Consider the following 117,803-nt stretch of genomic DNA (forward strand, 5'->3'; position numbering starts at 1 on the left):
ATGTTTATTAAATGCAACACGGAAATTAAATAAATACTTATGAATAATAAAAAAAGCAATAAATAAATAAATGAGTCTAGTTCCTCGGATTGTTATCTCTTAATCAGTAACGGAAGTTCAAATCGAGTTTTTTTAGCGGTTTTTTGAGTCGTTTTTCCACGTTTCCAAATTCGGGTATTTAATTAATTTTTTTAGAGTTCAAGGTCTAAATTTTTCATTCCCATTGTGCATTAGGCTTCATGCTATTTATAGGCACGGAGCCCAAGGGGCTCGAGTGCAAAACCCCTTGGGTTTGGAACTCCAGCTGCGGCTTGGAGTGCCAAACCAGCCCACCACGGCTCGAGTGCCAAAGGGAGTGGCTTTGGCACTCCAGCCGGCTGGAGTGCCAGGCCGCCCCAAACGGCCGACCCAAGCCTATTCCGCCACGGGCTTGCAAGCAGGCCCGTGGCGCCTTTATTATTATTATTTTATAATTTTTTTCTAAAAAATAACTAAAATAAAAATGACAACCAACGTAACACTAAACGTCGATGAGAGAATAAATACGATTAGCTCGACTAAATCGTATTTTTTCCAAAATTCTTTTTCAATAATTTTTTTTGATGATGTAAATAAGGAGTAAAATCTTGAATAATAATAAAAAAGGGACAAATTAAATACAATGTGGTACTTGATCCCGAACATATGATTTTTATTTTCATTTGCAGAACCATTTTAACCGTCGTCTCGATTTAATTTTTAGAATTTAATCGAGACCATCTTAAGGGTTCAACCGAACACAATTTGGTTTATTATTATTTTTCTCAAAAGTGAATTATAATAAAACAAAAATAAATTCACAATAATCTTTTTTGTTCATTGTCATTTAGGTTTAGACGGAGCCCAAATGGTTAAAAATCATCTAGAAACTAAAGAAATGTTTAGAGAGACTAATCGGAGAAATCGGGACAGATTTTCGATTTCGAACACCAAAACGATTCAGGCGGCCTTATTTTTTTTTTTTTAATACTGGTCATGAAGAATACAATACCTGATGAGTCCACATTTATAAGAATTTAGTATTGTATTATATACTCTTCATGTTAATAAATTTCTCATGGCTCTTCAAACTACAACGACTACCGACGCTCCCAAGTTCCGGTTATTTTCAATAATATTGAGAGATCGTATTTTCAATATGCAAGAATAAGATCTTATTAATTGTATTAGAATAGATAAGAAATAGACTAAATAGAGAGAACATATATTAATTTAAGAAGGGTGAGCATGTGATTTGATTAATTGCGACGTTACGTATAAATGGGTAATATTTTATAAAAGGTAAGCTTATATTTGTGTTATTTTATACGTGCAGCCTGAATTGATATTCAGAAAAAAAAACCTTAGAGTTATTTTGGTATCTTATCTAACGTGGCATATTAAAATCGTAACATGATGCCGAGTTGGCAAAACTTAATGGATGACATGTCATTTTCCATTAATAAGAACTAAATTGGTGCTATTTTGGACGTGGTGTCTAAATCGATACTTTTCTAAAAACTTTAAGTATATTTTGATATATATATTTTTTTATGTGGTAGGATTATTAGGATTTTTTTTTAATAGGATTATTAGGAAGTTAATTTCACATTAATGTATGGTACGCTGTTTTTTTTTCCAATTAATTTTGGCTTAATACATCATTTACCCCTTAACTTGTTTAAAAAGTTTGATTGACCTCTAAATTTTCAAAGTATATTTATAACCCCATCAATTTGCATAAAATATTTAATTAGCATATGAATCTGCATAAATGTAATCAATTAATCACTCGGTCACGAAAAAGTAAGTTATATGCGTAAAATATGTTGCAAGTGCCACGGGTGTTCAACGGTCGGTTTGGTTTAAAAACCGAACCGAACCGAAATAACCAAAACCAAATACTCAATAATATAAAGGCCGAACCTAATAGAATAATATTAACAAACCGAATTGAATAGTTCGGTTCGGTTCCATTATCAGTTTAAACACATACTAAATAGTTAAAGTAAATATAAATTAATAGATATACTTTTATAACGCTTAAATTAAGTGATTTACTTTATACCGCCCCTTATTTCCCACATACCGCCCCCAAATTACACTTTTACCCTTCCCCTTTATATTTGAAAAATTAAGTTCAAATTCACATTCTAACTCTCAAACACATTAATTCAAACCCGAAAAAGAATCCGAACTAATTATGGCTGGACGTGGAGGTAAAGGAAAAGCAGTAGGGCTCATTCCGGTATGTGAATTAACTTAAATGTGTTTTTAAATTTTTTTTTAGTTTTCTGTCCCGAAAATCGGGACAGATTATTTGGATGAATTTACTCATGGAGGGTCCAGGACCCGCCATGAGTAAGAGCATGGCGGGTCCAAGACCCGCCATGGGTAAAAGCATGGCGGGTCCAGTACCCGCCGTCCTACTAATACTGGCGGGTATCTGGACCCGCCATGCTCTTAATCATGGCGGGTCCTGGACCCGCCATGCTCTAATGGTCGGCGGGTCCTGGACCCGCCATGGTCTGAATGAAGGCGGGTCCTGGACCCGCCTCGCTATGAAACTTGGTATTCTGTCCCGATTTTCGGGACAGACAACTAAAAACTAAAAAAAAAAATTATTAGTTAGCATATTGTTTTTTGAATTTTAGCATGTTGTTTGTAGAAATATTTAGCGTAATTTTTCGTAGAACTTTAGCGTGTTGTTTTTAGAAATATTTAGCGGATTATATTTATAAAATTAGCTTGCTGTTGAATGTTTATTTTCCAGCGTGACATTGGAGAGGGTTTCGGACATCGCCATCCTTCCTTACGTGGCGTCACAGCCTCTCGACGGAGGGAACGAGGAGCAGAGAGGCTCATGGCGGATGCTCAAAGGGCGCATGTGACAGTGCAGCGGCCCATGAGTGACGATGATGACTATGTTACCATGGATGATGGTGAGGATTTTCCCGAGAGCGACCCTAGCCCAGTTCGTCGGGCGACGAATGGGAAGGGTGGTCGTGCCGAGTCATCTGGTAAATAATTTACATTTTTCTCATAATTTTTTTTATTAATTTACTTTACTATAGAAATTTTTTTTAAATGTTATACGTCTAATACTATTGTAGGGAGTAGTAAGCGCTCGAGGAATGTTGTAGACGATGACTGGATTGTGACGGATCCGGTCCCCGATGGACCAATTGATGGTACTGTGATTCCCAGCTTCTTGGGACATGTCGCTTCTATCATATGGATCAGACATGTCCACTCTACAGGTTGTTGTGTTGCCAAAATGTAAGAAATCTTTAGTTCACGCAACAACAAACTTCTCTTTGTGGACTAACCATGTATTCTCAACGTAAGCTACCACATTACCTATCCTTCCCATTGTATCCTTCATCTTGGCCACTTCCAACTCATATTCATCTACTGTTTGAGAATTTATTATTTTCTTCCATCTGCCATTCTTGAATTTTGAAGCAAATTTCATGTCTTCACCCATGAATTTGTAGACTCTGTTTTCTACATCCTTGTTAATATGCCAAGTACATAACATGTATGCAAAATCTGGAAAAACCTCTCGAACAGGCCTCATCAATCCCAACTCTCTATCATTCAAAATAACTGTCGGGTTCATATCAAATCCAATCAAATTCCTCAAACACTCCATAACCCAACGATAGCTTGCTTCGGTCTCATCCTGCATAATCGCATAAGCGATCTTGAAATTGTTGTTGCATGGAGTCATCCCAACAATTTCAAAGAATGGCATTCTATACTTATTGGTCTTGTAGGTTGAATCCATGCCAATATACCAGTGGTACGTCCGTAGTAATTCAACAGAAGCTGGATGTGCCATAAATACATGTGTTAATACATTAGTTTCTGAATCAGCAAGCGAAGCATGATAATACTTGTTCGTGACGGCAAGATGGAAAAACTGACTAACCATATCTCTACCCTCAAACCCATCCTTCCTCAACCGGTCTCTATAATTGTATACATGCTTAATTGTTGGGTTATCTTCTGGATGTTTCTTACGAAGTGCCGTCATAATAGCACACGGCTTTGCTTGATACGAACTCATGTCACGCACAATTAGCTTCGCTGCGGGACTAAGCCCGCTTATCTGTCAGTGTCCCTCCACATAAACCATCATTTCATGATTATGCGTACTCTGCTCCCCAGTATTAGCAACGATCTGCCAACCCGAATAATCTTGCAACTGCCTGACTTTTAGGCGAAATGGACAGCCGCACGCTTTAGTTTTTATTTTCCTACTTAAACCATCTTCTAAAGGAATAGGCAATCCTCTATACCGTTCGCCACGTGAACATCTCATAAGAGTTTGTTTACCTCCGTGTTTATGCGAAGAAATAACGAGCTCGAAACCATTTTTAATTGCAACGTTTTTCGCCCATTGCATTGCTTCCATACTTGTTTGAAATACCGTGCTCGTTATGAAATAAGGACTATAATCGATTCCGTCTCCAACCCAAACTCGAGCTGCCTCCTGAAAATACATGCAAAAAAAGACTACATTTAGATTAGTCGCAAAACGGGTCCTCGGACCTCCTGCACATAGGCAGGCGGGTCCAGGACCCGCCAACATGTAAAGGGAGGCGGGTCCAGGACCCGCCAACATGTAAAGGGAGGCGGGTCCAGAACCCGCCTCCCTTTAGACAGGGGCGGGTCACGGACCCGCCCCGCTTAAGACTAGGGCGGGTCCAGGACCCGCCTTGTTGTAGTATAGACGGGTCACTGGACTCGTCTTCACATGTAACAGGGCGGGTCCTGGACCCGCCCTCGTTTGAAGCGGGGCGGGTCCGTGACCCGCCCCTGACAAAATTAAAAAAAAAACAGAAATTAAATTACATTAAATTTAGAAAATTTAAAAATACATTAGATTATTACCTCGTCTTCGGAGTTTTCGTGTTCCGACGTTCTCGGATCCATAATTTTTGGTTATGTGCTTTGTTCGGGAGAGAGAGAGAGAGAGAGGAGGGTGATTTCAATTTTTTTTAAAAAATAATGAAAAGGGCATAATGGGTATGTAGGGGGACGGGGGCTGTAAAAAGGGGCCGGTGTACGGTAACACCCTAAATTAATTAGTTTAACATAAAGCATTTACTTTATAGTTAATTAGTTAAAATAGATTATAAGACAAGCATAAAATTTGGTTTCCAGACAAAACAAACATACATAAATAGAATTTAGAGTTAAGGTATCAAAATAAGCCTATAATTTTTGGAAAAATATCAATTTAGACTTCACGTCAAAAATAACATCAATATAGATTTAATGTTTAAAAAAGAGTACCAATTTACGTCTCGATAACGGAACGTGACATGTCATTCATCTTACTCTGTTAAGTTCCGATTTCTCTTTTCACGTACAATTGGCAGAACTTAACGAAGTAATATGAATAACATGTCACGTTCCATTATCAAGTTCTAAATTGATATCATTTTTTAAACGTTAACATATATTGGTACTATTTTATAATATATGGAACCTAAATTGATATTTTTCTAAAAACCATAGAAAAATAGTACCATATCCTTAAAATTTAACTATTTACATTACATACATAAAATTCAATTGAATAAAACTTTAAAATCTGAAATGTTTTCCAACATCAGTTTCCATTATGCAATCATAGAATCAACTATAAATTAAAAAATAAAAATGTTTATCATAAAATTATTATAAATTTATAAATAATAAATCTAATTAATTGTTATTTCGATCAGTTCGATTAATTCGGTAATTTTTCATAAAAATCGAACCGACCAATATTACCAAATATATTTTACAAACGAAGACTGAAATCGAACCAAATAAATTGAAAAACCGAAAAACTGAAATTCATCGGTTCGGTTGGTTATTCCAATCTGGATCGGTTTTGAACACCCCTAGTACATGTCTTAGATTGTTATTACATAAACCACATAATAAATTAAAAAATGAAGTTCTTACTTGTTCAACCATAAAACTTGTCTTCTTTAATATTAGAATCGCATACCCCGACCTTGATTGTTTTACTTTTTTTTTAAGACGGGTTGTAATACATTTTCCGCATTTAGCTTATTTTTTTACAACCAAGTAATTAATTGATTACATGTTAAACAAGTTCATGAGGCTAACTAGATATTTTATGAATTGAGCGGGCTATCGGGATAAGTTAGGAACATGAATAATGTATTAAGCCATTAATGTTTATATAAAATTTGATTTACCGAACATTTACCAATAATGCTTTGGATTCGTTACATAAAACTCACATTAGTTAACAATATTTATAAATATATCATATCACAATAAATATGTCATTATTTATTATATATTACAAAAAGGTACGTATTTATACCTTAATTTATTAATTTTAGATCATAATCCATAAATTCTAACTCTAAAAAATATATCCTAAATTCTTAATTTATAAATCTCGGTCAAATGATGATTTTTTTGTTTGATTTCGTTTAAATATGGAAATATTGTTTTTTAAAAGATGTAAATAATTTTTAAATATGGAAAATGATGATTTTTTTGGTTTGACTTCGTTTAAATATATAAATATTGTTTTTAAAAGATGTAAATAATTTTTAAATATCTTAATTTCCCTAATTAAGAATTGAAGTTAGAATGTCAAAATTGTAATTTGCCCAATTCAAATATACCCCTTTGAAAACCCACACTCTCCCTTCTTTCCTTCACTTATATATAAACTCTCTTCTCATTCTCTTTCCGGCGATTTTCTGTAATACCAAAATTCAAAATTCAGAGGAACCACCTTCTGATCCGAGCTTACTTACCATACCCCTTTGAAACCACGCTCTCACCTTCTTTCCTTCACTTATATATAAACCTCTTCTCATTCTCTTTCTGGCGATTTCTGAAACAACAAAATTCAAAAAACGCAACAGGCGATTTTCTGATCTGAGCTCTCATTTCCGTTTTGTCCAATTAAAATGGTAGTTTCTGGAGACACAACAGGAGGAGGAGAAGGACTTAGAGGCTTGCTTACGGATATAGAGCCAGAGAGATCGAAGCTATCGTTTCATGGTTTTGGAGAAATCAGAAACAACTCCGCTATGTCAAACTCTCCGATTCTACTGGGGATAATAATCCCATCATCAATGGAGCCTCTGCTGATCGCACCAAAAGGAGCCGATCTCCTGCGACAGAGGTTGTCGCTGCTCCCGATGACGAAATCCGCAGTTTCAAGAAACTCAAACCGACAAACGACAGTCGAGGTGTTGAGGAAGGGATAGATGCCGTCAGGGAGAAGCTTACGTGTGCTGATAAAGAGTACAAAGCTCCTAATATGTCCCAATCGACCGCGGTTGTAGTGGAGACGGAGGTACAACGGAAAACATGGAATCTGAGAAAAAGAAAACCGTCGGTTGGGGGATATTCAGCTAACGGGAAGGGATTGAGAATTAAGGAGAGAGGAGTCAGTGATTCTTTTCAGTTGAGGAGTGAGAGCAGTAAATCAAGGAAGGAAACAGAAGAAGTTAGGCCAAAGTTTGTCTTGGCGCTATCGAAGAAAGAGATCGACGATGATTTAATGACGATGTTAGGCCACAAAGCTCCTCGGAGGGTGAAGAAGCGGCCCAGGAATGTCCAAAAGCAATTAGATGTATGTGAAATTGTGAATCCAAAATTAATTTCATGTTCTTGAAAATATTTGGTTAATTTTCTGATGGTGTTCTTTGTTTTTTGGTTGCAGATGATATTTCCCGGATTGGGGTTGACGGGAGTTACTGTTGATAGATATAAGTTGCCGGAGGAGAAGGGCAAGGGCAAAGCCAAGGTAATTGTTTTTAATTTCTACCTTTCTTTAATCTTTGAGATTATCAAGCCAACCATGATTAGGGCGAAATCGATTTTTCAGTTTCCATTTTTTTTTACATTTTGGTTTGGTATCGTTTTAATTTTAAAATGTATTTTGGTATTTTGTTCGGTTTGACAAAAGATATAAAAAAAATCGAACCGTACCAAATTAGACATATTTTAGGAATAAGGTGCAAAAACACCCATAACATTTATATTTAAAAGCAAGTTTACTCCTAACGTTTAAAGTGATATAATTTTGCTCTTAAATTTGACATATATTTGGTTTTATAAGTTTAATTTTGTTTATTATTATTGAGATAATAATCCAATAGAGATATATTTTTGAAAGTATTTTATTGTTGAATTAAATTTAATGAGAAAATATATTGATTTTCATTTGTTATTTGTTATTTTTAATTTAATTCGGTTTAAACTGAACCGAACATTTTGGTTCGGTTTTATTACCTATTATTCGATTTGGCGTCGTTATTATTATTTTGTTCATTTCAGTATTTGGTTTTTTTGGTTTGGTTCGATTTTACACCGATGCACATCCTAACTATGATAATTGTATTCCCTGCTTTATTTTCCCGGTTACCTTTGCATTTTCCATTTGTATTTTATTTTCAATTTTATGATTTTTTTTTGTAAAATTAATATCTTTTCTTTTCTCCCTACACAGAGGTAGAAGTTCGTGGCATGTTCAAACTTGTGTTCATTGTTTTAGAAGTGTAGAGATGTAATCCAATGAGGTGAACTAATTTTGTAGTGTTTAATTATAATTCTTTCCTTCTATTTTATAGAATAACTTAAATGTAAAGAAATAGCGGTTAGATATTCTTTAGCTCAAAGAAAATGTCTTGAGCTTAAATGTAAATAACTTAAATTCTGTTAATATATACTCTTTTTCACTAAATGTTTCAACAATTTAGTGTAATTATTTATTTATTTATTTTTCTTAATAATGACTAATTATGGTAAATATATGAATTAATTATAGTCAATTGAGCAGTTTCATTTGATTAAATCTGTTACCACAATGATTTAACAGTTCAAAAATCCGGTTTAATCACCATAAATGATAGCGAAGAAGACCAAATAGTTAAATAGAGAAAAATCATTAAAGATCATTTTGATTTAATGAAAAAAATAAAGGGATGAGGTGCAAAAAATACTTCTAATATTTACCGTTAATAGCAATTTTATCCATAACGTTTAGAATTGTATAATTTTATGTTAACGTTGGGTCAATTTTAGAAATCATTATAAAACACAGATGTTTTGTACATTATTCTGCATCAATCACATAACCATTGTTTGTAAAAAATGTTATATTTTTTGTGATTTAATAATAAAATTAGAGATTAATATTTTTAAATTTGATGAAATATTTGATTTTTTTTGTCCTAACTCATACAAAATACAATATATTTTATTTTTTCACGTATAATCATATGTTTGTGATCTATTACTAATTAATGATAATAAATCGATCAACTATATACGGCGGCGGCGGATGCCTCAGTTCTTAATTGTCTAACCTAGAAACGTTGGATATCAACCCATTTTATAAACGTAATGTTATGTGTTTCCTTGTTTGTTTGTCTATCAATAATTAATGAATGAAGGCCTTGTTTGGATTGAGTTTAATTAAAGTAAAGTGAGCTAAAGTAAGATTTGTGTTTGGATAGAATGTAAGATAAGAGATGATTTAATTATATATAAAATTACTCTTATATTCTTAACTTAATTATAACTTCTACAAGGTGCGCAGTAGATGAGCTGCATTGATATTTGTAGTTACAACATGATAATTTTTTTGAACAATTATTAAAAGTGTGTGGACCGAATATGAGAATTTGTAAAAAAAAGGATATTAGTTTATAAAATAAAACATAAAAATGAGGGGCTGTTTTGAAAAAAAAAATACTTAACCATGCTCACACTGATTAGGGGCTGTCTTTGACTATTTTTTAACAAATTAGTTTACAAATTACATAATTTTTTTACAATTAATGTTTTTCCTTAATAAGGGTTAGTTTTAGAGAAAATTAGGTTACAAATTTATGACTTGCCTAAATTAATATGTTCTTTCCCTTTTTGTATTTGCCTCAATAAATCTTTGGCTTAAGGTGTTATTGAGTCCCCCCTGATATATTCAAAATTTTATTATTTGGCCCCTGATTTATTATTCGGCTACATTTAGCCCATGAACTATCATAATTGTTGAAATTTCATCAAATTTATATGGAGACTTAACAAAACCTTTATTCCTCCTCATATGTAATGATATTTTGACATATGAGCTTGATATGTCACATATCTTGAAGTTTTTTTGTCACATAAATTCAAGTGTCAAAATAAAAACAAATCTCTAAAATAAAATTTATCAAATTTAAGTGTCAAAATATAGTCATGTGCCAATAGAATAACAATTATGTCAAGTCTCCATTTAAATTGGGTGAAATTGCACCAATTGGAATAGGCCAGGGGCCAAATGTGATAAAATAATAGGTTAGGAGCCAAATAAAAAAATTTTGGATAGGTCGAGAGCCAAATAATGGTTTAATCCTAAATCTTTTGGTCGTGTACTTATCCTAAAAATGTTAATTGCCCCGATATCAATTGATTCTCTAAAATATACTACTTAACCCCCTTAAATTGTTTAAAGTGTACTTATTAGCCCTCGATATCAAATGACTAATTATGATAAATATATGAATTAATATGTTTCTTTTTCTACTTTGCCAGGACACACGTGTGAGACCGTGTGTCAATCAAACACGATAACATTTCCACCTCTCAATGACGAAGGAACGCGACAAAGGCAGAGTTAGGGCAAAGGAGTTGGTTGGCGCGGGCGGCCGGACGTCGCAGGGGCTGGGGACTCGGGCGGCCGGGACGACGCATGGTGCCGATCTAGGGCAGGGTGGGGGATTGACGGGGGGCGATGGAATTTTGGTAGAGTCAGGCGGTGAGAGACGGGTTAGCGGGGAGAGAGTCAGGGATCGGTCTCGGGATCGTGGTCGGCCGGCGATTAGGGAGGGTAAGGGGCCGGATCCGGTTCCTGGTTCGGGTAGCGCAAGTGAGGTGAGGGTGGAGAAGACTAGGGAGTGGTGGGATCTGGATGAGGAGATCAGATCTGAAGGGGAAGGGAAGGAGAAGGAGCGCGGGGTGTCGGGAAGCGTCGAGGGAGGCTTGGCGAGGGGCATGGGCAATGGGAGTGAGCGGCGCTCGGGATCTGAGGGAGACGCGGCCCGTGCCGCGCAGGGCTGTGGACAGGAGGGCGTTGCGGCTAAGGGCAGTCCTGTCGCAGGCGTGCATTCTACAGGGGTTGCTGCCCAGGCGCTGATTCTGGCAGTGGCCCCTGGCTCTAGGGAAGATTTTGAGGCGGAGGTTGTCCCGATGGGCGGACCGCTGGCCCAGGGGGCTGCGGGTCAAAATACCACATACCCTAATACTAATCCGGGTTCATGGAATCCGGTGGATAAGGTGAATAATTTCACTGTGGAAAACGATATGGGGAAAGTATCCTGGAGAGATAAGGTGTTAGGGATAGTTGAGGAGGAACCCATGTTGGAGGATGATATTATCGAGGATGAGTCTGAGGAAGTCTTCTCCGACTCGGATGTTGAAGATGGAGATCAAGAGGACCCGCTGTGTCCGGTGATCTATCTTTCCTCTGAAGATAAACGAATCCTTAGATCGAAGTGGAAGTTATCCTTAATTGTCACTGTGCTTGGGAAAAGGATTAACTTCAATTACTTTGCCCAGAGGATCCAGGCACAATGGGCGAAGAAAGGGAAGGTTACCATTACAGACCTTGAGAATGACTATTATGTCATTAAATTTACAAGGGATGAAGATTTTAATGCAGTTGTTAATGGTGGACCTTATATTATTTCCAATCATGTTTTGGCGCTGAGGCCATGGGTCCCAAATTTTAATCCTCATGATTGCTCTGTGAACAGGATCCTTACTTGGGTTAGATTCCCAGGTCTACCTATCGAATACTACAACGAAAGATTCCTGAATAAGATTGGTGGCCTTGTTGGGAAAGTGCACCATGTAGATAAAACTACCGTTGGGGCAGTGAGGGGAAAGTTTGCCAGGGTTTGTATTGACATTGATCTTGCTAAGCCTCTTCTGTCCAAATTCTGCATTCAGAATAAGGTCTTTCATATTGAATATGAAGGTATACACAATATCTGCTACGAGTGTGGCATGTTTGGCCATACCTATGATGGATGTCCTAAAAGGAGGAAGGTGGTGGAGGAGATGGTGGCACCTATCATAGGTAGAGCTGAGGAGAGTCAAGGGGAAAGAAGGAATTTTGGCCCATGGATTCTTGCCAAAAGGTCGGTCAGAAGGAAGCCACGAGCTAATGCTGCTAGGAATCATTCTCCAGATATCAGCAAGGAGATGACCTCTCTCCATATTGCTCCTGAGATCAAGGTTAGGCCCCCTGACATCAAGAGGGGTGGTGATGCTGGTGTGGATTCAGCATCCGGTTCGGGGTCAAGGTTCGGTGTCCTGACTATTAAGGAGGGACAGGACTCGGATCCTTCTAATGAGCATATGGAGTTAAGCATGCCAGGCCTTGAATCGGCCGAGCCAGCCTCCATCCTAGGTGAATCTATTAACCATCTTTTTGTCTCTAAAGCTGGTACCAAAGGGAGTTCCTAGACCTTTGGCTCAACAGGAAAAGTGATGACTAATGATGTTAGTAATTTGAATCCTCTTGTTGATATTCCAATTGGAAAATCTATGGGAGTCAATAAGTTGAATATGAAGAAACCCAAAGCTAACCCTAAAAAGAACCATAGTGTGTTGGATTCTTGGGGATAAAAGGGGGCCTTCTGGCACCTCTTCTAGGCTCTCCGGAGCCCCGAATAAATACCTGATCTAGGGTATGGGCTTGTGTCAGTAGTCTTCCTTTCTGATGGACTTTTTTGTTTGGAATGTTAGAGGTGCGGCGAGTAAGGCGACCCGCATCCATGTTAATGATCTTATTAAGCAATTTAATCCTTCTTATTTTGCTCTTCTGGAGACCAAGGTTAGTGGTTCCAAAGCAGATGAGGTGGTTAGAAAGTTTAAGAATTGGAGTTGTGTCAGATCGGAGGCTACTGGTCGGGCGGGGGGGATTTGGCTCTTTTGGAAGCCAGGTCAAGTTAATATTGACATTATTAGTATGGACAATCAATTCATTTATAGTAAGGTGTGTTACCCTGGTAATAAACCTTTCTTTGTCACCTTTGTTTATGCCGATCCTGTTTTGACTAACCGGAGAAGGCTATGGGAGATCCTGTACTCTATTAGTACTAGCATGGTGGATGCTTGGTTGGTGGCTAGGGACTTTAATGACATTGCCCTTATGAGTGATCGGAGAGGGGGGGTATTCATTATGTGAACTGGTGCCTTAATCACAAGCAGAGTATGGATTTATGCGGGCTGTCGGACCTGGGAGCCACTGGTCACAAGTTTACCTGGAAAAGGAATAGCGTGTTTGTTCGTTTGGACAAAGTTTACGCTAATGTTGCTGTGATTTATAGATTTCCCGAGGTGAACGTGCTTAATCTCCCTTTCCGTCATTCTGACCATTGCCCTATCCTCGTTAAGCTGGTTAAATGTAATCGGCTTAAAGGTAATAGACCTTTTAGGTATCTTGTTGCTTGGGATTCACATCTTGAGTTTAAGAATTTTGTTAAAAACAATTGGCAACCTCACTCTAATGTTCTCCTTACCGCTGAGGGGTTCAGGAGGAATGTGGTGGGATGGAATAAAAACATCTTTGGCCACATTATCAGAAGGAAAAATAAACTTTTAAGAAGAATTGAAGGCATTCAACGTTGTTTGGAGATCCGCTTCGATCACAGTCTGAATTGTCATCTTAGATCTCTCCAAAATGAGTTGGAAGCAATGCTTAGACAGGAAGAGCTTCTTTGGTTCCAGAAATCTAGGAAGGCTTGGATTAAGGATGGGGACCGGAATACCAGGTTTTTCCACCTTTCGACGATTATTAGGAGGCAGAGGAATCAGATTGATGCTATCAAAGACTCCAATGGTGATTGGGCCTTTGAGGATGATGATATTCGTCGCCTTGCCCTTGATTTCTATAAAGACCTTTTTAAAGAGGAAGAGGTGGACCTGAATAGTGCCCACTCTGGGATATCCTTTCCTAGGTTGGGGGAGGATGCTATTAAGGAAGCTTTCCATCCTATTGACCAGAAAGAAATTGATCTGGCTTTCTCCAGTATTGGAGCTACTAAGGCTCCGGGGATCGATGGTATTCCCGCTAGTTTCTACCATAAACACTGGGATACTGTGAAGGAGGGCATTTACAGTTTTGTTATAGGTGTTTTTGGTGGTTCCAACGATATTAGGCTGGTTAATAAAACCCTCCTGGTTCTGATCCCAAAAGTTAAAAAACCTTCCTCCTTTCTTCAGATGAGGCCGATCAGTCTTTGCAATATGTTATATAAAGCTATCACTAAGATCGTGGCTAATAGAATCTGGTGGATCCTTCCGGAGATTATAAGCCAGAATCAAGGGAGTTTTGTTCCTGGCAGGCAAATGATGGACAATGTGGTGATTGCCCAAGAGATGGTCCATTCCATGAAGATGAAGAAAGGTAGGAAAGGGATCATGGCTCTCAAACTGGATCTAGAGAAAGCTTATGACCGTTTAAACTGGAGTTTTCTTCTGGATAGTTTGAAGAAAGCTGGTATCCCGGAGAGCTGGAGGAAATTGATTGAGGATTGCATTTCCTCTCCTGTTTTTCAGGTTATAATCAATGGTGATATGTCTGATGAGTTCTCTCCCTCCAGGGGAATCCGTCAAGGAGATCCTATGAGCCCCTTCCTTTTTGTTATTGCTATGGAAAGATTGTTGCACCTGATCCAAGAGGCTGTGAGCAAAGGGATTCTCCATCCTGTGTCCATCAATAAATATTGCCCTCTTATTACCCATTTGTTTTTCGCTGATGATGTGATGCTCTTCGTGGAAGGGAATGAGGAGAAAATTAGTGTGGTGATGGATGTCCTTAATTGTTTCTGTGCTGCTTCTGGCCAGAAGATTAATATCCAAAAGTCTCGGATGCTTTGCTCTAAGAACATGGATAAAGGCATGTGTAGAAGGCTGAGTGATCTTTCCAGCATTCCCCTTACTCACTCTTTGGGTAAGTATCTTGGGGTCCCTCTCCACAGCGACAGAGTCTCCAAAGCCTCTTTTAAAGAAACTTTGGACAAAACTAATGGTTTGTGTGCGAGTTGGAAAGCTAATTCTCTTTCCCTAGCAGGCCATCTAACTTTAATCCAGTCTGTCAATTGCGTGGCTCCTAATCATATCATGCAGTCTGACTTTCAGGATTAGGCCAATTATTGTCGACATGTGTCATACGCCCCGCGTAAAGTGGTATACGCCCCGCGTATGCTGAGTCAGTTCCACATGGCTTCTGCGGATAAGGCAATCATTACCGACACCATGTTTCACGCCCCGCGTAGGGGATTATACGCCCCGCGTATGGAGTGGATTTTTGCTCCTTTCTCGTACCTGAAATACAAAACTTGAGAGCCGAGTTAGCTTGACGTTTTTATTTCCTAAACTAATAAAAAACGAGGAAAATAAACTGAAAGTACGAGATTTATTTTTATTTCTTTATTTTATCAAAACACTTTATTTTTGTAATTAAACTTATTTATTTTATCTAAAATCAACCCGTAAATCACGCTAAAAGATAGGGGTAAAATACCCCTATCAAACCTCCTCGGACTTTAAAGTTTTACTTGTCCTCAAGTAAAAGAAATCGAAAGACAAGGGATTGAGAAAATTAGGAAACAAACCGAAGGTTGGTTTGCCAAGTGCGTGATTTCAAAGTTATGGTTTTGTGCAAAGGTTCCGGTAAGTACCTACGCAAACAATTAAGTACGAGACTTGTCTGAAACCTCCATGATCAAGATTTAATAGGCAATATTAACGGGGGTTGATTATCTTTTGAGAACCCGATAGTACCTCACCAAGGGATTTCGCTCTTACGCTCAATTTTAGGTGGGTCGGTGTTTTTTTCACTCTTCTTTGCACTTACTCGAGACCATGTTGAATTTGCATTTTTATCCGGGTTTTTCCTCCTAAAATATGGTTAGGCAATATTAAAAATGAACCCGGAGGGGGGTTGTAATGTGGGTGGCTTCTTTAGTGGTTAGTTTAAAGAAACTCGAGTTCAAAAATACCGTTTTGTGATTGCACCGTATCATTGCTTATTTCGGCCTTGGCGAATTTTACAAGACGTACTTCAAAATTGCTCGGGTGGAGCTTTGAGAATGCCTTATTATTTATTGTATCCTTTGTTTTGATAGAGGCACAAAAACAACATTTTGAGAGCTAATGGTGCTCATTTGCTAAGGCCGTGACTTATTTCGGGTAATTCGGGTGCAACTTGATTATGTCGGTAATTGGACAAGAGGAAAAAGGGCTAAATGTTAAGAGGGTATTAACAAAAAAAGTTGGTTAATAGGCTTGAGGGGGTTTCCTAATGTGAAAAATAAATTAAGAAAAATTAGCCTAAGTGGGTTCGGTTTATCATCTATTGCCTTTTTACCACAATAAGTGTACTTAACCCGGTATTAGATGCAAATTCTATGAGTCGAGTGAAGTCAAAGTTCTCGAAAAAGTGTGAAAGAATTAGAGTTCTCGTACGAACTCTTTTAGGCTCAAAATACCTCACAAAGATTCGGGTTTAAATTGTGTACTATCAAGTCTTCGCTAAATTCTCAACTATCCCATTTTTATTGCCTTTTCAAAGTTCATTATGGAGATAACATTCGGGTTTAAGACTCAGTGCCTTAGTTTAGTACTAATCCTAAGTTTTGCACAAATTCCCTAACTTTAAGATCAAGACTAAAATTTCTTAATCGAATCATTCCTTTATGTTCCGACACTTTTATTTTTGATGACAAATAACGGAACTTTAATTAATTTCCGAGGGAGGGATAGCATGTCGGGAAAATTTAAAAGAGTCAATAAATTAGTTTAATTATTTTGTTGTTATTAAATTTTTATTTTTGTTTTTGGTAGTGCAAAACAAACGTTAAGTGCGGGGTTGCACGTCCCTCCGCGTTATTTAAAATGACGCCTATTCCAAGGGCGTTGCAAAAAGAAATTAAAACAAAAACAAAAATAAATCTAAGGAAGGGAAAGAAGAAGACCCTAAGTGGCCAGGGGCCCTACGCGAGGCGTGCCCAGGGGGGCGCTCCGCGTAGGGTGGCGTTTAAATCCTTTATTTGGGCAGAGACTTAAGTACGCGGGGCGCAATAGGGGACGCCCCGCGTGTTTGAGGTTCTGAACCTTTTTTTGTGTATGAAAATAAGGAGTACGCGAGGCATACTATGGGGTACGCCCTGCGTGAAGTTATTATAAACAGCAAAAATAAACGCAAAAATAGCACGAAACAGAAACGGAAATCACTAATATATTAGGAAAGAAAAAGATAGTACATCAAAACATGAAAACATCAAAACATCAAAAGAAAATGGAAAACAAAAAGAAATGGAACTATGGTTGAGGTGGAGGTGGATTGTCATGGAGGTTGAAGTAGGAAGCGAAGGAAGCGGTGAGAGCATCAAAACGAGAGTCGATATGGGCCCGGTCGTCACGTTGTTGCGCCGCAATGGTATCGAAGCGGGCGTCAAAATGGGCCCGATCACGACATTGGTTATCCTCCAAGATATCCAACCGAGCGTAAAGGGCATTGAAGTCGTGAAGAGGTGAAGGGCTAAAATTGAGACCCATATCCGAGTCCGAATCCCCTTCCGCATCAGAGTGGGCTGCCCCCGAAGTCTCTCCCGGGCCGGAAGTTGGACGGTTCAAGGTTTTAAATGCATTTTTGTCCAAAGGCCGAGGCATAAGGCGTGGGAGGCGCTCAACGGTGTCGGAGCCGAGTTTAGAGAGAGCAAAAATGGTGATGAGGTGGCCGAACCCGAGCTTGGCCCGTTTCCGGATGGGTGTGGCGTGAAGGTGGATGGCCACATGGTAGGCGAGGTCGTATGTGAGCCCATTGGCACAACAGTAGAGGGCCAACAGTTCATGTTTGTTGACCTTGGTGGACTCGGATTTCCCCGTGAAGTAGAAGGAGATGAAGCGGTGAAGCAACTGGAGAATAGGGTCACAAATACTGGTCGGGTGGAGGTTGGATACGTGATAGTCATTGGACCCGGTAATGGAGGTCCAGAATTCGGGGGCGGAGACACCGTCGGGCCAATGGGCGACGCTAGGCTCCGCTTTGTGAGTGAAGTGGGTGCGAAGCCATTGAGTGTCAATGGTGAAGGGACGGTTTTGGAGGCGAAAGTTGAAGAGTGCGGCCCCGGGCACATTGTTGGAGGTGAGGGAGGTGAAGAACTCGATGACCAAGGAGGGGTACACATGGTATTGTTTATGGTAGATGTCGTACCATCCGAGGGCACGGAGATGAGCTTCGAAAGGTGTGCCAAGATCGTGTTGATCAAGCACACTATGGGGGATGTACGGAAGCTCTTGGACCGTGGCCACACAAAGATCTTCGTACCGTTGGGCTTCCTCCTCGGTGAGAAGGTGAAAAGGAGCCCGGTATTGGCGGGTAAGCGGGGGTGTTTCCTCCCGGTCGGGTGACGGTGGTCGTTGGTTTTGGGTGGAGCGGGTGGAGCGAGCTCGCCGGGCTTGCATTTGGTGGTCTAAGGGGGTGTTAATGGCTGCTCTCTTCCTTGCCATGGCAATGGTGAGGAATGGAGAAGGGTTGCGAGAAGGTGGGAGGAGGTTGGGATAAAGTTGAGATAATAGTGAGGGAAGAAGAAGGATAAAGAAGAGATATATATAGGGGAGAAGTGGGGAATCCAAGCAAAGCTCAGATTCTCAGAGGGGTACGCGGGGCGTGAAGGGGCCACACCACACGTATCCCTCCCCCTGATGTTTATTTTACGCAAAAACGGTGAGATACGCGCGGCGTAAATAGGGTTACGCCACGCGTATCTGACCTCCTGCCCCTTTTTATGACAAAAAGGGCGGAGACGCGGGGCGTAATTGGGGTTACGCCCCGCGTAAGCGGACGGGAGATGAAGGATTTTTATGGTTTTTTGGTAGTGTTTAATGATTTTTAATTATTTTATGATTTTTATGGTTTATTTATGAGTGTTAAAATTTTTTCATTAATTTGTAATTAAGGGGGTAGTTAATGAAAATTTATTATGGAGGGAAGTTAAAGATTCAAATTTGAAATGATGGAGTTTGATTGGGTGGAAGAGGAGGTGGAGTGTGGAAGTGGAAAAGGTGTATAGGGAAGAGGAGTGATGGGAAGTTTGAGAGATGGAGAGTTGCCATGGGGAGTTGTGATTCACAACTCCCCGAGGATACGCGCGGCGTACCCTGGGGTACGCCCCGCGTGTCCTCTACGTGGCATTTATTAAAAAGAGCTTGTTTTAAGGAAAGTGTACGCGGGGCGCAAATTCAGGTACGCCGCGCGTAGTGTGTCCTTTATTAAGTAAAAAAGGGCAGACACACAACTACGCGGGGCGCAATGGGTTGTACGCCCCGCGTATTTTAACATTTTGGATTAATGTGGGATTTGTTTTTCTTTAGATTTTAAGAAAATAAAAGAAAAAGGGAGAAAATAAAATAAAGTAAAGATGAAGGCAATAGTGCAAAATAAAGAAAGGAGATAACGTTTATAATACATATAGACAAGTGGTTCGAGGAATTCAAACCGACGCTACGTTTTAAGTCGAAGTAGCTCGACTTTCTTGTATGGCGGCTTATTGCAAGACGTCCGCGTTGGAGCTTGACGGGTCCGAACTTCTATTATTGAGGAGCATTATTACTTGTCCGGATTCCCTATTCTTACCCCGCGGATTTTGTTCAGTGTTCGCCGGGAGGGTTCCTAGTGGCCTTTCTTGTTGTTGACGGTTTAGGTGGGCCACCTGGCGGCTAAGATCCCTACAAAACACTTCGCTATCGGAAAGACGGGTTAATATGTCCTTCAACAAGGACATGACCGATTGGTCGTGTACATTGTTGGAAGGTGGAGCGTTTCGATTACCGGGCGCGGCTTGTGATTGCCCGAGCCCGTTTTCCCGAAATTCTTGCTCAAAGCTGGATAGGGGCCTCAACACGTTATTATTATTGCCATATGATAAGTTCGGGTGTTGGTACCGAGGCCTCCATCCGCTGTTATTATTATTATTATTGTGGTGAGAATAGGAGTTCGGATGGGAATTATACCTTTGGTTACCTCCTATATAACTTACGTTTTCGGCATCGCCGGCAAAGGGGCTACCGATTTGGCAATTAAACGCATCATGGTCTCCACCACAGTGAGTGCACATCAGGACCTGCACACTTTTATTGAGGCTTAATTGGGCGATCAACGAGTCAAGCTTCTTGTTCATTTCAGCTATGGAGCTTTTCGGGGCCTCTTTCTCCACAGCGAATGTCTGGTGTCGCGACGGGCCGGCAAGCCGATCCTCTTGCCATTGCACACTTTTCCTTACGAGCTCATGAATGAGCTCGTAGGCCTCACTAGCTGACTTCCGAAATAGATCCCCACCTGCAGCGGAATCAACAGTCGCACGGTTAGTGGGAGTTAACCCGTGGTAAAAAGTGCTTACCAAGTCGTGCTTTGGGATGTCATTGTGGGGGCAGTTTCGGAGCAACTTCCGGAACCTAGCCCAAGCTGCGTGAAGGGCCTCGCATTCCAACTTCCTGAAGGATGTGATATCGGTCCGTAACTTGACTATTTTGGACGACGGAAAATAGTAGGAAAGGAACTCCTTTTCGAGCTCTTCCCATGACGTGATGGATCCCGCCTCTAACGAGTGTAGCCATTCCAACGCCTGTCCAATGAAAAAGGAAACAATTTCAGTCTCACAGCCTCAACGGGAACACCATTTTGCCGAGAGGTATCGGCACACATAAGAAATTTATCTAAATGTTCGTTGGGGTTCTCATGGAGTTCCCCTCCGAATTGACCATATTGTTGTATCAATTGGATCATTCCGGTCTTGATCTCATATGTGTTGGCCGGGATCGTGGGAGTGACAATGCCGTTACGATTTTGGGGACGATGCGGCGCAAGGATCTCCATCATCGAACGCGTATCATTGCCCCCGCGGACGTTGTTCACGTGTGGCCTTTGGTTTCCGTCGGGTTGGTTGACCTCGGCGTTGGGGTTTGCCATTCTCTCTTTTCGAATCCTACAAAGAGTACATTCAATTTCAAGATCAATAGGAATAAGAGAATCACTTTTCGATCGGGTGTGCATAAAGTAAAAAGAAGTATAAAAAGTTATCAACAAGAAAGAATAATGTTAGTAAGAGTATATATAAACAATTTATACAAAAAGAATGCTTAAACTAACAGTGAAACGTTTTTGTCTAATATTGTAGGAAATTATAAATCCCCGGCAACGACGCCAAAAACTTGATGCGTGGTTCGTCTAGCTGTGTTTACGGATGTAGTGTGATATGAGTGTGCTATGGGACTATGGATGTGGTCTTTCTAATTGCTCTAAATTCACTAGACGTCACTACTTAGGGGCAAGTGTACCCCGTCGTATCAAGTAATAATCCGGTTAAGACCGGGTATCGAATCCACGGGATTTATAATTACAAGTATTAGACGACTCGGTTTCGTATGTTATTTAAGCGGTAATTACTTTGGGGTTAAGTAAGACTCAACTACACACTATTCCTCGATATTGGCGACACAGATTTATGTAGCTAAAACTCTATGAAGTGGGATGAATATGATAAGTCATAACCATGATAAATAATGATTCTAAATGTATACGGATAATAGCTTACTCTTGCAAAGACGACTAAGTGTAGTAGAACCGACCCGTGAAGTACTTAGACTACGTGGTTCCTAGTCAAGGCGTGTCTAATGCGGGGGAATTAGAAACTAGGGCCCGTAAGTTCCGTGGCTTGTCAATTCCTACGGTTTCCGGTTTGTCACTTTCGGTAAGGCAACACCTATATAACTCCCTAAAGATAGCCCGAATGGCGGCGGTAATCGCGTTCTCCTACACAATAATCAATTATCAATATCAAAACAAGCAATAAACATTAACACATAAAGGGAAATAGAGATTATAAATCATAAATTATAAATATGGAAAGTGATTAGATGAAATACAACCAAGCCTAGTACATAGGAAGAGTACAAGCTAATTAGCAAGTAAAAAGGGAGAATCCGCCCTTGGAACTAGCTAACCGGACTCAAAGCCGTCTCCTAGGTCGTGGAGGTGGAACTCTCGAGCTTGGTGACGAATGGTGGAACGGAGAGTCAATGGAACGCCGGAACAACGAACAAGCTCTCGAGGGGGGGAGAGTTTAATTTACAAAATCTGAATCTAAATTACAAAGAAAGAAAAGAGTATAGTGTAGCTCTCTAGTATGTAGTTGGTGTTAAATGAAGTTCAAGAGCTTCTTATTTATAGACATCAAGCAAGGGCAAGTTTGTAATTTCACAAAGCACAAGTATGGTGCAACATTATTTGGTGCAGAAATCCCATGATACGCCCCGCGTAAATTGGTCTACGCCCCGCGTAAATGCCCATTCCGTCAGAAATCTCATGCATGTGGACCAATTCGTTGTCTTGTTGTCTCAAGCACGCCCTGCGTAAGGGATTGTACGCCCCGCGTGTTTGAGTCTCTGGAGTTTTATTGCTTGAATTGGTACTTTTACGCCGTGCGTAGCTGAAGTACGCCCCGCGTAAAAGAGTCTCTGATCTTTTTATGTTGAAGAACTTGCCTTTTATGCCCCACGTATATGGTGGTATGCCCCGCGTAAGGAGAGTTGACTCTGGGAGACAATGCAGTCTGACTTTCAGGATTAGGCCAATTATTGCCGACATGTGTCATACGCCCCGCGTAAAGTGGTATACGCCCCGCGTATGCTGAGTCAGTTCCACATGGCTTCTGCGGATAAGGCAGTCATTACCGACACCATGTTTCACGCCCCGCGTATGGAGTGGATTTTTGCTCCTTTCTCGTACCTGAAATACAAAACTTGAGAGCCGAGTTAGCTTGACGTTTTTATTTCCTAAACTAATAAAAAACGAGGAAAATAAACTGAAAGTACGAGATTTATTTTTATTTCTTTATTTTATCAAAACACTTTATTTTTGTAATTAAACTTATTTATTTTATCTAAAATCAACCCGTAAATCACGCTAAAAGATAGGGGTAAAATACCCCTATCAAGAACAAAAAGAATAGAGAAAAGAAAATCTCTATATGGAATCCGAAAAAAAAATGAGTTCATGTTCAGACTACTAGTTGTAGGATTTATTAGTTATGTCAGAGTTATCTTTGCGTTTAACTTAGTTGTTTATTATGCTTAAATATGATATGATTGATTGATAAACGAAAGATTTTATTGGTCTCTTTTTTTATCTGCTAGATGGTGAATATCAGTGAAACTCTTGCATTGGTCATGGAGCTTCAATCTTTGGGAGATGTTAATTGATTTTGAACCATTAGTTTAGGGGCTCAAATGATCTTTATACATTTTTTAATTAATAACTTTTAACCGCACATAAATATTTGGCACAAAGCTCAATTTGAAACTATATGATTGAAGATTATGCATGTTTAATTACTTTGTTTAAATTTGTTGTAGATTATATGTTATATTTGTTTTTTGGAGTTTAAATTTGATATTTATTCATTAAAAAGGTGATTTTAGAAGATAAAATATTAATCAGGCACAATTAAATAAATTCAAAACTATTTAAAAAAAATCAAAACAAACCACTCGAGAAGGTTTGAGCTCGAGCCGAACCTATATTGAACTCGAACCAAACCTATATCGAACTGAGCTCCAAAATACCAAGTTCGGCGAACTACGAGCTCGAACTGAATCCGATCTCCAAACTTCTCGAGCCGAGCTGAGCTGAGTCTATCTTTGTTTGGTCTCGGTTTGACTTGTTTGCATCCGTAGGCTCGCCAATTGATTAAAGATTACAAAATGTGCTAAATGTATTTGTAGGCTGATTTGACATGCATGAAAGTGATAATGACCCTTGGTCGGTATAAAAAAATAAAATTTGAACTTGTTCTGACGGAAATAATCACTATCACGTTGTGCCTATAACCGATTACAAAAAATGCAGGACCACTCGTACTAAAAGGTCCAAAGGATTTTGGGAATTCATGGATAGCTATGGTGTAAATTTATGAAAGATCCGAATTTGGACGCATTAGGTTTGATGTATTGGATGGCGTGTATATTCTGGATTGTTAATTGAATTTTATGAGGTAATTTTATTCTGGAATAGTATTAATTGAAGCTTAGGAATTAACAATATTTCATAACAAAATTAGTTCATATGATTCAATTAACAATCAAGAGCATACACACCACTCAATGCATCAAACCTAACGGGTCCCAATCCGGATCTTCCATAATTTATACCATAGTTGTTCATAAATTCCCAAAATTCTTTGAAATTTTTAGTACGGGTAGTCCTCTATTTTTTTGTAGCCGGTTATAGTCAAAGCGTGACAACGATTATTTCCATCAGAGCGAGTTCGAATTCTACCTTTTTTTTTATTGAACAAGGGTCATTATGACTTTCCTGCATGTCAAACTAGCCTACAAACGAACCATCATTATTCAAAATTGTAATCAAATCTTCAATACAACTTTCACTCGAACCATCGTAGTTGTGATGAAAAGTAACACGTTCAAAGTGTATCGATCCCACCCCTGTTAACACACCCAGATAGTATTGAGTTAGTTAACTTTCAAATTTATAAAGAAAAAAAGTGAACAAAAATTTACTTGTCTATACTGGTTGAAACCTTTTGGACCTCTTTATGAATAAAGACTTACAGTGTTAACCTCATTTTCATCTTCCCTAAACACATGTTTATAACATTTATATCTCCAATTATAGCTTAAGAAATCAAGAATTTCACCCATTTTGAGACAAACGTCGAAGAAGTGCTAGATCGATAATCCCGGGGGTCTCTCGAGAGGGATTAACCTTCCACTGAGCTAGTTTCCGCCGAGCCTCAAAAGTATTGATGGTGGTATTTAGAAAAAAACCTAACAAATTAAACGACTTCTACTTGTAGAAAGTAGAATGTAAAAAGCAAAATGAAATTACCCTTTAAAGTAATAAGTTTCAAAATTAGCTCATAATATTCAATTAACAATATTCAAAACAAAATTAGCTTATAGGATTCAATTAACAGTTCAGAACATACACACCAACCAATGCATCAAACCTAATGCGTCTAAAATTGACAATTAATGTAATTTTAGCTTTAATATTTATGAAATGATACTAATGTAGCCTTGAATAACTGAACTTAACGTTTCAACATTTGTAAAATAGTACCAACTGAGCCACAAAATCTGTCATCTAGAGCTAAATTGCTACAATATCACAAATGTTGAGACGAAAATGGAGTTATTTAACATGTTGGGGGTTAAATTGACAATTCCTCAAAAATCTTAAAACAATTTTGGTACATTATCCCTAAAAGAAACAACAAGGACCGAATACAGATTGAAAATTTGAAGATTTATAATTTAGCTTTGGAGTTAGGGTTGCCACTAGTTAGAACACGTAATGGTCTCTGAAGTTTAGCGTCAATTAAAGAAAAACCACAAAATTTTATTTTGTTTCAATAAAGCTATTGAACTTTATTTTTATTTCAAAAAAAAGTATTCTAATAATTTCAAACAAAAAATTACTAAAATAGTGACGAGACATCAAGTTGAAATTGGTTAACTTTACGTATGATATGAAAAAAAAAATTATATTTTTTATGTACTTAATTCAAACGGTTCTTTAAAAAAAATCAAATGGTTAACTCATATGTGACAGTCAGAAATTGTATTTTTTTCATCTTTATGGTTATTACGCTGCTATTATGTTATACGTAAAAATAAGTTATTTTTAACGTGGTTGTCACATCACTATTCTGGTGAATTTTTCTGCCTAAATTGGTTAGAATGATGTTCAGATCTAACTAATTTGCAAGAAATGGATTAATGAAACTAAAAATAAACAATCAGAGATTAAATGTGTCTAAATAAAAAATCAATAGCTTAATACACACAAAAATTAGGGATATAGGATGCTTTTTGCTTCTTTTTTTTGCCCCCTTAATTCATTAACTATATATAAATAGGGGCAAGCATTGGATTGATTCGGTTACTAACTGAAGTAAACTGTCGATTAACCGAATTGAAATATGTCATATTTTCATAATTGAACCGAAATAAATAATTTTGGTAACTGAATATTACCAAACTAAATTTTTTTTATTCGGTTAAAACTCATACATATCTTGTATATTTTTCTTTTATTGGTTTTCAAATAATGTATTAGTACAAAAATTACAATTAAAGAAATTAATGGCTAGTAAGCCAAAAAAATTATATGTAAAGATAAAATTATATTTTATAAGTATTTATACATATCAAGAAGTATATTTTTGGAAAAAAGTACATTTAAGCCCATGAACTTTACCTGTTTTAAGGATTAAGTCTGTAATCAATTATTTTTCCACATTAAACCATTGATCATTGATTTTGTTATGGATTTGACCCTTATTTAATTTTTCCGTCGATTTTGGGAGAGCAGAAAACCGATTTGATGATTCTAATATTGAAAATCATAAAGTCGGAGAGAAGAAGATCGAGTTTGGAAGGACATACTAGAAATTAATTTATGTAATTTTTTGTTACTTTTTACTCTTTATCCATCCTAGTCAATAAACTTTTATTTTTATTTGTCCACGTTAATAAGTTAAATCGCCCTAACGATGCGTGCCGCCCAAACTTGATGGAAAAGTTAAATAAGGGCCAAATCCATAACAAAATCAATGATCAAAGGCTCAATGTAGAAAAATAATTGATCGGAGGCTTGATCCTTAAAATAGGTGAAGTTGAAGAGATCAAAAATATGCTTTTTGCCTATAACTTTTTTATATTTATATATTAAGCTCAGTCGGTTATCGGTTATAGCGATTTTTTTCTTTTCAGTAACTGAATCAATAACCGATTATCAAACTAAATTAAAATTAAAACCGAACCGAACCAAAATATTAAAATAACTAAACTAAACTAAAATTTCGGTTCGATTTTCGGATTAAAGTTCAAATTGGCCCTTGAAATTTGTAGATAGATTCAATTTAGCCAAATAAAGTTTAAGTATCACTAAATTCCAAAGTTAACAATATTTGACAAACAAACAAGGTAAAACATTCACTGTACGCGTATAAAATGGGCTGAGACCTCCCAACAAACCCCATGTTTAATTTGAAGGGCTGAGATCTCCGCATAGGCATATTTTTTTTTATGAAAAATCGTTTTTTGTGACAAAAAAAAAATGCAAAATTGTTACAAAAAATATGCATTTATTTTCATGATTTCTTTGATAAAAAAACGTAAATTTTAATGTTGATATTGTAGGGAAGGTTTTATGATAATTAACTTGTTAATAAATTGATCACCCCGTTCAAGTTCTGTTTCGTCCCAATTTCTATAAAAAAAACTTGTTATTAAATTAAAGGCTAAAAAAATTTACTGTATTTTCACTTTTTTATCAAATTAGTACCTATAAACCACCAGTATATATCCTGATATTACAAACCAGCAGGTACTAGTATTATAAACTAATACCTACTAGTTTATAATACCAGTACGTACTGGCATTATAAACTAGTAGGTTGAGTACCTATTGGTTTATAAACTAATAGGTACTGGTATTATAAACCAACAAGTACTAGTTTGTAATACCAGTATTAGGTTTATAATATCATTATGTATAATACGAGTATTATAAACCAGTTAATACTGGTATTATAAATCAATATTATATATACTGGTTTATAATATCAATATTAACTTGCATTTCTTTGGTTTATAAATTAATAATTCAAAGTCTTGCATGTATAATACCAACAGTTCAATATGAAAATTGAATATACCAAAAAAGTGAAAATCTGAGCATGTATAATACAGTAAAACCTTCATAAATTAGTACTCTTTTTAAAATAATAATTTCTTCTGGTCCCAACTTGGGCCAGTTAAAAAAATGATCAATTTTCATAAATTAATAAGATAATAATTTTTTGGAACAACCTTTTATAAATACATTGTTTTATTATCTTTATAAATTAATAATTTCTCAAATACATATGTCAAGTATATATATTAGGATAATTTAGCAAAATATGACTCTATAGTATTTTGTTTTTTCTTGAAATTTAAATCTAGTTGAATTTCATCTCTAACTATTCTCAGTATATCCAAAAGTTCTAGTGTACCCTTATCAAATTATAACAAAAAAAATTGTAAAGAGGGGTTGATGTTATAATTGCTTCTTTTCTTGTGACTGGTTCCAAAGGTACCGAATCATCATTAGCTTCATCCTCAATTGAATTTTGCATGACACTCTATAAATTATTAATTATTAATTTATTGATTAATTAATATCTCTATGAATTAATAAAATTTCATGGTCCCAACATTATTAATTTATAGAGGTTTTACTAAACCTAAAACTGTATCACACAAAAAGAGAAACGTTGGGTGTCATTGTATTGAGAAGAAGTCGAGCACTAGAAGCAAAGAGAGTGTTGCTGTCTGAGAAGAGTAACCTTGGTTGGAGAAAGCGAAGGGTTTGAGGAAGGAGAGAAAGAAAGACGATAGAACTTCTAGAGTTTGTTTCTAGGAAACGTTATAGGGTTAATACACATATTTGCCCCTGTGTTTTCTCAGAAAAACAGATTTGCCCTTAAATCAAATAAACCCACAAAACTATCCCTGAATTTTTAACAAACCTACAATTATACCCTAATCTAACAGAGCTGTTAAACGGCGCTCACATCAAACCTACTTGTCTCCAGAAAAACTTTAGAAAAGAACAACCAATCACAAACAGAAAAAAATATGCACATTCAATTTCGATTAAAAGCAAGTTAGAAGAACAGATTGGTCAAAATTCATTTTCATAAAAGCTCAATCAACCTAATAAAATGGTGTCTAAACCTCCTAATTAATCCAAAAGCAATAGCAGTAGAAAACAATAAGAAACCAAATGAATTTTGATTATCGTCATCCAATTTTTTTGGAGACAAGAAGGTTTGAGGTCATCGTCGTTTAGCAGCTCTGTTAGATTAGGATATAATTGCAGGTTTATGGAAAATTTAGGGATACTTTTGTGGGTTTATTTGATTTAAGGGCAAATCTGTTTTTCCGCGGAAACATCACATGGGCAAATATGTGTATTAACCCAACGTTATATTAGGTTGTAATTTATGTTTTTAGTTTTTTTTATTTATTTTAAACTGTAACCCTAAGTAAATATAGTCTGTATTTTTTTAAGGGCAAAGTACGAAAAAAATGTTCGTGGTTTGTCTTGTTTGCGAATAGAGGTCCGTCGTTTAAAGGTATGTGGTATGTTTTCTTTTACAAAACAAAGTATTTAAAATTAAACTTTTAAGTAATAGATGATAATAAGAGCGTTTTTTTAATTTTTTTTAGTTACATTTATATATATTAACAAAATATAGATACCAATATCAAATTGCAACTGTAAAATGAACTTAAATATCAATTAGTTAATAAACTGTCAGATTAGTAAAAAACGTAAAATTCCAACATATTATTGATTTTTTCGATTTAGGAAAAAGTTTTTTTCGGGGGTTGTGTTATGCTAATATGTAAGAATAATTTTTTTTAAGATAAAAATGTCTTTCATTGTAATCAGAACTTAATTGTGTAATTGTAATACTTTGTTTTGTAAATAAAATATATCACAGACCTTTATTTGTAAACTTTTAAACCACATGTCTCTGTTTGCAAAATGGGCAAACCACAAGCATTTTTTTTTCGTACTTTTCCCTTTTTTTAAATCAAATCTAAATGCTAATTAAACTTTTTTTGAACAAATTTTATTAAGAATGTTTATTTTTAATTAAAAATAATTTTTGATTAAAGTATATGTATTATCTTATATATATATAAAGGTGGTAATTTCTGACACACGATTTAGAGAGACAATCCGACTGAAACGACACGATTGATACGAAAATTATTTTTCTAGTATTTATAACATAAAAAACTATATGAAACATATATATGAGATAACACGATTTTGACATGAAACACGAAATTGCCACCTCTCTCTTTATATATATATTATTTTTCGGGGAATTTTCGGTTATTTTTACGGACGATTTTTCGGGGCGGTGCGGGGATCCCCATAGTTTGGGGATAGTAACACCCACCCCGCGCCCAAATTTAACGTTCGGGGGTAAAAAATTTCCCACCCCCATCCCCGCACCAAAAAATTCAGTTTTTCTCCGGCCCCGTCGGTTCAGACCTCCACGATTTTCGGTTTTTCCCCGCCCCGTTGCCACTCCTACTATTAACCCAACCTCTTTAGCGTTAGGAATGGTAGCAGGATAAAGGATCTGAGAAGTAACACCCTTGAAATCAGACCAAATCCATATAAATATCGGGGAACAAACATTTGTTCCTGTTGAGCTTGCATCACTTTGATATCGGTGCTCAAAGGGAGCAATTCATTCAACTACTCAAAAATTTCCCTCACATGCATATAGTAATCCTGAGCATATTGACTGTGGCGATCGGTGGTATAGAATGACTTATAAGTATGATATAAGCGAGAGACATTACCTTTACCATCATATAAATATTGCATGTAGTTCATAAGTTATTTGATATACTCCCAATGACGAACCATACCAACAATTGTCGTATCAATGGACTTCTTGATTCCGAGAAACAGACAAGCATTATTTTCCATCCACTTTTCATTATCTGTCTTTAGATCATCATTCAAATGACGAGTCTTCTTGATACTACGCAAATATATTTTAATGGTTTTGGACCAATTGACATAGTTGGACCCAGTCACTTTATGATTGATGATCTTCAAAGATGTCGTCATGATGCTACTACTCACATTTTTGCTAGCGTCATTTTTCTTTCCGCCAATCATATCAGCAAATAATAACCACAAACATAGTAAGCAAAAGATAATTCAATATAATGATGTAACCATTTAATTGGTTATAAAAATTCAGAGGTTTCATAAGAGTTCCATCAACAAAATCAAGTTTATACTTGGAGACGAGTGCCATTTTCATATTTCTGTACCAACCATGGTAATTTGCAAAACTAGTAAGAACAGATTCCATAGAAGAATGAACAAAATAAACACTGGATTCATCGATACAGTTTCGATTCTCCATTATCAAATAGCAAGATTAGTTATCGAAAGAAAAGAAATCAGAAAGGGAAAAGAATATGTCAAGTCAAGAGGGGGGAAATGATGGTAGAAAGATAACAATCAAGAAAATTTGCAGAAATAAGCAAAGAACATTTTTTCTTGACTTTGCTTTGATACCATCTTAAATAAAGAAAGAAGAAAAAATTGAATTGAAGATAGAAAAATAGAAACAAAACTCAATAGTTATTACATAACCGTATATATTGTGTCCGAACTAACATATGGCTAAATTACTAACTAATCCCTAGGCTAATATTACTTATTTAATAATGTCAAAACCCAAAATCACAAAGTTTTTTTTTAACTTATCCCTAAAAAAAATTTAGTTTCACGGGTTAGAAACATGGTATTCTTTATTGTAAAAAACAAAGAGTGTTTTTTTTTTTTGAAATAAGGTAAACTTTATTAACTAAGATCAGAAACAAGAATGTCAAAAATAATCGGTGGTGGACAGACCCACTCACCACGAACATATCTAGATGTAACAGCCTTAGCTAAGCTATGAGTTGCTAAATTCGTTGAATGTTTCACATAGGAGACTGAACATGAGTTCAATGCTCTTAAAAATCACAACAATCATTCACTACATCCGATAAATAAGATAATTGACGTTTTTGCTGATGTATGGAACTAATAACCACGAGACAATCTGATTGGACCTCCACATACCTAAGGTTAAAATCCTTAATCCAGGACAGAGCCTCTACCCTGATGATCCCTCAGCAGACACTCATAGGAGCTGAATTTATTCTGGTCATCCACACCTGCGTCAATATTGCACACATAACTTCCTTCCGACGATTTCTTCCATTTTGCGATTACGACCGATTGTGGCTGGGGTGTTTTAGATTGACGATTTGAGCTTCTCTCCATTCGCGCAATTCTGATAAGCCCATGCGGTGGATTTCCTCTGGTGTCTATTCTCTGTTATTCCAAACCTTATTGTTCCGCGCTTTCCAAATACTCCAGCAAAGCATCGCTACTTCATTTTCCGTCCCTGACGCCCCTCCGATGCAATTTGAAAGCCAGAAGATGAGATCCGTGACCGTCGATACCCTATTGTCCTGAAAGAAGATTCGCCACACTCGGTAGGCTCGCAGACAGCTGATAAACACACGAAGATCGTCTTCCCCATAAGGCTGCATATTGGACAACAGTTTGGAAGGGAGCTTCGTCGGGATGTCAGGTTACTCATAGTCTTAAGCCATTAATGACCAAATAAAATTGGTCATTCACCGTTAGATCTTGGTTTATTAAAATCTAAACTGCATGATGCTTTGAATCTCCACTCTATGATTCAAATAAGCCTAAATATAACGGTGAATAACCAAATACTACATGATTATTAAGGTACATGTAATCAAAACCGGTTATTATATCATTAATAATAATAATAAATTTACCAACATTATTTAATATTTATCATGTCATTAGCTCAAATGTGACGTAAATGAAAATTAAAAATTTATTAATAAAAAAATGAACAATTTATTTTGTCATTAGTATATATTGTAACTAGTCGAAAACTCGGGGTATGAAACTCTTATATAATTTAGATAAATAAATAAATTGACATATTTACTTTTAAATAATTTTATATCATGCTATGAAAAAAATTTATATTATGTATATTTGAAATTAATATATATTTTTTTAATGATAATTCAAATTAAATTAATTTTAAAAATAATTGACTACTTTTTTTTATAGAATTTTAACTAAAGATGAATGATTTATTTATTTTTACAAAATTCAATGATTTGTACTTTTTAGAAATTTTAATACATTTTCATATTCCAAATATTCTGTGATACAATAATAATAAAATAGCAGATTAATTAAGAAATATATTAGAATATAATAAAAAACCAAAAATTGAATTAAACTATAATTAAAATTAAATATTATATTTACGATACAAAAGAATTACAATATAGGTTAAACACAAATTGAATTAAACTACAATTAAAATTAAATATTATATCTACGATACAAAAGAATTACAATCTATGTTAAAATGGAAGCAACATCAATATATTATTATATAAACTATTACAATCAATACTTTTCTAATGTTGCATATGAAGAAACTTTATCAATTCAATATGTTACATATAAAAAAATAAAATTCGTAAGAATTAGTCACAAATTCATCTTGATGATAATTATTTTGGTTGATGGAATTTCATGATCACCAAGTATTCGAATTCAATTATTCATTCTGCTACAATAACCCAATATATCTAATTGAATCAGTTTAAGATGATGATTTCTCTTATTTTCATCTCGTAATATCTCATCAAGACATTCGATCAATTTGTTCTTTATTCTTTCACTATATAGAATATCAGTCATACTCGCACATATCACTTATTTGACTTCATTAATATTTTCTAATAATTATATATTCTTGAATTTTGTAAGTAAGAAAAACAAACAAAAGAATTGAAAAAAAAATAAAGGGAGGAAAAAGATAATTAGGAGAGAACCATCTTCTTCTCGGGGGGTTTTTTTTTTTTTTTGAAAATAAGAGAGAATGTCGAGACATAAGCGTATAAAGAGGAGAGTGAAAATTTTTTTTGCCCATTAATTAAACATTTTATTTTTTCTTAATGAAGTACTAAGTCCATTAATTTATTTTAGTTAAATAGAATTAAATCGCAATTGTAACCACTCAGTGAAAAAAAAAACGTTTTATAATTAATATGTGAAATTAATTATATTAATTAGAATCATTATGCTCAACATTTGAGAATTTGAAGAGATTCAAATAATAATATTACCTTTCTTAATTAATATTTTTCAATAATTTGTCCTATGATCATATTTCATTTTCATCTGTTAAAAACTCTTGAAATACTAACAATTTTGTACGAACCATAATATAATAGTTAAAAATTATATAAGTAAATATTGCAAAAGCAATTATCTCAATATCCATAATTAATGTACATTTTTAGGATTTTGAACATCAAAATTTATTTTTATTTACCTTGATTTTGAATTAGTATCTAGCATAATCCACATTTTTCAAGAATAAACATCTTATCAAGCGTATTAAACGCTTACAATCTCTTTGTCTAGAAAATTGGAAAAAAATAACTTCATGATAATAATAATAATAATAATATAACATAATTTATATTGAAATAAACTTCATTGTAAGTATAATATTCCAATATCTCTTTAATATTTTATTTAATATGTCTCAAACTTCAATGAACAACTATCGTGTGAAGCTTTATATCTATTTGTACCAAAATGCATAAAAATAAAAAATACAATCCATATCAATTAGCTAAACTCAAACTAAAAAAAATGAGTGGATTTCAACATGTTCCGAATTAGAAAAATTAATCTAACTTCAATTAAAACTAAAAATTGAGTTCATAAAAAGCCGAAAATCTAAATTTTAGTTAGAGTTAACAATCAAAACGATAACACATAGGAACATATACTAAAAAAGAATACAAATATACAAAATCTTTATTTTAGTCATTTTAAAAAATAAATAAATAAATAAATAAAAAAACATGGATAAGGTAGCGAGAGGTATAGAATCTGGATAACGACAGAAATGGAATTTCATCTCTGAAAGATGAAACTATAACAACAATTGTTTAATAAAAATAAAACAACAGCAGAATTGAGAAAGCTAAAAATTGAGTTCATATAAAGCCGAAAATCTAAATTTTAGTTAAGAGTTAGCAATCGAAACGATAACACCTAGCAACATATACTAAAAAAGAATACAAATTTACAAAATCTTTATTTTAGTCATTTTGAAAAAAAAAAGACAAATAAAAAAGAAAACATGGATAAGGTAGCGAGAGGTATGGAACCTGAGTAACGACATAAATAGAATTTTATCTCTGAAAAATGAAACTATAACAACTATTGTTTAATAAAAAGAAAACAACAACACAATTGAGAACAAAAATAACTACAACATATGAAAAAAATCGAATAATTACCTTGAGAAACATAAGAATTTCTTGTAATTTTTGGCACTTTTGTGTTTTCCAGTTTTAGTTGTTCATCCATCTTCTATTTCTGTCGGATTTCTTTAATTGAAGCTATCAGTTTGGAAAAAAAAGACAAATAAAAAAGAAAACATTGATAAGATAGCGAGAGGTATAGAACCTGGGTAACAACAAAAATGAATCTGAAAAATGAAACTATAACAACTATTCTTTAATAAAAATAAAACAACAACATAATTGAGAACAAAATAACTACAACATATAAAAAAAAATCGAATATTTACCTTCAGAAATATAATACTATCTATCGTGACCAATGAATATAATGGTGGAATACTATCTATCATGTTTTATATAGAAGTTTATTTGTGACTTTTGGATTTCCTTTGCTTTATGTTTTTTCATCTTCCCGTAACTCTTACTTTCTTTTATTATTTTAATTAATAAGCTAGTAATTATTTAATATATTATAAATATAAATTTGTTATTTTTTTAATTAATTAAAAAATTTTAATCTGATTCTTTACTGCGTTGACAACTCATCAAAAAGACCTCTAAAACACTTCTTCTCATTTCTCTTTGCTTCCGTAATTATATATAGTATAGATTTTCTTTTATAAAAGATAATTGCATAATTTATCCTTCTACAATATTTATGGCTAACGCTCCATTAATGGATAGTTTTTAGATAAGTAAACATGAAAGTTTTGATATTATATGTTGATTTTGACATATCAACATCAAAGTCGTTGTAGTATAGTGGTAAGTATTCCCGCCTGTCACGCGGGTGACCCGGGTTCGATCCCCGGCAACGGCGTTAATTTTTTGCTGATTCCAATATTTATTACTTATATTATTTATTTGTTTACAAAGACTATAAGCTTTCCAGTAGCTCAGTTGGTTATAGCGTTGGTATATCAGTCGAAAGTTACAGGTTCGAGCCTCCTCCGGACCATATTCATTTTTTTTTCTTTTCTGGTTTTTTTTTTGTCTTTTCCGGTTGTCTTTCACTTTTTGGGCTTTTTGTCTTTTCTAATTTGTTGCAGTTTTTGGGCTTTTTGGTTTTTCTAACTATTGAAATGATTTCCGAAGGATTATTACAAGGAAATTGAAAACAATTATTGAATTCAGTCATTTCAAATAAATATTTTCAGTGCTTTTTTAATCAAAATAAGTTTGATAATTGTAACTCCTCATCCACTTAAAAATAATAATTAAGTTAAAATTCATTTAAGTGATAAGTAAAAAAAAAATTTTTTGACTTAAAATTACATGTTAATATACTCAATGATGAGTTTTTTTTTTTTTTTAGTAACACTTAGTTTTGGATATAAATAAAAGTTTCATAATTTAAAACTTTTTCAAAAATATTTAACATTTAAAATTAATATTTAAATTTTTTTTTTGAAACAAGATTAAATTCATTCCTTAAATCGAATCAGCAACAATAGTTTCCTGCAACCAAGCCGGAGCAGAAAAAGAAACAAACTCGCTAGCATTGGACAGGGCATGTCGTGCAACAACATGAGCGCCCCTGTTCGCTAGGCGTGGAGAGAAAGACACTTTATAATTGTGTCGACTACTTAATAAAGCCTTACAATCCTGAATGATTGACCCATAAACAGACAAGTCTGGATCAACCGAATTGACACTATTAACCACAATCAAAGAGTCACTTTCAAACAAGACATTAATACAATTAAGATAGACACACCAATGCAATGCCTCACGTAGAGCTAATGCTTCAGCTTCCCTAATATCATCAACAATAGGGATTATACGACTACGACAAGCCATGAAGGATCCATCAGAAGATCTAAGTAAAGCTCCCACCCCACTTCGAGATTCAGCTTTAAAGGTAGCCGCGTCACAATTGCATTTGACGAAGCCTAAAGGGGGGCGAGACCAGCTAATATGTCGTACCTGTGGCATTGTCATCTGCGCCGTATGCTCAAGCCGATGGGCAACAGTATTATCATTGGCGTTGGCATCGATGATGATGGAAGTGGGCAGCCTTCGTTGCGCAGCAAGGCGGGCGGTGACTGGTTGGCCCGCCTGAGGATCTAGACTTGGGAGATTCTGTGCGATGCTGACATCGGATTGGGCCACTGAGGGCGTGGACCGGTGACGGACAGCAGCAGGGAGGTTCTTCATCTGGGACTGGCGCCAGGCAGCAAGGTAGTTATCCGCAAGAGAGATAGCCGTTTCTGGTAGTTGGATTTTGCTCTCCCAGACTATCTGATTCCTTTGATTCCAAATGACCCAAAGAGTCATTGCCATCTTGGTTATGGTTTCCTGATCATTGGACAAGAGTACCTGCAAAATAGAACCCGTTAGATAATCAGGTTGGAATACATCCGTATTGATCCCGGATAGGTTCCAACATTCTTGGGCGTATACACAATCCACAAAGAGATGATGGTCATGCTCAGTATCAGAGTGGCAGAAGGGGCACTGCGTTGGGATTGACAACCCCCTCCCTGCCAATCTATGTCTAGTGGCCACACAGCCTGAGGCCAACTTCCACACAAACATTCTAACTTTTGGGGGAACATGCATCTTCCAAATTCTACTCCACCCATCATCCTGATTCACATCACCATATCCATCACAAAGCGCTCTATACCCTGATTTACTTGTGTACATGCCATTTTTGGTAAAATTCCACATTGGTCCATCTTCTACTTCTCTGGTTGGTAAAACCATCCTACACACAATTTTGGCATCTGCCTCGGTCAACAACTCTTCCACCTTCCCTCTATCCCAAATTTTCCTACCTTGAATAAACAGGTCAGCCACTCTTGTATCATCCTGCTCCATAACAACATCCCCCTGGATCCTAAAAGGTGCCACAGTATTCACCCATGGGTCTTTCCACACAAATATTGACTTACCATCCCCAATTCTCCATCTAACTCCCAGTCTCAGTACCTCAATGGCTCTCCAAACACTCCCCCAAACAAAACTAGGATTATTGCCTAATTTGGAGGAAAGAAAAGGGTCTCTAGGGAAATATTTAGCTTTGAACATTCTACCCACTAAAGAATTTGGAGTAACCATCAACTTCCAGGCCTGTTTACCTAATAAGGCTAGATTGAATTTTTGGAGGTTCCTAAAACCCAAACCCCCCTCTTTCTTATCCCTGCTAAGCCTATCCCAACTTTGCCAATGAATCGATCTCCTGCCCCCTGGTTTCATACCCCACCAAAAGGAATTCATTATCTTCTCCAAATCCAGGCAGAGGGATTTAGGTAATTTAAACACACTCATACAAAAAGTTGGCAAAGCCTGAGCAACCGCCTTAATTAGCACTTCCTTACCCGCTGCAGAAAGGAATCTAAAAGACCACGCACTTAACCTCTTCCTGAGTCTATCTTTAAGGAAACTAAAAATTGCTACTTTGGACTTCCCAATAAGTGAAGGGAGACCCAAATAACGACCAGTATCCAGAGGATGAAAGACCTGAAGAGAGTTACATACCTCATTTCGCAGATCCAATCCAACATTCGGACTAAAGAAAATTCCAGATTTTTGCAGGTTGATAGCCTGACCAGAAGCAGCAATTTTGTTACATTCATCCATAGAAGCCCTGAAGAACAGGAAGCTGTCATCTGCAAAGAACAAGTGTGTAATAGTTGGCGCACCCCTAGCAATGAGGCACCCATGGAGGGAACCCTCATTCGATGCCCTTGTAATCAGGTTAGATAAGACTTCAGCACACAGTATAAATAGGTACGACGACAGAGGATCACCTTGTCTCAGGCCCCTACCAGGGTTAATCGGGCCCACAAATGTACCATTAATCGACACAGAGTACTCCACAGTAGAAATGCATAACATGATCCAATCAATCCACTGCCCATGAAAGCCTAATTTTTGCATAACAAGTCTCAGGAAGGTCCAATCAACCCTATCATAGGCCTTGCTAATGTCCAATTTTAGGGCCACCTCACCAATTCTACCCTATTCTTTCTCTTCATAAAGTGTAAAGACTCAAAGGCCACCATAATGCTGTCAGAGATAGACCTGCCAGGGACAAAAGCCGATTGAGACTCAGACACCAGGAAAGGTAAGACAATCTTGAGCCTATTAGCCAGGACCTTGGCATCAATTTATAAAGCACATTGCACAGGGAAATAGGGCGAAAATCCTTCATACAATCAGGCCTATCAATTTTAGGGATAAGAACAATCATTGTGTCATTTAGATGTGGGGGAAATTCCTTTCGGGCCAGATAGCCCTTGCATGCATTAACAATCTCTGGGCCGATGAGGTCCCAAAAATGTTGAAAGAAGCCCGGATTTAGCCCATCAGGGCCAGGGGATTTATCAGGGTGCATTTGAAACATGGCAATCTTGAATTCTTCAGAAGTAAAAGGGGAGCACAGGTCAGCCTGCATTTCAGGCGTAACAAGAGGGACCAGGGTATCCACGGCATCATAACATGGGCTAATAGGACCAGCAAACAGATCAGAGAAATAGGCTTTAGCAATAATCCCCATATCATAAACTCCTTCTACTACCAGGCCGTTCATATCCTTAAGGTGGCGAATGGTGTTCCTCTGCTTTCTAGCTTTGACACAGGCATGGAAAAACTTAGTATTTTGGTCCCCCTCCTGTAGCCAGAAATTCTTAGCCCTTTGTTGCCAAAATCTAGCTTCACAATCAAGAAGGGAATTCAACTCACTCTTGGCCTGAAGAAAACTGACCACATCAGCCGGAACATTGCTATCCACAAGCCTATCCAACTTCTTCTTGCATCCCTCAATTTGCTTTCTAAACCTCAGCCGATACTTCTTTCCCCATTGTTCCATACTGCTGGCACAGGCAGCCAGCTTTGCAGCAAGGTTATGACAGTTACTGCTTAGCCAACAAGACCTCACCAAAACTTTGAACTCAGGATCTAAAAGCCACTCTTGTTCAAAATGAAAGTGGTTACGCCTCACTTTACTAACCGGATTATCGAACTCTAAAAAAATAGGTGCGTGGTCAGAATACGCTGAGATTAGAGTCCGAAGCCGATGTGTTGGGAATCTGTCCGCCCAGGCACTAGTGACCAAAGCCCTATCCAACCTCTCCCTGACCCACAATCTAGAACCCCGACTCCTTTCCCATGTAAATTGACTGCCCTGTGTAGGGAGATCAATCAAAAGATTCTCTTCCACCACCTCCTGGAACCGGCGCATCAGCCCCTGAGGGTAGCCTGGGCCCCCAACCTTCTCTGAGTCAGATAGAATGCAGTTAAAATCCCCAATAACCAGCAAAGGGAGAATCGAACATGAGCACAGTTGAGTCAGGAGTCTCCAGGACCACACATGATTCGCTCGGTTAGAATGACCATAGAAACCTACCAACCTCCAATCCCCCTTCTTAGCATCATGCATCTGAACTTCAATATGATGATCCGAGAAAGAAACCACTGAAGCCATGTCAGTCTTCCTCCAAAGTAGGGCAATACCCCCACTCCTACCCCTACAATCGACTGCAAAAGAACCTTCAAATCCAAACTTCCTCCTTAACCCGTCAATAGAGGAATTAGTAACCAAAGTTTCAATCAGGAAGACCAAATCCGGCTTACTTGTCTTAGCAAGCTCACCGAAAGAATGAACTGCCCGAGAGTTCCCCAGCCCTCGGCAGTTCCAGCTCAGGCAATTCATAATCCTCGGCGGACCTGCTCCCCAGGTCGCGACGTTTCTGTGTCAAGAGAAAGGGTAGAATCTACCTGAGATGTAGAAACTGTCCCCTTCGGAATGTTCAGACTCAATTCGGATCCATTTCCCTGCAGCTTGCTCACGATTGCTTGCACAGAAATCGAATCCGGGCCCGCACGTCTGCGTTTGCGGTCATCTGCCAGTTCTAACCCCTCCTCATCACTATCCACTGCCATATTGTCTACCTCACCCTCCCGTGTACTCTGCATGCTCGCACACCCACTCCCCACTACCTTCTTGCCTTTCTGTTTCTCACTTAACTGTCCCGCAGGAGTATTTTCCTTTCCTGCCTCCTTTTCTACGTTTGACTTCCCTGTTATCGGAGATTTAGTACCTATGATCTCTTTAGTACTCCCACTACCTTGTAATGAGATCATACCCTGGCTCCCCGGCTCTCTCAGCCACTTCACATTCAAGACATCCCCTACCCTTCGAGTCGGTGCCTTCAACCAGTCTCCCCATTCCCGTGTAATCTCCTCAGGCTTTAACATGAAAATTTTCTCACAAAATCTATCAGTATGTCCCAGCAACCCACAAATGTAACAAAAAGTGCCCAACCTCTCATACTTGAAAGATATATAAGCCCACTCCTCCTTACCTTTCCTAATCTTCTTCATCCTCTTCAAGGGTTTTCTCACATCAATTGAGATTCTTAGACGCATAAACAGCCGTCTCAAGGCAGCATTATTATTAGGGTCATACTCAAGATACTTGCCAATGAAATCCCCAATTTGTCTACCTACACTTTCAGACATAGAGCCTATGGGTAAATCATATATTTGAACCCAAAAATCTGCAGTATTCAGTTCAACCAACTCAGGGGAAGGCTCATCCTTCCAAACAGCAAGCACAAGCAAGTGATTATCAAATGACCAAGGCCCCCCAGCCATAACACGAGACATATCAACTGCATGATAGAATTCAAATATGTACTTATTCGCTGACAGTTCAGAGATTGCTACCCCCCTCCCGGGTCTCCAAATGGTTGCCATTCTGGCCTTCATGGCGACCGTATTTATTGTTCGATCCGAAAGAAACCGACCAACCAGAGTTAGCCCACTGTTTTTAGCAATAGGATTGGAGGAAGGACCACTAAGATCGAGGGCCTCCTCCTCCCCGTCGGAAAGGGACAGGTTATTTAATTCTTTCTCCACCCCAGCCATATCAAAGCGATGAACCCAGATGATTCAACAACAACCAAAGGACAGCAAGAGACCCCAAACAAGTAGCAGATAGAAACACAGCAAGCAATTCAACCAAAACCACAGCCCAGGCACTAATCAAGAGCAAACTGAAAATAATACCCAAAGCAGAACAGACAAGGATAACAATGGCTCAATACAGCCCTTGTAGAAAGCTTAACCTGACTACTAACCACAGAATATCCACAAACTTCAAACAGAAAGACAAAACAGCACAGAGCCGATCCCAAACCAATCAGCAAAAGCAACCAGAAAATCAAGAGAGGCAGATAACTAACCGCGTCACCACAAACGGGTGAAATACCGCCGGAATAATCACCAGGTGCTATAAAAATGAGAGGCGATCAGTTCAAGACAGACAAACCACAGAATCCTCGCCGGACTTAGCAAGAATCGACGGAACTGAAGACGCAGATGGCGCAGCACAGGGGAGACGGCGAAGGAAATCGCAGGGAAACAAAGCGAAACAGCAAGAAGGAACAAGCTCTCACAACGCCGGCGGCGGAGGAGGGACAGCCGGACTCGCGGCGGCGCTGATTCGCGACGGCGAGGGCGGCAGAAAAATTATACGTTGACGGCAACGGGATTGATTGCAATGAGGTTTTCTGTTTTGCGATTTTGGGGCATCATTCTGTTTTTAGGGATGGTATATTATTATTATTATTATTATTATTATTATTATTATTAGGTTCAATATTTAAATTTTTAGTATTTAATATTCAGTTTTATCAAATACTAGTTAAATAAGAGTCGGTTATTTCGAGCTTAATGATCTTATTTAGATTGTTATTGCATATACAATTGATGTTCAAAACACTAGTTTCTAAGTAAGAATTTGATGACGAAATCACTAAAATTTATCATCTGATGTTGCTGCAATTGAACAATTTTTTAGCTACTACGCCATTGATACCATGTTTGGAACTTCAGTAGAAGAGCTGAAATATAACGGTAGTCACTGAAATCGGTAATATAATCACACGATTATGTGCATTGGAAACCAGTGTTTGAGACATCGGTTTTGTACACCGTCAGACAATTCAATTGTTTCATCATAACCATGGTCTCTAGAAGTAACAATTTCTAACACGTCAATACGATTTATAGAAATAATTATGATTGAGAGTATTAATGAACCATAATATCTCGCAAACTATTTGAGTTTGACTCAGTCAAAATTCGACTCAAGCTCAGAATGAGCTCGAGATATTGACTCGAACCTGAGTTTTCTTAAACTCCCTCAAAAGCACATGAACAAGTTCGATTATTTTTGAATTCATAATAAATTTGTGTGTTCTTCAAACTTAGATTCACTCCATGCTAGGTTTGAAAAGAAGCATTCTTTGTGGATTTAAGATTAAAATCCCCACCCGACCATCGATTCGTATCACCGAATCTAAAATTTTTAGCTTGACAAGCTTCAAGCTCAAGCTCACCGATTTTTTTTGACGAGACTAGTCTACCAAACTTGGTCTCGGTTCAGCTAGTATATACTCTGTAGACACGATTACTATTTTTCTTGTATTTATGTATAATCATATAGAACTATATAGATAACACTATACCGTCGTAACACAATAAACCAAATACGATTATAACAGTCAAACCGAATTGACAATCGTAATGTTGTCCTTCTACAACAATATAGTTCAACTTTTCCATTTATAAAAGAAAAAAAAAATCAGTTCATAGTCTTCTACAAGAAATTATTGTCTCACATCAAAAAAAATAATGTTGTTCAACACAATCATGCTGTAGACATTATGCAATCAATAGCCTCTTTGCAGATTCCTGTCATTGTAGCCTCAGGCCCATAAACCTGTAAACAAGACAAAAAAAACACACACAAATGGTTTCAAAACTACTCATGTGGCGCGTTGACCGGTCACAATTACCGGCTGTACACTTTAGTCGGAGGTCACAAAGGTTGTACACTTTGATGTGTAAAATTGAATGTTTTACACCAAAGTGTGAAATGGGACAACAGTTGTACACCATGTATGTAATTTACCCCAAGATGTAATGACTCGGTTCTAAGCGGGTAGCATCGGGATGAAAGTCCCGAGCAATGAACAACCCCAAAGGATGGAGAGAAGGGCGGAAATAAACTGAATCTCATATTAGAAATGCAACCTAGATCAACATGTCGTACATGGAGAATATTGCCCATTTTGCTCCAAGTATCATTTCTAAAGTCTTACAGGTTTAAAATAAGTCTATGTATTAAAAGCGCATCTTAAACCAAAGCACCGGCCTTCTGTTTCCTACGTGAGATTCGGTTCACTCATGCCTCCATCGTCATCTTTTAGAGCGCTCCTTGCTCAATCTTCCACCTCGGACTCACTCGGGTCATTACATAAGATTTTCCTACTCTTTTAAGTCCAGAAAAATGGATGAATCACTCATGAAAACAACTAATCTATGTTGCAAGGAAACTCTTCTTCATTAGGGTTTCCGTTTTAGTATCTTTTCCGTTTCCATCACCGTTTTCTAGCTATAATTTTTTAAGAATAACGTTTCCAAATATCTGTTTTCATTTCCGTTTCTGTTTCCGTGCAACATAGCAGCTAATTTGTTAATTTATACCTCAAGAGGAACACCAAGCTCTTCTCCGAGAGCTCGCATCTTAGCCAAACCAGTCTGATAGTTTGGGCCACCTCTTCGAACATAGATGTGCATTCTTGACGCTTTCAACTTTGATTCCTGTTGGGAGGAAGTAAATATTAGCAATATATGAGAAAAAAGGCATAGAAAAAGATGAAGCTGCAGCTGGAGCTGGAGCGAAGAATAAACAAAATAATACCTTTTCTCTGAGGGCTCTTATAATACCATTGAAAGTTGCTGCAACATCTGTGAAGTTAGCAATGCCGCCACCAATTAGAAGGGCTCTCTTACGACCATCAGGATCCGAAGTAGCACACTGTAACAAGTTCACATTTTTCTTCAGCATATGGAATTCAACATGATCAGTAAACATGTATTAAAAGTTACAGTTTTTTTTAGGCTGAATAGTGAATACATCAGGATCCCTTAAACTTCGGCCTAAAAATTGATTGGACCCCTGAACTTGACCTAGGAAACCGATTTCCCCTCCTGAACTTTAAGGATGTATGATCAGCCTCCTGTAACTTGCTTAATGTGATATGATTAACCCTAATTGCTAGGTGATGGCATACAAGAAGATTTAGGTAAGTCGTAGCATGTATGCTTTAACCAAGTTCACGAGGGAAATAGATTACTCTAACCAAGTTCAGGAGGGCATAGATCACTTTAAGCAAGTTCATGGGCCAATAGGTCATTTCAAGTAAGTTCAAGGGGCTAATGACGATATCTCCAAAGCTTATGAGGCCAATTGGCTTTTTAGGTCAAGTTCACGAGGGCTCTCGTGTATTGAGGAGGGTGTTTTTTAGGACAAAGCATCAGCGTCGGCTATTTCCATTGTAGACTCCGTCACTAATACCAAATCCGTAGAAATTCTGAATAGACTATAATTACCAACGAAAATTTTAAATTACTGACGGAAACATCGATCGTAACTATAAATTTTCATTATTTCTCCCTAAATTGGGGTCAACGCTAAATCCGCCCCCTGAACATGATTATTTAAAAAAGTAATGCAAAATTTTGTTTTCTTACATCAATCACAACTCTTGCGTATTGCAAGACTTCCTCCTCATTTGGAGCTCCACTGTACTCTGCATAGTTTCCAAGCTCCGACGCATAACCCAAATCTCCAACCTAGTCAAGCAGAAAAGGGAGTGTGAAGCCATTAAAAACACAACAGATATCTCTCAACAACGGCAAAATGAATGCGAAAGATGCTACATGAAGCACTTACAGTATCAGCATAAATAACACTGGCACCACCTCCAGCTACCATTGTCCAAATACGTCCTTTTGGGTTCAGAACAGTGAACTTCAGAGACGCACTTGTCTGAAAACGCGAGAATGTGATTAGTCTATTCAAATTATGTCCAAAGAGGTAAGAGCAAACACGGGATCCGAAGAGCAAACACGGGATCCGAATTTACGGGGACAGAAAATCACAGAGATGGTCGCCTATGGGGATGGAGATGGAGGACATTTTATCCCCAATACGACATGGGGATGGAGACGCACTATCCCTGCCCCATCCCAGCATAAATCCCCGAAAAATATCCTATATATTATTAAAATATGGGGTATATATGTACTAATAACAAAGGATAATATGCTTTTAAATACAAACAAATAGCATAATTGGAAAAGAAAGAGAGATTAATTAACAAAACATAGCTATTCTTCTCATCTACTTAAAAAAGATCATTAGTTTTATTGTTAATTAATTGCCCGTGAAACAATCATTTTGAGGTTTATTCGACAAAAATACTTCAATGTGAAAATGTACTCATTGGGATTCCTGCTATCTATTGGGGATCAGCAAGGGAAGGGGATGGCCAGATGGGAACAAAAATATCCCAAAATCTTTAGGGGGATTCTCGATATTCATCCCCCAAGTGTTAAGGACGGAGTGAGAAATGTATCTCCGTCCCGCCCGTTGCCACCCCAAGACAACACATGATAGAAGTCATAATCATGATATTTTCAATGGAATTACCTTTTCATCCAGTGAATGAATGAAGCTTTCTGTTGGGCTAAGAACTCTGCCAAAAGGAAGAGGAAATTCTATGTTTCCCCACCTGATGCACATAAACGTACAAGGACGAGACAAAATCGCATTATTTATGGTTCTTTAAAGCAAAAAAGAGAAACATCAACAAATATATACATACTTATTGAAGTTCTTAAAGGCAGCAGTGTCATCAAGCTCTCCTCTCATGTCCAGTGGATATGGCTCTCCATTGACCAGGGTGAATGGGTTCATTTCTAGAAAACTGAAGTCAAGATCTGAGAACAACACAAATACAAGATATTGCCACAATAAGAGAGGTTGCTGAAAAAGGGATAAATGAAAAGATTATAGTTTCTGCTCATTGCTAAAGTATTTTCTACCTGTGATCCTTCTTTCACATACTGTGTTCAGATAAAGGCAATCCAACTATTATTGACAAGAAAGAATTTCTCCATGTCAGAAGTGTTTGACATGGAGAAATGGAAATTTTCAACCATACATACCTTGGAAGACTGTGAAGACACCAGTTATGAAGTCGCCAATTTTACCTCGAATCTAAGATATTATGAAAAAAATAGGATCAGAAAATGCTAAATGCATTCGTAGAAGAACACCAAAGAGACAACAGTAAATGTTGTAATAAAGGTCAATTTGGGAGTGGAAGGGTCACATGGTTCGGAGCATGGTGAAAGTTAGTCACTTAAACTTGTTTATAAGTAATCTATTGGCCTAATACATCACTAGCCCCCCAAAGTAGTTCAAAAAAGTCCAATGATCCCTTAAACTTTGAAAATGACTGATTAATCCCTTGAAGTTGCTTAAAGTAACATGATTAACCCCCTAAGTCATACTTGGCAGAGCAAGTGAAGATTTGGATAAGTTGGAGCGCGCATCACTTTAAGCAAGTTTAGGAGGGCAATAGGTCACTTTAAGCAAGTTTAGGGGGAGTACTTTATTTTAAACAAGTTTCAGGAGTTAATCAGTCGTTTTCAATGTTCCGGGGGAGGGAGAGGGCAATCAGCTGTTACGGCCAACTTGGAAGGACTGTGTACGTGTTATGCCTAGAAAGTTTCAAATCAGAGAATTACAACTTAACAACATAAGGAATGCCACATAGGTGCTTTACCAAAAAATTTATACACTGTATTGTAAGTTACAATGATGTCTTCCAAAAGGGGATGATCTCACATTAACATTCTTTTTATACTCATCTGACACTGATTCTTCAGATATGTATGAAAAACCCTTCTTTTGATGTCTAATATGAATTCCATGCCAAATGATGTTAAATATTGGTTTCCATGTGTAAAGAACAATAGAGAAATTGGAAATGTTCTTTGCATGGTATCTGAGCTGCCCTAGTGTGCAGATTTTTTAGTTTCTATCAGTTTGCTCACTTTGAGCAAATGCTTCTCTTTATTTTTTGGAACTAGGGTTCCAACCATTCATTTCCGGCCTCCCTGTCTACTTTGTTTCTGCTTTGGATAACTTTTTCGGAGGACAGTTTCTTTTGTGCCGTGTTTATTCTGGCACTACTTCTGTTTGTGGCTGCTGAATTTCTGCCTCTGTTATCTCTGTTGTGTTTTTTGGTTGATTATTTTAAGTCATTATGTCAGATATTAAAAATGAATTGCACTTTAACTACCAGCTTAAGCTTTTAGTTCAATTGGTTCAGTGACATGGTATCGGAGCCTCTTTGACCAAGGGTTCGATTTCCAGAAACCTTATTTGTTGATTAAATTTCAGGACATGGTAAGATGGGTCTGTGTTGGCACACGCTTCAAGCCGAGTGGACATTTGCATGCGGAGTGTGTCAGAGATTAATATGAATTGTCAGCTTAAGCTTTTAGTTCAATTGATTACATGACAAAGATAAAAGAAAATGACAAGTAGCATGAATATACTGAAATTCTGAAACTAACCTCCAAAGGAAGTGTAGCAATCAATGGAGCACATGCCTCCAATGTCAAAGTCTTTTCAGTAGGAAGGAATATAGTCTTAACCTGTATCAATAAAACCAAGATCATCTCAGCAAGCATATTTGGCTAACAATTTAACAAATTTCACCAGCAATAACAAAATAAAGAACAATAAGAGCAGAAACAAGGAGAAGCATCAAAATTAACAGCATGGGAATATGGGGTTTCAAATTGAGTTATCATGTCATAATTGTGTGATTATTATGGTATAGATGACGCAAAAGTAATATATCGTGTCAAGCAGGTTGCCTCTGTAAATCATATTCTCGTGTCAGAAATTAACAGCCCTACATAGATATGTATAGTTGTATACCTTATCCCAGTTGTCTTCAATTTCAATGCCTCCACATTCCGAAAAGCTAATGGTGCTCCCAAGTCTTTCAGAAACTACTGAAAGGTAAAATTCTTGATCATGTGGAACAAATGGCTCAACAATGAATGTAGAAATTGGTGCCTTACAACCACCCATCTCAACCTAAAACAAAACTGAATTAGCATATAATTGATGGATAAAATACACCAATGGCCCCTCAACTTTAGCGTTAGTAACATGATGATGGCCCTACATTTCAAAACCGAACATAAAAATCTTTCAACTTTGACATATACTAAAATAAAGGTCCAAATGTTTGACCACTGTAAATGCCGGTTTACACTGTTCAACAGTCATTTAGTTAGGGCTGTAATGGAACAGAGCCAAGCTTTAGCATGCTCATGCTTGTCTCCACAGAAAATTAACGAGCTCGGGTCATTAAGGATATTAACTGTCCGTGAGCTTCACGCGAGCAGCTTGTTTATTTTGTTCGCGAGCTGTCTGCGAGCAACTTGTTAGTTCTGTTCATGAACTTTACTCGCGAGCAACTCGTTAATTCTGTCCATGAACTTTGCTCGCGAACAGCTCATTAATTATGACAATAAGCAAAGATCGTGAACAAAAATAAGTAGTTTTACGTTTCCTCCTTTATAGAATAATAGAAATACTATTAATAAAAAATAATCATCACAATCTTGTTCATGAACATTATACTGTAATCGAGTTTGTTCACGAATGTATAACCGAGCCCTGCTCACGTGCTTTCGAGCTGAGTTTCGTTGTACTCAAGCTCGGCTTGTTTACCAATTAAGTCTCAAAATCGTGCTCAAGCTTGGATCATTTACAAATTGAACCAAATAAGATGAGCTTTTATAGAGCTGAACACCGAGTCGCTCATGAGCTGCTGGACTGGACTCATTTACATCCCTACATTTAGTGACCATTTAGACTTTTATGTTACTATATGCCAAAAAAAATTTATGTAGGGTTATCATGTCAGTAATGCTAAATTTGAGGGATCATGTGTGTATGTCAACCCATAATTCATCTAGATCATAAAGAACAGAACAAGAACTTCAAAAAATGTAGAAACTAATTAACTAATCACCTCAACACCAAGACGTCCTTTCACAAATTCAGCAACTTGAGCTAGATCTAAATTCAAAGCTACTAAACCACTCTTCCCTCTTTTCCCAAACAGCATATCAGGCTTCACTACCAATCTTGAAGAAGAAAGCCATGACTCTTTGTTCGTTAGCTCTGAAAAGTCCGTAGACTCCGACACCTACACAAAAACATAAACTAATCATAATCGAACCCAATTGAATTTCACTAAAACCAAATCCACCAATTTCAAAAACAAACCTGAGCAGAGCAGATCTGTAGATCGATTCCGGAAAGACGCTTCAAGTGCTGCTTGAGAAGTCTTTTGGAATCATACTCTCTGATCTTCTTCCGGGCCATTTGAATTCAAATTGGAGAAGCGTAACAACAGAATCAGTAAGGGTCTCTGTTTTGATATAATGTATGCTCTGTTTGTTCAGCTGAGGAGGAAGAAAAAGGACTAAAAAAGACCAGAAATTGAAAGAGAAGAGAAGAGAGAAAGCGGATTAAATTAGCTTGAAAGAGACGAAATTAGAATTCACCAAACTGAAACCCAACCAACGCCCAACAAGATGAATTGGAGAGGAGAAAGGTGAGGATTATTGGTGGGAAGTAAGGGAATGGTGGGCGACTTGGGCCAGGGGAAGTTGGAGCCATTTTCTAAGAAATAAATGAGTATATAAATAATGGATAAGGTATAAATTTAGGTACAGCTGTCAATTTTGTAGTCGAGTCATGTTCGTGTCGTGTTATTTTTGAGTTCGTGTTGTGTCATTTTTGAGTTCGTGTTGAAAAGAGCATGTCGTAATGCCTTGAATCAGTATAACCACTGTTCAAAACGAAGGCCGCCTCAACCGCCTAGGCCCCACCTAGGTGCTTGAAATCGAGAATACGTCCCGATTTTCTTCGATTAGTCCCTCTAGGCGTTTTTTTTATTCCTAGACGTTTTTTAGCCGCTTGGGCTCCGTCTAAACCGCCTAGACCGTTTAGGCGCCGCCTAATTGATGATGAAAAAATCATTTTATATTGTGAATTTAATTTTTTTCTTTATTATATTTCACTTTTGAGTTGTTTCAATGATATTGTTGTTAAAATGTTGATATTACAAATTTTTAAAGATATATGTTCCAAATATACGTATTTTCTATATTAAATAATTTTATAATATTGTTTTTCGATAGTATAATACATATTTTAATTGAATTCATATAATAATTTGTTGATTAATAAATAAAAAATACAAAAATACAAATCTGATTAATCCCGATTAATCCCCGACTGATCCCCGATTAATCCTCGAGGGCCTTATCCACCCGACTAGCGTCTAGTGTTTTTTACAACCTTGAGTATAACACACTACGACAGAAAGCAACGGGATCTCACTTTCGGTTAGTATTGGCTTTCGGTTTTCTACTTGGAAGCGACATCGTGGGCTCCAAGTCGGATTAGGTTAGATTGAGTACTATAAATACTCTATTATGTAAACCTAATTTGTAACCTGATTTTCGCTTCCTAATAAAAATTATTATCCTTCTGCTCGTGGACTAGCCAACACAACGTTGGTGAACTAAGTAAATATGTGTTTTCGATTCTCGTTTATTTATCTTTCGTTAAATCTGCACAACAGAGCAAAACCCAAACACAATCCAAAAACTTTCGTAATTGTGTTAACCTGTTCGGATTAGTGTTGATTTTATATCGTATTTTCAGGTTACCTGTAATTTTGTTATACATATATATTAATGATAACTTTTAAAAATATAACAAGATATGATACTATTTTAAATACTTATGTCATTTTTATATTAGTATATTAACACTAATCATTGAAAAATCTACTAATGTCATGCTAAGGGGTCATCTAATGTGTTTATAACAATTTAGGAGGTTGGAATCATATTTGTAAATAATAATTATAGTTTTATTATCTTTATGAATAAAATGACATATAAAAATATAAGAGAATATAACAATATTTTTAAATATCCATGTCATTTTGTGTCGTTTTCGGTTTAGCATATCAACTCTAACCCAACCAAAAAATTTGAGTGTCAGTTTCATGCCAACCCAAAAATGACACATTAACTGCTAAGTTAAACTCAAACACTAAAATTGCGTGTCAATTTTGTATTGTATAATCGGATCATGTGTACTTTTGCCACCTCTAAATTTAGGAGTGAATATTTAGTGCCAGTTTATTTTCATTTATCGTAACTACTTTTTTTTTTTTTGCGTAAAAAGTGTTTGTTAAGATTCTAAAACAGTCGCTTTTAGCAAAAAAAAAAAAAACAATTAATATATGTTTATCAGCAACACCAAACAGTTAACCGCAGCAATAAACAGCAGGTAGACCCTTAGGGGTGTTTGTTTACTCTATTTTGTACTTATGTTTGCTTTTTCATATTAAAAATAAGAGTTTTATATATTTAGCTAAGGAAGTGTTGTTTATTTTTATACATGAAAAATAGTTTTTTGTTCGAATAGCAGAGAATCCTTACTTTTTCAACAGTAAATCATAACAGTAACAACAACAAGAGGTAAACCAACCATGCACTTAGGGCTCGTTGGTTTTACTTATTGTTTGATGATGTTGCTGTTTACTGTTATGATTTGCTGTTGGAATAAACTGTTTTTCCAAAAAACAGAAATTCCCTCTTTTTGTAAAAGGCTACTTTTTAGGTGTAAAAAGCAAAGCAGAAAGTTACGAACCAAACACCTAAAACTCTCTATTTTAAAGGGAAAAGACAAACAAGAGTATGAAAATGAGCAATCAAACGCCCCTTAGTCTCCAAACATCTTAAATCTAATGAGATGTAATTTTACGTGTTATTAATGAAAAATGTATTTTTTTCACATATAATTTTATATTTTATGTTTTGTTCAGTCTCCAACTTCTAGTATTTTGACCACCCAAATTAATAACATTTTAAGTAATTGAAAAAACTCATCTTCCATTAATGATGTTTCAAACTCTAATAAATATTAAATATAATATTGTATAAGCAATTAATTTCAAACTCTAATTTCCCCAACTACCTTCCTTTTTTTATGAATTTGTGATAGTTTAAGATTAGTTGAACATTATATATATATGTATAGATACAATTAATTCTCAATGAAATTTATGGTGTTTTTAATATTAAAAAAATCAATTTAACACATTAATTTTTTTATTAATTATAATCTCGTATGTTAAAATCTTAATTTCTAAAAAAAAAATAGTTGTAACTATAAACCCTTTCGAAAAAGGACATAGATGGTGCAGCTTATGTCACGAGATATTGAAGTCTTATAACGAGCTCAACCCTCGTGATACTAATCATAGTTAAGATTGTCATTGAGAAGCTGGAGGAAAGTGGGGATGATGTCATCAATGCCCCTTATACCCTTAGCGAGACACGTGCTACAATGATCGGGTTAAAGGGGCACAGTCTCGTGAGAGTGAGTTCGAATTGCAGATTGCAACTATGGGAGTAAATTTGTTCTTGAGCCTTGTATACATCACATATAACATTATGGAGTTCGTCATACCGGAAGCCATTACTCGTTACCTTAACCACACAAAGGTGAATAACGAAGGTCAGGCCAGTGACTTGAGTGAAATAATAACAAAAAATTTCAATTCTATTTAAAATTTATTTTAGGGATAAAGACCAAATTTAACCCTTCATACGTTTTAAGGGAATTGCACATTTAACTTTAATTGTGAAATTGTACAAATTTGACCTTAACGTTTCCAAACAATATCAATTTTAGCTTTACATTATCGAAAATTAGAAAAAAACTGGTATTTAATTGTCACTCCAGACCTTCCAAACTTAAATTATGTCTAAACTAGTTACTGTATTATGGGTGTGCATCGGTCCAAAACTGAAAAACCAAATACCGAAATTACCAAAATAATTCACACTAATACCGAACCAAATAACATATAAAACCGAAATATAACCGAAGCAAATATTTCGGGTCGGTCCGGTTTTAAACTGAACAAACTGAATTTAATTAAAAGAATAAAAACAATAAATAAAAATCAATATATTTCATCATTAAATTTACTTCAACAATAAAAAAAATTTGAATACTTTCAAAATGTATTCATATTAGCTTATTATCTCAACAACAATAATAAAAAAAAGTAAGCTTGTAAATTCAAATATATGTGTGTATATAAAATAATATAGAATATGTGTAATTCGGTGCGGTTTGGTTTTTTACATTTTTACCGAACCAAAGCGAATACCGAAATGTACCCAAAATAAAACCGACGCCGAACCAAAGTGTCAAAAAAACCGAACCGGAAAACTGAATTCAATCGGTTCGGTTCGGTATGCGTTTTAAATTGCACCGATGCACACCCTATACTGTATTACTCACAAAATTACAAAAATTCTATTAAAATGCTAAAAACTAAATCTGCTATATATAAGTTAATCATAATTTTTTTTTTTGACAAACTATCTAAAATATTTACTATGTTGTTAATATAGTTACAAAAAATGTACGAAACTGCTTCAATTCATCGATAAACTTGTTTGAAATGTCTGATCTGATAATTAAATAATAGTTAAACTATTTTTTCAAATTTTCGATAGCGTACGACGAAAATTGATTTTACTTGAAAATATTAAAAGTAAATTTACATCATTTTATACGTTAGGTTAAATATGCACTTCGCTGGAAACATTAAGATTAAATTTCGCTCTTATAAAGAGTTCAAAAGTTACTTTTTTTATATAATTGGTGTGACTTTTCAAACTTTTATACATATTTATATACTATAATTTTATGCAGAAATAAAATAAGTGAGACTTGTTTGATTTTCATGAATAAGTTTCTAATAACTAGAAACATAATTATAAATTATTATTTTAATTTCATAAAAATAAATAAATAAATTATTATTTTAATAGAGAAACACAATTATAATTAATTGTGATTTTAATGTGTAAAATTGAAAAATCTGATGATTAATTAACTAAAATAAAAAGAAGATGAGGGCTAAAAATGTTTTTCTTTTAATTTATAAATAGTATGATGGCTGTTATTATGCATGATGATTCTTTTATTTATATATTTGTTAAGCATGAGAATTGCATGATGATTTTTTTCTTTTAAAGGGAGAATTGCATGATGATTATAACTAGGGTTGTAATCGAGCCGAGCCGAACTAACCTTTGGCTTGTTTAAGCTCAGTTTGCTATAAAATTAATAAGATCGAACTCGAGCCGAGCTTTGAATTGCTCAAGTTCGGCTCAGCTTATTAGAAAATAAACCAGCTCGAGCTGAGCTTCAAACTTGTTTCCAGCCCGCAATCCTCTTTGAACTTGATTCATTAAGAAAATTATCTAATCATGAATTGTTTGTGAGTAAATCGTTGATTATATTTATGAAGTTTACTCGCAAATAGCTCTTTAATTGTGTACATAAACAAGCTCACAAGCAAAATTCATGAATAAATAAAGGCAAAAAGTATCCTGAGGCCCTTGATCTTTTATTGTTTGGTGCATTAAGCCCTCGATCTTTTATTTAGACACATTAAGCCTCTGATCTTTCATCATTTAGTGCATTAAGCCCTTGATCTTTCATTTAGACACATTGAGCCATTGATCTTTCATATATGGGGGTATTAGGCCCTTCCGTAAATCAATTAATATATAGGTTTATTAAGGGCATGTTTGGTTAGGTTTATATAACTGCAGCGTTTCATATTTTCTCTGGACGCTGCAACATTTTGGAGCTTTTCACGAAAAGCTCTTTTCATGAACATTTGTTTGTAGTTACTTATTATTGATAAAATTACCTTTCTTATTTCCACAAAATGTGCTTCAATTTTAATATTATTTTTATTTTTAGAACATGATTATCGAAAAACAAGGTTTTATTGTATTCAATAAATTTTTTATTTTTTATTTAAATTATTTTTATTAATTTGTATAATATATTTTTTATTTTAGAATTTGTTATTTTTAGAACATCATTTGTTGTCACACCAAACATGCCCTTAATAAACCTATATATTATTAATTGGTTTATGGAAGGACCTAATACACCCATATATGAAAGATCAAGGGCTCAATGTGTCTAAATGAAAGATCGAGGGCTTAATGCACCAAATGGTAAAAGATCAAGGGCTCAATGTGTCTAAATAAAAGATCGAGGGCTTAATGCACCAAACAATGAAAGATCAGGGACCTCAGGATGCTTTTTGCCATAAATAAACAAGATGCTTACAAATAGTTCGTCTATCACTCATTTATTATGTTTGTGAACGAACTCATCTAATAGCAAATGAAATAATATTAAGTTTAGATATTTGTGAACTAACACAAAACTATTTAGTTTTCTACAAAACTAAAATTTGTTCATAAATGTTATAATCGAACTTTTGAGCCGAGCTTTGACCTGCTCAAACTCGACTCGTTTACGATTCTAGCTAGTAAAACGTGCTCACAAGCGGCTCGTTTACAAATCGAATCGAATTGAGCCGAGCTTTTATCGAGCCGACCGCCGAATTTACAGCCCTAATTAGAACCTTTATTGTGGGAAAAATAATTAGAACCTTTATTATTTTGATATTTCCAATATTTACAAAACAATTTATTCCTTATTATAACTTTTCGTATTTTTACTTTGTGGAACAAATTTTATCATTTTATTTTTTATTCAATTGGATCATCCCTTCAAAACATGTGATATTATTCAAAGAGCACGGATTTAGATATCACCTGTAATACAATACAATACAATCTTAAGCTTAACATCTATCCGACTAAGTAATTTTAAATCTCATTAACAAAAAATAAGGTTTTTTTCACGTGCAATTTTATATTTTGGACTTTCCAACCTCTATTTTTTTTATCACCCAACAATACTTAAAATTGCACGTATTTTGTTAATAAAAAAAATACATTGTTAATAAGATTTAAAATTACATCGTCTATTAAACGTAAAGCTTAAAATTTCACTACTTTACACGTTAAGCTAAAATTTATTCTCCCACAACAATCACAAAGCTAAATTTGTTCTCATTATCAAACTTTGAACTGCCCATACAAGTTAAATTCTTGCTTTAAATGGGACCAACTTTTGAACACAATTCACATATCATTTTCATTTATGAAACTTTGAATTGGCGATGCTAGCAAAGTTCAATTCTTGCTTTAAATGGGACTAGACCTGTTCACGGTTCTAGCTACCCACCCTGCGCAGATGGTCCAGCTACCCACCCGACACAGCCAGATCTGTATCCCCTGGGTCGGGCTTGGACTAAGAAAATTGTTCTTAAATCGAACCTGATCCAAGCCCGCTAAAACCCGCCTATATTCTAGACAGGTTTGAGATTTATAAAAATAACACTGACTGGTCCAGCCAGCCCAGCCCAGCCCGCATATTAATATTAATTAATAAACTTATATGTTTATATATTAATATTTATTTTTAAGTACAATTTTTATTTTTTATTAGTAAAAGTTATACCTATATATTTGGAAAAATTACACAGAAATTCATGTTTCAAAAACTATTTACAACTATGTCAAATCAAAATTTTAGATTATGTCAAATTAGTAAAATTAGTACTTTTAAAATATTTTAAGGATTGGAATTTATAAATTAGAAGTTTAGAATATATTTTTTATGGTTTATGATTTATAAATTGGAGTCTAGATCTTTTAAATTATGGTATAAAATCATAATATATAGAGAATAATGACATATTAAGAATTAAGTTTGGTGATATGATTTAATTATAATTTTGTACTTAATTATGATATTCATGTATTTGACCCTATATTTTGTACTTGAGATTTGATTTTTGAACCTGAACCCGTCTAAATTAACAGTGTGTTGGCCTAGACTTAGAATGAGCATTTTTTTAGATAAAGGCCTGCTAAGCCCAATTCAGCCCGACCCGTGAACACGTGAACAGGTCTAAATGGGACTAAATACAATTCACACATCATTCTCATTTATGAAACTTTGAATTGGCCATGCAAGCAGTTTTCATGATGACAAATGAAAATGAATGATTTAAATGCATTAATGTCTTCAATGTTTCAACCACATAAAGTAATATCTTTTTTATTATTATTCCAATGCTAAACCTGTAATTAAGTTCTTAAATTTTTATAGTTAAGTATCATTTATTTTCTATATTACGCCTCTCACTAATGGTTCCATTAACTAAAACCGTTAGTAAAGATCTCAATGTGTGTGAAAATTAAGAAAATGAGCTTAATTAAGAAAAATTATAAAGATTGAGGCTTAATAAAAAAAAAATTAAAAGATCATGGATTTAAGAATGATTTTTAATCAAACTGAAAATACTCAATTTATAAATATATTAATAAATTGACTAATATAAGATATTTGTATGTGGCATCAATCAATTAATATAATATATTTTATTAATATATTTTTTGTTTAGTCTTTTTTATTGAAATATTTTAAATTCAATCAATTCAAAATTTATTGTTTAAATTGAGAAACATAAAATATCTTCATGGATCTTTTATTTTTCATTTTAATTTCTTTAATTGTAGACATATATATATTTTAAAATTTAGAAAAAAAAAACTAATTATTTATCATGTTTTAAAAATAATAAGATGTTAAGTAAATAAATGACAAAAATATGATTAACCCCTTGACTTTTCAGGTGTTAAGGATTAAGCTCCTTAACTTTTTAGGTTTTAAGAATTAAACCCCTCTTTATATATATTTTTTTTAAATTGGGTACCTATTTAATTATACTCATAGTTCTTGATCAGAAATGAAATGGAATTACCATAAACTTTTTATTTTGTAACTAGAATTTTTTTCTCATTTTCACCTTTGTTTCTTCTATTGTCCTATCGGTCTGAAATTACCAAACCTATTTGTCAGGATGCCACCTGGGTGCCATGTCAACCAATTATAACCACCTGGAAAATAATATAATTTTCTTTTCTTGCATCCCTAATCCTCGAGTTCTTATATTAAGCACCCGGTCTTTCATGTCACTTGGACGATCCCCAATTCATATTTGGACACGTATATTGTGATCCCACTTAATAATTAAAATAGTGAGACTTCTTATAATATACGTGGATCCATGTTACACGTGGCAAAATATGTATGTAAGGTCCTCCATTTGACATGGAGAACCGGGTGCTTCTAATAATTTCCCCTAATCCTCGTGTCAAAAGAGACTTCCGTGGCATCTCTGGCAAATGAGTTTACCGATTTCCGACAACATAAAAAAAACAAAAATCAAACCGTGAGGGGTTTCTCGTAGAGAATTAAAGTGTTATGGCACTTCTGTTTCCATTTCTAATATTCGAGGACCATTAATTAGCATCTCAATTCTCAAATGCAATTAGAGAACAAGAAATGGAATCCATATTTTCAGGTGAAAGAATCTGTTTTAATGAGGAATGATTAATTTCAATGTGATGAAAAACACAAAAACAAAGACACTTGAGTATCACATACACACCTTTCCGTGAATCTGAATCTCTGAGTTCTATAATTAAGTTTGTTGAAAAACATATGACTTCTGATGACAAGAGATATCTTAAATGCAAAGATTATTAACAATGCAATGATAAATCATGAGAGATGAATGAATTTGTTTACCTCATCTTTGGCCTTTTGTTGGGAAGATGACTATGACTATGACTACCACCGGCATTCCTTCTATCAGGTGCTCCGCTGGGATTCCTTCTATCAGGTGCTCGAGGAGGCGGAGGAGCTCGAGCTTTACCAAATGTTTTCAACTTCCTTCGTTTTCGTTCCTCCTCACTGTCTGAATCCTGAGCCTTCTCCCTGTCTGCATAGCTTGCTTCCCTTTCCAATTCTTCCCATGTCTTCCCCTCATCCTCTTCTGAGCCTTCGTCGGTGTCCTCCTCCTCGTCTTCCTCCGACTCCACCAATGATTCACTGTCCTCATCCTCATCTTCAGATCCTCCTGTATCAGACTGCACATCAGAGGGTACATATCCTTGGTCTGACTCTACTGATTCAGGGTCTGAATCACTGACTTCCATGTTTAAAAATTCCCATCCGCCGTCTTCTATGAATTTTTCCGGATCATCAGTTATAGTTTTCAAGATAGGTCGCCAGTTGAGATTTAATCTACTCTCATAGTACTTCAGGTCAGTTGTGTCGAGCCATTCCTTGATGCTATCAAGTGATGTCGATGGAATTGAGTCTATTCGAAGGACATCCCTCTTGAAGTCTTTAAATACGATTGTCATATCGAAATTCTTCTGCCCGAGACCAACTCTTTCGAGATTAACAATCTCAATCTCACTCAGGGTGATTACAACAAAAGGTGTCTCTATCAGTTCAACCAGGCAGGTTGATGTAGGGATGATGAAAGCTGAGGATTTGTGAGGTACCCCGTGGAAGCCAAGTTCTCCTAGCGGCTGATCAAACTCGAGATCAAATCCTTTAAATTGAGGCTGACTCCAAACATCATTTACCCTGTTTACAAAGTTCTGAAACTCCGTGTTTATCTTATTCTTTCGATCCCTCTCTCGTTGTTCTTCCTCTATCTCATCCGGGTCATAGGCAGATCTTTTTCCTCCTCCAACTGTCTGGACCACATCCATCACCTCAATATAAAACTGAACATCTTTGGTCTTTTTGTTACCCACCATTATGTGATTATGCAAATGAAAATGCAGAAGAGTGATCATCTCCTTATCTGCTGGCTGGAAGAAGGCATGTTTTATGTTACCAAACATAACATCAATACGTTCATCGGGCCTTGACGTTGAATACCGTAACCCATTTGCGTGAGCTTCAATTGAACCAGTCAACTTTCTTCCACGTCCACCAAAAGGGGGACGAATCCATAGATCTAACAATTTTATGGGCTTGAACTTCGCAGATGCAAGTTGCAGCTTTTCCTGAGTAACTAAGGTTGCCCTCTCAGCCCTTTCAGACTCTCTGGAAGTGACCTGACGACGCAAGGTTCTAATTTGTTGTACTACTTCACTTATATGTCTGGAGTCCTTAGAACGAAACGAAACTTCCTTCAAATAAATTGAACCTTGGAACTTCAGAGAATTGGCATCATGAGGATTGAAAGGGGTGCCTGGAACATTAAATATTATTCGTATGTAGCATGACCGGTTAGTATCCTGCTGACTAGACACACTTTTCACGGTGGCAACATGGAAAGGTGTCATTATTCCATGAATTGGCAATAGGATAGATTCATTCCTCTGGTCAACCTGAATCATGAAGTCTCTTGGAGGAGGTAGGTCATTGACATTCTTATATGCAACCAAATCTCCGATCGTCTTTGCAGAACCTCTATTATCTAACCCACCAGAACCTCCACCAGCCAGCCTCCTGGCAGTCTCTTCATTCTTCTGACGAGCAAGTTCAGCCTGATGTTGCCTTCGTAGCTCTTCCTTCGAAGTTTCTTGGTTGTCTGACCTAAGAGTTGCCTTAGACAGGGTGGCCTTAACCCTTTTGCTTTCAGTTCTGGTTTTTGGCCGGTCTTCTTCCTCATCATCCTCATTAAATGAGTATAACACATCCTTGAGAGCCTTGGAACACTTTGACGTCACTGTTTCTGGGATCTTTTCACAAACAATCACTGTATCTGCAATTAACATTGAATATATTTTGGTCCTTGGGTTTTTAGTCTCTATCTGCAAATTCTGAAAACCAAGAGAAACATTAAAAACCATTCCTGGTTTCAAAATTCGATCGTTCTTGGTGTTAAGATTGAGCCCTGACTCACGAAACTCGAGGCCAATTCCAGTTCCTGCAGTTTTTGTCAAGCTTGCAGCCAATTCAGGTGCATCATTCTTAACTACAGAGAGTGCTGCTTGATAAACATCACTCACTTTGTTCCCAGATTTTAAAGCATTGATTGCTGCGTCTTGGGCCTTCAGCAATACCTCATATGCCTTGATCTGCATAGAACTGGCATCAATCAGGACAGTTCTAGCAACATTTGAGCAGTAGCTACTGTATCGGGAACCAATTGCACAAATAATAATACTCGTGGGATCGTAGTAAAGATACTCATCATTGCTTGCAGCACTTGGTTTCAAATCAAACACTCCTCCACTCTGAAAAATAGGAGGGTAACATATATCAATATTCTCTGCCTTCAGCTTCACCTTAATTCTCGCAGGTTGTAGAATTGTCTTCTCTGTGTCGTCCATCAGAAAAGAATGAGAGACCTTCTTCTCCTCATCAATGATCTTTTCAAGTTTCGGCACCACAAACTCTTTCATCACCATTGATGTTAAAAATGCTGCTTTTTTCACATTTGTAAGCTCAATGCCATCTTTGACAGCAAACAACTCTGAGAACCCATTTGTCACATCACTTAACTTGCAATTTGCTTCCTTCAATTTTCCATCCCACAGCTCCAAAAGCTTCCCTTCAGGACTTTCTCTTGTTAAGTATCCAATAACAGGAGTACTTTCACCATTAGAGTTCGAGTCAGCATGAACAACACGGAAAATATTATCCATCAAGCGACTTCCATCGTCACTTTTGCTCTTCACATGCATAACAACTTCAACACCAACAGATTCCTTGGCAGGCTTCTTCACAACATCAAGCAAAGAAGCCTTTTTCTGACTACATAAAAAGTGAACCTGCTTCTTCATGAAGACCATAATTGTCTCTGGGAACTCATACCCAACCAACCAGATATTAAAAGCCGATGATTTCAAGTAGCGTAGATCCTCGGAGGGAGGAGGAGTTGCTACTGCAAGGGCATCTGAAGAACCCCAAAAATCACTGTTATGTTCACTCCAATGTGAATATAGCATTTTCAAACGCTTGGTAAAGCTATCCAAATCTATGGAATAAGGATTTGAAGCTCCTGAAGGCTTGCCATTCTCTGGCCGAGCATTGGCATTGTGATCAGCCATTAAATGGAATTCAAGTACAGATTTTGGATTATGGACAACTCATCCAGATGAGTATCTAAACCTGCATAAAGTATGACAAAGACACAAGCAACTATTACTTCAAGAAGGAAGACCTTAATAGACTTTCATTAGCTTAACTGCTTAAATAAATAAATAAATTCATCTTAGATTCTCTCTTAAAATTTGTAAAATCAGGATCGACAGTGAGAATTTGGAAATCTACAAAGATTGTAGCTTATGAAGCTTATTACCTAAATTTTCAAGCAATGAACTTATTTCTTCTATATATATGAACTTGGTTTTCTGGACCTAAGTTCAGAGTGCCTTGATGTATTCGGTCTATTATTAAATGTTAATCTATCACCTACTATGATGGGGAGAACCGAGAATAAAGAGTAACTTGATCTGTTCAATCCCACGAAAGTAATTTTCCTGATTTGGGAATAAGTTCAATTGATGACATTATACTTCAAGTCCAAAGATAAGAAAGCACCTCATATCAATTCCATAGTTCGTTCATTAGATAAGATCTTACAAAGTCCTCCTCTCCCCTCTAGCAAAAGCACCACATCCCTGCACGAACAATTACAGAATTAGCTCCAGATGGACTTACATTCCACAAAGAAACACTCACTATACATCTCTATTTAATTGATAAATCTACTCATATAATATAGAATGAAATTCATTACCTATCTGGAAACAATCTAACGAACGCGTATCCATTTGTTCAACTTTTTCGAGTTGAAACCTCTCTCTCTTTCGATAGTTCCAACAACAAAAGATCGAGGGCTACATACGAGCTTGGATCCTTCAAATTACGAAAACACAAACGAAATCCACGAAGATCACCAATTTTATCTATTCAATTGTGGATTCAAGATGGGAAAATAACGTTGAATGAGTGAAATGTGATTTATGATCCAATGAAACGCTGCTTGAAGACAGAGGAGAGTTATAGATATATAGAATTAGATGGATATACGAATCAAAATGAGAAGAATTAAGAGAAGGATGGAAGAACACAGATTGTATTTTCTGGGTTTAATTCAAAATGGGGAAAAGGTTGAAGATGAAAGGTAGTGGATGGCTGAGTGGAGGCAAAGGGCAAAGAGGCCAGATTTTGGGCGAAAATAAGGGGGTGTAGGCTACGGTGTAAAAGTTATCATTTTGGTCCCCAATCTTTTTGTTGTTAATTATACCCTTATTTTCTCTTATTAACTTTTTTTTTTTTTTAAAGAGCTCTATTAACTTTTAAAGAACGGTTTTTTTAGATTGATTAAACAACGGGATACATTTATCCTTAGTGAGTTTTTGAACGTTAGCTCGAGATGCATCATTTATTCATGGTTGAGCGGCAAAATCAGGAGCAACAGTTATGCTTCCTAACTTTATACAAATGGGATAAATATGTGGTTTTCTAGATTTAATATATTTTGAGGGTTTGGTGTACGAACAAACCCAATTAATCTTATCTCGGAGGATTAGAAATGAGCTATTGTATGGTTCATCTTAAGAATAATTCTTGAAAATAAGTTTGGGTATGAGAAATAAATTTCCATACTATGAATTTTCTGGTTCATTTTTAATTGGAAATAATCTCACGAATTTGTTGTTTTTGAATGAATTGTATGACATATAACTATGTATATGCATGCGTTTAAATGACTTCCTTATGTTCATAATTATACATGCGTTTAAACGACTTCCTTAGGTTTATGATTTGTCCTTTCATTATTTCAACATGAATCGTAATTATTGAAAATTATAAAAACCTTTATTAAAATTTTAGAGTTAACGACCTTAAGTAATTTAGACTTATCGATCTTTGTGGACACGATAATCTCGGTATATTTACCATTTTATTACTTGCTTAACGGGTGCACTTGCCTTGCAATAGTACGATAAAGTCGATCAACCTTCAATTTCAAAAGTTAAAGGTTGGTCGGTTTTGAAATTCAGTAGAATTAGAAAGTCATTTCTCACCATGCTTTCAACTATTGAGTATCAAACTCTCATTATTTACTTTATAAATACCAATTCGACTAGATTGGACTAGAGGGACTAAACATTTGATTACACAAAAACTTAGGGTAAAATAGATTTCAAAGATTTTCTCTCTCTTGTTCTTTAATTCTAGTGAGAGAAAGTGATAAAAAAGAAGACGGAAGGAAGAAATATTGACCATTTTTTAGCTTAAATTAGTCCCTAAATGCTACAAAAATACATTACAAAGTTACTATAACAATTCATAGACTTGATTTGCTTTAATAACATCTCAAGTTGGTGAAATTATGTCAAAATCCAAGAAAAACTTGTTAGTTTGTGCTTTCGTTTGGGTTCAATGAGCCTTAACTATGTATTTTAGGAAAAGAAGATCACCTTATAAAACTCATCTATTTTTTGTGTAAATTTTGTTTGCATTTTTGGTTTTCGGAAAAAACTCTCTTTTTTGGAAACAAAGACCGATCGACCTTATCATGCTCATGAATAAGGCCAGTCGACCCTTTTTCTTGAAGAGACAACTAATATCAACATCTAGAGGCCGATCAGCCTTAGCTAGAGATTTTTTTGGACCGATAGAACCTACATGCAGATATTTGTGTTTTTCTTCACTTTCTTTATTTTTAAAGGTTAAAATAAAGTCGATCAATTCAAATCTTCAGATATAAGAGGAGATCAATCAATGCCATTTTAGTGGTTTTGGCATTAAATCTTTTGGATCTACCATATTTTTTCTTAAAAGTGTCGTTTTAGTTAAATTACTCGAATAAAAATGTTTATTTTTTGTAAAGTGTGTAAAAAGTTTTTTTTGTTACTTGTGTATGAATAAAATGCGATCTTTTAGTTTTTGGTGTGAAGATCATGAAAGTCCAGGTCTGTGTGTTATAAAAATATGAAAATGTCTTTAAATCGAATTGTTTACTTCGTTTTTATAAGAAAGGTTGTTCCTTTTCACTCGTGGAGTTCTCTAAAACATGTAAAAATGTGTTTTGCTTCTCATATCTCTATGAAAAATGAAAATTATACTAGATCCGTGTGTTTTGATGACTTTCTAGTTACATGGCCGATCGACCCAGTTTGAAGCAGACAAAACCAATCAACCTTAAATCTAAAAAAACATGTTTTTTCTCTCTCTTTCTTTAGTGTTGTTTAAATCTATATTAATTTTTATTATCCTTTTGTATTTATTTAAATATCTATTTAAACATGACTTCTACCTTACCAAGGGTTGGTTTTTATTTTGTTTTTTGAGGATGAGTTTTGAGAGCAAAGGTTCCATTAACAAAAAAAAAAAGTACAATGTAAAATATTTAAGAATCCGAGAAGCAAAAGGAAGGTCATGATGTATGAAAAAGCATAAGGAGAGTATGAATGACTCTCGCCCCTTTCATAGAGACCTTGGGCTCAAAGAAGTGAACTGGCGACAATCGACATCATTTCAAACGCGACGCTTAAAGAAATTGCCATTAAAAGCCCTTGTAAATTAAAAAATAAAATCCTTCACTTATCCATAGCTTTGAAAAGGAGACATGCTTGGAGACACGTGACGTACATTCACAATCACTGCAAGTTGATTTAACATTGTCTATCAGCTCAACATGTGCCACATCAGACAATTTCTCAACTTCTCACAATTTCTTTTGAATTACGCTAGTGCCTCTAAATGGTGAGATTCACAAACGCAACATTTCTTCGTGTCAACCTTCCTGATTGAAACATTCACTGCAACGCATTTCCGAACCATTTGTCCCCATAAAAAGTAAAGATCCCCAAAAGAGGCCTTCGACTCTTTTGATCATAAGAAGGGAAAATCAACTAAAACCTTAAAAAACTTCAATGACTCGAAAGGGGGGTATACGATAATAGGTGAAATACCCACGTAGACCAATGATACGTCCCAAAATAGAGCAATAACGGAAAGATAACTACCTTGAATATATGGATCAATGAGATACAACACACCAATCCCCAAAAGCAGTCATCGCGATTTACCTTACTAGTTGAATAGCATAGTAGAGACGAACATATATGCAGGTCGTTAACACTCGTCCTGGCGAACTAGTCATTCATCTCCTCTCCTTACAATCGAAATCTTTAAACCTCTCGATTTGCTTTGAGCTATTTAGATCTTATATTTTACAGTAGAGTTATTATCGTGTGCGCCATCATTGGAGAGTAAATTAAATGATTCAATCGTGCCATAAAACCCCGCCCTCTTCCTCATAAAGAGCATATATAGCCCATTCCTATTCGTTGTGTAACAGTCAAGACCAAACTGCAGAAATGAAAGTATGACCAGCAAATCACCACTCGAACAACTCACACGGGAGGAAGCTCTCGGAGCAAAATCTATTCCATATCCTCATCCCTACACGTGCCCCAAATGTTGGCTAGAGAACATAATTTTATACTTTCAAAAAATGTCGCTAAAACCTTATAAAGGCATAATAAAATTGTACATTCAAGATATCTCATCCTCACCACCCTAGAAATCCATTATCTTCTTCTTTGTAATTTCTATTAACTTAAACATCAAAATGAAAGCATCTCAACTCTCTTTAATTCTTTTTTAATTTTGCTTCAAAACTCATTTGATCCCATAAGTAAAGAACCTCACAATCCCTTTATATTCTTTTTTTCTTTTGATAAAAAATCCTCTCCATATTTACCCTCATCACGTGGTAACTGATTTTTATTAATTGTTCTCGATAATTTTTACCTAGTTAATAACCATGTTTCATATTACATGTCTTTTTAGAGAATTGTATATAAATTAAGGATAATAAAAAAAATGGTATTATTACCCCTTATTTATTGATTCCCAATATTTATTTATTCTATAATAAGTCTATTATTCTAATTAATTTTCGTAAATTCTCGTTTTATAACAGAAAATAAGATGACTTAACGTGTACTGATCATATAAAACTACATATAATATGAATAAAAAAAGAATCTTTAAAAAGACATGTAATATGAAACGAAGATAATAATAATTAATCTAATAAATTTAGTATGTCACTATTAAATGGAAAATTTTTAAATTTAAGCCTTAAAATAATTTTAATTATTATCCAAAATTATTTCATCAACATATCTTTTTATATTAATAGTAAATTATGTTTACATAGCCTAAATTTTTAATGGAAGAAAAAAAGGTCATGACGTCTTCTCGTTTAATATATTGTTTTTTTTTTTGAACTCGTTTAATATATTGTTGAGAGTAGTTAGGATATTATGTAACAATCATTAAAATATTTCATTTTAAATTAGTTAATAAACTACATGGTTTTTCAAAAAATAAAAAATAAAAAATAGATGGTTATTTTGTATTTCTTGTGCAATCCCATTTTTTTTAAGTACAATTGTGAAAAATAATAATAAAAAGTTATCAATTTAACTTAAATTTATGATTAAAATATTTATCATCTGACATCAAAGTTTGTTATATCTAAAATAATAATAAAAAGTTACCAATTTAAGTTATCAAAGTCATTTTAATAGATAAAATTGTAATTTCATTTAATTTTTTTTATGTATGTTTGATTTTAAATAAATTTTTCATTAATTTTAGTTTGATAAACTTCTTACTGTTGAGGATAATAACACCAATGATAAAAAAAGACTCACGAGTCGATGAAAAATCCATTAAAAAAAAAGGAATAATAGAATAATAATTAGAGATTTTTTAAAAGAATTATAGATGGTTGCAACATTATGCTTTTTTTATGGAAGAGAATGGAAAGAAAAAAGAAAATAAGGAATATATAGTGTTCTTTCTAAGTCTAGATGACATGTGTACTCTAAAATCTAACGATAAAGGAATATGAAAAACCTCAAACTCTTATAACGAGTTCTAGATGTACTCTAATAGTAAAAGAAAAAAAAAGATGAAAAATCTCAAACTCTTCTAACAAGTATAAAGTACAAATAAAGAATAAAGAGTCTAATAAGTAAGTAAAGTAACAAAGTAAAATGGTTACTTTATTTTTTACAAAGTACCGTTACTTGGTGTGGTTTTCACCATTGGGTGATGAAGGATAAAATTAATATATAGTAATTACATAAACTAATAATTTTTTTTTATGTAATTGTTAATATGTATTATATTAAGTTAATTATTATTTTGAGTTATTTATATATTAAACTTTTTTATGAAGTAAAAATGTATTACAAATATAAATTTTGGGGCCTTAAAAAATATGGGGCCTAAAACCGTTACTTCAGTGACTTCATGGTTAAACCGGACCTACACATTCATATTGTCCATGAAGGCAAAACAGTCAACCAATATTGTCTCAAACTCTTAGAAACCTCAAAAAACTTACTTTTGAACACATACACCACGTAACTAGAATCACATTGTTAGCCAAATATTGCACCAACATCCATCGCGTAAATAACTGCTTAGAGCTTCTGTATATAAGCAAAAAGAATTAGCTATGGGAAACGCAAAGGCACCAAAAACAAAATTGCGAGGATTCTGAAAAACACCCCTACACCAACCATCGCAGGAGAACCAATGGCAGAACCATCTGTATTAACTTTAATCCAATTGCTCGGAGGCAGCTGCCAAATAATACCAATAATATGAGGCGTCTTGGGAGGCCTTAAGGCCAAATACAACTGGTGAAGAATTTCGAGCTCAAAAACCATATTGAATATATGACATTTTATGACAAAGATCCACTTTCCTAATAAAGCTCCAAAACACGTAAAACAAAAAAAAAAAAAACATGACTACATAGAGTCAAACAAGCACGAGTTTTATATCTTCTAATCATTCTATTTTGCATCTAAATACTTAGGTGCTGTTTAATAAAACTGAAAATTAAGTGCTGAAAAAATAAGTACTGAATTTTAAGTGCTGAATATTATAAGTGCTAAAAGTATTGAATGATATAATTTTTATAAAAATATTAATGTATAATGTTTAACTTAAAATGTTAAGTTAAATATTTTAACTTACCAAAACAAGTGATTTTTAACTTAATTAACTAATTTAAGTGGTGGAGAAACAAACGTTATCAAACGCACTTAAATTAAATAAGTACTGAATATTTTAATTTAAGTAATTAAGTGTTTTATCAAACAAGGCCTTAATGTCATATTAAACTTTCAAAATATATTACTTCAATTTACTTTGCTTAAAATAATAATATATATTATTTATGGCTAATCTTAAAATATTTATGTGATTTTAATTTTTTTTTAAATATTTTTATAGCAATATCAAATATAAAATATCTACTATCAAACAGTTAAAAAATCATTAAAAATTCAAAATTTGAATGTAAATAAAATAAATAAAGCTATATTAACCGAGTTTTACGTTTAAAATTGATTTTTCTAATCACTTTTAGCTTAATGTGTAATTATAAATAATTAAAAGCTCGATATATTAAATTAAAAAATTAAAAATTTAATCAATAAAAATCTAAAATTTTAAGGATATTTTACAAATTTTAATCTAATTTAAACTAGTATGGTTATGATTTTCCAAATTTGCCCCTAAGAGTGGGTGTAGTTATCAAAAGTTTCTCTCTTTACCTGCTCCAGCAAACAAAGAAACAAAAAAACAATATAAAAAAGCAAAGGTTTGAACGGTCAATGAGGAAAAAGCCAAAAAACTATATTTCTGGAAATTATTATTATTTGGTTTATAAAATAACTAACTATTAGGTAAATTACATTATCGATCCTTTAGCTTTATTTTTTTATGGATTTTAATTTCAAAATAGGACATAAAAGCCCCTAAACTTGTCCATTACTTTCTTTATGATCCATTTTATCCTTGACCAACATGACAATTTTAATAATACATAAAGAGCTAATATTCCAATCGATTTTAATTTTTAAAATTTTTGGTTTTGAAATTATTTAAGTATTATTAAATTAGAAGAAAAAGGTGATTATTTAGTAGAAGAGAACTAGAAAAATAATGATTTTTTTTTCGAAATAGAAAAATAATGATTTTTTTTTCGAAATAGAAAAATAATGATTTATAAAATAAAAAATGAACAAATTTAATTTTTAAGTTTTTACATTTTGATATTGTCAATAGGATTATAATAAGCTAAGCTGTTTGTGAGTAGTTGAGAGTACAAAATAACTTGAAAGCAAGTGATAGTAGACTGTAAATGATTATTATGTACATGAGGTTTAGATTTCAAGGCTTTCTATATGCAATTATGTATCTGAAATGTTATGTACTTTACATGTGTTAGCTTCTGATCAGATTTGGTAATAAATTGTATATGTGACAACTTGTGATTGGTTTTAGACTCTTTCCATTTATATCATTATGTAATACATGGTTTGATATGGGGATTAGGAGCATGCAGTTGGGATCAGGGACCACTGTCCTCTCATGCACCTTTCTGAATAAACCTTTACACGAGTTGGCTTTCACAACTTTTTGACATGAGCTTTTAGATCAGACCCATATGTTAAATTTGGTTGAGCCTTTGCCCGAGCCTATTCATTTTATGTTATATCAATAAACAAGTTCCATTATAATGTTTATGAACAAGCTCCTGAGTAAGATCATTTTGATTTTTTTTAATAATAGTATAATTGTTATTCTCAAAAGGAAAAAAAAATATAAAACTACGTAGTTTTATATGAAACTTTAGTTATCAAAACAACATAGTATTTTTATTATATTACTAGGTAAGTTTTTTTTTTCGCGAACACAATAAACGAACTGTTTGCGAGTAGTTTGTTTATTTGTTCACGAACTTTATGAACATAGCTAATGAGTTGTCAATGAGCAAAGTTTATAGACAAAATAAACGAGTTATTCATGAGCTATGTAAGAGTTTGAGCTTGAACTAAGATCATTAATTTTCTAACGAACCAAGCATGAGCAGGTTAAAACTCGATGTCAAAAGAGGTCAAAAGCAAATATCAATATTCAAGGGTTTTTATGTCCGATTTTAAAAGATAAAGAGCTATGAAAAAAAATAAAGGTAATATTAAGGCACCATGGATGTAATTTATCTAATAAATTATAAATTTCAAGCCTTTCTCTTTGACTGTCCATACAGCGCATTTTAGCACACCACACAACAGAGAAAATAAAAAAAAAAGAAAAAAAAAAGAAAACACAACAAAAAAACAAAAGAGAAAGCCCAAACCCTTAATACACATAACCTACAAAAATGGATCTATCGTCACCACTTTCTCTCTCTTTTGTCTGATCACCTCCGGCACCGTTGCTCTGATACCTCCTCCTTCTTCCTGTCCGGAATTTGCTGCCTCCTTGGGTATGCTTTTTTCTGCTTCTGCTTCTTTGGTTGCTTCGAATTTTTGAATTTCTTTTTCGGTAATTTGATTTGTGCGTTTTCGAGTTTTGGTTTTTGTGGGGGTGGGATCGGGTTGTGCCTGGTCAGATCCTGGTCGGAGTTCTGATTTGATCTTGTGATTCGCCTGTTCTATTGTTTCGGGTGGAGAAATTTTTGTTTTTGTTTTTCTGGGTTGTTGACTGTCTATTTGTTGTTTTTGTGTTTCTAATTTCGTTGATCCTCTTTGTTTTCAGAATTCTGGGTTCGATTTGTTGTTTGTTCTCATTAGATCTTTGATTTGATGGTTTTCTGTGCGTGCTGGTAGGAAATACTTCTTTGTTTGCTGTAATTTCTTTTGTGGTGAGTCCGTGGTTTCTTCGGGGCCTCGTTTTGAATGTAGTTTGTGTTAAGTTTTGCATGAATTTTTGGTGTATTGAGGTCAAATGATTTGTATTGACGTATTCAAGGTTAAGTGCACATCATAATTTTTATATTATGGGAAAGGTATTGTAATAGATTCACAAGTTCAATGTTCATCTTTATGAAAATGAAATGCAATTATTATTTGGTTGTTGATTGTTTTGTGATATGCTGATAACTTGATTTCATGAGAGGTGTGAATTAAGCAGATGAGTCCACCAATACATTATTAAGCTGGTATAGTATCGGAAATTGCATGTTGAAGAATCTGTATTCATTTCATTACTTTTCTGAAGAAAGTGGGGGTGTTTATTGGTCTAAAAATTGATTTTCTGACCAGGGCCTGAATTTTTTGGTTCCATATTTGATCTTTATTTTTATTGCTTGAAACTCTTCCATGGATTGTAGAGGGTGTTCGTTTTTTTTTTAATTCTATGTGGATGTTTTGGTAATTGGTATTATTGGTAACCATGCTTTGTTTTGTTAATTGGTAAGTGATCTGAGAAATATACTTTTTGTTTTGTAGTTTAATTATGTTATATGAGTTTGCTGATATTTCTGATTGTTCCAGGTAAATGTTAAGTTAAACCTTGGTCCAAGAGTAAGAAGTTCAGGACACTTTCTTGTTCTGCCGACGAATGGCTTCTGTGGGTGTGGCACCTACAGGTTTAAGAGAAGCTAGCGGCCATAATGCTGGTGTTGATAAATTACCTGAGGAGATGAATGATATGAAAATTAGGGACGACAAAGTATGGAATTCATCGAATCTGGATATTGTTGTGTCTTGATTTTACTCTGTTTACTGGGTTTTGGATATAGGGCACCAGACTGATAGGTTATCTATGTTTGTAGGAAATGGAAGCGACAGTAGTCGATGGTAATGGGACAGAGACAGGTCATATTATAGTTACGACAATTGGTGGTAGAAATGGCCAGCCAAAGCAGGTCCAGTTCTTGTTCGTTAACTCTTGCAGCATATCAAGATGGATTTAGTCCTATTTAGTTTTAAGTACATACAATTGACATGCTTCAATAATGAGTTATTTTGCCCTCTATATTGGTTTTGTTGTTCTAATAAAGTTCATTCATGTCTGATTCCAGACTATAAGCTACATGGCTGAGCGTGTTGTTGGACATGGATCATTTGGAGTTGTGTTCCAGGTGTGGAGTTATTATGTTTGGTTGAGTGATCGTGTACAAAGTATTGGTTTATCTGTCGAGGTTGGCACTGGTGCCTGAAGATTTATTCATTTATTTGTGATTTCAATTTAGGCAAAATGCTTGGAGACAGGCGAAACTGTTGCTATAAAGAAAGTTCTTCAAGATAAGAGGTACAAGAACCGTGAATTGCAGACCATGCGTCTTCTTGATCACCCAAATGTTGTCTCTTTAAAGCATTGTTTCTTTTCAACTACTGAAAAGGATGAGCTTTATCTTAATTTGGTTCTTGAGTATGTCCCTGAAACTGTTCACCGGGTGATCAAACACTACAACAAGTTGAATCAGAGGATGCCACTGATATATGTGAAGCTTTATGCATACCAGGTATGGACTAGGTCACTGTCTGGTACGGTTGCATTTTATGCTTTTCCTTAGAGAATGCTAATTGGATTATATAAATTTCACAGAGTCATTGTACTTTTCAAGCCGGAAAATTTCTTGTTGATAGTGTGGTTCATTGGAGTTGACATTAACCATATGCTTATATATTGATTATGTTTTGGCAGATCTTCAGGGCATTGTCATATATCCATCGTGCAATTGGAGTGTGCCATCGGGATATTAAACCTCAAAACCTTTTGGTATGATTGCCATTTGAACCTTTTTGGACAACTGTAATGCAGAACTGGAAAGCTTCTTTACAACTATTGAACAAAATTGTGTTTTTTCTATGTCATAATGTTTAGTGCAATTTACAAGTATGCAATCCATATTGTATAGTTTTGCAGTTCAAAAAAGGAAAAAAACTGCATCTCCTCCACTAGATGAAGGAAATTTTATTATTGTGCACCGTGTTTTACTTATCCATCAACCTTTTGAAGTTCGCTCAAATTAATTTTTCTTGGTGCAGGTAAATCCACATACCCACCAGGTTAAATTGTGCGATTTCGGGAGTGCAAAAGTCTTGGTATGTTATTTTGCTCTATGGCGTTTTCTATTAGTTTAGATAATGCTTCTACAAACTGCGACCAGATTTTTGAAATTTATTTTGGCAGGTAAAAGGGGAGCCGAATATATCTTATATATGTTCTAGATATTATAGGGCACCAGAGCTAATATTTGGAGCAACTGAATACACAACTGCTATTGACATCTGGTCTGCTGGATGTGTTCTGGCTGAGCTACTCCTTGGACAGGTTGAACATTTTGCAGACAAGGTTTATTGCATTGCTTTGTTGGTATCTGATCTTCTCAGAACCCTAATTGTATGTTCAATTTCTTTCAGCCTCTATTTCCTGGAGAAAGTGGAGTCGATCAGCTTGTTGAGATCATCAAGGTACCTTTTGCATCGAAATCTATTTTGCATACTGTAATTTATTTCTTGTAATTATGTTCATATGATATCCATCTTTCAAGAGTAAGTTGCTTAGTTATTTTTTCTTCTAGCACACGGCTAAAATTGAACTTGTTTTACAGGTTTTGGGCACCCCAACAAGGGAGGAAATTAAATGCATGAATCCTAATTATACAGAGTACAAATTTCCTCAGATTAAAGCTCATCCATGGCATAAGGTATTTGACATATGAGTTTGTTTTGTGTAAAAGCGGCCTCTTTGTTAATTTCTGTTTCTTTCATCATTTTCAGATATTCCACAAACGTATGCCTCCTGAAGCCGTTGATCTAGTTTCAAGATTGCTGCAGTATTCTCCTAATCTACGGTGCTCTGCTGTGAGTATTTTTTTTACATAACCGTTTTTTCCTTTTAGCTCGGTTAGTATTCTCTTGTATACATTTTTTTAGGAATGCATCTCTTTGGGTGGTACTTGAACCATTGATTAACCATCTACTCATCCAAATTTTGAATTAGGGCGCGTTTGCATTGCTTTCTCAGACCCCAAAAGCAGCTTTCCAAGTTAAAAGCAGCCTTTGGTAAATGTAAAACTGCTTTCAGGAAAAGCTACAAAGCTGATATTAAATTTTTTGGACAAAAATAGTCATAACTTTTATAACCTAATATTATATATTTTTTTTTTTTTGTTTCTTGACTTATAAAACTTTCACTGTGTATTTACCAAACACTTATTAGCTTTTTCCCATAGCTCTTTTGCCCACAGCAGGTTCGGTTAGCCACAGCAATGCCAAACTGGCCATTACTTATTGATTTGCTAGTCGTTTGGTGTATCAAAAAGATAAAATAGATCCATTTGCTTACCAACTTTTAGGAGGATTATACCTTTTTCGCCAACGGTGGCAACTTCTAACAGGATAACACGATTTACAGCTAACACGACCTGTTTTCCATGATTATCATTTTTTGTTGCATTTATGTCATATATAGTCATATGAAATATATAAAGAACAAAAGATGATAACCTGAATTGTTCGTTTTATGATGCTTTTCTTTAGGTGCTAATCCGTTCCTGTTTACAGAATTAACTCCTTTCCCCTTCACTCCCTTTTCCATTTCAGCTGGACGCATTGATTCATCCCTTTTTTGACGAGTTACGTGACCCGAATTCTCGCCTGCCAAATGGACGCTTCCTTCCGCCATTATTCAACTTCAAATCTCATGGTAAGGAATGATTATGAAAAAACAATACTTCCTTTATATCAATGTTGGTATCTCCATGTTCTCACTGTTGCTGTCGGTGGGGGTTCAATACAGAACTGAAGGGTGTCGCAGCGGAGACTTTGGTGAAATTGGTACCGGAGCATGCAAAAAAGCAATGTCCCTTCCTTGGTCTATAATTATTATAATCTACATTAGAGTTATCTCCGAGTCATCCAGTTTGGAAGCTATTATGGTGTTTGTTCCCTCCTCTCTCTAAAGCTATTTCGTTACGGTGTCGTTTTTATGTGGTTTTTGTTGTGTATCACACTTTGTTATTATGTAAAAGCAGATTTAGAGACATGGTGCCTCCATGAGTTTGTCTGATTCCTTCCTCTGTATCAAAACATATTGTAAAACCATCAAAGTAGAAGACCAACATCACTTATTTATATATCTATCTAGTAGACTTGTAATTGTGTTGTGTTTGACAGTTTCGCCACGGTTGTTGTTAGTGTTTAACAGTGTTGATATTTAGTTAGTCGAAGAAGTGTAACGTAATGAAATCAAAGTTGTTTGTTGTTCTGATGTGATTTTGTTACATTACATCATGGCTTGCTATGAAAATACGTTTTGTCTTTTGTGTTTTCGGTTTTTGATGATAAAGTTTATTTGGTATTGTATGGGTTCTATTTTGTCCGCGATTGTATCAGAAACTAAATATTCTGCCAATTCTAAAGTTATTATTGCCCTAAAATCGTAATGAAGAAATTGATATACAAATGATTGAGACTACTAACTTTAACTTTAACTTTAAAATCGAACATTATAGTCTTTGAATTTTACATTTTACTAACATGCCTACTTTATCTTCATCAAACTAATGATATAAGCCACTCAGACATCCCCTATTCTTTATAGGCTGCTAGTGAGAAGTTGCAAGCCATCTCCCAGAATCTTTTAGCTGAATATCATATATAGATGATAAATTATTAGAAGCATCCGGTTCTCTATGTTAAATGGAGGATTTCCTATACATATTTTGACACATGTAATATGGACTCATACATATTATAAGAGGTTATACTATTTTAATTATTATATGAGGTCATAATACACGTGTCCAAATGTGAATTGGGGGTCCTTCGAGTGACATGGAAGACGAGTGCTTAATATAAGAACTCCTCATCTAGTTGAGTGAAGGGGTCCTCGCAGAGTGCTTTTCTATCAATCGTCTAGCTAATTTAAAAATTGATATGCAAAAAAGAGACTTTGATGGTCGTAAATCGACCAGTATGAAGATATATTGTACAACATCGTACTAGTTTTCTAGGTGTAACAATTTATATGAACTTGCATTTTAAATAAAGCAAGGGGACTCCGTGTCTATTCGTCACGCAAATGAAAAAAAAAAGGGATTTGAATATGGGGGTTCTTATTTTACCTACCACAACACAATTAGGGAGTACATTATTTTGCTAATTTTCTATCATATCGAAAATTTATGACACTATTTTTGTAAGAGGAAGCAGAAAAATTATTGAAATTGCATAAAATCCTCACATCTGAGGTAAGCAGCTAACTTAAAGAAGTCCTCAATTTGACCTCTAGTAGGATCCCCTCTTGACATCATTAGTCGCGACAAAGATCGCAAACGAGGCAAAAACTTAATATGCTGGTTAAGGGATGACTTTGCTACTATTTAATAGGAGTGGTGAGAGTCAGAACATCCTTTTAATATTGATCAAGATGATCATTCCAATAATATGTAATCTTCCATTATAAAATTGATAGAAATGATATTATGAGTAACTTTAATCTTTAGATTTTTTTGATCATTTAGGTGTTTGGTTAGCAAAGAGAAAATGGTAATATAGAGAGAAATATTTTAAAATTGTGATTTGGAAAATAAAAATGATGGTTTCATAGGAAATATAGTTCTAAACAACTTTAGTTCTTGTAATTTTTTTTTTTTCATTTTGAGATCATTATTGGTCATTTTGACTTAGTCGACAGTAAAAATGACTATTATGTTAGTAACGTATAAAGTTGAGGAGTTATAATGTTCAAGTTTAAAGTTCAATGATCATAATAAAGATAAATGTAAATTTTAGGAGCTATATATGTAATTTTACGTTTTTAAAAATACCAGTATTTAAATTTGATATTTTTATTAATGTTATTACAATATAATACGTGGGCCATATAAGCTTGTTGGTCTTCATTTAATTATGGAGATGCCACAATAATAATTGTAGAGATAATAATTCAATTGGACTTATTTGATATATATATATATTTTTAATTTGTCCGATTTCTTGGTCTGAGGCTCGTCAGATGATCATTTCCTCATTAAAACTTTATTATTATTATTTTTAATGTTTATATACTTCATATCGTATAAAATCAAATATAATATATAAATAACTTAAATAAATTTTTAGAAGTGGTTACTCACCTACATCTCATATCATTATGCAATGTGTTGGTCAAAATTGTATAAAAAATGCTAGTTCATCGGCTTAAACATGTCATGCTTCCTTTCAAGTAGGTTAATAATAGACAATATCATTGTAGCATACGAAGCGATCCATAAGATGGAGGGACTCAGACAATGAAAACATGGGTTGGTAGCACTCAAGCTAGACATGAGTAAAGCATATGACATGGTTGAATGAGGTTTTTTGCATTCTATACTTCATGCTTTGGGTTTCTCAGTTAGATGGATTAAATGGCTTAAAATAAGGGTGGTTTCGGTTAAATAAACAATTACACATGGAGGTAAGGAAATTGAACCTATTAAACCATCTCGGAGACTCAGACAATGTGACCTACGGTCCCCTTTCCTTTTCCTTATCTGTGTTGGAGGTTTGTTTGTTCTATTAACTGCACATAAGAGAGCAGATCAGATTCATGGCTGCCACGTTGCGGGGTCAACTCTTCACATTTCCCATCTTTTCTTCGCCGATGACAGTCTATTGTTTTTCAGGGCTAATGCTTCAGGGGCGTCGACAATCCAAGCATGTTTACTTTCTTATGACCAGGAATCTGGTCAACATGTTAATTTTCAGAATTGGCAGTCTATTTAGTAGGAATACACTCTAGACAAAGCGGGGACAAGTGTTAGGGGTCCTGGGGTACGAGAAGTTGAAGACCATGGCCTCTATCTTGGAGCACCGATTGAGGTAGGGAGGAGCAAGACGCACACGTTCGGGTACCTTACATATCAGACCAGGACACGAATTACTAATTGGAAGAAGAAATTTCTCTCCCGAGCAAGGAAGAAAATTTTGATCTGTCAATCTATTCCTACCTTTATTATGAGTGTCTTTTTTTATGCCAGAATAGTTCTGCACTGAAGTAAATAGCATGATCTGTCGCTTCTGGTGGAGGAACTTAGATAGCCTAGGCAAGGGAATTTTTTGGATAAACTGGAAGTAGCTATGCATGGAAAAAACGCAGGGTGGTATGGGTTTTCGAGATCTCAAAAGTTTCAATTTGGCGCTCCTTGCCGATTAGGGGTGATAGATACTCCAACAACCGAACTCACTGGTGGCACGAATTCTCAAGGCCCCATATTATCCTTTCTCTCAATTTCTTATAGCGGAGTTGGGGCATAATCCATCATATATTTGGCGGATCATTCAATGGGGAAGGGGACTATTGATACAGGGGCTAAGGAAAAAAATTGGAAATTAAACTGACATAGATATATGGTGTGACTTGTGACTGCCTGATATGGTTAATATTTTTCCTGAGAGTATGCCAAACTTAAAGGTTGGAAATGGCACAGTTCAGCCCTTACTAACCAGTGATGGTCGCTGGAATAGAGAGACCCTGGCAGACATTTTTAGCCCAAGGGACCAAGGGTTCATTTGCTCCATATCGAGATGAGAGATGTCTAGGAAGGATGGATGGACGTGGAGTTTGGATAGGAAAGGCATTTATACGGTCTGTAGCGAGTACAAGCTTTCAATGTCAACATTTGCAGCATCTATGGCGCCTATAACTGTCAAATGATAGAAGATTTGGGATTTACACCTTGCACCCAAGCTAAAATTTCAGTTGGAGGTTAGTATCTCGCTGCCTACTTATAATGTCGAATCTGGAGTGGCGGCATAGCTCACTGGCAAATTTCTGCATGATATGTAAACTGCCAGGAGAAGACGAGAGTCATGCCTTCTTAACTTGTGGGGTCGCAGAACCGACATGACAAGTTTATTTTGGGGACAATCGTATGGCACAGATTAGTTCATGTATTGATTGGGTGGTTTCAGGTCTGGAGGGGAATAACTCGGTGAATTTGTGAGTGTTATGTGGGCAATGTGGCGCAACAGGAATAAGGCGGTATGGCAGGGCTACACGGATCATGCTGCTCGAATTTTAGAACTGGCTTGGCAGGAGCTAGAAAATTGGACGGCAGCCAATGATAGCCGACGTCCTTAAAAGAGTGCAGCCCCCCCCCCCCCCCCCCCCGGTTTGAGCCTTGTTGGCAGCATCCCGCAGATGATATGTTGGCCTGTGATGTGGATGCATGTGTCTTTACGGAGCTTGGCTACTGCTTGTATGGTTTCCTCCTCAGAAATGATGTTGGTTCCTGTCTCTATGCCTTCCACGCTTCATTCGAAGGCTTATACGAGCCAATTATTATGGAGGGCATCGCGATCAGTGAGGTTCTGTCGTGGTTAAAGTTATGAAATTTCAATAATTTGGAGGTGAGATTCGATTGCCTATCAGTGGTTCAAGCAATTAACAAATCTTCCTTTCAACTTTCATATTTATATGACGTTGTTTCAGATTGTATTTCGATTATGCGAGCGTTAGATAATGTCTCAGTTTCGTTTCTCAAACGTAGAATGAATTCTGCAGCTCACGATTTATCCCAGATTGCAGTTTCTAGCTATGTTAGTGGAGAGTGGGATGACACTCCTCCATTTCTTTCTGATGTTCTTTTAGCTGATGCTATTTAATAAACGTTTCTTTACCTAAAATAAAAATAAATAAATAACAAAAATAAATAACATAATACCATAACTTGAATTTCATCCATAACCAATTAATATGTAAATTACATTTATGGTCCCCCAACTATCTATTGTGATTTATTTATGGCACTTGAATTTTAAAATTGGGAGTAATTATTTTGGCTCAATACATAATTTGTCCCTTAAACTTATCCAAAAAGTTTGATTTTTTTTAAATTTTCAAAGTGTCCTAATATGTTCTACAACTTTCAAAGTATCTGATAGCCCCATGAAGTAAGGTACATGCGAAAGATGTATTGCATGCGTCTTGGATTGTTATTACAAAATTCATAAAATATATTAAAAAATGAAGTTTCTACTTGCTCAATTGTAAAACTTGTCCTCTATGATATTAGAATTTCATACTCTAACCTTCATCATTTTACTTTTTCAAGGCGTGTACAACACACATTTTGCCTGCAACTTACTTCTTTGCCACCGAATGATTAATTGATTTCAGTTTAAGCAAGTTGATGAGGCTATGAGGATATTTTAAGTAAGTTGAAGGGGCTATCATGATATTTTAAAAGTTCAACAGGCAATCAAACTTTTTGGACAAATTTAGAAAATAAATGATTTATTAAATCTAATTATATTTTATTAGCAAATAATATTCGTATATTGTAAATATCAATGTTTTAAAAACCGGACCGGACGTTGAACCATATTGACAACTGGGTCAAAAGTTAATTGGTTCAACCGGTTAATTCGGATTGGTTGAACCGGATGACATCATAAATAGTATATATATATTAATTTTATTTAAATTATAAAATTTATTAAGAGTTTAAAATTTTATTTTATGTATATTTAAAATTTAAATACTAAATTAACTTTGTTTATATTGCAAAATTTAATTAAGTTTTTAATAATATTTATCAAAATATATAAAAAGTAAATACTAAGTAAAATTTTAAATTTTAAGTATCAGTATAATATATAAGTATATAGTGTTGTTTTAATCATAAGTTGACTGCTAGCTTAGTGGTAAGATACACCTAGTGGTCCCTAAGGGCCTAGTTTCGAATCCCGTCTTCAACATATTCATTTTTTTTTAAGTTAAACATGTGCAAATGGATAATCGGACCAAACCGCTCAACCGGACCGGTTCACAGTTGACACGGGCGGTTCAAGCGGTTCAGTCCGGTTTGTTGAACATAATAAGAACCAGCATCAACCGGACCGTAGACCTGATTGGTTCGCGGTTGAACTGGTCGAACCGACCGGTCCGGTTTTCATAACATTGGTAAATATGATGGAAATAATTTTCTAAGCAATTTTATTTTTCGAATTTTTTAGTTTGGAAATAAATTAATTGTTGTATGGTTAATAAAAAGAAACTACATGTTTAAATATCTTCTACGCAACTATAATTATTGGAATTTTTATTTTTGATACCTTTATCGATCATTTTATTTTTAAGGTCTTTTAAATTTATAAGAAATTTTTATATTAGTAAATGATGAACTAGTAGGTCTAAGCTGTACTTCATGATCACAACGACTCTTTTCTTCTTAATGCTAGAACGGTTTTCATAAACAAAATACTATGAGTCAAGGAAGGTGAAGCCTTTGCTCTTACCCATACAATGGAATGGGCTAGAGATCAAGTGCTACTGAGAGTTATTTTTGAGGTAGAACCATTTATGCAAGCAGTGAAAATTATTCGAAGTTTGGTGATTTAATTAGTCAGTACCAGGTACTTCTTCATCAATATGATTATTACTCAGTCTGGTTCGTGGGTAAATTACATATGTGGTGTACAACCTTTACCCCAAATCACACTTTGGTGTACAACCAAAATTTTGTCACACTAAACCGTACGAACTTCAGGTGACATCCCACTAAAGTGTACAACCGGTTTTTATGACCGGTCAACGCTGGTCAACTATGCCACATCAGCATTTTTCATTGTAGAATTAAAAAAGTGGGACCCACTCTTTATGGAATGACTAATATAACCTTATTCTTTATAAATTTACTAAAATACCCTCATATTCTTCCTTCAACCCCTCTCTCTCCCATTTCTCTCTCTACATCTTCTTTCTCACTCATCTCTCTACAATTTCTCTCTCAACCTCTTCAACCCTCTCTCTACCATTAAGAATTAGAATAAAAAAATATCAGATTTCACTCTCTCTTTTTTTCTTTCTCTCTCATAAAATCTGATCTTTTTTAAACTCCGAAACTGAAATAGACTCCTTCACAGAAATTGAGAGAGAAATGGTAGATAGGTTCCTCATCTATGATTAAAAGTTAATTTAACATCTATTCATATTGACACTTATTTGTAAAACTGGTGCAGCCACAGACCAGCCAAGTTCATCTGATGATAACGATCTCAAATCTGAAATTGCAGTATCATTTTGCATTTGGCTTCATACTTGAATGCTTTTGGTCATTAGAATTGTATTTTGGCCCACTGGTTTTGATTATTGCATAGATAATAAGAACCACTTCTAAAATTTCATATTTCCAACTTAATTTGCTTACTGATTTCTTAATTTATTTTCTTGCAGAGATTGATGGAAGATTCCTCATTCAAAGTTACTAAATTTTCTCTGTCCATATTCTCAATTTAGTTCTTGTGTTCAAAATCATTTTTGGGTTATGATAAAAGGAACACTGTTTCTGAAAATTATGCTGAATTCGCCACGGTTGCCCTTTTGTCATTGACAGAAATATTGATTAAAGTGGAGAAAGTTATTAATGAAATTAGAGGTGACTTGCTGTGATTGGATTTACACGTAAAGCATAATACATGGAGCTAGTCTTTTTCCCTGTTCGTGTTTGAAGTACCCTTGCCCGTAAACCTCTCTGTTTATACGATTTAATGTATACCAAAACTACATTGTGTTATATCTTTGTCCATGTCTCGTATAAATGGAGCTAGTCTTTTTAAACTCTGATATTTAAAGAAACTAGAGAGTATTTAGAGAACTTGAGAATCAGATATTTCTCATTAATGAAAACAGAGTCAGAGGCTGCACTTTATAGGAGCAGCGATTACAAATGAAAGACAGAAATAAAACCTAAAAATACAAAGGGTAGAATGGTAAATGTATAATAGTTCCAATAGCCTTCCCTCAAGTTGAAGATGGTTGCATATGCAATAATCCCAACTTGACTAGAAATGGTCTCATCTGTGTAGTGGAATAGGTAGTTGGACAGGAATCTTGAATTCTGGTAACAAGTAACTCAACCATTTGAGTTCACATACTGTAGTTGCCATGGCACGATATTCTGCCTCAGCAGAAGATTTGCTTACAGTTGATTGCTTCTTGGATTTCCATGAAATTAGACTAGATCCAAGCAATATGCAGTATCCTGTTACTGACTTCCTTGTGATTCTACATCTACCCCAGTCTGAATCACAAAAACCAGTAAGCTGAAAATTGTTTGTACTAGAATAAAGCAATCCAATTGTGTTAGTACCCTTTAGATACTTAAGTACATGCATCGCAGTATTCTAATGGACCTTAGAAGGCTTTTGCATGTATTGACTTAGCTGTTGGGTAATAAAACCAATGTCTGGCCTTGTGAATCCCAAATACTGTAACCTGCCAATCACTTGTCTATACTTTTCTGGTTGTTCAAACACTTCTGTTATTGGGTCCTCTATATCCAATTGAACTCCACTTGGAAAAGGACTGGAAGCTGAATGAGCATTTGATTGTCTTGTATCTGCCAACAGATCAGTGATGTACTTGCATTGTGATAACACTATGCCCTCAGTTGATCTATGCAATTCCACACCTAGGAAATATTTAGCATTGCCTAGATCTTTAATGGTATAGGCACTGTGTAATGCTGATTTCACATCTGCAATTTGACTCAGGGAAGATCCTGTTAATAACATATCATCTACATATATGACAATTGCCATGAAATTCCCATCAAGTGTTCGAGTGAAAAGACAATAATCATGTATACTTTTCTGAAAACCTAATGTCTGCAAAGAATGTGTAAATTCTTTGTACCATTGTCGACCGGCCTGCTTAAGACCATATAAAGACTTGAGTAGCTTGCAAACCTGACCTCCTGTAGCCTTCCCATACCCTGCTGGAGGCAACATGTATATGTCTTCATCAACATAGCCATGAAGATATGCATTATTGACATCAACCTGATGAATAGGCCAGTGTTTGGTGGCAGCTATAGCAAGAAACAGTCGTACTGTAACTGTTTTAGTGACTGGTGAAAAGCTTTCACTGTAGTCTACGCCATACTTCTGATCATAACCCCTAGCAACCAGCCTTGCTTTATATCTCTCCACTGTGCCATCAGCATGATATTTAATGCGAAACACCCACTTGCTAGAAATAGCTTTCTTCCCTGGAAGAAGAGTAACCAACTCCCATGTTTTATTACTTTCAAGGGCCTCTAATTCCTTGTTCATAGCCTCCTTCCATTCTACTTGAGCATTAGCTTCCTGAAAAGTGCTAGGTTCCTTGACCTTAGCCATATTAGCCAAAAACACAGTTTGGGGTACTGTGCAAATTAAAGAATAAACACCCGCAGTATTGACAATAAAATCATTAAGCCAAGAAGGGGGCTTGCTAACTCTGGTAGGATACCTAGAAGTATGTGGTGAGGGCTGTGAAGATGAAGAAGGAGAGGAGAGATGGGGAATAGAATCTGAGTGTATAGTAGGTTCGGTATGAGGGCTGGATTGATTGAAGCTAGGAGGTGATGCATTAGTGTAGTCAGTGTTGGAATTGGAATTGTAATTTGATAAAGTAGAGGGGGTAGGTAAGGAAACATTTGGTTGAGATGCAACATTTGGTTGAGATGCAATCGGTGTATAGTCTGCATTTGGTAAAAGAGGAATGTGTTGTGGAATGTATGAAGAAGAAGAAGTAGAATTAACATAACCAGGAAACACATGTTCATAGAACTGCACCTCTCTAGAAACACAAATTTTGTGAGTAGTTAGATTATAGACTTTACTTCCTTTTTGGCCAAATGAAAGACCCAAGTATAAGCCTTTGAATGCGCGGGGTGCAAATTTATCTTTATGTGGGATAACATCTGTAACATAGCATATGCACCCAAAACTTCTTATTTGAGACAAATCTGGCTCCCTTTTGTAGAACACTGAGTAAGGACTGGCCCAATCTAAGACTTTAGTTGGCAGGAGATTAATAAGAAAAGTGGCGTGGAGCATTGCTTCTCCCCAAAACTGATTTGATAAGTTGGCTTGGAACAATAAGGCTATGGCTGTTTCTGCTAGAAAACGATGGCGCCTTTCTACCACACCATTTTGCTGTGGTGTGTAGCTACAAGTCTTTTGATGAATAATGCCAAATTGTTGAAACAATGCCTGAGTCTTAAAGCTAGTAAACTCTGTCCCATTGTTTGTCCTTATAACTTTAATTTGTGCATTGAACTGTGTATGTGCCATAGCAATAAAAGTTTGCAGCAAAGTAGAAACTTGATCCTTAGAAACAAACAGATAAGTCCATGTAATACGTGAGTAGTCATCTACAATAGTCAACATAAATCTTGCCACAGACAAAGAGGCTTGTCTTTAAGGCCCCCACACATCTACATGTAACATTTCAAACACAGCTGTAGTTTTTATAGAACTAAGAGTAAAAGCTAGTCTATGCTGTTTTGCTTTATGACAAATGTCACATACCAAATCATCAATCTTACAATTCAAATTAGGCATATGCAACAATTTATGTGAAGAAGCATGACCTAACCTGATGTGCCACAAAACATTATTATCAATCTCTGATGTAGTAACTGCAGACAAATACATCCCTCCATTAACTGCAGAACCTGCCTGAGCTTGCTTTAACTGGTATAATCCATCCACTAGTATGCCACATACAACACTTCTACTAGTACCCAGGTCCTGTAATATACATTGTGTAGTTGAAAATTGGATGCTAACTCTGTTATCCATAAGTAACTTCCCAACAGACAACAAATTGTATTTAAAAGTTGGAATGAATAAAACATTCTTCAGTTGCAGTGTAGGAGTAATATTCACAGTGCCAACATGCGTAATGGACTGTTTTGAACCATCTGGTAAAAATACAACCCTAGGACATGTGATCTTGCCTAAAGTAGCAAATAAGGACTGTTCATGACACATATGAGCACTTGCACCAGAATCAACAATCCAAATATGATCAACAACAGTCAGAGAAGTATTTAGAGTTGTAAGAGTTGTAAGTGCTAAGGTGTTACCACTACACTCATTGGCAAAAGCAGTAAACTCTGTATCTGGTGTGAATTTGCCTTTGGTGAAGAACTTATACATCTCCTTCTGAATCATCTGACTCATTCCTTTCTCAAACATATCCTTTTGAGAACTGCTTTTGCTATCATCTGCTTTTGCATCACAAGGTGATAGAGATCCTCCTGCATTTCCTTCATGAAACAAGTTAGCTTGTGAAACCTGTGATTTCTTCTTCTTAATGTTTCCTTTGAACCAATCAGGGGTAACCAACAATTTTGAAACATTCCTCCTTGATATGGCCTCCTTTTTGACAATGAACACATAACTTTTCCTCTTTTGTCAACACTGACTTCTTTTTCTTATCATCAACCTTAGGCTTATAAGAATTTGATACAACATTAGCTGCAGATTGAGATAGCTCAAATGTAGATTCTAATTGCATATCCTTTTGCTTTTCAACTCTTAAGATCATTGAGAACGCCTTGTTGAGGCTAGGGTAGGGATCTAGCAATAATACTTGATTTCTGACATGTTCAAATTCATTATTTAAACCAGCCAGGAACAACATTAGTTGATCTTCATCATAGAACTTCTGAATGACATCGCGATCCTTACCACATGTACAAGTAGGTAATGGACGCAACGTTGTCATTTCGTCCCAAATTTTCTTCTGTTTGGTAAAGTAAGAGGTAACAGATAAAGTACCTTATAAAAACGATCCAACCTCCTGCTTGAGATGAAAGAACAGCACGCCATTATTCTCGCCAAATCTCTGATTGATCTCTTTCCACAGACTAAATGATGAGGTTGCATACATGAAACCTTCAGCATATTCTTTAGAAATCGCGTTGATTATCCAGGAGAAAACCAAACTATCAACCTCCTCCCAACGAGCATAAGTCTCTGCTGTCTTCTCTGGTTCGAGATCCTCCTTCAATATGTAATCGAGCTTGCGTTTGGCTCGCAGAGCTCGGATCATTGCGTGACTCCAAGAGAGATAATTCTTTCCGGTTAGTAACGCTGAAACAAGAATGAGACCTGGATTGTCGTTATTCTGAACAGATCCATACGCTTCTGCATTTTGATTCATGGCGGAATTGTTAATATCTGTGTGATTTGAGGATTCTGTGGCGGATGAATCTGAATCTGGATTTGAATCTGAGTAATCAGATTGATGAGAATTGTCTTCGTCTGATTCTGCGCCCTCAATGCTTCTTCCAGTTTGTAATACTTGCTTGTAGGTAGTTTCACCATGTAGCAAGGATCGATCAATTACACCATAAGCTCTGATACCATAAAGAAACTAGAGAGTATTTAGAGAACTTGAGAATCAGATATTTCTCATTAATGAAAACAGAGTCAGAGGCTGCACTTTATAGGAGCAGCGATTACAAATGAAAGACAGAAATAAAACCTAAAAATACAAAGGATAGAATGGTAAATGTATAATAGTTCCAATAATATTTTTTTTTAATTCTAATTCTTAATGGTAAAGAGAGGGTTGAAGAGGTTGAGAGAGAAATGGTAGAGAGAGGAGTGAGAGAGAAGATGTAGAGAGAGAAATGGGAGAGAGAGGGGTTGAAGGAAGAAGGGGAGAGTATTTTAATAAATTTATAAAGAATAAGGTTATATTAGTCATTCCATAAAGAGTGGGTCCCACTTTTTTTAATTCTACAATGAAAAATGCTGATGTGGCATAGTTGACCAGCGTTGACCGGTCATAAAAACCGGTTGTACACTTTAGTGGGAGGTCACCTGAAGTTCGTACGGTTTAGTGTGACAAAATTTTGGTTGTACACCAAAGTGTGATTTGGGATAAAAGTTGTACACCACGTATGTAATTTACCCTCTGGTTCGTTCGACGACAAGCTAATAAGGTAGCTTTATGCCTTAGCTCGACAATCTCGTTTTAACCATTTCCATGTTTTACTCTAATATTTCGTTTAGAATGTTAAACTTTTGTGCCAACAAGGAGCATTAATGAATTTTTGTTTTAAAAAAATGGGTAAATGACATCCATGGTCACTAAACTTTACCTATTTTAACATTATGACCACTGAACTTCAATTCTTAGTGGTGTGACTACTGAACTTTACACTTTTTAATACTGGTGGCCACTCAATTTTAACTAACGCATCGAAATGACTGTTAAAAACCTCAAAATGAAAATATCCAAGAATTAAAGTTGCTCCGAACGACATTTACCATGAAATCAAATTTTTTTTATTTTCCAAAATCACATCTTTTAGAGATTTCTCTCTAGCTCCTAACCAAACAACACCTAAATAACCTCACAACGAAAATTTTCAAGAAATAAAGTTGCTTAGAATATCATTAACTCTTTTAATTTTTTTTATTTTGAGGCTATCAATGGTCGTTTTGAGACGTTGAGTGGCCACCGGTACTAAAAAAAAGTATAAAGTTCAGTGGACACAATGTTTAAATGGGTAAAATTCAGTAGCCATAAGTGTCATTTACCCAAAAACAATTGTCCCCATGAATAAATAATGTCAAAGTTGAGTGGCATGAGAAAATTTACCCATACAACTATAAAAAACGGAAAAATCAAATGCAGACGGATTAAGAAGTCGGCGAACTGGAAAATGCCGTCGGGGAAATATTACTGTGACTACTGCGATAAGGAATTCCAGGACACTCCGGTCTTCCGTAAACGCCATCTCTACAGCTCTTCCCACTTACGCGCCAAATCTCTTTGGTACAATTCTTTTAAAACCACTGGTACGTATCTATATCACTACATCCTTACTGTTAATTTATTTACAAATTGTGTTGTTTATATTGCGATTAACGTTCGTGTTTGATATTGAATTGAAGATCGCGATCAGCTTTACATCGACGGTGCTTCCGTCGGCTTTACTAAGGGAGTGTGCAATCGTTTCGTCAACACAGTATTGTTTTTCTTTTGGTTTTCAGTTCTATGGCGTTTAATTTCTTCTTTTTCATTATATTGATTTGATTTTGTTTTAACTTTTTTTCATATCCTTGGTATGATTTGAAGGGGTTTTGTCCTTATGGGGACTCTTGCAAGTACTTGCATCCCTCCAACACTGAGAACCTAACTAATGCTGGTGTTTCTCTAGGTAATTTCTTTTTTATTTGTTTTTCTATAGTCATTTGACAGCCTGAGGAAGTTTGATGGAAATTAGTGAGGGATATAAAACCCTGCAATGTTAGCACTAACGTTTTTTAGATGGAGCAATTTCAGTCTCCATTCACTACAAATTTAACAGAATCCCCCATTTCCTGTTATTTGGTTCCATGTCTAAGTCATCTAAGCTTCCCTAGCATCCACTTGTAACCAAAGTTAGTTGAGTCTAAAATAAATCTGTACTCCTTCAATAACCATAGGGCTAAATTTGTACTTTATGTGATGCATACATGGAACCAAATTAACTAGAAATTGACTTATGCTGGATTTTCCGGTAATGGAGTCTGAAATTGCTCCGTCTACCAAATGTTAGTGCTAAGATTGCACAGTTTTACACCTATAGCATCTAAATATGTTATCCCCAATAATCATAAGACTAAATTTGTACCTTATATTATTAGTGATTGTAATAGTTACTCCTTTTCCCCCTATCTGATGCTTCTAAATATAATGTATCTTAATAATCACTTGCAGGCCTTCACAACAGTGTTCAGTCGCCAATTGTTCCAGGAACTCAATTAGTTGGAGGAAGCTGTTTGCCTGGTAAATTTGAAGTTCTTGCTTAATGATATTTTCTATATTTTACCTGCTATTCTTACTCTTCTGTTAGTACAAAGTCTATGTTAAAGCAAGTTGTTATTGTTCAGTAAGGATATGCATACATTAGCATTTCATTAGATTTTTACCCCATGACTGACTGGCATGTTGACTATATATTGAACAGCCTGAATATTTATATGATAAGATGAATTTCACATGCTTTTTATTCTTTTTAATTTCTTTATATATATATATGTCTTATGTTTCTTTTTTCCTTTATTTTTTGCCATGATTCACAGGTGATGTGGTGAGACATAACATAGGGATGTCATGGGGAAATCTACCTCCATCACTAACGCCTCCACCAGAGGGCGGATATATGCGTCTTCCCTTTGTGGATTGGGGTTAGGTCCAGTAAATCACTTTTTTTTTGGGACAATAGCACCTTTTTCTTTTCTCTAATTTTCAGCCATTTTATCATTGTCTTGACATGGTTCATTCATTGTCTCAAAAACTGAGTTCTCATAGACAAAAGCTCCCTGCTTGCATGTATCATAACTGGAAAGGCTAGTTGTTTTCTTCTTCTCATTTCCTTGTGTTTTCGGACTGGTCGTATGAGATTGTATTGTGTTTTGGTGTATTTTTTTTTATTGGAATACAAACATATACAGTGGCTGGGTTTGGCTTTGTTTGTCTTACTATTGTATTTTTGCCAATCATGTCCTACCAGCCTACCAGAGAATATATAGCATTAATCATTAAGAAAATGGATAGAATCATCCAGTTGCCATTGGGATCTATAATTATAATACCTGGAGAACGGTTAGGGACTTAGGGTTAAGCGGAGCAAAAGATTTTTGCCTGGGTTGGGAAATGAAATCTGAATTAATAAACAGCTATTCGTGAATCTTACACTACTTGTTTGTACATTGACATTTGCCAAATGAAGTTCAAAAAAAAAAAAAAGAATAGAAAAAAAGAATAGAGGCGACTGTATATAAACCTTGCTCTGTTTCTCCTTGGCAATTAGTGTTGTTTCCAAACTCTAAATTTCCATATGATACTTCTGTCGGCATCTAACCATGCATCTTGCTCCATCATCATCTTCCTTCTTCTTCTGTCCTTTTGATGTATGTAATTGTGACAATTAATCTACGATTGTGGAGGTGAATTGTGCTTCAGCACAATGAAGAAAATGAAGGCAATGCTTGCAAACACCGCACACATTGCAGACAATATAAATATGTCTGTATTGATCCTCTCATAATTCAAGCTTCTCGTTGATGCCACTCTATTCCACACGTAAGTACCATCTGTCAACTTGGGACAGCTACAATCTGATGAGCACTCCTTAGTATTGCAGTAGAAACTGATGCAGGTCATTATGTTCATGGCAAATTGAAACGGATTGCTCCAATACATCCACCGGTAGAACTTTATGTCAGATAGGACAACTACTACACCAGAAGCTGATACCCACATTGATGTCAATATTGATACTGCAAACGCTGCTAGTGTGGGCACTGGTGCTAGGAAAGTGATCATCATACCGAAATATGTTACACAGAGAGTGAATATGAAGAGCACTAACCAATACATAAGGAACTCTGTGACTGATCCTGTTCCAATTCCTGCCATGCCATTACCAATTCCTACTACTGCAAGTGTAGCAATAAAAAAGTATGGAATCTCACCCACTGCCCATGATACTGGATAGAATATTGGAAGATACATTCCGGCCCTTCTCTCCCGGAAATAAACCAACCTGTCTGTGCCAATTTGGGGAATGATGTTGTTAGCTGAAACCACTCCTACAAGTATAACTTGCATGTATATGTAAAGTGTACGTGAGGTTACACCATATATGTCCTTGTATTCTATTTGATGGTATAAGGAGCCCATCAAGAAGCCAATCATTATGCAACCTGTGAGTCTACCATATGTGTATTGCACATTCCTCCATAAAAATCTTTGCGTTCTTAGTAGAACCAACATGACTTGCCTTGAATATGAAGCTGGGTAACTAGAAGATTGGTTCTCTGATATTTTGTTCTTCATCATTTTCTTTATATTGCTAACTTCATTGCTGTTTGCTTCTTGTAAAGAGCTAACTTCATAAATCTCTGCATAATTCAGTAATGGACGTTGTCCTTTCTGTATGCCTAAGCCCAAAGTCCTCATGACATATGTGATTGGACTTTCTTTTGTAGAGTAATAAGGAGCCTTTGGGATCGATTTGAAATAATCCAGCAAGTTGTGGCAGTTATATCCTACTGGTCCAAAGTATGCTTGATTCCCTTCCTCTGTTAGTATGAGGGCCAGATCAAAGGCAGACAGCGTACATGCATTAGGATGAGTGAGAGAGGCAATAATGATCCGACCTGAATTTGACAATTGAGAGAGAATATTGAGAATGGTTGAAGTTCCTACAGTATCAAGACCTGATATTGGTTCTTCAAGAAGAAGAATACTTGGATTTGCAGCAAGCTCTACTGCAATGGTTATCTTTTTTGCTATCTCAAATGTCCTTCCAGTGGCATCACGGAGGGAGCCGACAAGTTGGTTAGCGTAGGGAAGTAAACCAAGTTGGTTGAGAACCAGCTCAACATGAATGTGCTGGCTTAATGTGCTCACTGCCCGTCCAAGACGAAGTCCAGCACTGAATTGAAGGGATTCACGGACGGAGAGATAAGGTTGATGAGCATCAAGCTTCTCAACGTAGCCTATTAATCGAGAAAATGTAGCACCTGTTCGTAATCCATTTGCTTGTATGTTTCCACTGAGATTACCAATGGAAGGTGTTCTACCAGCTAGGCATTTGAGCACCGTTGCCTTTTTTGTCCCTGTACCACCCAATATAGCTACCGCATGCTGTGGTCTAGCATAGCCTGTGATATTGCTGAAAACTGGTACACTTTCTTTAGTCCCTTCTTTGCACCTGGTTTCATAGATAATATGGTGAAATGATGTTAATGGGTTCAACAATAGCCTTGTTCTTAGTGATTTCGCATGACATTGACATTTTAATGATAAACATAGGATGCGTGTGCACTCTAAATTTTGGCATCTTGATAAAACATGCTTTAGGAGTACCAAAATCAGGATTTATGCATAGATAATAAGGTTTTTGGTCTCAAAATGGATAGTTAATCATACCTTGTGAATGATAAATTTTCAAACAGGAGAGTCACTGGCTCCACGGGAAGGCCTAGTATGCTCTGGTCTAGGTCAAATTGAAAGTTCTCTTTCCATATTTCGACGCCACGATTTTCCTCTCTCCTATGGACTCTTCCTGATTTTTGTGGCCTAGAATATCTGAGAGTTTCAAAACTGTCAGAATTCTCAATATAACTGCTGCATGACTCAGATTCAGTCTCTGTATCTTCCTTGTAATTGCTAATTTGTGGATTCTTTCTCAGGTGGGGCAATGACTGGCTCATCCCTGTAAACTCTATGTTCTTTAGTCCCATTAATGCCAATAAATTAGTAACGACTGTCCATCCCAGGATAATGACATAAGGTAGCCAAGGTTTCTCAGCATCTTCAGAAAGCTCATAATATTTCAAATAGGCTTTTCCAGCTGTCATTGTTGGGAACTGGTCACAGAACGGGAGTTTACCAAGGTAGTCGGAACATGGATCTACGTATCCCTTGCTGAACTGAAACCAGCAGAATGAGACATTGGCCCAATGAATTGGATTCACATGCATGAGCCATTTCCAGTAAATTGGGATATTGGATGGATAGATCACAAAGCCGCTGAATAGTAGGAAGATTGAGACTAGTAGACCTGCAAGAAGAATGGAAAAAATGATAGGTAATGAAAAATTAGGAATAACTTTGCGAATTATTTCGAATCACATTGCTTTGTTATAGTGTTGATATTTGTTTCTGATGTGGTCCTATATGTGGTAGCTGAAACTAGACTCGACGAGCTGATTTTAGGTCAGTATCCAGATTCCTTAGACACTTATCTCTGATTACTTAAAGAGTTGCTGTAAAAAGAAAAAGAAAGTCTATAATCTTTAAAATATTGTTCTTACATGGAAAACTTAGTGTTACATGTCATCCTGTTCAGGGAAATAACTTTTGTCAAGAAGAGTTCAGTACCTGCCAATGCATTCCCCACTTCTGGAATTGGAGAAATGGAACTTAGAAAGAGGAAGACAGATGAACCAAAGAATGCTACTAAGAATAAGAGAACCATAAACATGAAGAATGGTATCCCATTTCCTGCTAATGGTAGGCCAGCTAGAAAATATACACAAAGAGTGTATACCAACGCCTGCAAGGATTAGAACATAACTGAGTTTTTGAGTGCCATGATTAATTAAATAGAAAAAAGCAGAGTTGATGTATTACTTCTAGAAGAGTCTGTGGGAAATTGACTACACAATGGGCAACTACATATGAAGAAACTCTGAAAAATCTCTGCTTTCTGTGCTTGTAAAAATTTGGCCTCTGAAGCATGTATAGTGGAAGCTGAACCAAATTTATGAGCATGATGCTCATGGTGGAAACGAACCCCAGGGCTCTTATTGAGTTCATTTTCTGTTGGTTGTATTGACAACCAAGATCGTAGAACAGTGTTCCTGTGAACATGCCGAGCACAATGGCCTGCAAAGTTTAAAGATGGGTTAATTTCTCAGTGAGTTACTTTATGAAGATCAATTATAGTTTTTCATTTTCACTGGCTGTTTGCAAATGCAACTCTATCGCTTTGCAAATACTGAAGATTGATATTTTTAGAGGATTCATGCAATTTTTTATGAGCACAGAGAGGCATATACCTGAAAGAGCCTTAGTTTTATTAGTGCATGCAGCCTTTTGGTAATTTTGAGTTGCCTGTTGATCAGAGTCTTGGTAGATTTCCACCATGTTTGAACAAAAGGCCTTTTGAACTGGTCCCATCTGTCTTGGTACTCTTCTTCCTGCATAATGGATAATAAGCACATTATATCAGGCATTCTATGTTGAATTTCCTGAATTATACAAGATGTCTAAAATTTCGTTTCGCTGAGAGACTAATGTGCAAAGCATCAGATCTCCCTTAAAATGCATCTGAATTGGTGTTCTAATTTCTTTTTGTACTAACCTCATTTCTAAAACGCTCGACTTGTAGACGAATGTGGCCTCTTTCCTGCTTTAAAATTGAGTGTACATGTGAGGCTCGTTCATGCTGGATTTTTTGGGGTCCTACAGAAAGGTATTGCATTTCTTCTTTGTTCATCGTTATTGCTGTAACCACATCTCCAACCTGTATTCTTCCAGTACTCTCAATTCCCCCCGAGTGTCCTACTTTTGTCGAGAGCCTTGCGACCACCAATTCTAGACCAAGCAAATCATGAATGAGGTTTTCTTTCAATTTATCTATCAGTTCAAGTAGAATGATTACTGACTTCTTTTAATCTTATGATAGATTGGCATGCTTACCTGTTTCTCGTCTCAGCCAGGTGCAATCTGATGGTTGGTACTTGGACGGTGTCTTCAGAGATAGTCTAAGGCCAGGTTCACTTTCTACCCAGTAGGTATGCATCACATCATCTTTGTCAACTATTCTCATGATATCTTTGTAGTGATCTGAAGCTCTATACAACTCCACAAGTTCAAATAATGCACAGGGTTTTGCTTCTGGTGTTATGTACCGGGAACCATTTCCAGCTGCAATATCTTCCAGAAATTCATTGGACTCAATATGAGCAGGCTTTGCGTACCTACAGGTTATGGGTTATAAACATCATGCTGAACTTGCTGCTGTCTTAAAGAGTACATACGTGCTTATGTGAAATCTTACCCAAGCTTAGCAAAGTAGGGGATAGCCTCTTGACGAGGACCTTGGTATAAAACATGGCCATCACCAAGTAATATGATCCTATCGAAAAGATTGAAAATTTCCTGTGAAATTTGGGTTAGTGACATGATTGCTGAAGATTGCTGAATCCTGCTGATGGTTCGTATAGTATCCACAAGGCTATATGTTGCTGCTAAATCAGACCCTGAAAATGGTTGGTCATAAACCATGACAGAGTATGTTCCAAGAGCTAGCTCAGCTGTTGTTAGCCTCTGGCGGTCAGTGTCCGATATTTCATCTCCAGTGAGCTTGTTTTGTATATCTTTCAAGCTTAAAATTTCTAATACATACTCTAGAAATGGATCCTGTCCTTCCACAAGCGCATGTGCAAAGAATTTCCTCATCTGGGGAGTAAAATTCTCTGGTCTAAGGCCCTGAGTACAGTCCCTTGCAAACTCAAGTGTCTCTCGAACTGAAAGAAATGGTATGTGTCTGCAATTATACAAGTAGATTACATCACTAGTATGTAGAGTGACAATTCGTTTAAGTGGGTCGTGTTTGTCGTGTCAAAAGAGTCAAATCTAACCCAATCAAAAAATTTCATGTCATAATCATGTCAACTCAATTGGGTTAGTGTCCTTGTGATGTCGTGCTCACAGCTTATAGGTCTCACACAGTTTTACTACCTCTTTTAATGGTGACATCTACCGTTATATGAAGATACAACAATACTTCTAAATATTATGTCATATTTTAGCAGGTTAACTCTGACCTTCCAAAAGTTCAATCCAAAATCTATTTAACAAACCCCTAATCCACTTATAATATGTTGGGTTCATGTAATGTGTTCACATGTCATGTGTAATTTTACTATCTCTATTAAAGCTGATATATAAAATAAGGGAAGGTTCGAGTCGTGTTCTCATCTGATAATTGTAATTTTATTATTTCTGTTAAGTTGATATGTAAAAACATGAGAGGATATAATAATTTTTTTTATTTTTTTTTTTTTTTATGGCATATCCGAGTTAGCAAATCAACCTTAACTGCCTGTCAACCTAAAAATGACTCATTGCCTGTTTCATAAACTCTACCCGCTAAATTCGTGTTGGATTTATGTCGTGTACACATTTTCCACCTCTGTTTTCAATATAGCTGGCAATTACATTTTTGCTTACTTCTGATTTTCAGGTGACAGACAACTTACTTGTTTAGTTGGGCACCAATGTATGTGATCAGCCTACTAAGACAAACCTCGGAGGCGTATTTGTCGTTGTAAGTGACCACTCCTTCCACCATTATGCTCTTCGCCGTCTTTCCTCTGCCTGCTAGAACTTCAAGGAGGGTGCTTTTTCCGCTCCCTGTAAGATTTTATTGGAAAAGGTAATGTCTGACCTCATTTAACATCGATCATTTTCTTTATAACATAGAATTCTGAGTTTACTGACATCTTATAGTCCATTGAATTAGAAAGAAACATTAAAGAATTTTTGTTGAATTGAAGAATATATACAGCTTCTAGGATAGAGTATGAACATAAGTTTAGTTTCTCATGTCAGTAATTGTATTACAAGTTTTCTTTTTCAATAAGATGGTGGATTTGAATTCTTAAATTGTTGTGATGAAATTGAAACTAAGGGTAAATTGCGTCGACCGTAACTGAAGCTTGGGGTATTGATTTCAATAAGTGATTCCGGTCAATTTGTGTATAAAAACTCACCCGAATATTAACATGGCACAGAAGACAGTTGATTATATGATAACTAAGGGCTACGACAGACAAAGATATGATTTTATTTATTTGTAGCTTAGGATGTACCCAATGGCACACACGTTTCTGTCAGGTCGGCCATAAAAGTCAAGACATGTATGATATTGCGCTTAGTTGATGTATGGTTAATTGTCCTTATGTCATGTCAAAGTTCCAGTGAGTTTTTGTACATAAATTGGCTGGAATGACTTTATTGAAATCAAATGTGAAGTTTAGTGGTATTATCAAAAGAAAATGAAGTTCAGTAATCTTTCGATAAAATTATTGAACTTCACATTCAATTTCAACAAAGTCATTCAGGCCAATATGTATAAAAACTCACTGAAATGATGATGTGACCATAAAACAGTCCGATTATATGTCAACTAAGCTCTACGCCGGACAATGATGTGATTTTTTAGTTTTTCCTTTTGTGGCTTAGGATGTACCACATGACACACATGTGGCTGCTACGACAATTATATTAGACATCGTGCTTAGTTAGTATATAATCAATTGTCTTCTATGCCACGTCAAAATTCCAGATAGCTTTCATACCCAAATTGACTGGAATGATTTCATTGAAAGAAAATGTGAAGTTCAGTGATTTCATGAAAGGAAATGGAGATCAATAATCCCAAACTTCGATGATGCATTTGACCAGTTAAATAATCCCATTTGCTTATATTTTAATCTCAATTTCTGAAAGTCTCTTGGCATAAACTATTAAGAGTACTTTTCATTAGAGCAAAAGTGAATCAATAGTTACTAGTTAGTACCTGGTGGACCAAGTAATAGAGTCATTGAACCAGGCATAATATATCCATCCACACCCTTCAAAACCTGCAACCATGTTGATTTTTTTCCTCCAAGAAGAGTCTTCAATGGTCCAACAAAAAATCCCACCACTTTATTTCCAAATGTCTCGTATCCATTATCAGATATCTCAAATTTCCTCCTATATTTTATACCGGAAAACCGAACTACCTGCAACCAGTTTTTTCTCATGTTAATGCATATTTTATGGGGTAAAAAGTATCTATAGGGACTTTGTGCATCAGTAGTAACTAAAATAGTTTTTGATCCAATCAAATCACTGAAGTAGTAAGTTTGTGTCAATCAAGTTACTATGGTCAGATCCGACAATTTGGACCATCAAAAAACCGTCGTTGTTGTCACGTCAACAACACACTAATGATATGTATGATCCACGTTGTCAAATGTCCATTAAATTTTAAGAAAAAGTGAAATAGATCAATTTGGGATACGGTTTACGTGTTAGAATATTCTTTTTTTTTTTATATGGTAGTCATGTCAGCTTTGCGGTGATGTAGATGGTTGGATTCTACTACATCACCGGAAAGCTGATGTTTGCTTATGTGCATCAGTAGTAACTAAAATAGTTTTTGATCCAATCAAATCACCGAAGTAGTAAGTGTGTGTCAATCAAGTTACTATGATCGGATCTGACAATTTGGACCATAAAAAAACTGTTGTTGTTGTCACGTCAACAACACCGAATGATATGTCTGATCCATGCTGTCAAGTGTCCATTAAATTTTAAGAAAAAGTGAAATAGATGAATTTGGGATACGGTTTATGTGTTAGAATATTCAGAAAATTCATTTTTTTTATTGTCACGTGGCAGCACATGTCAAATATATTGTGAGATGTTGTTGATACGGTAGCCACGTCAGCTTTGCGGTGATGTAGATGGTTGGATCCTACTACATCACCAGAAACCTGACGTTTGCTTATGTGCATCAGTAGTAACTAAAATAGTTTTTGATCCAATCAAATCATTAAAGTAGTAAGTTTGTCTCAATCAAGTTACTATGGTCGGATCCGACAATTTGGACCATCGAAAAACCGTCATTGCTGTCATGTCAACAACACCGAATGATATGTCTGATCCATGTCGTCAAGTGTCCATTAAATTTTAAGAAAAAGTGAAATAGATCAATTAGGGGTACATTCATTTTTTTTATTGTCACGAGGCAGCACATGTCAAATATATTGTGAGATGTTATTGATACGGTAGTCACGCCAGCTTTCCGGTGATGTAGATGGTTGGATCTACTATAGTGACTTTAGTAAAACAAATTTGTTACTTTAGTGATTTTATTAGATTAAAAACTACTATTTCAGTAACCACCAGTGCACAAAACTCCTACTTCAGTGATGATAGGGACTTTTTACCCTATTTTGACTTTTTCTAATCTTTGACTTTCAACATATATAATCTTTTTAAGTCAATAATGAAGTTCAAGAGTAAACAAAGTCCTAGACAGGACAAAAATAGGATCTCTGGCTTGGAGGAAACTTCATTTTTGTCTTATTCTTGATGTAATAAGTATACCATAATAGTGATAGACAACAATAAAAATAATAGGAAACTCTTAAGTGTCTTTAATTGATGAAATATAACTAATCTAAAATGATGAATTTTCTTTGAAAATTTGTACCAGGAAGTAATTGTTTGCGTAAATTATACCCATGGCCACTGACTTTATTCATTTTAACATTGTGGCCACTGAATTTCAATTCTTAACATATTACCACTGAACTTTACACTTTTTAACACCGGTAGTCACTCAATTTTAACTAACTCCTCAAAATAACCGTTAACGACCTTAAAATGAAAATATTCAAGAATTAAAATTGTTCAGAAAGATATTTACCATGAAACCACATTTTTTATTTTCCAAAATCACATTATTTGGAGCTTTCTCTCTATACAAGTTCACACTCTCTCTCTTAACCAAACAACACCTAAATGACATCAAAATGAAAATTTTCAAGAATTAAAGTTCCTTAGAATATCATTAACTCTTCGAATTTTTATTTTGAGGCCGTCAACGGTTGTTTTGAGGCGTTGAGTGACCACTGGTGTTAAAAAGTGTAAATTGAGTCGCCATACCGTTAAGAATTGAAGTTTAGTGACCATAATGTTAAAATGGATAAAGTTCAGTGGCCATGGATGTTATTTAAATACAACTATATAAAATGATGAATTTTCTTTGAAAACATTTAAAGTTGTTACTATATCTCTTACATTTTTACATGTCACCCTTTAATATATGTAGTAAAATTACATATGGTTTGCTAACATGACACACGAATCTCTCATATTTTTAAATGTCACCTTTAACAGTTGAATAGAATACTCACCCAACACAAAATCAGTGAATTAGAGAATTTATTAAATACGTTTCGGATCAAAATTTAGGCCGGTTTTAGTTCACCTACCAATCTAAAAATAAAACAAACATTTAAAATTAGTTACAACACCCTCTAATATTTATACATGTCACCTTTAGTAAAGGTAGTAAAAGTTATATGCGACCCGCGAACACCACGGAAACAATTAGATTGACTCGATTACGACACGAACTTTTTGGGTCAGGTTAGAGCTGACTCACTAGACATTAACTTGATAATTGACACGACATGAACACGACCCACATGCACAAATTGCCACCCCTACTTAGCATGTAATAACATGGTAGTCTGTCTTCACCATGTTAGGGTACTAAAATTCTACCCAAATTAGGGAACCAAAGTTTACTAAAGAAAAAATGATCGGGTTATAGTCTAACTCGATCTCTTCTAACTTGAGTATCAGAGTCTTTATGCTGACTAATAGTTTGTCAGCATCATTATAAATCAAGTAAATTTCAAAAAACAGCTATCAGGCGATCAAATATCCACAGTTCCAAACGAAAGTATTATGTGATTCAAACACTAGAGTATCAAATACTCGAGGAAAAAGATAAGTCATTACCTGTTGAGGAATAGGAGGCGTAATTTTCGCCATATCACGTAGATAACTAACAAAACCGTCTCTCAACAAATACTCCATTCCTAAAAGCTCTTCACTCTTCTTTCCATCTTCTAATATCTCCACTCCATCACTATCCTTGTTACCAATGGCTTCACCGGCTTCTTCCCTCAGTCCATGCCTCTTCATGCTCTCATACATCCTCAATGCAACATTTCTCGCTGTCTCCGCCGTTGCATTCTCTATCTTATATCGAATCTCCGGGGATGCTCCACTGGAGAATGCAGGCATAGTAACTCTAGGTGTATTCTCTATCTTATATCGAATCTCTGGTGATGCTCCGCTGGAGAATACAGGCATAGTAACTCTAGGTGTATTCTCTATCTTATATCGAATCTCTGGTGATGCTCCACCAGAGAATACAGGCATAGTAACTCTAGGTGTTCCCAGTGTCATGTCATCACTTATTATAGGAACATTATCTCCATTAGAAACCGAAGAAGGCCGTCTTGTTGATGGAGTTTCGTTTAGTTCAGTATCATGATCTTGAAGTAACCACATGAAATTTGGTTGAGAATTTGATTTATCATTTGCCATTACTGTCTGATATCTTCTTTTAGGTTGTTTTAGTGCTTCAAAAGTTCTGTATTTCTAGTAGTAGGAATATAGAAAAACATGTTGATGATTGATTTACATAATTATTATAAATTTATAGAGAAAAACATATTGATTATTTATATGATGTGAAAGTGAAAGTAGAAGTGAAATCAACTTCAAATATTGTGAAAGGAGGCTAATGAATTGCCAAATGGAAGATGGAGGATGAATGATTGACCAACTACTTCCATTAGATATTGAAAGGTTTGATGAACATTTGAGTCAATTATGAACAAGTACAGGATATGTTTTCTGAGGTTTTCATGACCAAGTCAATGAAAAATAATAATAATAATTCTCAAAATTGTTTAATTTTCTATCAGGCTTAATGCATCAGTCTAGTTAATACATTAACTGCTTAGAAAATATTGTTAATTAGGGGTTAAATTATTTGAAAATTACAAGTCTATGGGCTAATTAAATTTAGAGACTTACTAGAAAAATTTAAATAAGTAGTGATGGTTTTGCATTTTATGAATAACTACAGAATACATATGTATGATGAAGTCAATATTCAAAATGGGCTGGTTAGCTCTTTTGGGGATGTTTTTACACTATATAAATAGTGATCAAAGCTTGCTCTAAATGAAATTGCAAAATAACAAACTTCAATTGTAATCATGACTTAGAAATGTTTGTTAATTAAGTCCAAAGTTATGAAAATTGTAATAAAATCAAGTTCAAGGTCTCCTAGTTTAAGCCCCTCAACTTGTTTAAAATGTTTCAACAACTCACTCGACTTGTTTAAAATGTAGTCAATTAACCACTCGGTTGTAAAAAAAGTAAGCTCCATGTGGAATGTGTGTTCAAACGACCGAGGTCGGGGTATATGCGGTTCTAATATAAGAGAATAGATGTTCTACAGTTGAGCAAGTAGGAACTTTCAAACACTATTTTTGCAAGGCGCACGCAACACATATTCCACATATAGCTTACTTCTCTACAACTGCATGTAGCTTACTTCTTTACAGTTGAGTGATTATTGATGACATTTTAAGCAAGTTGAGGAGATTATCAGAACATTTTGAAAGTTCAAAAGGCCATATAATGTATTAAGCCTTGAATTAGGGAAATTACTAGGAGCACCTGGTTTTCTATGTCAAATGGAAGATCTTCAATACATATTTTGCTATGTGTAATATGGATTCACGCATATTATAAGAGGGTCCACTGTTTTAAATATTAAGTGAGACCACAATACATATATCCAAATATGAATTGAGGGTTCTTCAAATGACGTGGAATACTCGGTGCTTAATAAGCACTCTTTGAATTAATCTCACATAGCCGGCTTAGCTTTACTTCACATAAACTTTTAATTTTTCTTAACCACATCTATTTATTGAGATAATTCTAATCGGGGGTCTGCGTTATCATTCGAGTTACAACCCGTAATTTTTTTTTATGAACATGAACATTAAAGAGGTTGATAAACCTCATCACTTTCTATCTCCATGTGAAGATATTTCAATTGAACTACACTCAATTACTAACTCCTTAATCTCTTGGTTAGATTAGATTGTTTTTTTACCAAAAGAAGATTAGGTCTACCTCTTGGTCCCAACTACACTTATTTATGGACTCGGTTATTTGTCCAGTTTATTTATGCCCGCGATCAATTAACATTTGGCCAGTCTAGGTTCATTTATTTCTGGACCGAGCTTAAAATTTATAAAAATAAAATAAATCGCAATAACTATGTTGTTTCAAAAAAAAAATTGCAATAACTATGTTATTATTGTTATTATTAAAATATTATACTATATATACTTGGTGTAATATAATTAAAAATTAAATATATATATATATATATATATAAGGAGATAAGTCTACGTAGAGGCTGAATTAGACTTGAACTGAATGTAACTTGTAAGTCCTTGATTTCGGTGCAATCCGGCCCCTGAATATGTTCATTGCCATATATTTCGGATTTCCAACTTCGTTAAAAAAAAAAAAATCTGATTTTACAATTAATTACTTGCAAAAAAAATATTTGTTGGTAACCTAAAAAAAACTTATAAGAATAGGCCTTGAATTATCAATTATGTGTGTTAACGCATCATTTTTGTGAAATGATACACTAAAGCGTATTTAGAAAGGAAAAAAGAAGTAAAACTTGAAAATAAAATTTTATAAATTTTTTATATAAACTTTATGCCATTTGTAACTTTAAGCAGTGACGAATCTAAAAGTGGGTAAAATGGGAGCACTTGCTCCCGAGAAATTTTACAGTATTTTTAATATTTTCGACTAATGAATTCAGAATATATGTATATATTTTTTTCCCACAAATTATATTCATGTAGTAGTATTTAAAACAATTTTTATTGGTCGGAAGTATTACTCCAAAAGTACTGTAGAATTTGCGCTAAAACTTTATAAATTTTTTAATTATAACTTTTTAATTATTTATATTGAAGATTTACTATTCATATATAAATGAAATATTTTTTTGGCTAATCACATCATTTACTGTCTGAACTTGTTCAAAAAACTTGATTGGTCCCCCTGAATTTTTAAAGTGCTCAGATAGCTCTCTGAACTTGTATAAAATATTCAATTAGCTCCCTGAATTTGTGTAAAATGCAATCAATTCATCACTCGATTGCAAAAAAAAAAAGTAAGTTAAATGCGGAAGATGTATTCCACGTGTCTTAGAATCAGGGGCGGAGCCAGGGGGTAGGGGAGGGTCTCCCGACCCTTTGACCCTCCGGAACACCCTAGACGAACAGTGGTTTAGTCCCGAGCAGCCCTCAAAATAGTTAAAATTAGTACTTATAATGTAGAATGTGATTATAAGACATAAAACTAAGTTTGCATAGTTGGTTGTAGTGATAATTAAAGGAATCTCTACATCCAATTGGTCCTATGTTTGAATCTCTACATCCAATTGGTCCTATGTTTGAATCTCTGGTCCTATATTTTTAGTTACAAAATTCATGACCGAGAAGACAATTTGATGAATAATTTCTCCAATTGACCAAACTTATCAACGTTAGGGATAAAATTACTATTGGCTGCCAACATTAAGGGTAAAATTACACAATTTTATACGTTAGGGGTAAAATTATTCTTATGTGTAAACATTAGAGTATTTTTGCACCTTATCCTTATTTTATATTGAATCTTAGTTGTTTTATACCTTAATGTTTCAAATTATGATCAAATTTACCCTTATATTATCAAAAATTTGAAAATTTTGATTTGACTACTATGAATCAAAGCCTTAAGTCGTTATTAAGAAAAAAAAATCTTCATGCAATGGAGCCCCTCCGGACTTTGAGCTCTGGCTCCGCCACTGCTTAGAATGTTATTACATAATTCAAAAATAAAGTAAAAATGAAGTTATTACTTGTTCAACTATAAATTTTGTATTCTCTAATATTACAACCACAATACCTCGATTTTGATTGTTTTACTTTTTTTAAGACACGTGGAATATATCTTTCGCATTTAATCTATTTTTTTTTTTGCAATCTATTTTTTTTTATTACATTTTACGCAAGTTCAGAGGGCTAACTGAATATTTTATATAAGTTTAGAGAGCTGTCGGGACACTTTGAAAGTTCAGAGAGCAATTAAACTTTTTGGGCAAATGATGTATTAAGTTTTTTTTTTTATAGTTTTATTTGTTTATAATTGATTTATTACTATTAATGTTGAAACCTTAACTTTGCAAGCAATGTGGAAAATTAAACAAAAAAAAAAAAAAACCCAAAGGAAAGTGGAGATGAATGTATAGCAACAAAAAAAGCAAAACCAACTAAAAAGCTATGTTTTGGTCCGTTGGTTGAGTTTCTCCAAATCATAATTAGAATTTTCTAGTGGATTATTCAATGGGTAAATTACACTCGTTGCGACTCAACTTTATCCATTTTAACATTGTCGCCACTGAACTTCAATTCTTAACAGTATGACTACTGAACTTTACACTTTTTTAACACCGGTAGCCACTCAATTTTAACTAATTCCTCAAAATGACCGTTAACGACCTCAAAATGAAAATATTCAAGAATTAAAATTGTGCAGAACGATATTTACCATGAAACCACATTTTTTGGAGTTTTCTCTCTCTCCTAAAAAAATAACACCTAAATGATCTCAAAACGAAATTTTTCAAGAATTAAAGTTTCTTAGAATATCATTACGCTTTGTATTTTTTATTTTTAGGCCGTCAACGGTCGTTTTGAGGCGCTGAGTGTATACTGATGTTAAAAAGTATAAAGTTCAGTGACCATATTATTGAGAATTAAAATTCAGTAGCCATAATGTTAAATAGGTAAAGTTCAGTGGTCATGGGTGTAATTTACCCATTATTCAATTCATATCCACATTTTCAATTCGGGGACCTACCCTCCAAGATTAGGACTGTAGTTAATAGTACTCTTTTAGAGGGCATAAAGCATGTCGGTAGTATCTAAAATTTTGTTATCTATGTCATTTTTTTAGGGGATATAAAGATGTGTCGTAGTATCTAAAATTTTATCATTCGATCAATATTCTATATATGCTCATATGGTATTTATATAGGTGACATTTAATTTATTTTAGAAAAAATTTATCCGTTTTTTATTTTTCTTACATATCATATTTTTTTGACACGTTGACAATTTAATTATTTTTTTTCTATATAGACTTTATATGTGGATAAATAAAAAAAACATTTAATTATTTATTTATCCAATAATTAATTCTATGTGAAAAAATAAATTAAAAGAATTGGCACATATAAACGTTACATGTTAAAAATTGTGTCATATGAAAAATTTGACAAATCGGATAATTTTTTATTCAAAATGGTTAAATGTTACATATAAGAATACCTCAAAACAAAAGTTACCAAATTATACCATATGTATCAATTTTGACCACATGAGTCAAATATTCATACTTTTTTAATATATATATTTAAATTTAATTAATTCTTAAGCAGAATTAAATAAAAATTAAATTCCTATATGATAACCTATAAATAAAATTAGCACCATAGTTATTTATAGTTATTGAGTAAAAACAAATTTAGCGTCCAACTTTTGTGACCAGTCAATAAGGTCCAATTTGCGGTATTCGTATCGCTCACGTTATGTGGGTACGCTTCTAGGACTTTGACTACATCCCTGTACATAAGACAACTTTTATTCTAATTGCAAAACCCTTTTATTTATAAACTATTGGAATTTCATACTTTTTCCTACGCGGCGGATGAATAAATTTAATTTAGTTTTTGTTTCTTTTATTCTCTTCAAAACCATTCTAAGTAGTTTATTTTGAGCATCAATTTCTCATTTATCAATTGTCCGTTTTAAACTTATAATACACTGTTAAAAAGATCACATGGTATAAAATACATTGACGTATCTCAAATTATTCTAAACTCCATTTATTTGTTATATATTTAAACCTGAAATTGATAAAAAAAAATAACATTCAAATTGTTATTTATAAACATTTTTTCCAACATTACATACATGCAAAATTCCTTTATTTATAATTATTTTTATTATTTTGCTATAAACTGTACATATATAACATTTGATATTAGAATTGATAAATAGTTATTAACAATTAGTTTAAAAAAACGGTTAAAATCTACGAGTTACCTATAACATTAAACAATAAAATAGTAACAACAAAACTAAACGAGCCATAAAACTTGATCCGTGTAATATTACATATCACATTATCACTTTTGAGTTGGGGTTATTTTTAGAAGACCGGATCCCTTAAAATTAGAATTAAGAGTCAAAATGATACTTAAACTTAGCAGCCGGGATCAATTTAGTTTAAATTAAAGTTTAGATTTCAATCACTTCTTAAGTTGGCAAATTTTTGATAAATTGGTCTAAATTTTATATTTTTTTTATTAAAACTGATTATATCCGGATCAATTTGTCAACTTGTGGAATTGATACCTAAATTTTGATTTGGACTAAATTAATCTCGAATGCCAACTTCAGGGATAACTTTGACATTTAATTCTTTAAACTGCATCATGTGAAACAAAATGAATTAGTCCTGAATTTGACAATATTTGATAATTAATCCAAATCAATCAATTCAGCATCTAAAAATTTGTCAAATTTAAACTAATTTATCAAATATCATCAATTTTAAGATTAAATTGATATGTAAACTTTAATTTCCGATAAACTTAACACGTAATTTTGTGTTATGGGTCCATCCCATATTTATGATCCATTTATTATTATTTTTAGCTTCTTTAAGAAGCTTAGGTTAAGATGTATTTAAATGAACGAGTTGTGGATATAAGTGAAAGAAGAAGAAAAGACACACAAAAGAGACAAATTCGTTTTTGCTTAGGTTTTTGTGGATTCCCGGAGATTGAACCGTCGGATCTGTCACGATTTTTGAACATGAGCTTTTAGACATATTATTCATTGTTCTCACCATTGTGATCGTCATTCAGAGGTCTGGAAGCTCTATTCGGGTTGAGGTAGATTTGTAGACAAATTTCTTCTTTTTTGTGGTATTTGTCTATTTCTTGTGATCTCTTATTGTTTATGATTGCTGTTGGTGGGTTATAAACCTCTGTAAGATTTTATTGAGTTTGTTTTGCTCTCAATTTTATCATAATAAAAGAAGAATGGTGGACTCCTCAAAAGTCCCGTAATTTTTACGCTTCACATTCGAAACAAAATCCATATGACACTCACATAGCACAATTTCAAGAGGGTCCCTTAAGTCTTTCCCAAAATTTTGGGTTGGGTTGAGTTTCTTCTTGTCTTCTCTTTTTTTTCAAGTTGTTCTAGTGCTTCTATAGTGGTCACATAATATGACACATGTATAGTGGGTTAAATTAAATATCTCATCCCTCAACTTGTGTTCTAATATCTCATCCCTCAACTTGTTTACTATTTTTCCATAAAAAAAAACGATATATTCACATTTGGTTATCCTTATCCGTTACATATCTCATCTTTCGGTGCCTTCTGTTAGATAAACCTAACTTTTTCTTAAGAATGTTAGGCAAACAATTACGTCTGTCTTAAAAATATTGGATGTGATTAACCAAAAAAACAAAACGAACACAGAAAATATATAAACAGTAAAACTGGAAATTAAAAGGAAAGAGTTAGAAAAATCTGAAGCATGTATTAGCAGTTTCCTTAAGACAGATGTCGTCGCTATTGACGATCGTCTCCCAGGATACAACAGATTACGCAAGCGAACTCAAACGTGTGTAGTCTAGTTATCACCGGAGTAGGAAAACAAGAACAATGTGAACAGACAAAGAGTATTTGGAAAACTTCAACAACAACTTTTTCATCATCTGTGAATTTGACAATCCATTCTATATTAAGAGAACTTGAAAGGATATGTCTTTTCACGAACGAACACGACTGTACACGGACAGACACGACTGTTCATGTATGAACACGACTGTCCACGACGGACACAACTATTCATGAAAGGATGTGTTTGTTGGTATATAAATTAATATATAATTTTATTCAATTTTTTCAACACCTTCCATGCATACTTTGTTTTTTACAAAATAAAACTTACTTTATTTTTTTCACCATTGGATGATAGAGTGTAAAATTGATCTAATGGTGAAAACACACAAAGTAATGTTTACTTTATCAAAAACAAAGTAAGCATAACCTCTACCCTCATCTCTCTACTAAAAATAATGTTATTTTAATTTAATACTATAAAAATAATTATTAACGACCTCAAAATGGAAAATTATAAGAATTAAAGTTGTTTAGTACATCTTTTATTCTATAACTTATTTAGAATATCATTAATTTTTGAAATTTTTTTAATTTTAAAATCATCAATAACGATTAAAAAAATCATTTTTTTAGCAAATCGAAAACCTTAATCATATTTTAGTAAAAAAAACCATCCTATTTGAATAAAAAAAAAGGGTTAATTACAAAAATGGGTCAAATGGAAGGCACATTTACATATTTAATCCATTTACTCAACCTACTACATATCTAGACTGATTTTGTGTGACTTTCCCATAATACCCTCAATATTTACGCGCGTATGTCTTCCTCCCGTCTGACTTCGCAGAGGTTAGCATAATGCGAACCCAGGTTAGCATAATGCGAACCCTGCGAAGCTAAATATGCGAAGTCTGAGCTAATGTTTGGTTTAGTTGATGATTTTAGTTAGCATATGCAAAGTCTGCGAAGCTAATGTTTAGTTTAGTTGATGATTTTAGTTAGCATATGCGAAGTTTGCGAAGCTAATGTTTGGTTTAGTTGATGATTTTAGTTAGCATAAGCGAAGCTTGCGAAGCTAATGTTTGGTTTAGTTGATGATTTTAGTTAGCATATGCGAAGTTTGGATGTGTTTTTAACAAAATTCGCTAAGTGGTATATAATAAAAAATGGCAAACAACAACGAATTCTAACATTATTTAACAACAAAATCAGAACATAAATGAATTAGGCATTTTCTCTGCGTTTCCCAATCTTCCGCCTCACGGAACGAGGTTGCTGTTCGCTCTAAAATCGCCATCTTTCTTCCATTTTCTCTGTTGTTCGCCTTCTTCCTCGTCTTTTCTCTCACTGTTCACATTCTTCTACCGTCTGTTCGCATTCTTCTTCTTTGCTCTCACTGTTCACCTTCTTCTACCTCCGTTCACCTTCTCTCACCGTCGTTCGCCCTAAAATCACCCACCTTCTCTCACCGTCGTCCGGCCTAAAATCGTCCTCTCTTTTTTTCTCTACCGCCGTTCGCTTCCCTTTTCTCTCACCGGAGTAGGAGTTTTGAAGAACGTCGTCAAACAACAACGGATTTGGTAGGTTAGATCCTTGTGGAAGGAGGAAGAGCCATTTTTGGTGAAGAGGAAACGTAAGGAAGTGGAAGAGGAAGAGGAAGATGAAAGATTGGGGGTATTATGGGAAAGTCACACAAAACAGTCTATATATATAATAGGTTGAGTAAATGGGTTAAATATGTAAATGGATTTCTCATTTCACGTAGTTTTATAATTTTCCCTAAAAAAAATCACAAAACATGCCATTGACAAATAGCATAACACAAGGATTTATTTTTTAAAATTTACACTTAAAAATAAAATAAAAGCAAAGGAAAGTTGAGGAGCAGAGGTGTAAGAGAAAAGGACTTAAAATTCCCCCATAACGATATTTGAAAAAGGGTTACCTATAAATAACTATTCAGTAGTTTGGTGGATTTATAGACTGATATATATAGTATTTTTTATTGCAAACACAATTTGAGTTCATTTTGTCAGAATTTGGTCGATAACGACATTGAAATGAAAATTTTCAAAAGTTAAATTTTATTTTAAGCAACTTTAATTCTTCAACTTTTTAGGTTTGATGTCATTTAGGTGGTGTTTTTTTTATGAGAGAGAAAGATAATGTTTAGAGAGAAAAAACTCAAAAAATGATGATTTTGAAAAATTAAAAATATGGTTCCATAGTAAATATGATACTAAATAACTTTAATTCTTAAAAAAAATCATTTTGAAGTCATTATCGGTCAAATTTGGCAAAATAAAAAAAAACATGTAAAATTTTGCAACCCCAGGGTTGTGTTTGTAAAAAAAATACTACAGATACCGGTATGCAAATCGACCAAACCACATGGTAGTTATTTGCAATCAACCCTTTGAAAAAGTGTAATTATACACGTGGCAGATGTTATTTTACTTTCAATGTTATCGAATAAGGGCCAAATTGGCCTTTCAAATTGGCATGGATGGTCAATTCAGTCCAAATCAATCTTTGAGTATCAATTCAGTCTTTAAAATGGGTATAGAAGGTTAAATTAACCCATGATCAAATCAGTCTTGAAAGAATAATATATTTTTTATGCCCAAACTTTATCATGTTTACATTTTGATATCTGAAATCTATTTTTATATCTAAAAATTATTATATTATGCGCATCCGTAGAACGATTTAGCTGAAATAATTTTGGATATATTATTTTATATAGATCCAATTTTATATATGAATTAATTGATTGAATTTAGAATTTTAATTTTACTAAAGGATTAATTAGATTAAGTGATAGAATGTGAGAAAAACATACCTTAAAGTGAAATAGTTTGCATCGTCGGTAAGAGCACTTATTCTTAAGCAAGCCCCCGATAGGGCTTAATTGATCTATGGTTTATGTTTCATCTTAGTTCAAGTCACACACTCATATTCCGGAAAACTGAAAGAACGGAATGCCACAGTCGAACTACCCCCTCTAAAGCCTTTGCCTTAAAGCACTTTCAGAGTTCCCGGTAAAGACAAATCATATTCAGTCCTTAATAGAAGCCAAAACCGTACTAACAAAGAAAATCTTTAAAAATCTATTGAAATAAAGTATGGATCACAAACAATTAATTTTGATAAAAATTTCTCGAAACAGAGGCAAAAAACACCTCTAAACCCCTCAAAATAGTATTAGTGCATTGATATTCTGCACTAGTATATAAAGTAATGTGATGACTACAAAGCATTCTACGGTTGCGTAAAATATAATAATTTGAAGTAAAAATTGATTTCAGATATCAAAATGTAAAAATGTTATAGTTTGGATATCAAAAACATATTATACTTTCGAGGCTGATTTGATTATGAATTAATTTCACATTTTATCCAACTTTAAAGACTGAGTTGATACTCAAAGATTGATTTGGACTAAATTTACCATTTGTAGCAACTTGAAGGACCAATTTGATCTTTTATTCCAATATCACCTTAGCTCAATTTTGTCATTTTTTAAGAAATTTTGTTGATAAAATCTTTAAAAAATTACTGATTTAATCGAAATTAATCAATACTTTTTTTTTCGAAATTAATCAATACTTATTTAGAATAGAACAATGTAAAATTGAACTCGGGAAGAAAAAAACAAGAGTGAAATTACACTTCTTAAACAGCAGCTATTTAGGGTAAATTTTTTTATGTGGCGTACAATGTCATTTTTTATATTTTAATGTATAATCTTCAATTTTATATATAAAATAGTATAATTTTTTAATAATCTTCTATTAAAGTATGCGGTCAGTAATTATGACATGTTAACGCACCACATCAACAATTTGATCTCATTAAAAGTCAAAATTGCTACCGTGGCATATTGACTTTGTGTTGACTGGTCAACTTTTGATTTTTAGGAAAGTCAAGTTGATGACATGATGCGTTGACCGGTCACAATTACCGACAGTATATTTTAGTGGAAAGTCACCAAAAGATTGTACAATTTTATGTGTAAAATTAAAGATTGTAAACCAAATTGTGAAATAGGACAAAAGTTATACACCACGTATGTTATTTACACAGTATTTTTTTTTTACAATAGTTCGAGATAAGTATTGGGTCTGTCCACTCAGATAATGTCATGTTTATCCAGCTGTAGATATGACATTATCTGAATGGAAGGATCGGTACTGATTCCGATCTACAGTAAAAAAATATTCGTATTTTTTACCCTAATTATCTTGAGTAAATAACATTCTAGCCAACTTTCTTGCAAATAATATATTTCTATCTTAATTAATTTCAACTTTTTGAAAGGTATTACATTCAACCCTTAATTACCTTTTACAAGTCTTACCTAATAGATATAGATAAAAAGCATTGTGATGTCTTAATCTTTTTGAGTTTTACAAAATAATTTTATAAATTTTCAATCTGAGATCAAAATTAAATCAATTATAATGATATGCATTAATTTCTGATTAATTTCTAAAAAATAGAAACGTAATCACACCCTTATAACCAAATTAGACACGTAAAAAATTTCTTTCAAAATATAAAAAATAAAACGTAAAACACAAATGAAATAAATTACTTTGACGTTGATGAAGGTATCCAGTTAATTAATAATGACAAAACGGGTTATAGGGAGTAAACAAATCACGGGAGAAGGGGGCATGAAAATGAGCATTGGAGGGGTCAAAAATAAGTCGAAGGAGTCAAAATGAGGTTTGACTCACTGCGTCATAACAAATAGCAAAATAGAATTCCTCAGATGTCATGTTAGTTTTTTATGCATTGATAAGTGTCGATCAGACATTTCATTTGACATTAATGATAAGTGGAAGAAGAATGTCAAGATTAAAAGCTGAAGAGGATGAGCAGTGGAAGAATTTATAAATGGAGGTTGGGAAGTAAGTTCTTGTGTATTCAAGCAACGAGATGCCTTCAAGTGCACCTAGTAGCAAGCTTCGATTTCTGAAAAATCATGTTTTTAAGATTATGAAAAAAGTAAGCATGAATGTTTATCAAGTGATCCTCGTGAATTGGTTGGAAAAAAAAACACTTTCACAATGTGAAAGGTTTAAGTTTATTTGAGACTGATGCATCTCTTCTAAACTCAACAAACAACTTGGGATCAGGTTCTTTTTAAAGAAGAGTATATGATGAGGATGTTGAGTTAATGAATAATGATAAACATGCCATAGAAAGCAACCAAGTCAATGGAAACCCGAAAAAGGATCATCAGATGGATAAAAAAAACAAGTTGAATGAGCTAAAACGAGGTTTGAATCGTTGAGTCATAACAAATGAGCGAAATACAATTCCACAAGGAACTTTTCAGATTTTATGTTCTTTCGTATTTTTAATATAATTTTTTCATATAAGTTCGAATTGATGTGATTCAAGTTTTTAAAGAAAGCTAAGATATAGAGTTTAAACTTACATATTATACATTTACGAAGAAAGAAAAATCTCCACTCCATTCGGATGTGATTCGAACCCATGACCTCCCTAGTCATAGGTATGCTCTCAACCACTAGACTAAGAGCTTCACCACAAAAACTTAATACATCACTTGTCTAAAAAGATTGATTGAACTCCTAACCTTTCAAAATATCACAATAGCCCCTCAACTTGCATATAATGTTCAGTTAGCCACCTGAACTTGCGTAAAATGTAATCAATTAATCAGAAAGCTGCATGCGGAAAATTAGTTGCACACTCATTAGAATGTTATTATCTAATTCACAAAATAGATTAAAAAAGAAGTTCTTACTTGCTCAACTGTAAAACTTGTCTTCTCTAATATTAGAACTGCATACCGCGACCTTGGTCTTGCTTTTTTTAAGACGCGTGCAATACATCTTCCGCATTTAACTTACTCTTTACAACTGAGTGATTAATTGATTACATTTTACACAAGTCCGGAAGGCTAACTGGACATTTTATGCAAGTTCGGGGGCTATCAGAATACTTTGAAAGTTCAATAGGTCAATCAAGTTTTTTTTTGTACAAGTTTAGGGACAAATGATGTATTAAACCTAAAAATTATATTAGATTTTAACTTCTTTTTTTTTTGTCTAATTATCAGTTATCATAGGCCGACAGCCCAGACTAATCTAGATTCAAATTGGGTAGGTCCTTTTCAGAAGGCCCACTAAATATTTTAATCACATATTTTTATCACAGTAGTATTCTCATTTTCAGGGTTTGATCCCTGATTAGATGGTTAAGATGATTCAATTAGCGTGGCGAACATTTACCGTACTGCACTTTCTACGCTGTTCGATTGGACTGCTGCGCAGCAAACGAAAAAAGCAATGCACCAGCAACTCCCACTTGTGTGTAACTCGTGGCATCGCCCTCCTACTAGTCTCCTGAAGTGCAACGTTGATGCATGCATTTTTGTGTCTTCAAACTCAGCGGGGATTGGGGCTGTTTTGCGCAATGCTGAGGGTCTATTTATCGCAGCCAGAACGGCACCGATTGGCGGCTTGTACAACGCCAAGGAATGTGTAGGGCTCGCCTTGCTCGACGGTCTATCCTGGATTTCGGCCCAACAATTTCAAAACGTCATCTTCGAGACGGACTCTAAAACAGTTGTTGATGCTATATACTCAAATGATGAGGATCTCACCGAGTTTGGCGACATTATTACTAGCTGTCAGATCATATTATCTCACAACGTATCCTACTCGGTACGTTTCGTTCGGCGACAATCTAACAGACCATATTAAACGCTTGCCCTTTGTTGAACATCTTAACGTGTTAACCGTGTGTTTGGTGATTTAGATTTTAACTTCTAGTTTAATTGGTTGTTTTTTTTATATCTTAATCATGGAAAAGGTTACAAATAAAATCTGCCAAAAAAACAAAATCCAAGTTGGTTAGGTGGTTTGAATTCATTAAAAGCTTGAACACATAATTTGGGCTATACCTACATCATCAAAACAGGCATACTCTACTCTTAAGCTTTCAAACTAAGTTTGGGGTCTATCAAATTTAATAAATTTCATTTTCATTCAATACAATCAATCAATTTCATATTTTTTTGTTGTGGGTAATCGAAGGGGGAGGAGGGTAAAAATTCAAATAAAATAAAGAAAAGAAACTAATTAACAACTTATCCTATGTGAGTGTCGATCAAGCAGATCCTCATAAAGAATATCCTGGAGGCCTACAGGAGGCACATCACACTCATGATGACCCAAAAAAAATGACCATATGAAGTTCGTCATCCAATCAGCAGCCTGATTACCTTCACGAAACGTATGAATCAGACTTAGCTCCCAATCTCGACTCCTATACTCCTGGCATCTCGTCAACAACCATGCTAATCG

The 117,803-nt window shown here is 35.0% G+C and overlaps 4 protein-coding genes and 1 non-coding gene across 18 annotated transcripts; 3 read left to right on the forward strand and 2 right to left on the reverse strand.

Annotated features, from left to right (window-relative positions):
• Positions 1-35,872: 35,872 nt before the first annotated feature.
• On the forward strand, positions 35,873-35,944 carry TRNAD-GUC (transfer RNA aspartic acid (anticodon GUC)). Its single transcript has one exon. It is a non-coding gene; the product is annotated as a tRNA-Asp (tRNA).
• Positions 35,945-43,609: 7,665 nt separating this feature from the next.
• LOC136206254 (ATP-citrate synthase alpha chain protein 2) lies at positions 43,610-50,702 on the reverse strand. The gene is made up of 12 exons (XM_065997235.1): positions 50,309-50,702; positions 50,052-50,228; positions 48,944-49,105; positions 48,574-48,654; positions 47,155-47,206; positions 46,812-46,926; positions 46,637-46,718; positions 45,878-45,973; positions 45,676-45,777; positions 44,843-44,959; positions 44,626-44,742; positions 43,610-43,858 (listed from the first exon to the last, which is right to left on the reverse strand). The coding sequence occupies exons 1-12, from the start codon at positions 50,405-50,407 to the stop codon at positions 43,787-43,789; spliced, it is 1,272 nt and encodes a 423-aa protein (XP_065853307.1). The 5' UTR covers positions 50,408-50,702; the 3' UTR covers positions 43,610-43,786.
• An 8,700-nt stretch (positions 50,703-59,402) lies between these two features.
• LOC136205456 (FACT complex subunit SPT16-like) lies at positions 59,403-64,051 on the reverse strand. Its single transcript, XM_065996052.1, has 3 exons — positions 63,627-64,051; positions 63,428-63,507; positions 59,403-62,995 (listed from the first exon to the last, which is right to left on the reverse strand). Exon 3 carries the CDS (start codon positions 62,932-62,934, stop codon positions 59,659-59,661), a length of 3,276 nt encoding a protein of 1,091 aa, XP_065852124.1. The 5' UTR covers positions 62,935-62,995; positions 63,428-63,507; positions 63,627-64,051; the 3' UTR covers positions 59,403-59,658.
• Positions 64,052-72,036: 7,985 nt separating this feature from the next.
• Positions 72,037-76,992, forward strand: LOC136205492 (shaggy-related protein kinase alpha). The gene is made up of 13 exons (XM_065996102.1): positions 72,037-72,206; positions 73,216-73,393; positions 73,497-73,589; positions 73,746-73,805; positions 73,917-74,189; positions 74,372-74,446; positions 74,716-74,772; positions 74,861-75,001; positions 75,091-75,141; positions 75,282-75,377; positions 75,451-75,534; positions 76,276-76,378; positions 76,472-76,992. The coding sequence occupies exons 2-13, from the start codon at positions 73,283-73,285 to the stop codon at positions 76,552-76,554; spliced, it is 1,227 nt and encodes a 408-aa protein (XP_065852174.1). The 5' UTR covers positions 72,037-72,206; positions 73,216-73,282; the 3' UTR covers positions 76,555-76,992.
• Positions 76,993-90,120: 13,128 nt separating this feature from the next.
• On the forward strand, positions 90,121-98,714 carry LOC136205849 (zinc finger CCCH domain-containing protein 3). Of its 14 annotated transcripts, XR_010676104.1 has the most exons (11): positions 90,121-90,309; positions 90,406-90,479; positions 90,590-90,671; positions 91,214-91,282; positions 91,579-91,683; positions 96,402-96,485; positions 96,551-96,632; positions 96,729-96,807; positions 96,885-97,348; positions 97,427-97,554; positions 98,262-98,714. XR_010676104.1 is itself a non-coding variant. In XM_065996671.1 (7 exons), exons 1-7 carry the CDS (start codon positions 90,174-90,176, stop codon positions 96,625-96,627), a joined length of 627 nt encoding a protein of 208 aa, XP_065852743.1. In that variant the 5' UTR covers positions 90,121-90,173; the 3' UTR covers positions 96,628-96,711. The 14 variants fall into 14 exon arrangements, 4 of the variants coding, with proteins under 4 accessions (XP_065852743.1, XP_065852745.1, XP_065852746.1 ...); XR_010676103.1 differs by having other exon boundaries at positions 96,733-96,807; positions 96,885-97,554; positions 98,262-98,699; XR_010676101.1 differs by having other exon boundaries at positions 96,885-97,554; positions 98,262-98,698.
• The last annotated feature ends 19,089 nt before the right edge of the window (positions 98,715-117,803 follow it).

This window comes from Euphorbia lathyris, chromosome 9 (genome assembly GCF_963576675.1).
Source record: "Euphorbia lathyris chromosome 9, ddEupLath1.1, whole genome shotgun sequence".
Lineage (NCBI taxonomy): Eukaryota > Viridiplantae > Streptophyta > Magnoliopsida > Malpighiales > Euphorbiaceae > Euphorbia > Euphorbia lathyris.

Excerpts from the sequence above, each read along its gene's own strand:
- LOC136206254 (XM_065997235.1), bottom strand. The coding sequence starts at position 50,407 with ATGGCCCGGAAGAAGATCAGAGAGTATGATTCCAAAAGACTTCTCAAG. Across the intron at positions 49,106-50,051 it reads AAGGACGTCTTGGTGTTGAG|GTTGAGATGGGTGGTTGTAA; the intron begins GTGATTAGTTAA and ends GTTTTGTTTTAG. Across the intron at positions 45,778-45,877 it reads GTGTTATTTATGCTGATACT|GTTGGAGATTTGGGTTATGC; the intron begins GTAAGTGCTTCA and ends CTGCTTGACTAG.
- LOC136205456 (XM_065996052.1), bottom strand. The coding sequence starts at position 62,934 with ATGGCTGATCACAATGCCAATGCTCGGCCAGAGAATGGCAAGCCTTCA.
- LOC136205492 (XM_065996102.1), top strand. The coding sequence starts at position 73,283 with ATGGCTTCTGTGGGTGTGGCACCTACAGGTTTAAGAGAAGCTAGCGGC. Across the intron at positions 75,002-75,090 it reads CTGAGCTACTCCTTGGACAG|CCTCTATTTCCTGGAGAAAG; the intron begins GTTGAACATTTT and ends AATTTCTTTCAG. Across the intron at positions 76,379-76,471 it reads ATTCAACTTCAAATCTCATG|AACTGAAGGGTGTCGCAGCG; the intron begins GTAAGGAATGAT and ends GGTTCAATACAG.
- LOC136205849 (XM_065996671.1), top strand. The coding sequence starts at position 90,174 with ATGCCGTCGGGGAAATATTACTGTGACTACTGCGATAAGGAATTCCAG. Across the intron at positions 90,310-90,405 it reads CAATTCTTTTAAAACCACTG|ATCGCGATCAGCTTTACATC; the intron begins GTACGTATCTAT and ends ATTGAATTGAAG. Across the intron at positions 90,480-90,589 it reads GCAATCGTTTCGTCAACACA|GGGTTTTGTCCTTATGGGGA; the intron begins GTATTGTTTTTC and ends TATGATTTGAAG.